The 126,166-nt window shown below is 41.7% G+C and overlaps 2 protein-coding genes across 2 annotated transcripts in view; both read left to right on the top strand.

Annotated features, from left to right (window-relative positions):
• Positions 1–18,814: 18,814 nt before the first annotated feature.
• Positions 18,815–84,024, top strand: CSF3R (colony stimulating factor 3 receptor). The gene is made up of 16 exons (XM_089679007.1): positions 18,815–18,916; positions 33,667–33,752; positions 36,581–36,859; positions 42,623–42,746; positions 42,854–43,041; positions 50,818–50,966; positions 52,223–52,370; positions 54,586–54,668; positions 62,419–62,629; positions 63,800–63,979; positions 67,056–67,157; positions 68,719–68,865; positions 69,404–69,544; positions 71,858–71,954; positions 73,749–73,827; positions 82,123–84,024. The coding sequence occupies exons 2-16, from the start codon at positions 33,692–33,694 to the stop codon at positions 82,552–82,554; spliced, it is 2,421 nt and encodes an 806-aa protein (XP_089535133.1). The 5' UTR covers positions 18,815–18,916; positions 33,667–33,691; the 3' UTR covers positions 82,555–84,024.
• A 28,461-nt stretch (positions 84,025–112,485) lies between these two features.
• Positions 112,486–126,166, top strand: part of MRPS15 (mitochondrial ribosomal protein S15) — a 20,137-nt gene continuing 6,456 nt past the window's right edge. The window contains exons 1-6 of the mRNA XM_089678985.1: positions 112,486–112,694; positions 117,933–117,983; positions 120,096–120,171; positions 121,154–121,202; positions 123,193–123,277; positions 125,213–125,271. Of these exons, the coding sequence (XP_089535111.1) occupies positions 112,559–112,694; positions 117,933–117,983; positions 120,096–120,171; positions 121,154–121,202; positions 123,193–123,277; positions 125,213–125,271 (456 nt within the window). The 5' untranslated portion in view covers positions 112,486–112,558. The remainder of the gene's footprint in view (positions 112,695–117,932; positions 117,984–120,095; positions 120,172–121,153; positions 121,203–123,192; positions 123,278–125,212; positions 125,272–126,166) is intronic.

Below are 126,166 nucleotides of genomic sequence, written 5' to 3'. Positions count from 1 at the left end.
AATGTATTAAAAAGTAAGGTTTCCAACACTGAACCTTGGGGTACACCACTGACAACCCTAGACCATTCAGAGTATGAATCATTAACCACTACTCACTGAATACGATCTTTTAACCAGTTTTCTATCCATTTACATAATGATTTTTCCAAGGCTGTAGACTTTACCTTACACATTAGCCATGTGTGGGGAACTGTGTCAAACACTTTTGCAAAATCCAAGTATACCACGTCCACCACCACCCCTCTGTCCAAGGTTTCGCTCACCCCCTCATAAAAAGAAACAAGATGTGTTTGACAACTTCTGTCTTTCATGAATCCATGCTGTCTGTTGCTTAAAATATTTTTTCCAGCAAGAACACATCTATGTGGTCTTTTATTAAACTCTCCTGTATCTGCCCAACTATAGAAGTTAAACAAACAGGTCTATAATTACTTGGTAAAGATTTTGATCCCTTTTTAAATATTGGCACCACATTGGCCTTACGCCAATCCAGTGGTACTATGCCAGTCATTAACCACTTGCCCTCCAGAGGATTTACCCCCCTTTTCTGACCAGGCCATTTTTTGCAACACAGCGCTATGCTACTATAACTGACAATTGCACAGTCATGCAACGCTGTACAGAATATCATATAATTTTTTTCCCCACAAATAGAGCTTTCTTTTGGTGGTATTTGATCACCGGTGTATTTTTTATTTTTTGCAGTATAAACAAAAAAAGACCAACAATTTTGAAAAAAAAACCCAATATTTTTGTCAGGGCAGGGCTGTGTAACGGACAGGTAGGCCTAGTGGCAGGGTAACGCACTGGCTGACGACAACCACCACCAACAGACCGAAGTCCCTCAGGGCGCGGAGTCTAAGTCCCAGGCTGCCCTTCACCAGGGCCCCTGATGGTTAGGATGGACTTGACACAGCCAGGTACCAGGTTGCGGCCCCCGAGACACCCCGGCTGCGGTAATGGCCGCCGCCAATGGCGTGTAGCTGGTGAGAATGACAATAGCGTAGTCAGGCAAGCTGGGTCGACAACAACGGGACAAAACGGTACAGAACAGTAGACAGAGAATCACAGGTCACGGGCCGGGTTCAGCAACGGAAGGTCAGATCGAAGGAAAACACAGAGAATAGTCTAAATCACAAGCCGAGTCAGAATACCAGAAGAGTCACGAGCATATACACAGAGCTGTAGGAAGACAAAGACACAAGACACAAGTGCAAAGAGCATGTGCGGGCCACAGGCTTATATGTCATCAGCCACACCCCTCTGGGGGATGGACCTCAGAGACCTGAAGGCATAAAAGGATTCCCACCATGCACAGCAGAATCCAAGATGGACGCCAGCACATGGAGTAACAAAACTTCAGGGAAAAGGTAGGACCTTGACAATTTTGACTGTTTGCTATAAGACATATCCAGTAAAACATTTTTAATAATCAAATTCCATCATACATTTAGGCCAAAATGTAATGTGTTACATTTCTTTTGTTAAAAAAAATCCCAATACATGTAAATTAATTGGTTTACGTGAAAGTTATAGCGTATACAAATTGTGGTATATATACACTGGAATTTTTATTTTAATTTTTTTTTATACTAGTAATGGTGGCAATCAGCGGCTTATAGCGGGACTGCGGCGGGTATCCTGACACTGGGTGGGAACTGACTAACTGCCACTGACATCCCAATGACACTAATACAGTGATCAGTGCTAATAAAAAGCACTGACACTGTACTAATGACACTGGGCAGGAAGGGGTTAATATCTGGGGCAATCAAAGGGTTAACTGTGTGCTGTGTGCTGTTTTACCTAATGTGCTGTGTGTGTTTTACTAGGGAATCATGCTGCTGTGTATTTTTCTGCTGTGCAGAGAAATACACAGCAGCATGTTCTTGCTGGCAGGAGAGACACCCGCGTTGTTTACACAGAGGTCTCTCCCCTGTCAGTATTCCTCGGCGATCGCTAGGTGCTGAAGGGGAGAATTTCCAGCTGAGACCCAGTGATTGACATTCATAGCCACCGATGGCGGCGCGGGTAGGGTGGTGCGCACCCCCTATACAGAAATGCAAATCACGTATATATACGTGACTTTGCACAGCCCTACCGCCCTGTAGTAGTCATTCTACTATAGGGCAGCAGGCAAGCAGTTAAAGAGTCCCTAAAAAACAATAGCTTTGAAATGACAGAGCTCAATTCTTTAAAGACCCATGGGTATATGCCATCCGGTCCAGATGCTTCATTCACTTTTATTCTGTCTAAATATTTCTGGATCATATCAGTTGTGAGCCAATGTGGATCATCTGGGGCTGTGTCAATACCATGCCCATTATGGACAAGAGCTCCCCCATGTTGTCAGTTAGAAGGAATGTTATTAAGACATTTTATGATGCGAAATAACAAAAATGTAACAAAAATATTAAAACAGTATAGCATCTATGTATTAAGCAGTCAGTTTGTAAATCAATATAGAAAATATAGGAGCCAATGTATTCAATTTACGGTAGCTGTGGTTTAACACACTCACTAGAATCATGTTTACCGCAAACAGCATTGTTAACCTAGAAAAAAGGAACATAGTTTACATACCAATCAATATGAAATACCAGTTACATCAGAAGTCCAGTCCTCAACCCCAGTTAAAACATGCTTTTTGGTTTTGTATGGAGTAGGGAAGGATTAGGACCTGTCTTTTTTTTTAATTGATGTCTTTTAATAAAAGGAATGTTATAAAAAATGCAACTGCTATATCTCCTAATTTTCTCTTTGTCCAAAATTATAATTCAATCTATGCTAAAAAAAACTTCATATTGATTTTAATGGGTACTTGTTATGATTAGACTCATGAAAGTACCTTAAAGAACATTAGATATACATAGAGTGGGAATTGGAGACAAAATTTCTCTCCATGTCCTTGTGGACTGGGTTTTACTGGTACCACACCCCTATTTAGAAATATACTATTTAACCATATACATCAATTATACAGAAAATATAAGGACAAATCATAAACATTTAACGCCTTTTATTTGGGTTAAAAAAACACCAACAGGTGGAACATGACCATCAAACACATACATATAAAATAATAAAATAAAATAATTCAAATGAATGGAACTACAATCAGTAGCCCAACTACAATGGTTGCCACTGACATCCAAGACGTAAGATGGGCGTCATGGGCATCCGTTACAAATCATTGGTAGCTACAGCCTGGAGTCATGAAGGCTTAGTTATAAGTAGTTGCTGACGCCTAGGACAATGGTGTTGCATCATAGGTAACAGTAGATATATTGGTACACAGCTTCAGCCTAAAACCATGAATTTGGTACTTTGCTGATAATTCCAATACATTTCATGGGACAATGCCCGCTTCTTCAGGGAAAACAAAACATAGATTCCTACAATAATGGAACCAAAAACATATAATCTATATATAACCATAGAAAAAAAAGACAAAACAATAAAAATAAAGAATATAAGGCTTAACAGCAATTACCAGTTAACAATACTGCTAACCTCCCAAATGGGCTGTGCAGGATATATATAGGACATGTCAATTGCATCTGAATGGGAAGAGGGCCTCCAGAAAATAATTAGGAGTAATCGTCATTCAATAGGAGATATAAATCCACTTGTAAACAGCAGAAATGTCGTTCTAGAAAATTACAGAGTACAGTGGTCAACAAAGACCCCCAAGACTCCCAACTATACCCCTACTCCCCGTATTGGTCATAGATCAAAGCCCTTCAAAGGGGGGGGATTTTTTTTATAAACAGTGAATATTATCTAAATCTCCATATCAAAATCAGCTTAAGTAAAGAAGCAACATGATACAAAATTATGTATAAGTATACATGCCCAAGATCCATCCAGATACATACCACGGTAAGTATTAGTGGCTGACCAATAGGTGCTCCAAAACAAGGGTACCACAAGAATAAAATAGTTTCCCATCAATAGGGAAGGGGAGAGATGTGTCTCACCCAGGGGCGGACTGACCATTTGGAAACTAGGGAACTGCCCGAGGGCCCGGGGTCAGTAGGGGGCCCCATGAGATGCCCCTGGTACCTTTTTCATAGGCTTTTTTGGACACAGGGGCCCCATGATCTCCTATTGCCTGGGGGCCCCATGAGTTGTCAGCCCGCCCCTGGTCTCACCCCTATTCCCCCCTGTGTAGTCCTGTAATGAATTAAACCTGCTGGGCTTAAATAGCAGTCAATTGGCGCCAAAATGGTGGCGTTGAGGCTGTACTGCGCATGTGCGGTGACGTCACTAATGCTTGATGATGACGTCCAGCGGCATCGCGTCACGTGACATGACGTGACATAAAACATCAGAGAAATCACAGCCAACTTGATAAAGTCCATAATACAGGACCTGTTGGTGGTTTTTTAACCCAAATAAAAGGTGTTCATTTTTTTATAATTTGTCCTTATATTTTCTGTATAATTGATGTTGATGTATATGGTTTGGTACCTTTAAAGCCCCATTAGATTCTTTGGTTAGGGTCTCATTTACTAACTTAAAGAACAGCTGGCTGTTTCCAATATTTCAGTCTTGAATACTGATTAAGAAAAATTAAGAGAGATTATTTTCCCTTAATTAAATTTCCCTTAATTTCAGGGAGATTTTCATGAAATTTCAGAAGAAAATGAAAGCAGATTTTGATACGTTTTAGGAATGGTAGCGGCTTCAAATAAGACCTGAGGATTATGGAAGCTCTTTTAAATTAACCTGGATCTGTTCATCTGTAGATAAAAACTCATTATTTTTGTTTTATTTTTTTCACAGAAAAAAAATTAAAATACACAAAAGAAAAAAAAAACAAAAAACATTAAGAGGTATATTTATCATTGATTTTATCCAAGATTTGCCCCAAATTCACCCAATATTCACCAGAAATTTGCCTTTACCACTTTCTGTCCAAGCCAATTCTGACACTTCTCACATACATGTAAAAGTTTGCATTTTAAGCAACACAATATATATTCTATATATAAATGATGGGTGCATTTGTGCAGCAGTTTATCAAACACTAATTTTTTAAGAAAAAATTTTTGAAAACCATTTATCATTTTCCTTCCACTTCACAATTATGCACCACTCTGTGCTAATCCCAGGTTGAATCTCACCTGGGCAAGAATATCTATTAATTATTAATTGAACAATTTGCCCAGAGAATCATTGATGAATCTAAATGAAAATCTAAACTGCCCTACATACTTTCGCATTCTAAACAGGAATAAAAAGAATAGATTTTTTTTTCCCAAGCAATTTTAAGAGTTTATGCTTTGGTGAAATTTGACTATAATCCGTAGTTTCATAATGAAGTTAATCTCGCTGAAATCACATCGCTGATCACTAATACTTACTATAATATATATTTCTCAGTAAATGGGAAAAAGGTTGCCTGAGTTAGGTTTATAATAAATTGCTGTGTGCCTTGTCCCCTGTTTGTTCTATAATCAACCAATCCAAAAAATTGAACCAAGGCCACATTAGAATAAACTCTTTTTTCATGTACACTGCTGCTAGCCTCCCACTTTTCTTGTATTGGGACATATTGTATGTTTTTCATAGTCTTAGACCTTTAAATCAGGACTCCAGCCAAAAATAAGATAAAAATAAATAACTGATTAAAAGATAAACTAGCAAAAACAGGCTTTACTGCATACTCCAAATATGTTCCTGGCAGTACTTTCTCATGCTGCTAGATGTCCTCCGTCTGATGGCTAGCATCATTCAACCCACTTCCTTTAAACCCAGGTTATCAATGACCCACTTTGGGTTCCTTTCCCTAACCAACCAGGTGCTATAAGCGCAACAAAGTTACATAGCACCCATTATTTAAAACAATAAAAAACAGACTTGTAACAATAACAAGCAATATCATCACTCAAAACAACAGTGTATGAAGACCTGTTTTCCACAACTACCTGTAACAGTTGGCTGGAGTGAGGGGAGAGACGCCAATGATATCCATCCTTGAGCGGGTCCCCACCTATGCCTTGCAGCTGCTATCAGTTTATCCAGACAGGAGAGAGCTGTTTTTGCACACCACTCCGACCACTAGAGCTGTTTACAGGTTTTCCGTATGTAAGTGAACATTGAATAAAGTATTATCTTTTTTATCCACTGTAACATCTCCAATGTGCGCCCCTTTTTAACCACCAAGCAACTTATTCACTCCCTTGTTATCTCTTGCCTTAACTATTGTAACTCCCTTCTCATTGGCCCTCTACAGTCTGTCATGAATACTGCTGCCAGACTCATCCACCTTACCAACCATTCCATATATGCCATCCCTCTCTGCCAATTTCTCCACTGGCTTCCCATTGCCAAACGAATACAATTCAAAACATTAACAATAACATATAAAGCCACTTCTAACTGTGCCCCAAATTACATCACCAATCTTGTCTCTAAATATCACCCAAACCGTCCTCCCCGCTCCTCTCAAGCTCCCTTGTCCCCTCCTCTCATGTTCATCTCCAGGACTTCTCCAGAGCCTCCCTCATCCCATGGAACTCTCTACCCCAATCTGTCAGACTAGCACCCACTCTGCCCACGTTTAGGCGATCCCTGAAAACCTATCTTATCAGGGAAGCCTATCCTGCCTTCAACTAATAAACAAATATTCTATTTCTTCCATCAGTCCATCCTCCATAGTTATTACCTCTTGTACAAAAATACCCTCCCTATTAAATTGTAAGCTCCAAGGAGCAGGGCCTCCTTGTCCTCTTGTATTGAACTGTATCATTGCTGTATTGTCTCCCTTTATATTGTAAAGCGCTGAGCAAACTGTTGGCACTATATAAATATTTATAACACACAGTATATCCCCAAGTGGAAGATATATACATATAATAAGTATGTATATACAATCCACTTCACTGAATATAAACCGCGCTCAAAATGGTAAATTTATAGGTGAAAAAAATGGTAAATTAATAAGCGAATAAATAAAACCATATATAGCCGCTACTTTCTCCTGTGACCAAAAAATTTTAACCAATAAATGATATTTTGAAATGCCAAAATATACATGCATATATAATAAAATGGAAAACAAATCCTTAAACAAAAAGTCCATCAATAAAAGTCCTCTTTAAAATTACTGTGTGGGTTGAATTTTTTCAAAATAAATCACCACGTGACTGTAAATAAATAAATATCCAAACAGACAACACCTATTATGAACAGCTGAGTGGCGTGGCTATGGGAGCCAAATTCACGCCCACCTTGGCGAATATTTATGGAAGAATGGGAAGACAGCTTTGTTTTTTATAATTGCAGTCCTGAATTGATCTTCTATGAAAGATTTATAGATGACCTGTTGTTCATCTGGAGAGGATCGGATGTGGAATTACATCAATTCATGTCACATTTAAATAATAATAAGAATCATATAAAATTAGAATATCAATTCAGCTCTGAATCCATTCATTTTTTGAATGTCACTATTATGAGAAGGGATAACGGGTTTGCCACAAAAGTTTATTTTAAACCTACTGATAGAAATAGTTATCTTTCGATTAGAAGTGGACACCATCCTACTTGGTTAAAAAATATACTTAGGGGTCAATATATGAGAATTAGGAGGAATTGTTCAGATGAATGTGATTATATTTCACAGGTTAAAATTATTTCCAATAGGTTCCAACAAAAGGGATATTCCCTGGATGTTTTAAGTCAGGTAGAGAGGGATGTCCTAGAAATACCTAGAGAACAATGTCTAATGGATAAACAAAAGTTAGATACTAATCAACATCAATGGAGTTTCTTGTCTGATTATAATAATAATAACGTGTCGAATAAAAATATAGTGTATTGGTATTTTGCACACTAAAACTTGTACGCTACAAATAAAACATTTTTGTATACATTTACAGGTTATGAATTGATAACCAGTTTTATATGTAGCACTACCTCCTGCAGGAAGGGGGGCTTATTGGAATCTGGAAGCCAACTGTAACAATAAGGCCCTATTCACACTAGGGATTTTTGAATCGCGGGCAGAATCACAACAATTTTGCCCACAATTGCAAAATTCTCTGCTAAAATGACAAATCGTGGAAGCTTGTGTTTAGGTGCCATTCATTTTAATTGCACTTGTAAACACAGTGCGGTTCTGTCGCGGTTGTCGCATAATAAAATGCACTGCAATTGCGGCAAACCACATTGCGCGACACATGTCACTGAAAAGGAGTTCCTGATTCAAAATGCCCTAGTGTGAATGGGGCCTAAGGGGGCACCCAGATATCGCCCCACCCCCAGTTGAATGAATAAAGGATACTTAGTATTCCTACTCATTCACAATAAAAAGTGAAACGGAAATAAAGACATACAGTTTTAAAAAGTCTTTTAATTAAAAAACAAAAACATGTCCCATGATACCTGCCAACCTACTATAAGAAAAACACCTGCCAATCACCGATTGTCTGCCGATGACAGCTAGCCTGCAAATGACAGCTTCAGCAGATGAAAACTCAGTATAAGCAAAGGGACGGGGTTCCCTAAGTGAGATCATTGACCAATTGGACAAAAATGAGGTCCCCCTTGACATAAATACCAGACCCTCATGAAGGATAAGGTTCTTGCATGTATTTTTAGGAAAATTCCAAACTGTTTTTTTTTAATTGTGGAGTCCCCAATTAACATCTATACCAGATAGGATAAAGCTCAAATCTTTATTGACCCTTTACCAGTCCTGTCATATATAATATTCTGCTTCTCTACTTTGTTGTGCATCTGACAGCTGTAAAAACTTCTTTTCTTTTAGGGTCCTTCAACATTGTTAACTTCCCTAACTATATATGATAGATAAATTGTTAGCTGTTTCCACAGGAGGCTTAACCACCTCCCATCCGGCCTATAGTTAAATGACGGCTAAGCGGGAGCACTGTTACACTGGGTGGACATAATATGACATCCTCCCAGTCGCACACCTCGTGCGCAATATAGGGGCCCCGTAGAAGCGCTATCTGTCACCCGCTGTGTCCACACAGCTAATGACAGCTTGTTGTACCGTGCCAGCCCTGACACCATGTGATCGCTGTGACCAATCACAGCAATCACATGTCAGATGTACACAATTAATGCCTTTCATTCAATAACCATTCATTGTGTACTACTGCGATCTCTGTAATTAGTCACAGTGATGATATGGTACAGACAGTTCCAATCATGGTATATCTGTACTATGTGATAGCTGTGGCCAACCACCTCCCCAGTAGTATAGTGTCACTATCGTAACACTGCACTGCTTTGGTCAAAGTAAAAAAAAATTTTCTTAAAAAAGTTTTAAAATTTTTTTTAAAAACTATTATCGTTTTTTTTTACATGCTGTCACCAGTCAGTATCCCTGATCACCACCACACCAGTCATATGATGACACTGTAATGCTCTGGTGATAGTATGTAAACAAAAAAAAAATTATCTTACTCATTTCCCAAAAAATTCTGACAAAAATTATTACAACTTCAAAAACTCACCATGAATACACGGATTGCACTTTATTGAGTAAAATTGATCACTTGGTCACTTTGATTATTCCCGGTGGAATACACTTGTTACACTTTATTTGCACTGTTGCACGTTTATATGATATATATTGATTTGAATATTTATTTATTTATATGTATGTTTGTTTTAGTATTGAGCGCTGCACTATTTATTTATTTATTGATTTGAATCACACACAGACACGCCACAAGCACACCAAACAAACCAAATAAATGTGAGATACACAAATCCAGTAAAGAAAATACAATTACCCCTGCCCCAATCCAGGAACACAGAGCAGGCTTTATCCCTAAATAAAGGACATGTGCGAGGAACATGACCTAAACAGCCAAAATTAAGCACAAATAATCAAACAGTGATCTGAAGGTTAGGCCCTGTAGCAGTCCAACATAAGAGGCTGAATTACTCCTAAGAGGGAAACAAAAAGATTACCAGACCCAGTAAAAATAAGGCAACAGACAGGAAGAATCCATAGATCTTGGAAAAAATAGATCAGGTCGCAGGAGATTATGCAGATGGCTAAGCAGGCCATGGCAGAGATTCAAACCAAGATAGAACATTTTCAAGGGTTTCCAAGAAGTGCACCTGTCATTGATGGACAACTCTCAGTGTAGAAGGGAACAGCATGGAGTATACATATATTCTTTCTCCCTTAGCTCCTGCTTCATATGCTGATACTTGGCCCTGAGGGTGGGGGCGAAGCCTCTGGCACTTCCCTGAAAATCTCCAGAGTGGAGGTCGGGAGAGAACAAGGTACGGTGGAGCAGCAGCCATCTTGGCAGCAGCAGGTAGTGATGCTCATCTTGGCCAGAGGCTGTTTTCTGTGCCTGCCCATCCACCAAACCACTCACAAAGGATGTCATGCACTTCTCCACGGAGACAGGAGTGTGTGCAGCGATTTGAAGGCACAGGTGATCAGGATGGAGCAGGATTGTCGGAGGAGAGCCCAGAGCTGCTGAGAAAAGTATCCATTCACCTGCAGCACTAGGCCACACCCCTAGATAGGACAACTTAATAGCATGTTCCCGGCCAATATCCCTGAAAAGTTCATTTAAACAATAGGCTTTCATGGTACCACACATGACAGTTTTTATAAAAAGTAATAGTTGTTATTAGAATCAATTAAAATATCCACAAATGCACAATCAATAATGAAAAAAATGGCATATTTCATATGGCAGTTCTTAGTTTCTGTATATTAAAACCTTACTCCAACTGATCAGCTATATCATTTTATTAGCCACACTTTAACATGTATAAATCATTTTTCATTCATCTGCAGTGCAGCTAAGGCCGCAGGGAAAGAATTGGGAATCTAGGTCTCAATCTATTTCTCTGTCTCAAAAGTGAGACATCAGGAATTTTAGACCCCTGATATTTCTCAAACCCCCCCCCCCCAACAGTGTTGTGAAGGATAAAAAAAAAATAAAAAATAATTTAAAAAAATGAAGGGCTCATTCACCTGGGTTTTTTGGTACATACAATGTGAATGAGCAGTTTGTTTGGGTTATCTGTCAGATATTGTGCTAAAAGGTATCCCTGTATCTTATTTCAGAAAGTTTAAAGGTATGAAGATGTTGTTTACCAAAAAAAGACAAGGTGTCCATGCTGTAAGCACAATGCAATACAGTATCTGTTACTTCATTCTGTGGTTATGTAGAAACAAAGGCTAATATGCAAAGTAAACAAGGGAATTGTAAACACACTGTAAAGTAAACACACATTGAAGCTGATGAAATTAACCCTTTTGGAATTCAAGGAATTCAACCCAAGATCATAAGATTAACCACTTATACCCCCTTACTGCCCAGGCCAATTTTCAGCTTTCAGGTGTTTTATTTTTTGCACTATAAATAAAAAAAGAGCAAAAAGTTTGGAAAGAAAGATAATTTTCTTTGTTTCTATTATTTGCAAACAGCACTGAATGGCACTGATAGGCAGCACTGAATGGCACTGATGGCAGCACTGAGGGGCACTGATGGGCGGCACTGATGAGGTGGTACTGATATGCAACAATGGTGGGCACTGATAGGCGGCACTGGTGGGCACTGATAGGTGGCACTGGTGGGCACTGATAGGCAGCACTGATAGGCGGCACTGATATGCAACAATGATGTGCACTGATAGGCGGCGTGCCACTGACTGACGGCACTGACTTACGGCACTGCTGGGCACTGACTGGTGGCACTGCTGGGCAGCACTGATGGGTGGCACTGCTAGGCACAGATGGGCAACACTGGTGGGTGGCACTGCTGGGCACTGATCATCAGGGTACTGATCATCAGTGCCCTGATGATTGGTGCTGATTCCTCCTCTGACAATTGCCATTTATCGGCAGTACTTTCCTCATGTTGTGACAGCGAGAGGAAAGTGCAGCCGATAACCGGCTACTGCATTTACCGGTGATCTGTTGTGTCATTGGACACGACTGATCACGTGGCAAAAGGCCGCTGTGATTGACCTTTTACCACATCATGGGATCAGCTGTGTCCGTAGGACACAGCGATCATGGAGATCACCGAGTGCACAGGTGGGCGCGTTCTGGCAGAACTGGCTGGCTGCAGTGTAGCCGTCATTCAGCTATCTGCAGTCGAAAAGTGGTTAAAATGTATTTCCACTTTTACAGCTGTTGTAATGTATGTAACATGAAGGAGGGGGCTGGAGAATTATGTTTACCACTAGGGACAAGCCAAACTGCCCTGGGTTCTGTTTGAGCAGGGTTCAATGAACTTCAAAGATATTCAAAGGCCGAACTCAAACTCTTGAAATCAATGGGAGCCAAATCTGTCAAATCAAGGGGTTGTCAAGAAATAGCAAGGGAGGGGTGGGCGCTGCCCTGGGGAACATGTACCAGTTTACAAAGAGATACAGTTATGTATATTACATTTTCTTTCTGGCTTCTATTAAAAAAAAAAGCAGTCCCCTTCAAAAGTCCCCCAAAATATTTGAGGAACCTTTTGTTTGGAGGGCTCTGTGTGCTGCTTTTTTTTTTACCAGCAATGTGTATTGAAATGTAATTTACTGGCAATTTTGACTGTCCCTTTTTTCTTTGTAAATACCACTTTTGCTGTTGCACATCCTTCAGCAAGAATGGAAAACCAAATTTGAAGAGTCCTTTTTGAGTCTGGTATGGATTTTAAGGAGGTGCCCCATGAAAAAAAAAAGTGTGAAGTATCCTCCAGGAAATCCTTACCGGATTCCTTGGGTCTGGTTTGGATAATAAGGGGGATCCTCAAGCACAAAAAAAATGCAGTTTGTCTGAGCATGCACCCCCTCCTGAACCAGGCCTTCAACTTGGGGGTCCGCTCTGGCAAGCACCTTGTCACCATGCTGAGGAAGACAAGGGCCCCTTTCCCACAGCCCTGGTCCAGTGTTTGTGGGGGTCTGTGTGTGGAGGACTTATTGAAATCTGGAAACCTCCTTTAAAAAAAGGGGGCCCCCAGATATCACTCCTCCCTTGCACAAATGAGTAAGGTGAACATGGTACCTTTGTATGATCCTTTATTAAAAAAAAATCCCCAAAAAGTCCCTCATTATAAATTTATCATCAATCATGATGCCCATCATCCACCAACTGGCTGCAATTAAAAACTTGGTGGGCTTGGCGCGCATGACCATTCTTGATGGTATTGTTGGCTAAAGGACAGCCAAGCTATCATTAGCTATACAAGGAAAGAGGTGGGGACAGTACTAACATCACTGACATGTTGCTAGGCATGCAGCAAGTGCCAGCACCAGCAGTTTCCTTAGGAACCATTGACAGTGGGAAATTGTCATTTATAGAATCAGTTTCATATACTGTATTTAAGGGGTCCAAATGTGCAAAAGTTTAGGTGTTTGTCCAAATGTCTCAACAGTCAAAGTTCAGTCTGAACCTAGATTGGAACCGAGCCATTGGCTCATCCCTATTTACCATACCTAACCCTGTGTGTTCTGTCCTGGCAGATCTGGAACATCAGTTGTAAATGTGATCTGCATATTGTCTGTCCTAATGAAGTATTACAGATTTCAGAGCCTTAGTGGTATATTGTTTGTGTGTACACCAATCTGTCCCTTAATCTGACCTGAGTGTAAACCTGCTCCAAAGAAACAACCAGAAATGTAAGATTTTTTTTTCTATAAAATATTATGCTGTGTGAATTGCAGGCCCTGCCACTGTGTGAGTATAGGCAAAAGGCACGCAGGATTCCTGAAATTAGAATGTTCAGAATGTCAGTTCTGAGTGGAAAAGACTGGCTTTTCAGTTTTCTCTGGGTTTTGTAATTCCTAGATAAAGGTCCGGAGCTCGAAGACTCCTAAGGGTTTTGTAAGGGAAGAAATGTCCAACCCCTATGTCCAGATCTTACTGGAGACCTGCAGGTTGTGTGTTTGTGTGCAGGTGTGCACAGCCGTTGTAAGCAAGGACATGTCAGTAGCTCTGGGCTCCAGCCAGGAGACAGGTGTGCCCAACTTAGGAGACAGAAAGTCTAGTAGGAACCAGGTAGGGTCCTGTTGGGAGGTCAAGGAATGGGCCTTTTCCAGCATGGAGCTGCAAGGAAGAGAGCCCACTAAGCTGTGAGAGGGGCACAGAACCTGGGTTCTATAAAAGAGGGTATCTCAAGGCAGAAGCCTTTGCTTGCAAGTTAAAGGAGACTTTGCGCAGTGATTCTGGACAGATCGGACCCAGAGTTGATAAAGTTTTGTTAGCAAAGATCTGAATGATTTTTGAAGAATTCATGAAACACTGACAACCCCTGCATGGGCAACTATTTTTGTTTGAACTGTCTTTTGATTTGAGTAAAATTGGGCCAACAAGCCCTCAAATATAGCGCCTGTCTGGCTTTAAAGTGTTACTAAACCCACAACAGTAAAATCAGTCTGCATATGCAGTGAAGCATGCTGGTTATATTCATTTTGGAACCTAAGGGTCTATTCCTCCACATTGTGTAAATAGGCTGTTTGATCCTGTCTTCTCTGAGCCTCCCCTTCTTCTACTGTCCCTAATCCATCTGCTAGTAATACAGAGCTCTAGGAATGACTCTGCACATGCTCAGTTTACTGTGTATTGCTAGAGAGTTTTTTTTTCAATGGGAGGGTGCATGTGATCAGCACAGGGCCAATCTGCCCTGTCCAGACAGAGGGCCAGGGGTTATGCAGCCTCATAGGACAGTCAGAGCAGAATGAAAACTCCTCCTATAAGCTTAATCAGTTCTCAGCTGGACACTGATAGAAGTCACAGGACTGCTATATACTGCTGATGAGAAAAGGTATGTAGCAATTATTTACTAAAATGTTTCCATTTCCATGTTCTGTGTCTGTGGGAGAATAGTGAATGCAGGGTCCTGGGTTTAGTAACACTTTAACTCTGTGTAACAGCTCTACATCGTTTGAGTGACGATCCCCTGATCACAAAACCTGTTAATTAAGTTTAATGCATATCAGGATACTTCTAATGAAATAAGGAATGATATTGGGTTCCTTCCTCAACTTTCATCCAGTTTTCTCTGCTTCAATTTTAAGCCTTAGCCCTACTGTATGAAAATGTTTTATGAAATTGTTGTATGAATAATTAAGATAAATAATTTCAATGATTTCCATTTGTGTTACCTCTTAATTGACCTTCCTTGGGTCTTTCTTTAATAGTAATACACATTTGGGGTTATTATTGTATTTTTTATATTAATATTAACAACAATATTTTCAGACCCACAGTATAAGCACTATATTGGTATGCAACCCTGGACACAGATTGTATGGGGGAGATTTACTAAAACTGGTGCACTCAGAATATGGTGCACCTGTGCATGGTAGCTAATCCGCTTCTAATTTCAGCTTGTTCAATTAAGCTTTGTCAATAAAACCTGGAAGCTGATTGGTTACTAAGCAAAGTATCACTAGATTTTGCACTCTTCGGTTTTAGTAAATAACCCCCTATGTGCACTGGGGTATATGGCTTTACCCATGCATAGGTTTATGCAAGTACCAACATATAGATGGGCAGCACAGTGGCTAAATGGTTAGCATTTCCTGGCATTGCTAGAGTCATTGGTTCAAATCCCGACCACAGCACCACCTGCCTATTAAGCAAAGTTTCACTAGATTTTGCACTCTTCGGTTTTAGTAAATAACCCCCTATGTGCACTGGGATATATGGCTTTACCCATGCATAGGTTTATGTAAGTACCAACATATAGATGGGCAGCACAGTAGCTAAATGGTTAGCATTTCCTGGCAGTGCTAGAGTCATTGGTTCAAATCCCACCACCTGCCTGGAGTTTGTATGTTCTCCCTGTGCGTGCGTGGGTTTCCTCCAGGTACTCCAGTTTCCTCCAACACTCCAAAGACATGCTGGTAGGTTAATTGGATCCTGTCTAAATTGGCCCTAATATGTGTATGTATGAATGTAAGTTAGGGACTTTAGATTGTATACCCCTTGAGGGCAGGGACTGATGTGAATATACACTATATATATGCATCTAAAGCGCTGTGTAAATTGACAGCACTACATACGTACCTGTAATAAATCAATAATACTGTTCTTACTGTTTTTATGTTACTAATACACATTTGTAGCCTACATTCTCCACTGCAGGTCTGGAGCAGCACTGCAGCTGGAGGAGGAAGTTAGGAGAAACTGGGTTTCTCTGATTTCCTGGGGTAGCATTCTGGTTTGTTATGCTGCATCTAGGTAACCATGGCAGCCATCCTGCGCCAAGAGAAGTCTTTTTAAGTCCATGCCCCCAGGTTTTAGAGCACAAATGAGAGTTTGCTAGTGTAGGGACAGCATATCCGTCTATCAGGGACAGCATTAGCAACAGGGAGAGGTTCCTGAGGAAGAGCGAAAGCTTAGGGCCTACATCTACACCAGAGCAATCTCCCTTTGGGTTGGACCAGCCAAGCTGCACTCCACTTTCCATGACAGGTGCTGTCTCCAACTCAGGCCTATTCACCGCTAACTCTCCACTCTGACTGTTGTGAGTTCCTCGGTTGGGTGTGCTCCCCAGAGGGTTGTTGTACTGTTTTGCAAGTGCTTCAATACATCATTTGCTGTTATCCGGGTCTCTGTGTTTTTACTGCCGCCTCACCAAGTAGCACCCACCTAACATATTGATCATCTAGTCACTAAGCAAATGTAGGTGACTTCTAAGGAAAGTTGGACAGGAGAATGGCAGTGACATAACTTGTAGGGAAGTGGACTTCTTTCATTTTAATTGATTTGGGGCAGACCTAGTCTTTTGCTGAATCTGCATATAGTCTTGTAGAACTGCTTCATGAAAGGTGGCATTCACAGCAGAAAATAAAGGGAGTAGTGACTTCTATCTATGGTGGAATTTGAAGCACTGACATTGGATTACCGTTGTTAAGAAATGGCTTTTTGGTAGGAGCCAATGTTGAAAGTAAAAGCACAAAGGGTCCACCCAAACCAATGGACTAACAAGCAATATCAAGCATGTGCTGACTTCACAAATTCCGCTAGCTGGTACACTGACTTTATTTACATTAGATTTTATTACGATACTTACAGCGGAACTTCACTCTCTCAATCAACACTGACTATTTTTAATCCTTATGCTGCTAGGATTAGTAAATAGATAGGAACATATATAATATTTACTTGTTTTAAACTTTCTTTTACATTTCTTTAGTTACTTCCTGGTTTCCATGCCTAGGCAAATTATGTCATACATCCTAGCAGTCTTTAGGAAGTGAGGGAGAGTTCTCAGCTCAACCAATGCCTAATAGCAGATGGATTCCAGGAAGTATATGATACATGAATCATCTGCCCTTACTCAAGATGGACACTACCAGAAATGCCAGGGGGTGTTTTTCAAAATGATTTCTCAGCAAAATAAAGCATGTACACATGGATAGGTGGGTGAGGTTGCTTTGAATATTAAAAATGAATTAAATAGCATTTTTGGTTTGTGGTGCTCATGTCCAGTGCAGTTCCACTCTAATAATGTTGCCAGAAGGACACTTGTACCTTGTTAAATATCCTGTGGAATTTATAGATTAAAAAAAAGGGAATTTGTTTTTGGTAGCTTGAAGGCACCCCAAAACATGTTATTTAAAGGATGTGTGCATTTTCAATGTTTCCCTTTAAGCCACATCCCAACTGAACAGCATTTTTTTACATTAGTCTTTTATGGCAGTGCCCAGCTACCAATGCCCATTTTTCAATAATAGCTTGCCTATTAGCTCTGAAAATGTCTAAAATAGCTAGTTTGCCCTTAATAGACTTCATTAAGGTTTGGTGTTGAATCCAGGGTCTGTCAATTTTTGCTGGGTTCATAGAACCAAGCTCAAACTGAACCTGGTCAGATTCGCTCATCCCTTGTCACAATTAATAATCTTGGATTGCTCCCGATATTGTAAGCTGTAACGAGCATAGCCTTCGGTTTCCTCTTGTACCAAATTGTATTGTAACTGTAATGTCTACCTTCATTTTGTAAAGTGCTGCGCAAACTGTTGATGCTATATACATCCCGTATAATAATAATAATAATAATGTAGGATAGCAAAACTTCACCTTTTGAGGCTCTCATCCACTTTCATACCTGAATGGCATTTATTCTCCACTGTGTATGTATTTTGGTCATGTCTAGAAAACTAAAAATTGCATTTTATACAGAATAGCAAATAGAGATTCCATTATCACACCTGACAGTGTGATGCTACTGAATGTTTTAATTATTATGTTACGCAGTATTTTATAGAAGTGCTGTTGGAAACACGCAGCCAAACTTTTCCTGTACCTTTCCTAAATATTATTCTGTTTGCAGGTAATGCCATTTTATCTGAAATGATCAAATTAAGTGCTGACAGTGATATGTAGCATGAATGTAAAATGGACAAGAACAAAAGCTGTTTATTACACATCCCTGTTTTTTCCTATACTTCACATCAGATATATCCCGTAAATGATAAATTGCTGCTATTCAAATTGTTTTTCAAAATTATACAATTTAAAGCTTTTCTTCCAAAAGGATCTCTTGGTAGATAATATGTGTACTGTATATGGCAGAGCATAGAAGAGGATTGATAACAAACATATGTGGCTATTAGGATACTGTTAATCTAAGTATCAATATGTCAATAACATAAATTACATTATCATTATTTGTATGTATTTATGTGTGCATTGCAAAATGGGGGGGTTCAAGTATTGTTAGTGTGTTGTAGGAGTTTAATATATCCCTTCTTCCTGCTCTGTCATGTATGCTTGATGTTCAGAGAAGTGTTTTGCAATTTCCAGTGGGCTGGAGAGACGGTAACGGTATTATAACGCTGGGAACAGTTGTTTGGTACAACAGCTTCCCCAGAGCTGCAGGAAAACCATAATGCTGCCTGAATAGTCACATGTATGTAGAAATACAGGTTGTGTGCCTCTTGTAGCAGGTGGAAAACTATAGGGGTGAGTAAAAGGACTTAATACTAAATTCTGTTAACTTATATATTATTTATTATCATTCAATTCATTCTATAATATAGTATATTATTGTTAATTCTATAAGACAAAGAGCAGTATGCAAGGTGCTGAAACCTTATGTGACCAATCAGAAATTATCTTTTTATTGATCCAACTGCTCTAAAAGGTTAATGATGCTTTTGGCAGTGTTGTTTTTCTAGCATTTTGTGATTCCTTATTAAATAAACTGTACAGTTTCCACAGAAATGTTAATGCTTAAAAGGTTATTTATATGGTATTCACATAAAAGGCACATAGAGAGAATGTATGAGTTGTAATTGGCTCCTGTGGCATTCATATGTAAAGATCAAGTTTTCTTTTTTTAATTTTAGGTTGTCATTAACAATGGTACCAAAATTATTTCTGTGGTCCATGCCAGGAAAATGTTAGCCAGGATTATAATAATAATTAATATAATAACATATATTAAGTATGACTTTAGTCAGCATTTTTTCTGCATGTCAACTTAAATAATAGTGTGTATTGGTTAAAAAACACTTGCTGCATTTATGTTGTAGGCTCTACAGCATATATGTGTGCATATTTCATGGCACATTAATTCTTTTGTAAATTCTTTTTAATTTTGAATTCTTTGAAAATTCTCTGTTCTAGGACTGTAAAAAAGTGCTTATGCCTAGGCTGCATAAAATCACCATAGTAGTGTGGTACAATTTTTAGTAAGGATTAATTCCTGTTCTAGCATTTAAGATGTTTCAAATGTATTTAATTAATTTCTTTATTAAAACTAGAGAATACTGGAGAAATTTTAAATAATCATTATCCAAAAGCAAATGATCAGTCCTTAGAAATTTTCATGTACTACATGCATGATGTGTATATGTAGTATTATATGTTATAACTATACCTGTTCTGTCTACACAGGGTCTAGGTTACAAAAAAAAATAAAAAGCAATCTCTACCTAAGCATGTATTAACATCATATAAATTATATCTAGAGATTTTTGTTTTAGTCACCTTAAACTTGCATTTGTGTTTGGAAGAATAATAGGCGACAGTGAAAATAACTTGGGCAGCACAGTGGCTAAATGGTTAGCACTTCTGCCTGGCAGTACTAGGGTCGTCGGTTCAAATCCCAACCATGGCACCACCTGCCTGGAGTTTGCATGTTCTCCCTGTGCCTGGGTTTCCTCCCACGCTCCAAAGACATGCTGGTAGGTGAACTGGCTCCTGTCTAAATTGGCCCGTGTATGTATGAATGGGAGTTAGGGACCTTAGACTGCACACCCCTTGAGGGTTAGGGGCTGATGTGAATGTGCAATATATATGTAAAGCACTGTGTAAATTGGCGGCACTATATAAGTACCTGAAATAAATAAATAACTAAATCTCTCCCTCCCCCAGTTATCTTTGACCTCACTTATTATATACAGTAAGTAGTAATAAACGTAATCATGGCTTAACTTTTAATTACGTTTGGTCGCATGCCTACCATTACCTCAAACAGAAGATTCTAAACTAATATATCAAGCTTATCTTTAAAAAAGACTTGTTACAATAACTTAAAGTGAATCTAAATGAAAACTTTTGCGTAGTTTTGGAGAGAGTGTTGAGGGGTTAGAATCCCTATCAGGATTTAATTGCTGAGGCATGGAGGAAAGCAACAGACAAATATTTGTAAAGCCAGAAAATTGCTTTATTATAAATCTCATGCAGTAACAGCCAATGTGTTTCAGGATGCAACAATATAAATTATGAAAGTTAAATAAATGCAGGATCAAAAAAAGACAAAGTAAATTCTTAAGTAAACCACACTATTATATAACACAACTGAAAGTATACATTTAAAATAACATCTTGGGTGCTTCAATGGTTAAAAACAAGATTGAGGTGGTTCAAATAAAAACACATTTAACATTAGTATACTGAGTTACACATTGTGCTAAATACATAACAGTTCATTAAAATTGAACAAATGGCAAAACGTTGTTTTTCATTTTGGATAGGGTAAGTTAGGGTTATAACCCCTTTCAGTTGTTCTTTTTTTTTTTTGCTATCTGTGTCCTATTGGGGAGATTTCACTTCACATCCTGTCCCAATTTAAGAAGTTAGAGGAAATCCCTCCAAAGCAAGAGAACCCCTAGTTGTCACAAAGGTCAATAGAACAAGTGTCCCTGTTGGAAGATTTTTCCTGTTCTGATGAAAATCCAAAATTTGGGAGTTTCTCTCACTTTCATTCTCTGATGCTAGTAAACATGACAAACAGAAAAGGTTAAAGTGGTTGTAAACCCTTACATATACCCTTTGAAAATATTAGCCTGAGGAGATAAACTGTACCTGTTTATCAGCAGCCCTCTCTTCTCTACAGCTCTTTAAAGGTCACACATCAAATATTATTTCTAAACTTCCAGAAGGCAGGGGATAGGGATCTGATATTACACACTACACAGCTCAGAACAGAGAGCTGAGTGTAATCTGACACCTAAGTGGAGGAAATGGACACCCACTCTCCACACAGTCTCTAATGGAAACTAGGGGGTGGCATGGCTTTGTCCTGGGATTGCCTGATGTTGAGAATAACTATCATAATTATCAGAAATGACTCTTGAAGATAGCAGAGGAAGGAGAGAGCAGACAACACTCATGCTTTGGATTGAGGCAAGTACACATTCATTTCAGAGGTTTACAACCACTTAAACCTCCCTAATAGGCACAGACATAAGTAAAAAGCTAACAGGTGTTCTAATCCCTGTTAATATGATGGACTAGAGCAGTAAATATGAACTGAAGCAAATATTTACTTTGGTGAAAGTGGAATAAAAATGTTCACTTGACTGATGCATATAGAGTATATTTCTGGACAGTATCACTGAATTAAAATGGAGGAGGTTAGTATAAAAAGCTAAAAAGTAGGAGAACAATTTTAAAAAAGATGACACTAAGGGCTCGTTCACACTTGACTGTTTTACCAACGCTTGCCAAACGCCCCTATAGCGTTGGTCCGGCGTTTGCGGAGAATTTTTTAACGCTCCACAAATGCCGCATGCGCGTTGCACATGCACATGCTCCGCAAATGCCTATAATGAAGTTTAAATGGTGTTACTGCTCCGCAAACGCCGCGCCACCGCATCACAACCGCGCTGCAAACGCCGGCCGGGCGTTTGCGGAGCGGCACCATAGACTAAAATAGGAGGCTTCAACGCCTCCTGACTGGACCAGAGGTGTCCGTTTTGCCACGACGCTAACGCTTCCGTTAGAACAGCACCATGTGCTGCAATGTGCAGAATTGTCAGAGGCGTTTGGGAAGCGGTAAAACGCCTCCCAAACGCCTCTCTGCCGCCTGCACACAAAGCTAGTGTGAATGCAGCCTTAAGGTTGCTGAGAAACATTAAAGCTGCTAATAGAACAAAAGACTTGGATTGTTGTGAGATGATTTGAGATACTATTATTATTATTATTATTATACAGTATTTATATAGCGCCAAAGGGTATGCTCAGCGCTGTACAGTAGCAAGGGGGACAGAACATGAGACAAGACAGTAACAATACACTACACGAGGGGTTCGAGGGCCCTGCTCTTTCAAGCTTACAATCTAGGAGGGAGGGGAAGGTGGCACAGGAGGAGATGGCTGTGGGGGATGGAGTGGTGGGTGGAGTGGAGGAGGTTAATTGTTAGGTGAGGTCGGGTGTTAGGTGAGGTTGGGGTAGGCTTCCCTGAAGAGGAGGGTTTTCAGGGTGCGCCTGAAGGTGAGGAGGGTAGGTGACAGTCTGATGGATTGGGGTAGGGAGTTCCAGAGGATGAGGGAGGTCCTAGAGAAGTCCTGCAATCGGGCGTGGGAGGAGGAGACCAGGGAGCTAGAGAGCAGGAGGCCCTGTGAGGAGCGGTGGGCTCGGGCAGGGTAGCATCTGGGTACCAGATCAGTTATGTAGTTCGGGGCGGCATACTAAGCTAAAGTGTATAGGACTAAAGGCTTTATTGCTGTCTGTGCTTCCACTATCAGGATCGACCCTCTCTGTTTGTCCTGGTGAGCACTGTTACAGGACTGAAAAGCAAATCATACATTTTAAAATGTAACCTGAACAGTAATAGATGGAAAATCTACAAAGCAGGGACACTTCTTACATTGATAACTGTCTGAGAGGGGATTTTCCTCACTTTGGAAAGATTTCCTTTCACTTCCTTATGTGTCTGCATGACAAACAATTAAGGGAAATCTCCCGTATGGGGCACAAATGCGAAAACCCCCCCCCCCCCAAAATTTTTTTTTTCCAATGCTTACTGAAAATGTCACAAATATAAAGCTTTATTCTAATCCTTATAATGTATTGACATTATAATGTCCATTGACAAGGTTACATCTTGTATTGGTTTAAAGTGGTTCTAAAGGCTCATGGTTTTTTACCTTCATTCATTCTATGCATGAAGGCAAAAAACCTTCTGTGTGCAGCATCACCCAAAGCCCCCCTAATACTCACCTAAGTCCCCTCTCGATCCAGCGATGTGCACTGGAGTCTCGACTATCCCGGGACTCCCTCTTCTCATTGGCTGAGACAGATAAGAATAGACATACACCTGAGTTCTATTCCACCATGGGTGAAAGATATGATATAAAAAAAGTATTACGTGTGATAGCATATATGTCACTTATTTACTAAAGTGCCCGCGTGGATTATATTATATTGGACGCCCAACTAGGAAGCTATCCAAGTGCATTGGAGAACATAACACTCACATTAGAAATGGGTATAGAAAACACAGTCTGTCCAATCATTTTAGGGTGGCACATAGTCAGGACCCCTCCCACCTTTCCTTTACAGGTATACATTGGGTAACTAGACACTGGAGAGGAAGTGATCTTGTTAAAGAAATCTCAAAAAAAGAAACGAGATGGATATATGAATTGAATTCTCTGGCCCCGAAAGGGTTAAACATAGATGTCAATTTGATTACTGATTTTTGATGACAATATCTCTCATCAACCAATTTATGTCTAAGTCTGGCCCTATGGTAAAACAAAAAAGAAATAGTGAAAATAGGGGGGCTATAGAAGCTACAAATTCATTTATTTAGCAATGGTTGGTAAGAGGGATCCCAATATTGATCACTAGATGGCAATATGGGAACCAATGAGGGGGCCCAAGGATGTTTAAGTTTCGATCTATGGTAAAACTAGTAGAAAATAGTGAGATTAGGGGGGTACAGATGCTGTATACCCAATAAAATAGTGGGTTTCATGAGGTCAGTTTTATATTGAACAATGGCAATGTGTATCAACAAGGTGAATGTTAGGATCGCACGGACTCTTGTATAAGTAGTTTTTTAGGGCATAATAAATAAATATATTTTTACAAAATATTTTTGTTGTTTGTATTTGCAACTTGTATTGTAAATGTCGGTACTAATCCACATAACGGAATATATTATTAAGTGAACCAAAATAGTAGGGAATCCATTTTGTTGAAGACCAATTGTAATTGACCAATCATTGAAAAGGGTACACTATAAATACCCTCGGGAATATGGCAGACTGGAGCTTCCTGAGGACGCCAAGCAGCGAAACATGCAGAGGCTGTATCTACAGTTGTCATATCCAGTTAAGTTCTCCAGGAAGCATTCTCGCTCAGTGTATTGGCGAGATATTGGGCACCTTATTTGTAACTGCAATATTTTTACTGGTATTTTTATTGAAAAGTTGTAATAAATTCTACAGTATGAGAGATTCTTTCTTTATGGTCTTTGGTTTATATTAATGGAGAGTTATCGGGCATACAGAAAAACTGATGATTGGAGGAAATTGAGCATCAGCAGTTAAAGAGCATCTGGGATATCAAGTGCTTTATGACCTTTTATTTTAATTAAGAGGGTCATGAATCAGTGGTGAGTGCAGGGGTGGACTGACAACTCATGCTGCCCCCGGGCAATAGGGGATCATGGGGCCCCTGTGTCCTTGCACAAACTCAAAAAAGCCTATGAAAAAGGTACCAGGGGCATCTCATGGGGCCCCCTACTGACCCCAGGCCCTCGGGCAGTGCTCGAGTTTCAATATGGTCAGTCCGCCCCTGGGTGAGTGTATTGTGGGGGCACATGAGGTGAAGCACTTTTGGAAGAAGCGGTGGCACAAAAAGAGGATTTTTTCCACACTGGTGTTGGACTGTGAGTTACAATTTATTCACTACATATCTTACAGTGATTTGATTTGGATTTTGTATTATGTAGATTGATTGGGGGATAGTTTTGTATGGTGTAAATGCCTACTTGCTGCTATATATTAATTTGTAGGAGTACCAGGGGTACTCTTAGAGGGGCAGCTACACTTATTCACATGTGATAACTATATTCTTTTTATTTTATGGTAAACACAGTGCATCTACATAGTTGTTATGCATGAGATATAATGAAGTTTTTTTTATCACTTTTGTAATAATTTATTTGTATTTTTTTTATTATTCTATTGCACCAATCACATCATTTTTGGACTAGGTCTGTGTGGTATTTGAAAAATGTTAACATGGAGAGTGGGTGCCATACCTTTATTTTCCAAAAAGCCAAATATGACACTCAAAAACCAAAAATGGACTGGACAAAATTATTACCTTCTCAAAATTGTAAGAAATAATTGTATTCCAAGTTTGTGATGCTCCTGTAATTTGTAATTAAACTCACCTGTATTAATTAACATATGCTCACAGTATAGAGATCACTCCAGCAACCAGGTAAAATGGTGAAAAATTGACTCATTTGAGTTTGAGAACAAAAATTGTGAAAAAGCATGGGAAATCTCAATGTTACATGTCCATCTCCAGAGATCTTAACCGCTTCCTGTCAGCCCTATAGCAGAAGTATTGCTACAGGGTGGCACGGGCGCACAAAGTCACGTATATTAACATGATTTTGCATTTCCGGGTCGCAGCCACTGCTGTCAATCACTGGGTCCCGGCCAGAGATTACTCGCTGGTGCCCGGTGATTGCCGGGCATCTCTGACTTTCATGTAAACCAATTCATTTACATGTATTGGGATTTTTTTAGCAATGACATGTAGCAGAATACATCTTGCCTAAATATATGACGGAATTCGATTTTTAAAATGTTTTTACTGAATATGTTTTATAGCAAAAAGTAAAAAAAAATTTCTCAAAATTGTTGTTTTTTTTATAGAAATTTTTTTTTAAAATGCACAGTTGATCAAATACCACCGAAAGTAAGCTCAGTTCGTGGGAAAAAAAGGACACTAATTTAATTTGGGTTCAGCGTTGCATGACTGCGCAATTGTCAGTTAAAGTTTGTCAGTGCCGTATCGCAAAAAATGGCCTGGTCAGGAAGGGGGGTAAATCCTCTGAAGGGCAAGTGGTTAATGTTCCTGTGTCCACTGTGTGCAACATTGTCAAGAAGTTTACAGCCCATGGCATTGTAGCTAATCTCCCTGGACCTGGACGAAAGAGAAAGAATGATCAAAGATTGCATTGAAGGATTGTTCAAATGGTGGATAAAGAACCTCGATCAACTTCCAGACAAATTCAAGCTGACCTTCAGACACAGGGTACAACTGTGTCAGCTTGCACTATACATCGCCATTTAAATGAAAAGGGATGGTATGGTAGGAGACCCAGGAGGATCCCACTGCTGACACAGAAACATAAAAAAGCCAAAACTTACCAGAGGAAGCCAAAATCCTTTTGGGAGAATGCTGTGGACAGACGAAACAAAATTACAGCTTTTTTTTTTTTTTTCAGAAAAAGCAATGGGGCCTTTAACCACTTGCCAACTGGGTACTTATACCCCCTTCCTGCCCAGACCAATTTTCAGTTTTTAGCACTGTCGCATTTTAAATGACAATTGCGTGGTTATGCAACATTGTACCTATATGAAATGCTTGTCTTCTTTTCACACAAATAGAGCTTTCTTTTGGTGGTATTTAATCGCTGCTGGGTATTTTATTTTTTGCGCTATAAACTAAAAAAGAGCAAAAAAAAAAGTTTTTCTTTGTTTCTATTATAAAATGTTGCAAACAGGTAATTGTTCTCTTTCACTGATGTGCGTTGATGAGGCTGCACTGATAGGCAGCACTAATGGGCACTGATAGGCAGCACTGAAGAGGTGGCACTGATGGGCAGCACTGATAGGCAGCACTGATGAGCTGGCACTGATGATGCTGCACTGATAGGCGGCACTGATAGGTGACACTGATGGGTGGCACTGACTGCCAGCACTACTGGGCACTGACTGGCAGCACTGATGGGCACTGCTTGGCAGCACTGATGGGTGGCATTGATGGGAGCACTGCTGGGCATAGGGGGTGGCACTGCTAGGCACTGATGGGCACAATTGGGTGGCACTGCTGGGCACTTGTGGGCGGCAATGGTGGGCAATTGTGGGCGGCACTGGTGGGTGGTACTGCTGGGCACTGATCATCAGGGCACTGATCATCAGTGCCCTGATGATTGGTGCCGATCTGTCCTCTGACAATTGCCGGTTATCGGCAGTACTTTCCTCACACTGTGACAGAGTAAGGAAAGTGCAGCCGATAACAGGCAACTGCATTTACCGGTGATCTGCTGTGTCATTGGACACAGCTGATCATGTGGTAAAAGGCAGCTGTGATTGGCCTTTTACCACATCACGTGATCAGTGATCACAGAGATTGCCGGGTGAAAGCCCCTGGGGATGCACGGGAGGATGCGTTCTGGGAGCACGTCATATGATGCTATAGCGTGGTTGGTAAGTGGTTAAAGAAAATAATACAGTTCTTACAGTCAAACATGGTGGAGGTTCACTGATATATTGGGGTTGCTTTGCTGCTTCAGGCACTGGATGTTGTGACCATGTGCATGGCATTATAAAATCTGAAGACTACCAAAGAATTCTGGGGTGCAATGTGGGCCCAGTGTCAGAAAATTGGGTCTCTGTCAGAGGTCATGGGTCCTACAGCGGGACAATGACCAAAAGCACACCTCAAAAAGCACACAGAAATTTCTTCAGACAAAGCGCTGGAGAGTACTGAACTGGCCAGAAATTAGTCCAGATCTCAATCCCATCGAGCACCTGTGGAGAGATCTCAATACCGCAGTTGGGAAAAGGAACCCTTCCAATCTGAGAGAACTGGAGCAGTTGGCAAAAGATGAGTTTTCCAATATTCCAGTAGAGAGGTATAAGAAACTCATTGATGGTTACAGGAAGCGATTGATTTCAGTTATTTTTTCCAAGGGGTGTGCTACCAAATATTAAATTAAGGGTGCCAACAATTTTGTCCAGTCCATTTTTGGGGTTTTACGTGGAATGTGTTAGATTTGGCTTTTTGTTTCTCCAATTTTTGTATCATACCAATACAAACAAAAGAAATAAACATGAGAATGCCTAAACTTTTGTAATTGCAACAATTTTCTAGGTGCATTATCTGATAGAAATGCAGGGGTGCCAATATTTTTGGCCATGACTGTAATTCAATTACAACACTACTAAAGCAATGCTTAGTTCCAGGAAATTATAGAGATCTCACTACATGAATTCCTGAAAGTCATAAAAATGATGATAGTGATGTTATTTAAATCCAGCAAATGGTGAAATAGCAGTCTTAGGAAGACTGACACAAATAGGTTTGGGCAGATCATTATGTATACTGTAGATGTAACTTGGTTCAGTATGTTGGAGCCTACATAATCTTGGGTTAACTATATTTGGGCTTTGCATAGTTTTCACACAACTGAAGAAGCAAGCTACAGTATATACAATTAAAACCCAGTATGGCATTTTACGGAGCCATGCTCAACACAGAAATTGCTATACTATGCAGGTTTCAGATATCCAGGTACATTTAAAAATGCAGTAGAGATTTGACCAGCTGTGGTATATGGCTTAAAATTAGACTGTCTGGTGCTCATTCTAATACATAGCCTTGAATAGTTTGTCTTCTATTATCTGTTGCCAAGTATAGAGTATATTCTGACTCCAATTGTTGTAATAGAGACTTTCACTTCCTGGGACCTTTGTGTCTGTCCTGTATATAGCAGAGACTCTCATCGCAGCAATCGTGGTCAGATAGCTGAACTCAAACACTTGAAATCCATAAATGTCTTCAGGGCTGCTGTTAGAAACCATGGGGCCACAGACAGCCAACCTGATAGGGTCCCCCTAAAAAAACCCACAAAAAATGCACAGTTTACTGTGCTTCAGTAATGAATGAACACAGTGAGTGATCTGTACCAATATCTCTTAGATTGTAAGCGCCAAGGAGCAGGGCTCTCCTAACCTTGTATTGAACTGTTTCGTTGCTGTATTGTCTCCCTTTATAGTGTAAAGCGCTGAGCAAACTGTTGGCGTTTTATAAATCTTGTATAATAATAATAATTGTGTTCATTCAGAAAAGGAAGGGGCTGGTAAATGTGACATATTTAGAAGACCCTTCCCCTGCTCTCCATCCAGAAGGATCCTATTGTGCGTTTGCAGTTGCTCTTGGAAAGGAGAGGAGGGAAGCCGGCACACAGGGGGACATGGTCAGGAAGGGGAAATGTACGATGCATAGGGAGGGTGATGGGTGCATGGGGGGGGGGGGGCAATTACTGGAACCGATCCCCTATATGGCTCCCCCTGCAGCTGCTGAAAACAGGCAAGAGGGAGAGAAGAAGAAGCCAGAGAGAGCCATATAGGGGATTGGTTCCAGAAATTTCGCCCCCAAGTCAAATACATAAAAGTGCAGCACTTAAAAGTATTTCAAAGTATAATAGTATAAAATTATATTTAAAATTGGTGACAGTTCGTGATAAAGTGCTTGATACAGGAGTTGATGGTGACTTCAAATTCCAGTGGCATGCCAGTGAATAGTAAAAATACGCACTCCCAGATGCGTATCTTTAAATATGCATATAATTAGTATGACCAGGATGGGATGGATAAGTTGGGCCGTTTTAACAGACTCTCCTCCCTCTGGATGGTAGGCAGCTACAGAGACGTCTCCCTTGGTGTGTGTGTGTCAGGGATCTCCTCGATCCCTGCCGCGATGGTCCCGGCGCAGGCGCAGTGCACCGCCCTGTGCAGGGACACGGGCACTAGGTCCGGGCCGGCCGCGGCGTTCGAGTTCGCGCATGCGCAGTAGAAGCAGCGGCCGCCCGCTGGGCACCAATGGCAGCGCAGGGCGGGATATTTAAATGGCCCTGAGCTGTCATTCAGTGCCTTCTGGTCTTCCCTGCATCCTGTGAACCTGTGAACCTGTACCCTTTGTAAGTTTTGACCCGGATTATACCTGACCTTGCTGCTTTCTCCTGTTCTGACCCTTGCTTTGCCTGACCTCTCTCCTGAATGCCCCTGATTGGATTTGACCTGCTGTTGCTGACCTGGCGTGTGACCCGACCATTCTATGCCCGCTGCCTTGTACCTTGCCGTCCTCTCTGTTACCGACCCGGCCCGTCTGACCTTGCTCATCCATCCATCCCTTGCAGTGGGGTCTTCTGACCTCCTCACATCAGACTCTTCCCCGTGGGAGCCCTTGGCGCATACTACTACCACTGACGGACGCACCCAGTAGTCACGACCTGGTCTCGGGGAGCTCCAAGTCCATCCCCACCATCAGGGGCCCTGGTGAACAAGCACCCTGGGACTTAGATTCCGTGCGCTGGGGACGCCTATTCAGTGGAGTGCTAGTGGTACCGCCAGGTGGTCCCTTACAGTGTGTATGGAATCCAGCCAGAGGCCTCCTTAATGGATGGGTGGATGCTTGTCAGCTAACACTGGAACAGCTCCCTCCTCTGGGTTGGTGCCACATGTGATTGGGCTCCTGTATCCTAAACTCTCTCCATCTCCTTAATTCATGAAGCTGAAGATCTCCTCTCCAGAGCTGACAAGCACCCACCCATTCATTAAGGAGGCCCCTGGAGGCAATACAGTATGTGTAACTTCATTCTGTGGTTATGTAGAAACAAAGGCTAATAGGCAAAGTAAACAAGAGAATTGTAAACACACTTTAAAGTAAACACACATTGAAGCTGATGAAATGAACCCTTTTGGAATTCAAGGAATTCAACCCAAGATCATAAGATTAACCACTAGCCTACCGGGCACTTATACCCCTTCCTGCTCAGGCCAATTTTCAGCTTTCAGCGCTGTCGCAGTTTGAATGCGCGGTCATGCAACAATTGCGCGGTCATGCAACACTGTACCCATATGCAAATTGTATCTTTTTTTGAGACAGATAGAGCTTTCTTTTGGTGGTATTTAATCACCTCTGGGTTTTTTATTTTTTGCTAAACAAACCAAAAACAACTGAAAATTAAAAAAAAAAACATTTTTTCTTAGTTTCTGTTATAAAATTTTGTAAATAAGTGATTTTTCTCCTTCACTGATGTGCGCTAATGAGGCTGCAGTGATGGGCAATGATAGACGGAACTGATGGGCACTGATGAGGAGGCACTGGTAGATGGCACTGATGGGCATTGACAGGCTTCACTGATGGGCACTGAAAGGCAGTACTCATATATGGCACTGATAGGCGGCACTAACTGACACTGATAGGTGGCACTGACTGGCGCTGTTAGGTGGCACTGACTGGCACTGTGTAGGAGGCACTGACTGGCACTGACAGGTGGCACTGATTGGCAGCACTGACTGGCATTGATAGGTGGCACTGACTGGCACTGAAAGGCAGCTCAGATGGGCACTGATATGTGGCATTGATGTGTACTGGTAGGTACTGATATGTGGCATTGATGTGGCACTGATGGGCACTGGCAGGTGGCATTGATGAGCACTGACAGCTGGCATTGATGGGCACTGAGAGGTGGTATTGCTGGGGCTACACAGATCATCAGGGCACACTGATCATCAGTGCCCTGATGATCAGTGTACATGTCCCCTCCGAGGAATGCCAATTACCAGCTCTTCTCTCCTCACGAGCTGTCAGCGTGACAGCTCGAGAGGAGAGAAATGCAGATAACCGGCATTTCCTTATTTACATGCGATCAACTGTTATTGGACACAACTGATCACATGACAGAGCCGAGGTCTTCGGCTTTTACCGTTGATCGGTACTCAGCACACCACCGATCGCCACGCTGCGCGCCCCCGGGGGCATGCACGTGCAGTTACAGTGGGAGGACATCGTATGACGTCCTCCCAGAACGAGAGAACCAAATTGCGCCCGTCATTTCCTTATATGGCGGTTAAAGTGATTGTAAATCTTTTTTTTTTAAATAACATTGTATATTTACCTGCTCTGTGCAATGGTTTTGTACACAGCAGACCCAAACCTCCTCTTCTGTCCTCCCCCATCTGTGTTTTGGGCTCCTCCACCCTAGAGCTGAGCCCTAGACATTTTGAATTGATGACCATCCGGGAGAGCGCGGTGGTGAGCCATGTAACAAAATATACATTATATGCTGACTTGCAAGTGTTTTTAATCTGGGCGCTAATAAATTGTTTTATATATAGAGAGCACTATGGTTCCACCTTTCTGTATTCCATAATACATATTATATGAGAACGTCAGCTGAAAGAGTGTGGCGGTGCCGGTAGAGGAGCTGGAGGAAGACCACAGAGGGTATACACAAGTGTGTCCGCGTATGTTGAGCGCATAGAAACCTATTGATGAGGTTAAAAAGTGAGGTGAGCAGGTTTTGCACCTAATGGTGGTGACATGGTTGACACTAAAGAAGAGAGAAGATTTATTTAATACACATTGCACAGGGGTTTTATAAGAGGCTTTTTTCATGGGATTTTAATTATTGTTTTTGATAGTTTTCTTATATGAGATATTACTTTGTTGCGCTACACTATATTGTTATTCATGCTTTTACACATGTCTCTTACAAATGCGTACAATAACACATTTCTTTGCAGACAGCATACTTTCAAATCCACATCAAATACATAATATTGCAATCTAGATGTATCATAACTTTAACAATGAATAGACTTACAATCATATATGTATCAAAGGGAAAAAGAGGTGAGCTTCATTGATGTTGTTCTTCTGGAAGCTGAAATGGCACAGCAGTGATTTGTAGATAAACTTTATGAACAAAATAGAAATAACTTCCTGTTCATGTTTGAAAGGAATAAAAACATAGGCTGCAGTTGCAGTGAATACCCAAAAGATGGCTCCCTACTCAACACAATCATTTGATAGACAGTAAAGGTAGTATAAAACATTTGGTAATCAAGTGATGTGTTTTTTAAAAAAAGGTCCATACATTAGATGAAAACGTTGGACAATTGAGGAAAATAGGTTGTTGGTCCTTTCAAATAAGGGACAGTTGGAAGCTATTTTCCTTTACAGATCTTCAACCTGGTAATGTAGTGATTTTTTAAAAGGGATGATTGGTACATTGCTGCCAAAAGCAGTGAAAGACTTTCAGGTGTTAAATATATTATCTTCATGAACAGTAAGCCACAGAAGACCTGAGAGACGATGATTTTAAACTTGGAGTGGAAGAGTTGTATAAAGCACACGACCACAGTACACAAATACTGTATGTAAAATTTAGCACTGAAATTAAAACCCATGTTATATGAGTAGTTTTTTAGGCAGCAATGTTTTGCCAGTGACATATTTGCTATACCTCGCTTATTATCCTATAGAGTTCCTGCTTTACTCCAACATGTTGTTTTTTATTTTAACAGCCCCTTCATATGTATCCCTTTAATTCTGTTGATATATTCAGCACTTCCATGCATTTTTGGTTTTATTGTTGCGTTTCTTCTCATCACTGCTTGGTGAGCAGTCCTTTACCTAGACTAACTTTTCTCTGGCAGATAACGGGGCCAGAATATTGAGGAAATGCAGAAAAAACACAGTATATTGCTGCTGGAGGGGACTTTACTTCTCTTGCTGCTCAAAGGTAAGGAAAATTATAATTTCATTCATTGGGCATGATTTGAGCTTGAGTGAAGGCCATTTATGTTCACTTCCACCATCCTTACAAGTGAAGAATCTGTTCTTTTATTTTCAATATCTCCTAAATATAATTGATTGATGTGAACGCAGATGCATGTCACTTGACCTCATACTTTAGTATTTAGTCCCCAGTTTTCAGATAGTATCGTCACTTTAAAATGTGCAGTTGCTCACATCAAGGGCTATACTACACAAGGTCGTGGTTGTCTAATTTATAAATGCTCATTGTGTGCATCCCTAAACAGCTGCCAATGTGATTTGGCCCCTGAACCAGCTGAATTTTAATCCATGTATGGCCACCTCTAGCCCCAATATAGGAGATGGAAAAGTTGCAAAACTGATAAATCTAGCACACAATTAGGCAGACCGTCTTCCAAAACCCTCAAGTTATGTGGTGGTGCTGACCTTACAAACCAAAAAAAGTTGCAACTTTATTAATAAGAAATACTTAGTAAATACTTTAGTATTTAGTCACCAGCAGCACAATGCATGTTCTTCCTGTGATTGTGTGGCTTTCCTGCCACACTCCAAAGACATGCTGGTAGGTTCATTTGCTCCTGTCTAAATTGGCCTTAGTATGTATGAATGTGAGTTAGGGACCTTGGATTGTTTGCTCCTTGAGGGTTAGGGACTGATGTGGATGTACAATATATGTAAAGTGCTGTGTAAATTGACGGTGCTGTATAAGTACCTGTAATAAATAAAGTTAATTCTGAGTATTGTTTGAGTCACCTTGATGCTATCTTGGTACATTCCTGCACTTTGACTAAAATGTGTTTGCTTGCGATATAGGTAAAGGTACATTGAAAGGATGTGCTTATTAAACGTGCTATTCACTGTTTCACTGCACTATCCTTTTGTGTTGCTCATATTTTCATTTTAGTTTGTAATATCCAGTTGAAATTAAATTGTACCATGTAATACTGAAATCATTGTCATTTGATCCTGCTACAGTTGGCCAGGTCATGTTACTTCTCTTTAGATAGATAGGCAGATAGATATGTAGCACTTACCCCCCTGAAGGAGCCACTGAGGTTATGTCTAGGTCTTCCCTAATTTTGCCCTTAGCTAGGCATAAGGTAGTTTCACAGCCAGGTGCTGTTGTCTTCAATATTCAATTTAGGGGTTGTTGTTTTTGCTGTTTTATTATTAGAGAACTTGAATAGGGATTAGGATTTTTGAAGGATACTCAAGAAGTAAGACAGTTGAGGACAGAACTTCCCTAAGTAGCAGCAAAGTCCAGAGGCGTAACTAGGATATTTTGCGCCCGGGGACGAACTATAAAATTGGTGCCCCAGCCCCCCTCCCCGTTTAATCACATCAGTGACACCAATGATGGGGCCCTATTCCTCCCACTGACACCAATGACACTTACCTTGCTGACCCCTGCTCCAGCCTAGGCTCCTTCCCTCTCCCATTCACAGCCAGCATACCTGGTTGCAGCAGCACCATCTGCACGGCACACTTACCGGTCAGCTGTCTTCTTCACTTGCTCCAGCCACTTCCTCACTCGATCTTCGCACTGCCGCTCGGCTCCTCTCCAAGCTCCGCCTCCTCACAGGTGATTGGCCACCTGTTTGCCTTTTCTGAACTACAGTTCTAGCACCCAATCACCGGTGAGGAGGCGGAGCTTGCACAGGGAGGTACAAGCTGCCATAGGCTGTCCAGTGATCCTGAGGGTGTGGCCAGATGACAGGGGCAGCATGTCATCCCGCCCACACATCACATCCAGGGAAAAGAAGACACAGGACCTGCGGACCTCTCTACCCCTCCTCCAGCAGCGCCTCCTGGACTGGATCGTTGTGGGACTGGGACACAGAGCCAGGTAAGACACAGCAGCCCGCTGCCCGCCCCTGTACTAAGTGTCCCTTCCGTTGGAAGGGGAGTGGCGGCACTACACCACCCCCCTAAAAAGTGCCGCCCTAGGCAAACGCCTTGTTTGCCTCGCAGCAAATACGCCCCTGGTTGTAAGCCTCATTTTGGCGCCCCTGTACCTTGGCTCCCAGGTACATATCTACCCCCCTGCCCCCCCCCCCCAGCTACGCCTCTGGCAAAGTCCCACTGTTAGTAAGAGAGTTAAATGTACAATGCTCTTCAGGACACTAGCTGGGGTCCCCTTGTTTTAGACCCACGTTGAGTATAAAGCACCAGAGGGGTAGCAAAGCACACAGAGTCCCCAAGATCCCACAGAGTCTGTACTCACAAGGCCCAAGGACAGAATGGTAGCCTTCTTCCAATCTTCCAACCAATGCCCTCCAGTGATACAAGACAGCTCCGCTCATGTAGCTTACTGAAGAACTGGGATTACCTGCCTGAGGCCATATGGCAGCAGGTGCCTGGTGAGGCAGTATGCCTTCCCTCAGGCTGGTACAATCCTCTCCATGAAAGACCCAGGGCTCAGTATGCCCAAAGAATAAATACCCTCTCCCAGCATTCCTCAGGGCTGCACTCCCTGGGATTGGTTGAAGTGCCATTAATATTCATATTCACATTCTTTATGAGTTCCACCTATACATCCAGAACCTTCCTATATCAACAGGTACTTGGATACAGAGGAAGTCAGGGGTAAAACAAGCAGCACTGAGCAAGGACCACCAACAATTGCACCTCTCTTTTAAGCAGAAATCCTAATACGATTTTCCTAACAGTTCTCCTGTTAAGCAGAGGAACCAGCTATAATCTACTTTTCTTAGTACCCATCTAGGAGGGTTCTATAGACAGATGGATAATTCTACAATGATAATAATAACATACAACTTTTTCTCTTGGCAGATACCCAGGCTTGTCGCATTACTATAGATTCCTCTGTAATTCAGCTTGGTTCCCCTTTGTTGGCTTCTTGCTCTTCCTATTGCCCTCGTACAGGAAGAGGAGCAGTGGTATGGAAGCTGGACAATGATCTTCTACCTGAGGCTCAGTATATGAATGTTCATGGAAACAATTCATCTGTGTATATCCGCAGCTTCAACAAAACTTCAGGACTGCTTCAATGTTATGTGGACAACAGTGAAGGAGTTCAATTAATGGATGAAATTCTCATAAGAGCTGGCAGTAAGTCTGCAATTTTAGATACCATGAATAAAACTTTAAATGAATATTACTCCTGCGCTATTAATAGTAATAAATCTAAGCTGCCAGCACTTAGGTGACACAACCCTGGCACCAAACACAGTAGAGAAATAAAATGGTAAAGTAGTGCAGCGCTATAAATGCCCTATCCACATATTATTAATAAGTAGCACAAATACTGTGTGTCCTCCCAGTATTATAATATAAGTCCGTCTTGTAATGTGAAACACACAAAAAAATCATGCAGGTGCTCCCAGCTTCAAATGTGAATCCACAATGACAGGGGTGCCCCCTCACCTTCCTGCCCAGGCCCCGCAGGACCAATGAGCCAGATAAATGCCTCTTAGGTAATCCTCCCACAGCACCTTGGGGGTCTCTTCAGCAATGATGGTGATACTTCCTCCTCTGATGGGTACTGATTACCACTTGGTGCCTCCAGATGTTTAGTATGCAATTACTCCATAAGTACCCCATATAGGACAAAAAGAGATCCACATAGTGTAAAACTGCAAAGCCTTTAATCATGCCACACAGCTGGTACTACTCACATTTGGGTGGTTGAACAAACACATTTACACCACACCATGGGTGTACTGGCTTGTGTGGATCCTCACTATGAAAGGTGGACCAAGATGGCGCCGACGCCAGAAATGACGTCACCGCACGGTCCGTTAGGCTCCTCCCACTGGCATGCATGATTTTTTTGTTGTTTCACATTACAAGACGGACTTATATTATAATACACACCGTATTTCTGCTACTTATTAATAATATGTGGATAGGGCATTTATAGCGATGAATTAAACTTTTCCTTTTCTTTTTTTGTGCTCTCCCATCTGTACACAGGTCTCAAAAGATTTTATTATCATATAAATACAGCATCAGGTAGATACAATCTAATATAACTTTGCTGCAAGTGTATTTAAAGGGGCTGCACCCTATTTTGTGAGCCTCAATCAGGATGAAAGCATATGTGATAAAATGACCATCAGCTCATCACTAACTAAATTGGTTTTTCAGTGGGTTTGGAACCCCTGTGATTTGTTTGTTATCTAAACAGTTAAAGCCCAACTCTGGGCAAACTAGAAATTATCCCTTGTAGTGAATCTGTGCCTGCACTGCAAATGTTAACTGCTCACTTTGTCTAGAGGGGAGGACAGACAGTTACTTACCTAATCCTAAACCAGCAGCAGAATTTCCCTTGACATCCTCATATCCAGAGAAAAGGCTATGGACCCTGCTCTGGTCTTGATGACATCAAGACCCTAGACTGGTGGGTGGGGGACAGGGGTGCAGACACTGTGAGGACCTGTCTAGCTGAGGGGAGTAGCGGAGTACCAGGTAAGTAAATCTTTTTGTCATCCTAGACAAAAGTGAGTAATGAACCCTTGCAGACCCAGCCCCATTGTAGGGGATATTTGTATTCTTCCTGGTTGAGCTTTAAGTATATTCAATAAAATATTTTTCTTTATATAGTGATCTTGTCCATTGTGCATTTCAAGTAAAAATCCCAGCCTTTCCTATATAACCATGGTCCACAACTTTGCACTTTTGTGTGTTTTAAAAAAAACTGTAAAGGCTCATTTATTCTTATGCACGTGCATTACCCAAGATGCTGTTACACCAGTTAACCACTTGCCCTCCAGAGGATTTACCGCCCTTCCCGACTAGGCCATTTTTTGCGATACTTTTAACTGACAATTGTGCGGTCATGCAATGCTGTACATAAATAAAATTTATATCCTTTTTTCCCCACAAATAGAGCTTTCTTTTGGTGGTATTTGATCAGCTGTGCGGTTTTTTTTTTTGCACTATAAATTAAAAAATTCTGACAATTTTGAAAAAAAAACAATATTTTTTTACTTTTTGCTATAAAACATATCCAATTAAAAAAATCATAAATTTAGACCAAAATTTATTCTGCTACATCTTTGAATTTTGATTTAGATTTTTTTTTACACTAATAATGGCGGCAATCAGTGACTTATAGTGGGACTGCGGCAGGCATTTTGACACTGGGGGGGGAACTGACTAACTGCCACTGACATCTCCAGTGACACTAATACAGTGATCAGTGCTAATAAAAACCACTGACACTGTACTAATGACAATGGGTAGGAAAGGGTTAACTTTTGGGCGATCAAAGGGTTAACTGTGTACTGTGTGCTGTTTTACTCTGCTCTGCAGAGAAATTCACAGCAGTATGTTCTTGCTGGCAGGAGAGACCTGTGTTGTTTACACACAGATCTGGCCCGTCAGTTCTACACGGCATACGTCGGGTGGTGGTGGGGAAACTCTGTCAGGGACCTGGTGATTGACATCCCTAGCCGCCAATGGCGGCTCGGGTAGGGCAGCGCGCGCACGCACCCCCTACCCGGAAATGCAAATCATGTATATATAAGTGATTTTGAGCATCCCTGCCACCCTGTAGCAGTAGTTCTACTATAGGGTGGCGGGCAAGCGGTTAATAGATGTAAATGATAGGTATATACAGTATAATTGCAATGGCTTTTGAAACCGGTGGAGGTAGACACATCATTTTGACACAGGATGAATTTAACTTGATCCCGTCAGCCAAAATTTTAAATAATAAAAATCCTAGCTGAGGAGTCACCCCACGATTCTAGCCTATGACCCATGAACTATAAATCCGCTGTCCAATATAAGTACCTTTATTGGTTAACTAAGGGACTTTCAATGGATGAGAGACAGCAGTTGGCAGAGCCTAAAATGGAACGGAAATATTTCTTTTATAAATGGGCCCAGAGGAGCTGGTAGCCATAATGTGGTAGAATACACAGCATTTTAGCATTTTATGGCAGACTTACCTGTCAAATGATCATCTCCAGGACTGCGCTGTAAGTGCTCCCGTTGGTCACAGGTGCTTCAATCTTCCCATGGTCTTCCTTCTGGGCTTGGTCTGTTAGGCTGTTTAAATGGCCAGGTTGCAATGTCCTCACTCCTGTGCATGTGCGCGGGAATCAAATCATCATGACACAGAGTGGTACTGTAAATATATGGTGAGCTGTGCATGAAGCCCATACTTGGAGTGTGAGGACTGCTAACTTAAAGTGCTACTAAACCCACAACAGTAAAATCAGTCTGTATATGCAGTAAACCATGCACTGTATTCACTGTGGAACTTAAGGGGTTAATCCTCCGCATCGTGTAAAAAGGTTATTTGATCCTGTCTTCTCTGATCCACCTCTTCTTCCAAAGTCCCCAGTCCATCTGCTAATAGAACATAGCTTTGTGGGCAAGCTGCACATGCTCTGTTTGGTGTGTATTACTAGTATTGTTTTCTTGTATGTGATCGGCAGCACTGTCCAGACAGAGAATCAGGGGTTATGCAGCCTCCTAGGACAGTCAGAGGAGAATGAAAACTCCTCCTACAAGCTTTAACCAGTGCTCTGCTGGACACTGATAGTAGTCATAAGACTGCTACAGTATATACTGCTGATAAGGAAAGGTATTTAGCAGTTTTAGCACTTACTGTGGGAGACCAGATATAGTGAATGCAGGGGCCTGGGTTTAGTAACACTTTAACAACCAGGTACTTGTTTGCCAGCCCTGCCTGTTCACTTCCAGGAACTGAATTCTTCTCCCACACAGATTCAGCATGTAAAAACCTGTGGAGGACCACAATATGCAACCCACAAACACTCACTTCTATGCTTTTGACCTGACCCCATCAACTGGAGAAGACTGCATTGTGGTAGTAAACCGATCCCAAATACTGTCAGGATCTATCACCCCTTCATATGCTTAACATGAAACACTTAAAAGTAGAATTATAGGCAAAACTTCTTTTTTCCATTTTGGATAGAGTAAAGAAAGGTTATAACTCCTGTCAGATTTTTTTTCGCCATCTGTTTCCCATTGTGGAGAATTTCCTTCACTTCCTGTCCCATAGCCAAACAAGTATTGAGAGAAAATCCCTGGAAATTACAGGAATTCCTTGGCGACCCCAGGTTAGCAGAGCTTGTGTCCCCATTGGAAGATTACTTTTCTGGGGAGAACCCAAAATTTGCAATTTTCTTTTACTTTCACTTTCAACGATAATGGTAAACAGGACAAATAGAGATGATTAATCTCCCTAACAGAGGTACAGATTGCAAAAAAAAAAACAAAAATTGACAGGCGTTCTAATACCTTTGCAAAGGTTTGCCTTTAGTTATACTTTAGAGCAGGGGTCTCCAAACTTTCTAAGCAAAGGGCCAGTTTACTGTCCTTCAGACCTAAAGGGGCCGGACCTTGGCCAGTGCCCATCATTGGTGTGAGTGGGAGGAATAGTGTCTTATTATTGGTCTCAGTGGGAGGAATAGTGTCTTATCATTGGTGTTAGTGGGAGGAATAGTGCCCCATCATTGGTGTTAGTGGGATGAATAGTGCCCATCATTGGTCTCAGTGGGAGGAATAGTGCCCCATCATTGGTGTTAGTGGGAGGAATAGTGCCTCATCATTGGTCTCAGTGGGAGGAATAGTGCCCCATCATTGGTGTTAGTGGGAGGAATAGTGCCTCATCATTGGTGTCAGTGGGAGGAATAGTGCCCCATCATTGGTGTTAGTGGGAGGAATAGTGCCCCATCATTGTTGTTAGTGGCAGGAATAGTGCCCCATCATTGGTGTTAGTGGGAGGAATAGTGCCCCATCATTGGTGTGAGTGGGAGGAAGAGTGTCTTATCATTGGTATCAGTGGGAGGAATAGTGCCCCATCATTGGTGTCAGTGGGAGGAATAGTGCCCCATCATTGGTATCAATGGCAGGAATAGTGCCCCATCATTGGTGTCAGTGGGAGGAATAGTGCCTCATCATTGGTGTGAGTGGGAGGAAGAGTGTCTTATCATTGGTATCAGTGGGAGGAATAGTGCCCCATCATTGGTGTCAGTGGGAGGAATAGTGCCCCATCATTGGTGTCAGTGGGAGGAATAGTGCCCCATCATTGGTGTTAGTGGGAGGAATAGTGCCCCATCATTGGTGTTAGTGGGAGGAATAGTGCCCCATCATTGGTGTCAGTGGGAGGAATAGTGCCCCATCATTGGTGTTATTGGGGGGAATAGTGCCCCATCATTGGTGTTAGTGGGAGGAATAGTGCCCCATCATTGGTGTTAGTGGGAGGAATAGTGCCCCATCATTGGTGTTAGTGGGAGGAATAGTGCCCCATCATTAGTGTTAGTGGGAGGAATGGTGTCTTATCTTTGGTGTCAGTGCCAGGTATAGTGCCCCACTGTTGGTGTCAGTAGTAGGAACTATTCCCTGTTGTTAATGTCAGTGTACAGAATGCCTCCAGGTAGTCATATTGCACTGCATTTTACAGAAAATTACAGTGCTGCAGATTGAAAGGGAAAGGCCATTTTTAATAACATTCAATTGCAATATGACTTGAGTAGCAATTGTATACATTATCTTATTTTATTATTTTTTTTATATATATTTTTTTTACCACAAAAGTCGATTTACCCTTTAAAATGTAAAAGTATGTACTGGGCATTGCACCAAGACTCCAAAAAAAACTTTAAAGACTTGAAAAACCTGGCCATGTGCTGCCATCTTTACAAGAGTTTCACTATTTCCTTAATATGGCTGATAAGCGTACACTAAAATGAATTCTATTTCCTAGTAGCAAATCTATTCACTTCTGTGAGTGCAATTTGTGATACCAAACCACAATATGAAAATGCTTTGTATTTTTTTATTATTGCATCCATCTGTGTCAATAAATGATTATCATAATGTGAATTGCAGATCCACCATCTCCACCCACCAACCTGAGCTGTTTTTTGAAGCCTTCAGATAGTACTGTGACCTGCACATGGATGCCTGGAGAAGACTCCCTCCTGACAACCAATGTCACACTTTCAGTTTCAAAGTAAGTCATCTGACAGCACATACCGCCCGGACACAAATGTACCTATTTTATTTCCCATTCATTTTTAAGGTTATACAGTTGCTAATATTTATCTGTGTTTTGCACAGGTCTGCGGAACAATGTGTGATACCTGCAAAGAGTGAATTTAACTGCACTCCAACAGTCAGACAGAATTTCTGCACTATTTCCCGTGGCAACTACCATTTTAGCAAACAAATTGCAGTATGGGTCACTGTAAATAATGAGCTGGGCTTTGCTTCCTCTACTCCTCTTTGTTTCATTCCACAAAAAGAAGGTATGTAGTATTAGTATGTAGCTTTTTTTTGGGGGGGGGGGAGGAGGGGGATGCACACCAGTATGTAAATACCGTATTTTTTGCTCCATAAGACGCATCTGACCATAAGACGCACCTAGGTTTTAGAGTAAGAAAACAAAAAAAATAATATTCTGAACCAATGGACTGCAGACAGTACAGGAAATGACCAGGGACTGTGGATGTACTACAGGAGATGACCAGAGACTGCGGACACAATACAGGAGATGACAAGAGACTGCGGACATAGTACAGGAGATGACCAGAGACTGCGGACATACTACAGGAGATGACCAGAGACTGCGGCCATAGTACAGGAGATGTCCAGAGACTACAGACATAGTACGGGAGATGACCAGAGACTGCGGAAATAGCACAGGGGATGACCAGAGACTGCAGACATAGTACAGGAGATGACCAGAGACTACAGACATAGTACGGGAGATGACCAGAGACTGCGGACATAGCACAGGGGATGACCAGAGACTGCAGACATAGTACAGGAGATGTCCAGAGACTGCGGACACAGTACAGGAGATGACCAGAGACTGCGGACATACTACAGGAGATGACCAGAGACAGCGGCCATAGTACAGGAGATGTCCAGAGACTACAGACAAAGTACAGGAGATGACCAGAGACTGCGGACATAGTACAGGAGATGACCAGAGAATGCGGACATACTACAGGAGATGACCAGAGACTGCAGACAGTACAGGAGATGACCAGAGACTGCGGACACAGTACAGGAGATCACCAGAGACTGCGGACATAGTACAGGAGATGACCAGAGACTGCGGATGTACTACAGAAGATGACCAGAGACTGCGGATATAGTACAGGAGATGACCAGAGACTGCGGATGTACTACAGGAGATGACCAGAGACTGCGGATGTACTACAGGAGATGACCAGAGACTGCAGAAAGGGGGAATACTGGGCCGGCCTCTCTCTATATTCGCTCCATAAGACACACAGACATTTCCCCCCATTTTTCGGGAGGAAAAAAGTGCGTCTTATGGAGCAAAAAAAAATGGTAATATGAGCTTTATATTATAAAAGATTAATAATAGAACATACATCCAATGTAGAAATAGGAAATACCAGCAAATTATAACTAAGTGATAACCATTTAGCCACTGTGCTGTGCCAACAGGAGTCCTGCTGGAATTGTGCACATACTGTATATTTGGGTATATATAGTTATTAATAAAGATATCTCCAGGTGAATGTTGCAACAAAGTCCAGTTGCTGGGGCCCCTGATGAAGATCAGAATGCAGTGCCAAAGACCAGAAGACAGAATCTGCAGTGATCTGGGATTTCTCCAACCATTGGTCGACCAGCCTGAAACAAAGCTTCTCACCAGCAGAATCAATGGTGTGATACTAGAACCCAGAGTCAGCCTATCTACTCTGCACCTTAGTCCCTAGTAGCTTCTAATTTGCCATAAAAGCAGACCTATTTACCAAGTGGCCACTGGATGCCTAATATCTACCCTATGCTGGCTATTGAGCCCTGAGCAAATACTAGCTACAGAATCCTAGACCAGGAGGGACAGGATTAACTAAAATAATAGGAGCTGCATATAAACTCTATTGCAAAAACACATTCACCTACTAATATACTGGAAGGTGACCACTGCACATACAGGACAGACCTAGCTATCTGGCACTGTGCATATGAGATAATAACAATAAGACAGAGATACGTGTGTCACAAGGATTCAGATACACACTCAAAAAGCTATGGTCAGCTGCATATAAACTATTAGAACATAGGAATACTTGCCTAATAGTCTCTACTTCTGGTCTGGGTGAAATACAGAAGAAACAAAAGCTCATGTGTGTGTAAGGTCATGTGGCTCAGTTTTGTCTCTATTTCCTGTAATCTCCTCTTTATAAAGATATCAAAGTCCTCCAGTCTGGGGTTTCTGACCCAGCTTGCAGGGCAAGGAAGTGATATACATAGATAGCTCTATGACAGTAAGAGGTGCACCCACATACAAATACAGACAGTAGAGGGCAGCAGATCCCTACAAGTACATATAAAGGAGAGAGTACGCATAACTCTTTTAAAGGGTTGGTTCGCCTTTACAAAAAACTTCCTAAGCAGGTAAGGGGTGTGTGTAGATAAAAACAAACAAAGTTGCTCTGACTAAAGTTGAATAATGCTCTTGTTATACTGTAGGTGTAGACCATTTACATAGCTCATGAAACTAGGATAGGATGTTGCTAAGTGAGGCCTGGTCCTTACTGCTCACACCATCCAGGTCCATCCACCATCACAGGAGTGAGCTCTTTCCCTGATTCAAATCCCCTCACATGTGCTTTCTCTTCCCTTATGCAGTAGCTCTGTGCTCAGTGTTTAAGAGCTCAATCCTATGATGGTGGAGGTGAGCAGCAATGATTAGGTTTCACTTAACAATGTCCTAGCAACGTCCTGGGAGTATTCCAGTCAGGCTTCAGGAGGTATGTAAATGGCCTACACCTATAGCAAGGGCATTATTCAACTTTAGTCAGCACAGTTTGCTTTTATGTACAGACACCCCTATCTGCATAGGCAGATTTTTCGGTGAACTAACCCTATAAGCAGATGGTTATGTGGCTGGCATAGCAAATCTGAAGCAAAGAAGATTTCCCTCAGTATTCAATGCAACTGTCAAATTTTCACAACTAAAGAAGTGCAAATATCTACTTTTCCTCCTTTTTATTTCCAATGGTTTTATTAAAGTGGTTGTAAAGGCTCAAGGTTTTTATACCTTCATGCATTGTATGCATGGAGGTAAAAAACCTTCTGTGTGCAGCAGTTCCCCAAGCCCCCTCAATACTTACCTGAGCCTCATCGTGATCCAGCAATGTGTACGACAGCCTCGGCTGTCCCGGGTCTCTGCATAGTCATTGGCTTCCACTGCTGTCAATCACAGCCAATGAGGAGAGAGAAGGGGTGGGGCTAAGCTGCGGCTCCTTGTGTGAATGGACACACAGAGCAGTGGGTGCCCCCATAGCGAGCTTCTTGCTGTGGGGGCACCCGACAGGAGGGAGGGGCCAGGAGAGCCTGTGGGGGAAACAAGAAGAGGAGGATCAGGGCTGCTCTGTGCAAAACCACTACACACTAGGTAAGCATAGCATATTTGTTGTTTAAAAAAAATAAAAAAATTAACCTTTAGATTCGCTTTAATTATTTCAAAAGAAGTACAGAGTGATCATATGTCATTACATATGACAACATTTAACATTTGCTTTGTATGAAAGAATAAAGTCACATAGTCAATATAGTTATAGTATTCCCATATTGTAGCATGGGAGGTGTTGGCTCAAGATTATTGGGTTATCCAAACATAGTCCTACTGTTTCATTTGTTTCATTGTTATCAAGATATGAAGGGCAACAATGTAGTACAGCATTGTTATGTAGTCCCTCTTGCACGCTATGCCATAGGTGTCCAAGTCATTCAGAGTGCTGTAGTTGGCTATGGTCTAGGCCCTGGAGTCATCTTCAGGCTATCATCTCAGAGTGTCAGGGTAATGGTCTTCCTCCCTGTTTTATGTGTAGCACACTCGTAGGTGTTAGCAATTTATTGGTATATGATGTGGGTTTCACAGCTCTTACCTGAACTGACGACACAGCAGAATCCAATGAAACACACACTGGCTTTAAGAGATAAAATTTCCCTGGGGGATTTATTCCATCTAGAAACAGGGTGTAAATATCACCTATGACTCTAAGCGTAGTGAATCTTAGTAATCGTATTGGATAATCATGTATATTAACTTATGGACATAAGATGTCCTATACCAAACACATATATTAACAAATATAAATGTTTAAAATAGTTACCAGCACTTAACTATAATGAGTGCCAAAACACTCCCCTTGTCTTCTGATATCTGACCAGAACAAAAGTTCCAAAAATGCAGTCTCTAGATGGGGCCTGTTGGAGCTCTTTTTAACATAGGTGAACTGTTAAACAGAATGTGGCTTATTTCATCAGCAAATCCTACAAAAATGTCTTTGAAAAATACAGTAGCAATCCTGGGTAAATGGCTTGTTCTCAATTCAGCACCTATCTCTCATTTAGGGATTCCTCTGTAATTTCACTGTCTCCGATATATGTATTCAGACAACCGAGGAAGACAACACACACTTTACTAGTCTCTGGTGCTGGTAAAATCAGTACAGCAACTTGGCGGGAAATTCCACTGGGTATCTCTCTCTGTGTCAGTGTGTCTCTAAAATGGCGACTCAGCAGAGTAACACTGACCTCATGGAGGGAGTTGCAGACAGCAGTACTCACATCCTATATGATCTTTTTCACTCAGTTCAACTGTTCAGCCTCATCTCAGTCCTTTAAGGTCCTGCAGCGCTGTCTCTGGTGTCCAACAATGACAACGGGTTCCTCTTTTCGCCAGCCCCTCCGCACTGACCTTCACCTCCCCTCACCAAATCGTCTCTCTCCTTCCCTTTATTCTCCTGTCCTCCCTCCTAGACTTCCTGTGCCAAGCCGATCATAGAGCTGGATCTGGAACTGTTGCTAGTGGCCTCTTGTGGCTGAATAAGATATTGCATCAAATTCACATACGATACTATAATGTCTGCAGTTCTATTATTGGTAATAAGAGGTTGTTACATATGTATGTTATTCTTATTCTTATGCCCAACGTTGGTGCTAACTCATCACTGAGTGGATCAGAACTGCCTTTTATGACCAGGAGAACAAACACCTTTAAGCCAAGTGCTAGGACAGGATCTCTTTCTTTTCACAGAAAAAAATTAAATAGTCCTACCTCAACTGCAGAGATTTTCCAATATCTTTGTAAGTTTTAATCATTATATTGCCTTTGGTCATAATCTAGGTGCTTGATAACAATACATCTAATTATATTTTGGAAATCTCATCATTCAATGGATCTATTCACTTTATGAGTATAGGTCCACTTTAAGTTTAACTTAGATTAAGGTTAGAATAAGACCTTACAGGTTTACATTGCATGTTAAAGAATATGTAAACCCAACATATTTCTGATATATGCCTGCTGTACCATGTACTTGTAGGAAAACAGTATCCTGTTCTCTTTGTATTGCTTCCTTGTGTGAAATCCCTGGTGTTCCTGCCAGTCCTTATGCTTTCCTATGAAAAAGTGACCACACCAGGCAGGAGAGGAAAGCGTGTCAGTTCTCTAGCTATGCTGGGAACTCACTGTGCTCTCCTCCAAAGATCACATTTTTGTTGACACACTGAGAAAATCAGTGTACTGCTGTTTCTCCTCCCTCAGCTCTTATGCAGCTGAGAACAGATGGAATGTAATAACTTACAAAAAAAGGTGTATATAATGGGTTTTTTTTAAATATGTACACACAAATGTTTTGCCTTTAATTTCTATTTTAAACTGAATGGATTGTTTTACAAGGTGAGGGTTTACATGTGGGTTTAGTGTTGAGTGGAGGTTTAAAAGTAAAGACTCACTTTAAGTGTAAGGTTAAGCGAGAGTTAAGTATTAGGGTTAGGTTAAAGGTTATGTATTTGGAGTTAAGTTAAGGGTTACGTGTTGTGGAGGAAGAGTTATGTTAATTTAGGGTTGAAGTCACACTTTAAGGCATTGTTTAAACCCATAAGATAAGGCATGTGCTAAAAACTACTGCAATGTGCAATCATTAAAGTGGGACTACACTGTATCTAAGTACCTCAAACCAAAAATGCTATATAATTCATTTTTAATATTCAGAACAAACTCCTCCATCCATCCATGAATTTATGCTATATTTTTCTGAGAAATCACTTTGAAAATACCTCTTGGAATTTCTGGTAGTGGCCATCTTGAGTAAGGGCAGATGATTCATGTAGCAGTTACTTCCTGGAATCCATCTGTCTTTAGCTCAGGCATTGACTGAGCTGAGAACCCTCCCCTCCTGAAGACTCCTGGGATGCATGACATCATTTGCCTAGGCATGGAAACCAGAAAGTAAATGAAGGAATGCAAAAAAGGTTAAAACTAGTAAATACAATATACTTTCTTATCTATTTACTAATGCTAGCAGCATAAGGATTAGAAATAGTCCATGTTGATTGAGAGAGCGAAGTTCCACTTAAACACCCATTTTTGCATGGGGACTATAGCAAAGCTTCTATCTGTGTCAAACCATCATATTTCATTGAGTGACAATAGATAATCACATTGAATTCTCATATAGCAGCTCTCTTTTCAGGGAAGCCAAATTGATATTGGTCCAAACTGAAAAACTGTGATAACCTTTATGTTTACCCAGATCAATTATGCATGTCAGAGAAAAGTCAGAATTCTTTATTTCTATACTTGCCTTGGGTCAGTCACTTTAAATATTGAAGCCAGGTGATCAGCGTGATAGCCTTTTAAGAAGCATTTGAAGAATGAGAAGTCGGCAATGGCAACCTCCATGTTTCTTTCAAATGTTCATAGTATATATTACCTGTAGCACCCTCCTAGTTTAGCTAGGGGGAGCTAGACTCCAGTGGTTAGACAGGAGCTGAGCAGCAGCCCAGATTTAATAGGCAGAGATGGGTTAAATTGTGGTCAGGGCTGAGAGGCTTTGCAGGCCAGCTCCTCTGGAACTTCCCCCTGCTCTAGGGCTTTTGGAGGTAGGCTCTAGAGGTAGTGGATAGATGTGAAGAGTGGCTGTCTGCACTCTTGAGTGGTCCTAGTCAATCCCCAACAAGAGGTTGGCAAGGTTCTGGACACCCTTAAAAGTGTTGGAGCCTGCTCAGTGGGAAGAGAGCTGGAGGAGTTGTGGGAGGAGAGTTGGAGGGAGAGTTCAGCTGGAAGATGTGAGGCTGAAGGAAGGAGGTTGCAGGGAGGCCCAGTGGAATGGGGTCTACCTGCAGGCCTAGAGCTGGAGAGGTGGAAAGCTTGGAAACTCACCATCCCCCTGAGAGAGGAACAACTGTATGCCAGGGAAGGAGCAGTCCAGCTGATAGGCCTGGTAGCAGCCACCAACCCATCAGCGGTACGGGAGAGGATCTGAGTGAGTACACCTACACCCCCTGGGCGGATAGGGGAATGAGCACTCTGGTGGGAAACAAGATTAGCTTCCTAAAACAAGATTAGCCTCCTACCAGTGACTGTCTATTTCTTAAAGTGGCAGGACCGGATCCCCTGTTCAGTGACACCCAGATTGCTGGGTGAAGAGGAGAAGTTCATCTATGGTCTGGGGTGGTACACTAAGGAGATGCTGGCTAGCTCTCCAACAGAGACTGTGCTGCACAGAAGGCTTGTAAATAGTTCCAGAAGTTGTCCTCAATTTGTCAGTACCCTTGGGCATTCTGTACACCCCTAGCCCTATCCCAGTTAAAATCCCTCAATAAAACAAGAAAACCAAAGCTCAAGGACTGGATGCAAGCTGTTGTGGAAATGCGTGATGCCTGGCTGTGCAGGACTATAGGGAACCCAAATCTGCAAGCAACTCCTAACAGGGTAGTGCTACATACCCCAAATAAATTAACTTCAAAATAAATACAGGGCATGATGTGTGAAACACAATACACATGATGACCTCATATCTGTGGCAATATATCCAGCTTTGAAAAATAAAAGTTTCAGGTGTTGGATATGAACAATACATCCACTTTTATTTTCTTTCAGTTTTGTATGTGAACCCAGAAAAGCAGTTAGAAGATATTTTTTAGAGGACTCTATGATGGAGATGCATAGATGTACATAGTCCTGCATCTGTATTATATAAACAACAATTAATCACATCTTCTGAATATGTGTGTTTCTGTTTCAGTGAAGCTTGATCCAATTGTCTTTACCAAAGCAAAAGCCACTACTGAAGGCTGTATTACCCTGCAATGGACATATGGTAAAGGTGCTTTTGTAAAAGAATGTAAATGTCAGCTGCGCTACAGAAGTGAATTTCAGACAGAATGGGCCAATGTAAGTCATAGAAGCTGTAGAGTATTCACATTCAACTGCTACTACCATGTACTCAGTAATATGAATGTTTACTGGGATTAGTTCTTACCCCCAGCGCATATTTATGTTCAGCAATACTGATCCCACAAGTACATACAGTATGCGCTGGAGTTAAAAGATAAGTGTAGCAGTAATCTCGTAGCTAGCGGTTAGATAGGTCCCTGAGGTATTTTCATGTAGTTTTTCCCTGCAGCCAGGCACATGAACACAGTCACTCTTTGCACAGTAAACAGTCCAGGGGTGTTCTTTTTTGAGTTTGTAGGGGAAACTTGGATAGGGATTGGGGATGAGTGGGATACTTCAAAAAGAGCTATGTACACGATGAGAACACTAACTTTCTTCTGCAACACTTTAAACACAATCCTTGTAGAGGCCAGGAATGGGTTTAGCTTAGTTTAATTGAAGCAGACAAAGGCACAAACCTCTTTCTGCAAGCAACTTGAGCAGAGTCCCTTTAATACAGAACAAGATGGACTAAGTTCATCAGGATACGAGCAGGCTATCTCCTTTTCCTGCACTCTCAGATGACTCTCAAGCACCAGAGAGGTAGCAGCAGTCCAGTCTCTAGGATCACACGGTCTGTACTCACAAATGTCTTCAGAAGAATGGATGCCTCCTTCCAATGTCCTCCAGACACCTCTACCAGTGATCCCAGACTAGATTCAAAAAGAGATGATCAATCAGTCAGCATCCAGGCCACTCAGCTAGCCCAGCTGAGGTCTCACAAACAGCAAGCACATGGCAGGACTGCCCAGAGGGCAGCAAGCCCTTTAGGCTGGACTCCTCCTCTCCAGGACAAGACCAGAAGACTCTTGATCTTAGTCTATTTATACCCATTTCCCAACAGCCTCTTGGGCAGGACCCACAAAGATTGGTGTGACTGTATAAATATTCATGCTGCCCATTTACATTACACCTACACTTATGTTGCAGAACTATCTATGTGGCTCTGGAGTCATGGACTATATTGTTTATTTATTAAAATATTAGTATGCATTCTGCTTTAAATACCCTGATTTGTCACTTTTGTTATTGGATGGTTTCTACAAAAAAGCTGGTCACATATAGCTTCATCTACTGTATCTGTATGGTGACTGCAATAATGTAAAACATATGCATTCAAGTGAGATGAATAAATATTTAGGTGACCGTGGTTCACCTTGTCTACCTGTCTGTCTATTTATCTATCTTCTATATCTGTCTATCTTTTTTCTCAGCTTGTAGAAATATCTTCAGATGAGACAAGCCAATGTGGACTGTTGGATGCTACAAAGTATTACTTCCAGATTCGCTGCATTCGTAAAAGTCTTTATGGTCAATGGAGCGAATGGGGTCCATCAATCAGTCAGATCACATCTGAACCAAGTTAGTGAATCATTAGATCAAAATGAAGTGGTAAATACAGGGTAGTAAGGATGTGTGCAGTAAATGAAATACAGCAGAGTACGCAGCGATGGTACTGACCCTAAGTTAAAATGGCCGCCGGGCTATCTCGTGGCTCCGGGCGGGAAATGACGGCATGCTCTGTCGGTTCCTCCTAAATGTTTTATATACTGTACATCATGGTAGCATGTGGCAAACCTTTAACATTTATGAGTGTTCCTTACCTATTTTTTGTACCATTCTGCTGCCAAACCAGCAACACCAGTAGATTTGCTTTGTATATGTAATTGTGTATGTGGCACTACCCACTTAAGAGTTGCTGAAGTTTTGGGTTCCCCTATAGTCCTGCACAGACAGGCAACACACATTTTTAAAAGACTTGCATTCTGGAGACTGTAAACAGTTCTGGAGCTTGTTTTTTAAGTTTTATTAGGGGTATTGAACTTGGATGGGGTTGAGAGGTGTATGGGATGGCCAGGGGAACTGTAAACTGAGGATAAACTCCTTAGCAACTATGTACAAGTCCTTTAGACAAAATTTCTCTTCTTGAAGAGCTCTCCAGCCCTCCTGGTGTACCACCCCAGATGAAATCTCCTCTTCACCTAGCTGCCTGAGGGAATCCCTGGGCAAGGGGACCCAGAATTTGCCACTTTAAAATTAGCAGTCCCAGACGGGGGCTAGTCAGGTTTCCCACCAGAATGCCCTTTCCCCTTATCTGTCCCAGGGTGTGTGGGACTACTCATTCAGTCCTCTCCTGCAAGCTTGTAGGTTCGTGGCTGCCTTCAGGCCTTATGCTGGACTGGCTCATTCCCTGCTTCCCAGGCTGTCCTCTCTCAGGGGACAGTGAGGATGAGAGATCCTCCCTACCAGCTCCTCTGCCTGCAGGTAGGCCCCTCTTCTGGGCCCCCTCACAGGATCCTCACTTCAGACTGCTCACTCAATCTTCCACCCAAACTCTCCTGCTGCTGAGCAGTCCCTAGCACATTTAAAGGCTGCCCTGGCCCCATGCCAAGCCTCCTGCTTGGGGATTGGCCAGGATCCTTTAAGTGTGCAGGTCACCTCATCCTCACCCCCCCCACCCACTGCTTTTAGAATCTTCTCAGAGATTCTAGAGCAGGGAGAGGTATCAGGAAACTGACTTGCAGAGACTCTCAGCCCTGACCTATTATAACCCTCTGACTCAGCCCAGGCTGCTATTCACCCTTTATACCTGAAAAACCTAATCTAGCTCCCCCCAGCTACCTAGGAGGGTGCTACATGTATATAAACATGTATATACACTCAGGAGTGTATTTAGAATTTGTTGCGCCCTAGGCAACACAAAAAAATCTGCCGCCCCTAGCCCCTGCTGCCGCCCTACAAGCCCCCCCACCTGCGACTCATCCACACACCACAGCCCCTGCGACTCCCCCTCTCTCCTTACCCCCGGAGAGAGACTCACCATCACAGCAGATCCATTCCCGAAATTTCACAGCTGCTCCCATAACTCCACTCTGCTGCCCAGAAGAACCCCAGGAGAACAAGGGGCCATTCTTCTGGAGGGCAGCGCTCCCTTCACTTCGCTCTGCTGCCCAGGAGAACCAGTGGCCGTTCTTCTGGGGGGTGGCTCTCCCTTCACTCCACTCTGCTGCCCAGGAGGACCAGCAGCCTTTCTTTTGGGGGACGGTGGTGCCTTTTTTTGAGTCATTTGGAGTCCAGTGCATTATTTTGCATTTTTGATGCATTCCAGTGCGTTTTGGTGCATTTTTGATGCATTTTACCATGTTCCAGTACAGTTCTGTGCAAAATAAATGTAGAATGTTCTACTTTTGTATCTGGAACTGGAACGCACAGGAACTCCATGTACTGGTGTAAACCATGCCACAGACAACCATGTAACCTATTTTCTGTGCCTTTTGGATGCAGAAACAAAATCGCACTGGAACGCATGTAGTGAGAACCAGCCCTTACCTCATGGCTAGATGTACCTTGTGGCTCCTGACTCATAAGGGTTTTTTTTTCCTCTGGTTCTTAATGAATATTAAATTTAAACCCAGATCTAAGGCTGAGCAGTGTATTGTGAGTTGTAGTGCCCAAATACATTTAATGTAAAACTATACACAGAGAACATACATGTAAAAATCCAAAATACATTTCAGGCGTATTTCAGTGATGCATAAAATGTGTTTAATTAAACAAATTAATCTTTTTATTTTAGTACTTGCTGGTACACTCGATACTTGGTGGAAGATATTGGAGGCTGCAGAGGATAGTTCAATGAAGATTCAACTATTTTGGAAGGTACTGCCCCAAGACCAGAATGAAACTAGTTAAAAAAGAAAATCATTGCAGTCCTAGTGATAAAAATGTTGGTAAAGCTGAATCCCATGCAAAACATATTGTCTCACTTGTCCCAATTTGTCAAAAGTGATATTGTAAAAGAAGTGCAGCAATTACAAACAAGCCAACAGTATCTGCCACAAGGAGCGGAGTGCAGCCTGGCCAGTCCAACCCAAAGGGGAAGCTTCCTGTAGGAGGTAGATGTGGTCCCTGTGCTCTCTCTACTCTTCTGGAACCTTTCTCTATCACTATGCACTGTCCCTGACAGGCGGGGATCCTATCTCTACACTAGCCACTTGCATAAAAAGCCCCAGATCTGAGTGTCAGGGTATTAAATAGACTCTGCTTGACCTAAGATGGCCACCAGAGACAAATGGGGTATGAGCATCTAATTAGATACCTGCTTCCATGTGATAGAGGAAATCAGAGAGAAACTCAGTTTCTCTCAACTTCCTCCCCCCATCTGCATTGCCGCTGAAGTCAAGAGCCACCTGCAGTTGAGAATTCAGATTGCACCTACCCACAGGCATATACACTATATTGCCAAAAGTATTGGGACCCTTGCCTTTACATAAACATGAATTTTATTGGCACCCTAGCCTTAGTCTGTAGGGTTCAATATTGAGGTGGCCCACCCTTTGCAGCTATAACAGCTTCAACTCTTCTGGGAAAGCTGTCCACAAGGTTTAGGAATGTGTCTATGGAAAGGTTAGACTGTTCTTCCAGAAGTGCATTTGTTAGGTCAGGCACTGATGTTGGACGAGATGGCCTGGTTCGCAGTCTCTGCTCTAATTCATCCCAAAGGTGTTCTATCGGGTTGAGGTCAGAACTCTGTGCAGGCCAGTCAAGTTCTTCCACCCCAAACTTTACTCATCCATGTCTTTATGGACTTTGTTTTGTGCACTGGTGCGCAGTCATATTGGAACAGAAAGGGGCCACCCCCAGACTCTTCCCACAAAGTTGGGAGCATGAAATTGTCCAAAATGTCTTGGTATGCTGATGCCTTAAGAGCTCCCTTTACTGGAACTAAGGAGCCAAGCCCAGCCCCTGAAAAACAACCCCACACCATAATCCCCCCTCCACCAAACTTTACACTTGGCACAATGAAGTCAGGCAACCGCCTTTCTCCTGGCAACCACCAAACCCAGACACGTCCATCGAATTGCCAGACAGAGAAGCGTGATTAGTCTCTCCAGAGAACACGTCTACGTCTCCACTGCTCTAGAGTCCAGTGGTGGTGTGCTTTACACTACTGCATCTGACACTTTGCATTGCACTTGGTGATGTAAGGCTTGGACACAGCTGCTTGGCCATGGAAACCCATTCCATGAAGCTCTCTACACACTGTTGTTTTGCTAATGTGAAGGCCACACAAAGTTTGGAAGTCTTTAGCTATTGACTCTGCAGACAGTGCGCTACTTCTGCAGTGTGCAGTATACGCTGACCCCGCACTTGACCGTGGAATATTTAGTGGCAAGGAAATTTCATGGATAGACTTATTGCACAGGTGGCAACCTATCACGGTACCACGCTTGAATTCACTGAGCTAATGAAAGCAACCCAGTCTTTCACAAATGTTTGTAGAAGCAGTCTGCATGCCTAGGTGCTTGATTTTATACACCTGTGGTCATGGAGGTGATTGGAACACCTGAATTCCTGAATTGGGCGTCCCAATACTTTTGGCAATATAGTGTATATTCATTCCTAAATATTGATGTCCTTTCTGGATTTCTTCTAGATCTGTGAAGTAATCCAGCATCAAACAACTTCTGCACTTTACCTGTGCAGGAACTTACTATAAGAAATCCAGCCACTGCTGAATTCTCTCCTTGTGTTTGGTGACAAGTTTCCAACCCCTTTTCCTGCTGTTTTCTGAAAGCAGCCTAAAGTGAGTGATCCCACTCACTATTCTGCTTTCTGCACAGGATATGTGCAGCAGTGTGATGATGTCAGTGCCATTATACAAGACACTCAGTTTGCAAGGGCATTTGGTGCACACAAAGGGATCTATGTCTAAAAAAAAAAAAAATGTCAGACGAATGTCACAAACGTTCACCTAGATGCCACAAATTATGGCCATATTTTGCTTAATATGTTCATTTTCTATGATTGTCAGCCCCATCAAGTGGCCATGCAATGTTTGACTGATTAAAGTATTTCAGGAAATTATGTCTAGTATGGCCACTAGTTGGAACTGATGAACATAGAAAATCAACATATTAGGCAAAATGCAGGCAGAATTTGTAAGGGCTAATCAAAAACCTATGAGTTTCTTCTAAACAATGTTTTAAACATAGACCTCAAAGTATATTTTTATATCATTTGTGGCTATTGAAGAATATATTTAAATTAAACTGTTTGTTCCTGGGGTTGAACTTCAGCTAACTAATAATTAAAAGGTAAAATTATATCTGGAATATGACAGGGCAGCTTTCAAAACAGGTTATTTAGACATTATAATGGAGTAATGATAGTACTAGCACTAGCCCTTTGTATATACACCCTGGCAGTGTGGTGGTGTGTCTTTTTGGCAGTGGTCAGGTTTTTGGAATGGAGAGGCTAGGAAGTGTGAGCAGACAGGAACAGAGCTGAGGCTGTCAATAACAGACTGAATGTCACTTGCCTATCACCCTCTTCTCTAGATGTCAGGAAAACTAGTCAGAATGGACTCATGCAGATAACAGAGGAACAAGGCAGCCAAGAGAAATTACACTTAGTGCTCTACATTGAGACAAGTACACACTATAGAGGGATATGCTTTGTTCATATTCCATGTCTGAGGTTTACAACCACTTTCACCACTTTACGTACACTCGCCCACCCACAATGTACTGTACGTCGCTGGGGCTGTACCAAAACAGATATGAGATCATATGATCACAATGACAACAAAGCTGTTAGGAATAAATCTGATACATAACCTCATTGCTTCTGAAGAGAAATAATGTTAAAAAAAATAAAAATATTGAGAGAATTTTTTTTTAACCACTTGCCTCCTGTGCAGGTGAGCAGCGGCTCAAGTGACATACCCTTACGTTGTTTTCTATTTATGGGTGTGGGTGCGCATGTGTGCGCCTCCCGCTGCCCCCTATGCCGATCCAGGGAGAGAAGAGAGAACATAACACTGAGTAAAAGCACTACATTTTACACACACATGCTTGATTTAACCCTTTGATCACCCTTATTAACCCTTTGATCCCCCCGTCACCCAGCCAGTGCCATAAGTACAGTGTCAGTATATATAATTTTTCACTGATCACTATATTACTACCACTTGCAACATCAGATAATGTCAGGGTCTGAAAGCTCCTCTCCCAGCCAGGGTCAGCTAGCGTTAGATTGCCTGCACACTGTCGCACTCACACTATAAGTTGTTGATCACCGCCAGTATAGTGTTTGTACAGATCACTAGTATAGTGTTTGTACAGATCAATATATTGATCACAAACAGAACTATACTAGTGCCTACGTAGTATAGTGTTCTCTAAAACACAGTGTTAGCAGCATCAGCCCCGTTCGCTGTCAGCACTAGCATTTAGCCTCTCCGCTGTTTTTCACTGAAGATTTGTATAAATTGATTGTGGGCCAAAGCAATTGATACGCACAACAATACATGGCCACCCACTCAAATTCAGCTCTTACCAGACAATGTGCATGGAAACCTATCACGGTTTCTGAATGTAAAACATTTTTAGGGCCTAACCCTCAACATGGGCATTACATAAAATAATGGATTGTGGTGAAATTGGTCTACAGACCCGATTCATCATATGCCCATATTCTCTGCTGTTAGCTATATGCCCAACAAGGACCAGCAATGTACTGGTACGTCGCTGGACTTTTAGTGCTTATACCAGGATGATGCCTGCAGCTACAGGCATCATCCTGGTATTGTTATTTTCAGCTGGTGGTCTGCTTTCATGTAAAAGAAATCCTAGTGGCTAATTAGCTGCTGGATTGCTTTTACAAGCAGAGGGAAGGAACTTGCCCCACCCCCCTGCCTTCCACGATGTTCTTTTCTCCCCACTGGAGAACCCGAGAATGCAGCTGGCAGTTCCGTTGGCTAACCATAGAGCTAATCAGAGACTGGAATACCTCCAATCATCTCTATGGTCTAAGAGAGCGAAAGCTACAAGCACTTCATCATTTTGGTTTCGCCATTTTGAAATAATGTATAAAGATATAAACCGCGCCATTTTAAAATTTGGAAAGCTTCTGATCACACCAATCTTGGTGTGATCAGATGCTTTAAGGGCAGAGGAGAGATCTAGAGTCTAATAGACCCCATATTTCTCAGAAAAGAGTATTGTCACCGCCTATTGCTATCACAGGGGATATTTACATTCCCTGTGAAAACAATAAAAGCGATAAAAAAGGGACAGTGTAAAAATAAAATAAATAATTTTTAAGAATTCACTCCCATCCTCATGCTCGCGTGCAAAGGCAAACTCAAGCGGCAGTCCCTTTTCGGTATGTAAACAGAGATTGCACAATACATGTGAGGTACCACCGTGGACGTCAGATCGAGGGCAGTAATTCTAGCACTAGACCTCCTGTGTAAATTTAAAGTGGTGCCCTGTAAAGGCTTTTAAAGCATTGCCTATAGATATTAAAATGTGCGTAGTTTGTCGCCATTGTACGGGCGTGCGCAGTTTTAAAGCATGTTATGTTTGTTATCCATTTACTCAACGTAACATCATCTTTTATACTTCATCAAACAATTGGGCACTATGTTATATTTTTTGTGCATTACAATTTGAAAAAAGTGTATTTTTTCCTAAATATTTGTGTTTGAAAAATTGCTGCGTAATTACTGTGGGACATTAAAAACTTCAACACCCACCGTTTCATTCTTTAGAGCCTTTGCTTTAAAAAAACATATAATGTTTGGGGGTTCAAAATTATTTTCTAGCAAAAAAACTTTTTCATGTAAACAGAAAGTGTCAGAAAAGGCTTGGTCTTTAAGTAGTTTGAAGAGTGGGTGGTATGTGGCATAAGCTACTAATGTTGGTGGAGAAAGAAAATGAAAATGTATTCTTTTCTTTTTTTTTCTTATTCAAAACCCTGGCACAAATATTATATTTGAAAAATACTCACCATGCCTCTTATCAAATTCCTTGGGTTGTCTACTTTCCAAAAAGGGGTCATTTGGGGGGGGGGGGGTCGTTGGTACTATCCTGTCCTTTTAGGGCCTCTGAAACTGTGTTAGGTAGTGAGGAAGTGACATGAAGAAATGTGCCCTTTGAAAGCCTGGTCATTGGATTTTCAGGGCCTGCATGCAGCTGGGCTGCCGAAATGTCTGTACTCGGGAGAAATATCACAATGTGTTTTGGGGTGTTATTCCACATATACCCATGGCATGTGTGAGCAATATATCATTTAAGTGACAACTTTGTGTATACAAAATTATAATTTTTTGTCATTTTCCAAAAATGTGTGGCAAAAATAAAGTCTTCCCTGGACTCAACACGCCTCTCAGCAAGTTCCCTAGGGTGTCTACTTTCCATAAAGGGGTCATGGGGGGGAGTTTGTACTGCCCTGGCATTTTAGCACCTCAGGAAATGTGATAGGCAGTCAGAAAGTAAAAGCTGTGTAAATTTCAATAGATATCATAGTTTGGAGACACTATAACTTTTTATTTTCTTTGGATATGATTGATATAATTTGCAAAGTGAAAATTCACTTTAAAAGTGAGCATTCTCTACTCCTTTAGTTAAATTGGGGTCATGGCTGTCATTCAAAACACTTTGTCTACCATCAACTTTACATCCTTATATTTCTCATTGTGATCTTTATCCTATATAAATATCAAAAATAGAAAATGTTATTTCATCAGGGCCACTATTAAATTGTATGCGGGATGTTGAATTTGTATCGCCCGATACCCTGGACATGTAGGTCCGGGCGTTGGGCAGGTAGCTTTTTTCAACCTTTAGCCCTGCTGCAGACTCATCCACCTTACCAACTGCTCCGTTTCCGGCCCCCCCCCCCCCTCTTCCAATCCCTCCACTGGCTTCCGATTGCACAACGAATCAAAATCAAAATCCTAACACTGACATACAAAGCTGTCCATCATACTGCCCCAAACTACATCACCAATCTAATATCCAAGTACCACCCAACACGCACTCTCCGCTCCTCACAAGACCTCCTTCTCTCTAGTTCCCTGGTCTCCTCCTCCCATGCCCACCTCCAGGACATCTCCAGGGCGTCACCCATCCTCTGGAACTCACTACCCCAATCCATCAGACTATCACCTACTCTCCTCTCCTTTAGGTGTACCCTGAAAACCCATCTCTTCAGGGAAGCCTACCCCACCCCCTGCTAATTGCCGACCTCCTCCACTCTTCCTACCACTCCATCCCCCACAGCTATTTCCTCCTGTACCACTATCCCCTCCCTCCTAGATTGTAAGCTCCAAGGAGCATGGCCCTCGAACCCCTCATGTATCACATTGTATTGTTATTGTACTGTCGCATGTACTGTCTCCCATTGTAATGTACAGCGCTGAGCGAACTGTTGGCACTTTATAAATACTGTATAATAATAATAATAATAAAGTACACGCCGGAGCGTCTACATATGAAAACATTGCGATACACATGTTGCATATTGCTGCGCACGCCAGAATGAGAGCAATAATTCTAGCACCAGACCTCCTCCGTAATGTTAAACTGATGATCTATAAAGGTTTTTAAAAAGAGTTACCTATAAAAATATAGGGTACTGAAGTTTGTTGTCATTTCATGAGCGCACACAAATTTAAGGTTTGACATGTTGGATATCTATTTACTCAGTGAAACCTCATATTTTATATTTTACCAAAAAAATAGGTTAATTTATTGCTTTTTTGTGTCCTACAATTATTTTGTGTATTTTTTACTGAAATTTTGCGTTTCCTTTGCGTTTGCGGTAATATCATACAACATAAAAAATTGGAACTACCACTATTTTATTGTCTAGGGTCTCTGATTTCAGAAATTATATAATGTTTGGGGCTTTGTGTAATGTTCAGGCCTAAAATTATTTTTTAAATGTGTGCAAAAGAACACAGAAATGGCTATGGCAGCAAAAGGAATAAAGGATAAGCTGGACACTCCCCTTTCCTGACAAGCACCCAATCGGTGCTCTTTACACTGCAAGGTTTCTTTCCTCCCTGCTAGTTCCCGGGTGCGGTGCTGGAGACAGGTAGGGAGGGGAGGAGGAGATAAAATGGTGCAATGTTAAAAAAATTAAACGTTTTAGTTGCCATAAAGCCTTTTTTGATTTTAAAAGTCCCAGACATTCCTAACAGCACCTCAGATTTAAATACGGTTTTGGTTAAAATTTTAATTAGATTTTTTTTTCATCAGGACAAGTAGATTGTCGTGAGGGACAAGCAGATTGAGACACCGATTTTGTCCCTGAACAAGTCGTTTTTTCAAAAATTTCCACACCCTTGGTATGCCATGTGCTCAAAGTTGTTTTGGTCATACAGTCTACTCGTCAGCAAATCACTGCTGCTCAGAATGGATTTAGCTTTAGTTATCAATGCGTGTTAAGTATGTACTGAACAAAGTAAGTACACAACTACCAATCAAATTCATATTTTTTCATTTTCAAATTTCAGCAGTCTGATCGGAAGAATCTAATTAGTGGCACACACTTATAAATAATACCAAGTTTTAGTAAAATGGAAACTAGCCTAACTAGTTCTTTTCATTTCACGCAGCCACTGAAAAAAGAGGGGGTCAATGCCAAACATCTCTGGTATATTGTAAAGGAACCCACTGGTCATCTTCAGAAAGAGACTCTATTATGCAATACAACGAATCTCAGCTGTACATTCTCCCTCCCACCTGGGAAAAGAAGAGTCTTTATCTGGGCTCAAAATATAATTGGAGCTTCTTCAGAAAAAGAGATCATTTTCTTTGCAACGAATGGTAAGAAAATGTTATGCACATCTTACAGACCATATTTTACTTAAACGATAGCTTGCATTAGAGAAAAGCAAGGAACCAACAATGTTAACTTGTGCCATCTGCAATTTGTATGCATACATAAAAAATGGTTATACTCTTAATTTAGTGAACTTAAAACCCGAAATACTCTTGTTCTACAATACAAAAATTTTCCATCAATGTGTAATCAATTGTGTATTATCAGCAACTTGCTAGTGCTGACATATGTTCTCACATCAGACCTGAAATATTAACTAAAAAAGTGCAGTGCTGCTGTAAATATATATCAATACAAATAACTAATTACAATGAAAAAAAACAAATATTGTCTGTGTGATGGAAAATAACCATTCTCAATTAAGGATTTCATATAACATTTGCCAATATTCACCTCATGACCAAATTAAGAAATAATTCTTAACAGCATGCACAAATACGTTAATTCAGTGCAAACTCCTTTATCAATTGTATCAGTGTACCCCAGTTCATTTAAACAGTCCAACTCCAGGACTGGTAAAGAATAAAGTGCTCAGTGCTATCCAAGGTCACAATCCTTTGTGCTCTTTTTATGCACTCACCTTTGTTTTTGACCCATAAATATATTCTAGGTGAAATATACGGCTTTCCCTTTAAGGGGTCAAATCCACGCTCTTTGCTCCCCTGGGACATATTCACTTTTCACCGTTCAACACCTTTCCCTTTAAGTGGGTAATGCCTCCAATCTTCTTTTTATACTTGCTCCACCAGACCTAGCTTAAAATAAATACATGCGAATCACAGTGCTTTCCATATAAACTTTTACATTTATTAACGCAATAAAATACAATCACTTGATGATGTGCACTAGATCCTGTGCACTGTGGTAAAGCAATGTGCATATCCTCTTAAGATCTTTGTGGATCGTTAGCAGCATCACTCAACCTAGTGCCTGCTCGCTTCAAGGAATAGCATGATGACATCACTGACTCCACCCTTACGCGCTACGTCACTACATATGTATATTCCTTCTTTGGAGGATGTATATTCTACCATCTAAACTGGTCTGATCAGATGCCAATTACAATGCTTCATGAGCTTGAAAAGATGAACTGGCATATTAGTACATAGGCAGGCTTTACTGTTGTGCTCTTAGACCTAATTTTTTCGCTACAGGAGATCCAGTGCATAGAATGTATGTGTCGCCTAACGATGATAACACCGTAAGAGTGGAGTGGAAAGCACAAGTTTCAGCTACAGCCTATGTGTTGGAGTGGTGTAAAAGTGCTCAGCTGCCCAACTGTGAAATTAATTGGAAAACTGAGTTTAAAGGAAGCAACACCTCAATTCTGATTGGTAAGGACACACTGAGCATTAACACACAGTACATTGATTAACTATATTGTAAATGGAACTATCCTTGTCATTTGGCACAGTATAGCTTACAATACATTCATATAGACACACATAAGAAACATAAACCACATGCCGCTCGCTGCCCGCACTGTACTGTGGGTGAGCATCGGCTGTAGGCAAAGTGACGAACTGGTATGTTGCCGCCCACTTCCAGATTTAGGGTGTGTGCCCCTCGCCCAGCACCCACTGTGATTGCACACAGTGGGAACCTGTCAGCAAATCCAATGATTCAGTGATGGCCAGGACCTGCTGATCAGTTGTGTGCAATCACCGTCCAGAGCTCTGTGTTGGTAAATGACACAGAGCTCTAAACCAAGGGAGCAATCTGTCAGTTTATCATGAATGCAAAGTAGGCATGAGAAACTGAGAGATCAGCTAGTAAAAGCAGCACACTGTACACACATTACACATATTTAGACACATATTTAACCCCTCGATTGCCCTAGATGTTAACCCCTTCTCAGCCTGTGTCATTAGTACAGGGACAGAGTATAGTATTATTACAAAACACTGCATTAATGTCACTGGTAATGTCAGTGTCAGTTAGTCAGTTCCCCCCCCCCCCCCCGTGTCAGTTAATTTAATTTTTCCCACCGCAGTATCGCAGTCCCGGTATGAGTCGCCGATCACCGCCATTAGTAGGATATATGAAAAAAAAATTCCTGTATATGTACCGTAGTTTGTAGGTGTTATAACTTTCACGCAAACTAATCAATATACACTTATTAGGATTTTTTAAAATCAAAAACATGTAGCAGAATAAATTGTGGCCAAAATCTGATTTTTTTTAGATAAGTTAGATGTGTTTTATAGCAGAAAGTAAAAAATATTTTTTTCACAATTTTCAGTCTTTTTTCATTTATAGCACAAAAAATAAAAATCTACTGGTGATCAAATACCACGAAAAGAAAGCTCTATTTGTGTGAAAAAATGAAATAAAGTTTGTTTGGGTACAGCGTTGCAGGACCATGCAATTGCCAGTTGGAGTAACGCAGTTACAAATAGTAAAAAATGGCCTGGTCATGAAGGGAATACAATCTTTCAGAGCTCAAGTGGTTAACGTATTTTTATTTATTACCAAATACCAATGCTGTTCCTCGCAGCTCAATGATGTCACTTTGTTTAGTTAAAGTGGCAAAATAAAAAATGACATTTAGAATGTGGTCTGTCACTAGTATTACCAAAACAGTATTTCTTTTTCTTTTTTTGAGTCTGGCTTGTGAACTTAGTGGGTTTTTTTACCTGTTGATCCTGCTGTTACTTTCCAACTTTAACAGACCACGTTTTGCAGCAAAGAGGGTTGAGACAAAACATTTAAAGTGATTGTAAAGTCTTTTTTTTTTTAAATAACAAACATGTTACACATACCTGCTCTGTGCAGTAGAATTGCACAGAGCGGCCGTGAACCTCCTCTTTTTGGTTCTCCCACTGGTGCCCCTGGCTCCTCCTCCCTTCCAAGTACTTGGATTCAAGCCAACTAGAGTGCCCTCATAGCAAGCGGCTTGCTATGGGGGCACTTGTGTTGGCTTGAATTCAGCCGCACTGCCTGCATTCATAGACACAGACAGCACAGCTTGGCATTGCCTCACCACCCCACCCCCCTGCTCCCCATTGACTGACAGCCATTGGCTCCCGATGCCTCAGCAAAGGGTGTGAGAGTGGGAAATGAAACAGAGCTTCTCCTGAATATAAACACTATACCGTGTATTTACTACTCTTTATGCTATATTGTACAAGTTTCTATTTCCTCAGTAGTCAGTGACTAATGAAGTTCTTCCTGAAGGTAGGCTGTATGCAGAAAAGCATATGTTATGGAAGAGTTTAATTTTTTACAAATTATTGTGTTGAGGTTTATATGTATCTGTTAGACTCCTGCTTGTGGCACAGTAATCATAATAATATTACTCAGAATTTAAGAATTTTTCAGGTACAAATACCGTTGCATATGTTACTGTGCAAACAGTAAGAAGGCTCATGATTTAAACCCCTCCCACAATTTTGCCACACTCAGAATTCAACAAAGGGTGCACAGCACATCATCTAATTGGATTTCTCAGAGTGCCCAGGGCTGAATCCCACCAAGAAAAAAATGATCTATGGCCCTGAGCAGTGTTATATTTGGAGGGTAAGCAGGACTGTGGGACACTGGCTTCTTGAAACAACATATCCCTTTATTTATTGGAATCATATTATATTTAATACATTTTTCCTTTGGTTTACAGAGTACAAAAATACATAATTAGAAAAGGCATACAAAATAGCAGCCATTCAGGACTCCATTTTGGCCAGTACACAGGCTAATGGAACACATAAATCACCTAATCAATGAATGCATTTGATTTACGTCATATTTGATCTCTATCAAATCATAATTTTATTCTGTTCAATAATAAGTTGGTTTTTGGATTGTGAAACACCAAATATAGAAAAACTAAGACTTAAAATATATAGCAAGACCATAATACTAAAAGCACAGGGATATATAAAAGCACAAATGTTTAATATACCAAAACAAATAAAGGTGAAAAACACCCAATGCATATAAAAACAAAGAAAGTGTCAATTATAGCGCCATAACAGATAGTCCTGTTTTGTGGGGGACTGGTTCATCAGGACATAGGTGCCAATCTTCCTAATTATTAGTACAAGTCTAAAGGTAAAAGAAATCATCATAGCTATTTAAATAAATGCAAATGAACATTACTGTATCAAAAAATAATAGTGAAGAAAAACAGAAAAATCAGAAACAAAAACAAAGATTTCATGTGGACAATGTGACACAGCAGCTGCTTGTTCAGTAGTCTGCTAGACTTTGGCTGTTTTTTACTTGATAAAACTCACATTAGAATAAACTGAGTATATTTGGTGAATTGCAGTATTTCCTGAAAAATTCAGACTGATTGAATCTGATGTTGGAGCCTGATTTTGTACCAGGCAACTATACATTAATTAGATAATATGCACATAAGGAGAATAATTATACAATACAATCCTATGTCTGTGTTCTACATTCCAGACAATATTGAGCCTTACCAGATGTACACGGTTACACTGTACCCTGTGTATAACGACAGCATTGGAACATCGGTTCAAATGAATGTCTATTCCAAAGAAGCAGGTAATTTTTTTTTATTTGATTATAAATGTATTTTACAACAACATGTTTATAAGGCAGCTGTTTTGCTTATTAAAAATACATCTTCTCAAGTTTTGAAATGTCATAGAGCCAACTTTCGGTCCTTGCCAGGTAGTTTCAATTCTTCCAAATCCCAGTCCCTAATCAGAGGCTTACTGTGAGCAGAAGTCCTTGTCCTATTCCACCCTAAATAATGAAAACATGTTGGGTTTGGTTCAGTTTTAATTTAAGCTTTGCTTTGCATTAAGCATCGCATTGCAAAATGCTGACAGACTATTTATCTTTGCCATTAAAGGGTAACTCCACTTTAGATGAAAAAAAATATAACTCATGAAAAAAATATAGCCTATACAATTGTTACACAAGCCATATTCAAATTTAATGTTATTAAAAATTACCTTTCCATTTCAATCTGCAGTGCTGTAATTTTCTCTAAAATTCAATGAAACATGGCAACCTGGAAGCGTTCTGTACACCGTTGCACTCTCTAATGCCTGGTTCACAATACATGCGTTTCAGTTGCATTTTTTCTGCATCCAAAACACACAGAAAGTAGGTTATATGGTTGTCAATGTCATAGTTCACATCAATGCTTGCAGTTCCAGTGCGTTCCGGGTGCAGAAAAAAAAGTAGAACAGGCTGCATTTTTTCTGCACAGAACTGTACTGGAACGCAGTAAAAAAACATCAAAAACGCACCGGAACACACCAAAAATGCACTGGAATGCACATGTCCCTATTTGAAATTGAAGAAAAAGAGAGCGGAAAAAATTAACTGGAATGCATAACAAACACACTGGAACGCGTCAAAAAAGCACCAAAAATGTGTCAAAAACTTGCATACAAAAACGCATCCAGAACGCATCTGGACTGCAATTCTATAGTGTGAGCCAGCCCTAAAGGTTAAAGTGGTTACAAAGGCTAAAGGTTTTTTACCCTCACATATTTCATGCATGAAGTTAAAAAACCTTCTGTGTGTAGCAGCCCCCCCCCAAGCCTTACCTGAGCCCCTCCGATCCAGCAACGTCCTAGACAGCCTCTGCATTCTGGGGACTCTCTCTCCTCATTGGCTGAGACAGCAGCGGGAGCCCATTGGCTCCCCCTGCTATCAATCACAGCCAGTGAGGCGAGAGCAGCGGCAAGGCCGAGCCTCAGTTCTATGTTTCTTATGGACGCACAGAGCAGCAGCTCAGGGACGAGTGCACAATGGTGCCCCAGGGCGAGTGGCTTTCCCTGGGGGCACTGCTCGAGGGGAAGGAGCCAGGAGCACTAGCGGGGACCTGAAAAGATGTGGATGAAGGCTGCTGTGCAAAACCACTGCACAGAGCAGGTACGTATAGACATGTTTGTTATATTAAAAAAAAACTGAAGCTTTAGTGTCACTTTAAATATTTCTTCAGAGCAGAAACAAATAGGAATCTGCAACAAAGTTTTGTTAAAATCCTTGCATTGTACAGTGATCATTCAGAGGGAATTGTTTTTTTTGTCAACAAAAGTGGGGTTACTCTTCAAATATTAATTTGTAAATGTTGTTGTCCCCATAGCACCAGCCTTTTCACCAGAACTCAAACCAGCCAGTGTTGATGAGTCACAAGCAGAGGTGCAGTGGGAACCAATTCCTCTGGAGAAACGCAATGGCTTCATTACCAGCTATACTGTTTTCTGGAGAGACCCCAATGGCAAAGAAGACTGTAAGCATTTTTCATGTATTTATTATACATTGTGGTAAAAAATGTTTGGCCTGGTAAAACATGTTATTAAGATTTACACTGCTGAAGCTGACCAAATGCTGACACTAATTCAAACATATTTTGTAACATTTTCTGAGGTTACATGTAAAGAATTACAAGTTACCATAGGTGTACACACAGGGTGTGCCGGTAGTACCTGGGCACACCATAATCACCCCATGTGCATTACTATTACTGCTCTGTGTGCTGTCAAGGAGATGGGAAAGATCATCTGTCGGTATCACTTTGAAGTCTTTTGAATTCCTTAGACAGAGGCTGTACAGCTGCAGCAATATGTATCATTGTTTCAAAGCACTCAACATCACAACATCTTCCAACTTCATCTCCCATTTTCATATTCCTAACTGTCATTATTTAAAATGACTGCTGTGTGCCATTGGCTGACCCATTTACAGTGGTAGATTCACTTTGACAAACAGTTTTTCTTACACGTTTGGTGTACTTGGTACTAGTAATTATTTGAATTTCTTGATTCTAGTTTCAACAGTAAATGGCACAGTCACAAGGTTCAAGATAAAAAATATTCTCCCTTTCACAACATACCAAATGTTTTTAAGAAGTTCTACGGCTGGAGGAAGTGTAGACGGTACCATACTATCGGTTTATACCGCTGCTCCAGGTAAGAAAATGCCTTTAAAAAGATGAAGGGATATAGTGTTGGAAATTGAAAAATATGAGAAATATTGAATATTGTTTGTAGATGATATATTTAGGTGAAAGGGGTAAGGCAGGATAATATAGAATGAATTGACTGTAACATGGAATAAGTATGAAAATAAACCTGGAAAGTTTACATGACAGTAGTGAACAGGCTGTATACACTCACCAGCCACTTTATTAGGTACACCTTGTTTGTGCCAAGAAAATATCCCCCACACCATTATATCACTACCGCCAGCCTGATCCATTGATACAAGGTAGGATAGATCCATGCTTTCATATTGTTTACGTCAAATTCTGACCCTACCATCTGAAAGTTGCAGCAACCAGTCTACCACATCTCCTCTGACCTCTGACATCAACAAGGCATTTTTGTCCACACAACTGCTGCTCACTGGATATTTTCCCTTTTCTGGACCATTCTCTGTAAACCCTAGAGATGGTAGTGTATGAAAATCTCAGTAGATTATCAGTTTTATAAATACTCAGATCTAGCACCAACAACCATGCCATGTTCAAAGTTACTTAAGTCCCCTTTCTTCCCCATTCTGATGCCACTGGCGCCCTATGCTTTTCACAGATGAGAGCAGGTTCACCCTGAGCACATGTGACAGACATGAAAGGGTCTAAAGAAGCCGTGGAACATTATGCTGCTTGTAACATTGCTCAGCATGACCGTTTTGGTGGTGAGTTAGTGACGGTCTGGGGAGGCATATCCATGGAGGGATGCACAGACCTCTACAGGCTAGACATTGGCACCCTGACTGCCATTAGGTGTCGGGATGAAATCCTTGGACCCATTGTCAGACCCTACGCTGGTGCAGTAGGTTCTGGTTTCCTCCTGGTGCACAACAATGTGGTGAGAATATGCAGGCAGTTCCTGGAGGATGAAAGAATTGATATCATTGAATGGACCCTGCTCTCGCCTGACCTAAATCCAATTGAAAACCTCAGGGATATCATGTTTCGTGCCATCCAACACTGCCAGGTTGTACCACAGCCTGTCCAGGAGCTCAGTGATGCTCTGGTCCAGATCTGGGAGGAAATACCCCAGGACACCATCTGTTGTCTCATTAGGAGCATGCCCCGATATTCTCAGGTATAAACAGGAGCCAGGCGCTGTGCAGTTTTGTGATAAAAATAATACACCTTGTATGGAGGTGTGCCTTTAATAGTTCATATGGTAAAAAAATAAATAACCAGCCAGTGGCTTTAGGAAGCCAGGTTCCAAGATGAGACTTGACAAAGCGCATGCACGCGAAACATGTTGTCCCGGCAACCGGCCTCTTCCTTCTAAAGCTGCGGCTCCAGCAAGAGTTCCCCCCTCCGTCTCAACACATCGTGGTGACGTCATCCAGGATGCTGGGACGTTGGGTACACGTGGTCCCTGCACTGACAGGCATTCTACTCCACTGCTTCCCTCTGAGCGTCCGCTAAATCAACTAATGATAAGTGAATCTAAAATTCACTGCTTTACAGATAGGTCCCTTAGAAAAATAGTCCCCAAGTTGCAGCCCTGCTTTTCCCACTGATATGAAGCACTATTCCTCTCAATGATACAAGACACTATTACTCCTATTGACACCAATTACGGGGCTTTATTCAATCCAATGACACCAAATATGGGGCATAATTTCTCCCACTGATATAAACGATTGGGGACTATTTCTCCCACTGATAAAACAATGGAGCTCTATTTTTCCCGCTAATACCAGTGATGGGAACTATTCTTCCTCCTCACACTGACCATGGAACTATGTAATTGTTTTACTTCTACTGACCACCAAGCCTGAGACATTGTCTACTCCCCCTAATGCTGGGGCATGTTATACTCCCACTGGCCACAGTCTGGTCCCCCTAAAGTCTGAAGGACAGTCAACTTGAGCTTTGCTTAGAAAGTGTGGAGACCTCTGCCTTAGAAAAAAAGATTTTACTGTCCTGTATATGCTCAATAACTACAAACTTGATGCATGTTGCTGCTGCAGTGGGTTATTGCGATCAGGGGCGGACTGACCATTTGGAAACTCGGGCACTGCCCGAGGGCCCGGGGTCAGTAGGGGGCCTCATGAGATGCCCCTGGTACCTTTTTCATAGGCTTTTTTGAGTTTGGGCAAGGACACAGGGGCCCCATGATCCCCTACTGCCCAGGGGCCCCATGAGTTGTCAGTCCGCCCCTGATTGCGATTAATTGCACTTTGCACCATGCTATTAAAAATACTTTTAAAGATATATTGTCCCTTTCATTTATTCTGAATCTTTGATTCTCCTCCAGGTAAAGCAGACAACACTTTAATGCTCCTGGTTCTATCTTTGGTTTTATTTCTGGTGACCATTCTTGTGTTTATCATCTGTATAATGAAGCGTGAAAGGTAAATTCTGACTCAAGCTATTAGATTATGGTACTGATAATTCCTACAAGTTGATGTACCCTCCTCATAGAACTGTTCTCACTAAATAATTTCATCACCTCTTTTCTTGTCTTTGTAAGGAATTATAATAACTCCAGCCAGCTAAAAGCATGATTAACGTGTGGTAATTTTGCTCTTATTTTGCTACTCTCAGCTGCCCACCTGTGGACATTAATGACCAAACTCAGCCAATAAACTAAGGCCGTGTGTTCAGGAGATGTTGAGAGGAGTTAAAAGACTTGTTATTTTTCAGTAAACACAAAACCATCCATCCTGTCACTTGTTAGTCTGAACAGTGAAAGACTACATGTGAATATAAAGCTTAAATATTATGTTAACCCAACATTTCATATTTCTGATATGTGCCTGCTGTACCTGTATGAAAAAATATCCTGTTCTTTTTGTATTGCTTCCTACTAAAACTGCCCACACTAGACATGAGAGCACAGCATGGTCAGTTCTCTGGCTTTGCTTGAAGTTAGCTTGCTCTCTTCCAGTGATCAGACTTGTTCTGACACACCCCCTCCCTGCACAGCCATTCACTGGGAAGACCAGAGCGATGCTGTTTCTCCTTTCAAAGCTTCTTATGCAGAGGGTATGTGACCACTTATAAAAAGGGGGGGGAGTATTTATAATGTTTTTATATCTATACACACGTTTTACCTTTCATTTTTATTTTAAACTGAATGGGTTGTGTTACAAGGTGAGGGTTTACATTTACTTTAAATAGCTAGATAAAGACATCTACAATTAGGCAGGCCATAGATGGATCAAAACTCGGCTAGTTCAGGGACCGGACGAAATATGATCCATCTATGGGCAGGCTGGTTTTACCCAAGTCAGTCCATACAGTGACTTGGGTACAGGCAGCCTTTCCTATTTTTTACATGCAAGTACTGCTAAGGGCTGTAGCTGCTAGCAGTAATTGTTTTTTTTCACCGGCTGGGAAGGCTTCCCGACAGCCGAGTGCAATAGCAGGAGGGATTCCTCCATTAATAATGACTGGGTTGATGGGGAAATTGAGAAATTTTCTTTCCTTTTACTCCTAGTGGAAGGAAAGAAAATTGAATCATCTATGGATTGCTTTAGGTAGCAAATATGTGTTGGGTCTTTGTTTATATAAAAGCTTCTACAGCTTCCCTGTGTCCCCCAATGTTTCCATTAAGATCAATAGCACAATTACCAGTCCCTTGACCCATGTCAGAATGCTAGATGTAAAGCTGGACTCTGACCATCCAATCACTGTTCAAATCTTCCTGAGTTAACCTCCATAACATTTCCAAAATAACGCCATTTTTAACAAATGACACCACTAATTTCCTCTCATTATAATATAACTATTGCAACCACCTTCTCGTTGGTCCCCTCTCAGTCTATCCGCCTCCCAAGACCTATTGCTCTCTACTTTCCTTGTTACCTTCTGTCAAGAACACCTCCAGGACAGCCTGTTCCATTCTCTGGAACTCCTTACCTCAATCTGTCTATCTATTCTATCGTTTACTTCACCTTTGGGAGATCCCTGAAAACTCATATTTTTGGATAGGACTATCCTACCTGACAATTGTACTTCCACTTTCTCCATCGGTACTTCCCTCATACTTTTTCCCTTTTGTTTCACTTTCTCCGTAAATTAACCCTCATATGCTATCTTTCCTTGCTTGGATATATTATTTCTATAAAATTGTGGCTTGGTATTTTATAAAAAAAATCAACATCTATGCCTCCGTCACCCACATTTTTGTTTTGCTTTGACAGTGTGCAGAATCAACTCTGGCCTATAGTTCCAGATCCAGCAAAAAGCAGAATGGGCAAATGCACCTCTTTCATGGAAGAGGTAATGTAATCTTTACACTGTACCGATCAATGTCAAAATACATATTATATATTGAGTTGTGGAACTTTGGGCCCAAGGCTGTATCATACTAGAGCCATGAACCCCTCCTATACACATACAAATTACACCATTAAAAGACATCTTCTAGCCACAGATGGTTAGTCTTATGCTTGAGGTGCCTTGCAGTCTGCTATGAGAAAAGAGACCCATAAAAAGCTGGTATTTGTTTCCTAATAAATCACTATTTTTTCAGTTTATTATTGACATGAAGTAGTAAAAAACATGGTAAAAAGCACTGTCTGCAAGTCTATGCTATGTGTGGTGCAAACAAGGGGGTGTTACAGCAAACAAGAGAGCTCACACATTGAAGCATCTGCACCTGACTCCACAATCTGCATCTAAGTGGACAGGGAAAGTAGAGCAATGCCAGAAGTCACAGGCATCAGGCTCCGTGCACACAAGGAGCTTATATAAAAGACAGAAAAATGCTGGATGAAAAACACCCAATATTAGTGTTTTTGATGGCGTTTTTCAGTTTTTGTGGCGGCATTTAGCAGTGAATTGCAGGTTGTTAAGGAGTGAGTGGATGCTGCGTCCTTAACAACGGATGACTGATCAGCTATTAGTAGGATTCCCTGCTTGCAGCTGAATGTAAACAAAAGAATGCCAGAATTAAAAAACCTGAGTGCCCCCCTCCCCCAATCCATACCAGGCCCTTAGGATCTGGTAAGGATTTTAAGGGGAACACCACTCAAAATCCATACCAGACCCTCATCCGAACATGCAGCCCGGCAGGTCAAGAAAGTGGGGGGGGGACGAGCAAGTGCCCCCCCTCCTGAACTATACCAGGCTACATGCCCTCAACACAACATGGGAGGGTGCTTTGGGGCAGGTGGGCTCCCCCCAAAGCACCTTGTCCCCATGTTGATGGGGATAAGGGCCTCTTCCCCACTACCCTAGGAGGTGGTTGTGGGAGCCTGTGGGCGGTGACTTATCAGTGGTCCGCACCTGATGCTGGCTCCCACCAACTGACAGCTCCACTTCCTAGCTGCCACTAAATAGACTAAGGGGGCGGGGAACCTATTGATGCCACAGGGTGACCCCATATACTGGTGACATCTGCGACAGGGAATGCTGGGTTGACGACATCACAAGGGGGCAGGGTCACCCAGTGGCATCACTGAGTAGCCTGGCCCCCTTAGTTTATTTAGCTGTCAGTCTGCATCAGCATGGTGACAAGGAGCTTTGGGAGGGAAGGAGCCCCCCAGACCGAAAAGGGCTTGTGGACTAGTATGGTTCAGGAAGGGGGCCCGCTCAATTGTCCCCCCTTTACTGGCCTGCCGGGCTGCATGCTGAGATAAGGGTCTGGTATGGATTTTGGGGGGACCCCACTCTGTTTATTTTTTTTTTTTTTATGGCATGGGGTTCCTCTTAAAATCCGTACCAGACCCAAAGGGCCTGGTATGGACTGGTATACGCAACTTTTTTTTTAATGGCAGCATTCTTTTGTTTACATTCAGCTGTCAGTGGGGAATCTCACCGACAGCTGATGAGTCAACGGTTGTTAACCACTTGCCCTACCCCCTTCCTGACCAGGCCATGTTTTGCGTTACGACACTGTGTTACTTTAGTTGAAAATTGCATGGTCATGCACCGCTGCACCCAAATTAAATTTACATTCTTTTTTCCCACGAATGTAGCTTTCTTTAGGTTGTATTTGATCGCCTGGGCATTTTTTATTTTTTGCGCTATAAAACAAAAAAAGACCAACAATTTTGATAAAAACACAATTTCCTGACAGACTCCATGACAGCATATGTATGGGTTAGTCCCGTCCTCTCTTCTCCTATAGGACTTCACTCCCATAAATCTTTGCTCCTCGCCAAAGGCCGTATTCCTTTTTTGTCCTCCTCCTATGGACCTAGTGCAAGTCTTGCCTGGTTCCCGCATACAAGATGATCTGCGACCAAGGCCTGGCAAGCCTCTCCAGGAGATGCGAGGTGATGTGTCGCTTGTCAGTTCAACAGGCCCCATCTAAAGGAGAGGTATTGAATACGGAGCAGCCGTCCCCTCATCAAATTCCAGTGTTCCCCAGCTAATAGCTGGGTCGGAATGGGCGAGCAGGAGTCGGTGCCTCAAAGAGCTCAGGTCTGCGGGTGGCCATGTAGCAGCCCGATCTTTTATTTTCCTTCCCTGGTGCTAGTGGGTGCCTGGAATGCAATGCTGCTCTCCAGGCCGCTGCTTCCGGGTCCGAAGCGGTCTCCGGCATACTGTGCATGCTCAAGTCTGCCTCAGAACGACAAGATGGCATGATGGTGGCTCTCGTGCATGCGCGTGGGAGTGCCGGGTTTCTGGCGCATGTGCAGTACGGTGGCGGTGAGGTCACAACTTTGGAAGCAAATTTAAACAGCTGTTATAGCTGTTTTTTTGGGAAATCCTGCGAGCTGAATGTGGCAACTTTCCCAAGTACTGTGGTCCACTGTGAAGGTCATTACCTGTCCCTCCTACCCCCCCCCCCCCCCCCGGTGGTCTGCTGGGATTTTGCATGTCATGTTGGTTGGTTGGTTACCTTTGCAGCTGACCCGACATGAATGTGTCACCGCCTCCTTGTGGCCAGCCCCTGCGCAGTAAGTACGGACGGACGGCTTTAGCCCCCTGATCCCCTACTGGCACTTTTCTGTGGCTTTTAACTATCCCCTGTTCTGTGTCTTTTTTTTCTCTCTCTAAGACCTTCTAGGTCTGATCGCATTATACAGCGCACGATGACCAAAGTGCATCCAGGTCTCAGGGCCATCATTCATCCTCTAAATCCGGACGTCACAGGTCTCCTTGCAGCTCCAGGCATCATCGAAGAAGCTTTCGCTCCTCCTCCAGGCACCACGTTAAGGGGAACGCCAGCCTCTCCAATAGGAAGACTTGCTGGAGGTGAAATTCTCAGGTTCCTGACGACAAGTCATTATATGACTCCTGTTTTGCATGGGTGACCGGCGAGAGAGAAAATGCCAACCAACAGGCAGAGGCTTTGGTCAGACGAGTTGTTCAAGATTCCCTGAAAGAAATTGGGACTAGTCGAGCCCGCAGCCCATCGGTCGGGGTATGCTTCCCTCCAAAAGATCCCCAAGAGGGATTGTAGACTTCACAACCTAGCTGGAGCCTCAGATAGTAAGGCGGACAGTGAAGATCCATGTGTGGGCTTCGATTTCACCTTGCTCTCTCCCCTAGTCAAAGAGGCCCTGAAGTGGGAAGAAGCCGTGGAGTCTCCCCCTAAATACAGGAAATTCTTTAAACATCTAAGGAATGATCATCCAAATTTTCTGTTCCTGGAGGAACTCAGGGAAATTTTCACAGAGGAGTGGATCAATGTCGATAAGAGGACCTCCTTGATGAATAAAGCAGCCAAGCTTTATCCGTTCAAGTCAGAGGACGTCAAACATCTAGAATCGGCCCCTCTGGTGGATGCGGCCTTAATGAGACTACCCTCCCTCTCGAGGATTCGGTGTCCTTCAAGGACAACCTGAAAAGGAGAATCAATTCTGATCTCAAGCGAATCTACACTACGGCTGGTATGGCTTGCAAGCCGACTCTTTCCTTAGTGGCCTTGTCTAAAGCTATGGAAGTGTGATTGGATAACGTGAATGCGGCCCTCAGAGGAGTTCTGGAAGAGGTAGCCAGGAATTCGGTATTCGGGAGCTGAGGTTGGCATCTGCCTTTATAGGGGAGGCCTCGATCGACCTTACCCATCTGCTGGTTGGCTGATCCAGCCTCTAAGCAGGCATGCTGCAAGATCCCCTTTGAGGGTTCCTCCCTGTTTGGAAACAAACTAGACAGTGCTATAGCCCAGGCTACGGGAGGAGAAGCTGATCATCTTTTCAGAAATTCTCCAAGGGCTCGACCTCTGGAGGTCATGAGGCCACAAAGTCCTTTTGATATTGGGCCTGCTCAGGCAGGCCAGGTGGGGGTAAGCCCTCACCATTCTCAGCATGTTTGGGCTGCTTCAATCCGGGACACCTGGGCCATCAACACGATAACTTTAGGGCATGCTTGGGCTTTCAAGAGCCCTCCTCATCTCAGGTTCACCCCTACGACCCTTCCACATTCCAAAGAAAGGACGGAAATCCTGCTGTCCTACATGGACTCTCTGCTGGCGCAGGGTGATGTCATGCCGGTGCCGGAGGGCGAAGAATTTAAGGGCATGTACTCACCCCTCTTTTTGACCTAGAAAAGAAACGGGGCCTGGAGGCCGGTTATAGACCTCACCCATCTAAATTCCTTTATCAGGAAGTCAAAATTAAGATGGAGACACTGTTCACAATTCAACAAGCAATTCATCCAGGCGACTGGCTCCTGTCTATAGATCTGAAGGACGCCTACTTTCATGTGCCCATTGCAAGAGATTTTCAGAGAGTCCTCCGGTTTGCTGTGGACCATCGGCATCTCCAGTTCGTGTGTCTCCCCTTTGGGCTTTCGACGTTGCCTTGGGTCTTTTCAAAAGTCTTGTTGGCGGTCGTGGCCCTGATCAGAACCAGAGGCATTCGCCTGCACAACTACCTAGACGACCTGCTCCTACTGTTCCAGGACAGAGTACAGCTACTACAGCACAGCGCCCACGGCATCTCGACCCTTCCCGAGTTCGGGTGGTTGCGGAATTTGGAGAAGAGCCAGTTAGAATCCACACAGTCTCTAATGTTACTCGGGGCTTTTCTTGACACGATCAGCGCCACCATCTCCCTACCTGTGGAGAAGATTCTGGTGATCCGGAGCTGAATACTACCTGCTCTGTCTTCCTCACATCTTCGGGCCCTCCAATGCCTGAAGATTGGCACCATGGTGTCCACAGCTCCGATGAAGTGGGCACAGTGGAGAATGCAAACCTTCCAGAAGGGCTTTCTTTAACAGTGGATTCCAGGCAGCATAGGCCAGGTCATTTACATAATTCCCTCCATGAAGGAGAGCCTTCCTTGGTGGCTACTGCGGAAGAACCTGCTCAATTGCCATTCGATTGCCCCCATCTCCTGGGTCACAATCACTACGGATAGCAGCAGCTCCGGATGGGGTGTTCTCTGCCAGTCAGAGATAGCTCAGGGCAGATGGAGCTTTCCGTCCCACAGGCTGGGGTTGAACGCTCTGTGCCCTGCAGGCCTTCCAGCACCTAACACAGGGGAAATCAGTCCTCCTGAGGTCCGACAATATGACGGCAATGTACTACATAAGGAGACAAGGAGGTACCCACAGCCTGTCCCTCTTGTAAGAGGTAGAGCTAATCATAGCTTGGGCCCAGAAAAACCTGTCCAACATATCGGCAGTATACGTCTCCAGAGTCCAGAACTCGCAAGCAGACTTCCTTTCCAGGGTTCAATTGGACAACAACGAGTGGTCTCTCAACACAGAAGTTTTCAAGTGGATATTGACCCTCGAAATTAGTCCGGAAGTCGACCTGTTTGCCTCCCCATGCAACAGCAAACTGGGTATGTTCTACACGAGGAATATCTGTCTCTAGGCCTTCGGGGTAGATGCTCTGACAGATCAGTGGGGGTTTCGCACAGCCTATGCGTTTCCCCTCAGTCCCTGTCATCTTCAGGTTTCTTCAGAGGCTCAGAGCAGAAGCGGTGGAAGTAGTAGTTGTAATTCCATACTAGCCGAACAGATCATGGTTTCCCTTACTGGCACAGCTCAGCTTTTGGGACCCAGTTCCTCTCCCTCTCAGGCTAGACCTGCTGTTGCAGGGGGCCACTCTTCACCCTTGCCCAGCCCAGGCTTCATCTAATGGTCTGGTTCTTGAGAGGGGAAGGTTAGAGGTTTTAGGCTGTCTGGCTGAAGTCATCCCTACCCTGATGAATGCCAGAAGACCAGGTACCAAAAGGGTCTATGGAAGAGTCTGGTCAAAGTTGATCGACTATATCTCGACTGTGGATGGATCCTTTAGTAATCTGAGGGTTCAGGACGTCCTGAGATTCCTGCAGTCAGGCCTGTACCTGCCCTTGTCGGTCAGCACCCTCAGGGTTCAAGTGTCAGCCATCTCGGCCTTCACTGGAGTATCACGGGCCGACCACTCTCTGGTTCGGCAATTCTTCAAAGGGGCAGTAAGGTTGAGGCCCCAAAGGAAACCAAGGTTCCCAAAATTGGACCTGCAGTTTGTCCTCGACTTCTTTTCTGGAGGTGTGCCAGAATCAGCTGGGCCTCCCATAATGAGGGAGCTCTCCATTAAGGTGGCCTTTTTGGTGGCAGTTACATTGGCAAAAAGAGTTTCCAAAATTGGTAAACTTGGCTGTAAAGAGCCATTTTTGACATTCTTCCCAGATAGAGTGGTCCTCATCCCTATGCTAAGATCTAATCCTAAAGTCTTCCACGAGAACCAAGAAATTGTCCTGCCAACATTTAGAGCCTTGGGAGTCAATGATGCTCACCCTCTGGACGTAGGTGAGACCTTAAGGCTTTACTTACGGTTCACAGCATCCTTCCGCAAGTTGGACCGTCCATTCATCCTTTTCCATGGGAAGAGTAAAGGAGACCAGGCGTCTCCCAAGTCAATCGCGGCCTGGATCGTCCAGGCCATCCAAATGGCCTACAGAGCTAAGGGCTTGGCACCTCCAGAGGCGGTGACCGTATACTCAACCAGAAGTGTTGCTACATCCTAGGCGGCTTCCTGGAATGTCGCTCCTGAGTTGATCTGCAGAGTGGCCTCATGGTCCTTAATCAACACTTTTATGGCTGATTACTGTGTAGAGCCGGCCTCCTTATCCTCTATTAATTTTGGTTTGAAAGTCCTGTCGGTTGACTTGGCAAATTAAAGTCTTTGTTTCAGTAACTGCCCACCCATGTGTGTATGGCTAGTTATTTCCCATACCTATGCTGCCATGGAGTCTGTCAGGAAAATGGAAAATTTCCTATCAAATATTTACCGTAATTTTCCTTTCCTGAAGGACTAAATGGCAGCAGGAGTACCCTCCCAATGCCATGAGTAGGCTAGTTATGGAACACGACTCTGGAAAGGAGCAAAGATTTATGGGAATGGGGTCCTATAGGAGAAGAGTGGGCGGTACTAACCCATACGCATGCTGGCATGGCATCCATCAGGAAAGGAAAATTATGGTAAACATTTGATAGGAAATTTTCCGTTATTTTTGACTTTTTACTATTAAACATGTCCAGTAAAAAATTTTTAAAAATCAAATTTCGTCATAAATTTAGGCCAAAATGTATTCTGCTACATGTCTGCTAAAAAAAATCCCAATACGTATAAATTAATTGGTTTACGTGAAAGTTATATATTTTTTTCTACTAGTAATGGTGACGATCAGCGACACATAGCGGGACTGCGGCGGCCATTCTGACACTGGGAGGAACTGACTTGGTGTCACTGACATCCCCAATGACACCAATGCAGTGATCAGTGCTAAAAAAAAGCACTGACACTGTACTAATGGCACTGGGCAGGAAGGGGTTAACATGAGGGGCGATAAAAGGGTTAACTGTGTGCAGGGAGTGTTTTACTGGGGAGAGGTGTCTGTATGCGTCACTGTAATCACACTGCTCTGGATGGCTGTGCTGTGTGCAACCATCCAGAGCAGTGTGCCCGCGCTGACAGGGAGGAGGACTATTAGTAAACAAAACAGTCCTCCTCCCCATCGGAGATGCTTGGTAATCACCGGCCGGGACCCAGTGATTGACAGCCATGGCCGCAAACAGCGGCGTGGGTAGGGAGCGTGCGCGCATGACCCCTACCCAGAAATGCAAAATCACATATATATACGTGATTTTTCACACCCCTGCCTCCCTGTAGCAGTATATCTGCTATAGGGCGGCGGGAAAGTGGTTAAGGATGTGGGCGGTTAGGAGCCTGTAGGAGCAAAGCATAGAGTCTATTTCTGCTTCTAAATGCTGAGCTTAAAAAACACCTCTAGACTACAAAGTGTGCATGGACACATAGGATAACATTGTTGGCTTCTAGAGACAGAAAAAAAAGGTAAACACTGAAGAAGTGTTTTTTAAGCTAGTGTGCATGGAAGCTGAACATACAGTAGCTACACTTAGGGAAGAGACAGAAATCTCTGCCAGTAGGCATAACTATATGCAGACCTACAGTACCAAGTCTGCTACAATTCATAGACATAGACAAAGTCCCTGCCACCATATCGAATCAGATCACAGATTTACTGCTGAGTACACTGAAATATGAACATAGCTTAGCATTGATATTTATACCTACCTATATAGTAAAAGTGAAAATTAAACATTTGTAAAATGATTTTCTGCTTTACTGTAGCATTACTTAAAAGTTTTTTTTTCTTTTTCTAGATGCCTAAATTATTGGTTAACCCCACTGATATTTCTCAGTTCTCAACAAGTGATATATCCATTGTGGAGGGATTGCAAGGAAAGAAACCACTCACTGAGAGTCAGGCTAAAGAGACACCTGCCACCAATAAAGATGAAAGAAATAACTGGAGGTCTTACGTCAATACGGATACTGTTCAGTATGCTCAGGTGATCACTGGAGGCTACCGTGAACAAAGCCCTCCAACCTCTGTCTATGTGAGGTCTGACTCCACACAACCACTCCTGTGTGACATGTCTCCCAGTCCCCAAAACTATGAGAACCTGTGGTTTCACAGCCAACACCAAGAAGACAGTGTGTTCTTGGTGGAAGAAGAAAATGTCATGGATTTCCCTCTTCTCCATGCTTTACAGGTTCATGAGAATGAAGAAAGCTTTAGTTTGTTTAACTGAGTGTTTCATGTGTTGTTATATTGATAGTACATTAAGAAAGCTGCGTATGTAATCTCATCACATAATCACGCATTACACAGTGGAGCACACACTGTACATACTGTTCATGGCACAGCAAAATATATCTGATATACGCTATGTGTAAGCCAACTCATACATAGATCTGGGTTGTAAGAAAAAGCAGCGCATTACTGCAAAACAAGAAGCAGAGCTAATGCATGTCATGATCATTTATAGCTGCCATATGTACATGCATGATTACAAACTATAAATAGGAGGAAGGTTTTTTTAAACATTAAAATATGTTGTTAAAATAATTTGCATTGAGCCGCATATGCCACATACTAGCACTATACACCATTGTCTTACAGACAACAAAAAAAGGCAGCGGTTTACCACCGCTTTAAGTTGATATATACCAGTACTGTTCTATTAAAAATATACCTCAAATACCATAAAGCTAAATAAACATATTACTGTAGACAGTGCAAAAAGCTAACTCCTAACCTGTGAAAATGAACAGTTTTGGCACTAGATGTTCCTTTGTCATGGCAGAACACTGAAATACTAACAAATTGAAAAATGGCCAAAAATGTTGAAAATTGTAACTTTTGAAAAGTTCGAGATTATTCTTTAAAATATAATAAGCAGTTGATACAATGTAACAAATATAGAGTGTAGCTACTCAAAGTGCAACTACATTCAGAAGGAGCTTCCAAACTGTTTAAAGTGGTAATAAACCCAAAAGCAAAAATGTAATTTATTTCAGCTTACCAATTATTACATTTGGTGACTGCATTCAGTTTTTTGGGTTTTTTTTGTATTTTTTCCCCTCTGTTTGCACATACCTCCTGTATTAGTGTGCCTACACCAGTGGTGGGAAAGCTGCAGCCCTACAGCTGCTGTGGAACTACAATTCCTTTCCCAAGTCATTGCAAGACTGGCAGTCACAAGCATGACTCTACATGTCCCAAGAGGCATTGTAAGACTGACAGTTACAGTCATGACTCCCAGAGAAAGAGGCATGATGGGACTTGTAGTTCTGCAACAGCTGGAGAGCTGCAGGTTGTCCACCCCTGGCTTACACTCTGGATGAAGAAGCACATGGGCACCTTTGGACAGCAGCATTGTTGATTTTGCAGGAGGGGAGTGTTGGATAGTACTAGCAGATTTGGATACACTAACAAATTGCAGCAAAATCCCAGTTCACACTTTGTAAGCAGTTACAGTAACAGTTTTTTTTTCCTTTTGAGACAAAGGTTTTACATAAATAAATAAAAGCTAATAATTGTAAGCATATTTGTCAGTGGTAAATGGTTTGTCTCAACACTCAAACTGCTACATCTGCAAGACAGCTTGTTCTTTTGAAAAACAACAGACTTACTGGCCAAATCATTAGGTGAAAATAAAAGAAAAAAGACTAAACAAGAAAAATAATACAGCCACCATGCTAGTATACAATATAATAAATATTTGCTTTTGGGTTTAATACTGGTTTAAAGACTAATTGAATCCTCTTCATTTATTACTGTAATGCAGTCAGCCTGCATATACAGTAGTAAATATGTCTTCCCTTTTTTTTTTTTTTTTTTCAAGGGTTCAAAAACTCAGCGTTGCCAGCACATTGGAGTGTGGGACTGTGGTTCTCACACACAAACTCTACTGCAGTCCAACATGCCCCACTAAACACTGGACTAACCGACATCACTCTACTCCCTGTGAGCAGAACTGTTTATTAGAACAAGTAATCAGTGGGGCATGTCAGTGAGCCGGGTTGCTACTTGTGTGTGAAAGGGTGGTTTTAAATCTTCCAGTGATGCCAGCACAGAGTTTTTATCAGTAAAAGTAAAAAGAGTATTACAGTATATGCAGCCTGACTGCATAAAATTAAGAGGGTCTAATTGGCCTTAAAAAGCTAAATTTGCTTCATTTCTCACCAATAGCCACCATGCAATTTTCAAAAAGAGCTTAAGAGCTGATTCATACATGTGCGGCGCAGATTGAAGCTCAGGTTTCACAGCTAATTGATACAGTAGTTGTTCAGTGGTTCATGCCAGATTTGCATCAGGTTCAAGCCAGAATTTTATCCTGTTCATGCATGTGTGGTTTAGAGATGGTTCCCATAGAATTCAATAGCCTGTAATCTGCACCTGAACCGGACCGCACTGCACAGAAATTTGACTTGACTCTTTTTAAACACCTCCCGTCCGGCCGTTGTATATAAACGGCCGTACGGTGGAAGTGCAGGGGCAGGTGGCCGTTTATAAATGGCCTCCCCGCACCCTGCTTGTGCGCGCTCCCTGGGAGCGTGCAGCACCGAGATCCGGTGCCCGCTGTGTCCTCCGGACACAGTGGAACACCAATCGTCGGACGGGACCTCTGTACGAGGTCCCGATCATGTGATCACTGATTGGCCAATCAGTGATCACATGCAGAGTAGTAAGCAAGATGTCACAGGTGACATCATTACTTACTACGTGTGAAATCTGTGAATGATCACAGAGGTCACATAGTACAAGGCTATTCACAAGGCTATTGTACCAAGTGACAAGCTGTGACCAATCACAGCTCACTCAGTAGTTCTCAATGGCTGCAAGACTGCGTCTAGCGAGAAGGAGAAATGAATGCTTTTACATCTTTATGGGTGTAAAAGCAATCAGTGTAAAAACAAAAATCTTCATCACCCCCCACAAGTAGTATAGTGTCACCATGGTGACACTATACTGCTAGGGTGACAGTATGTAAAAAAAAAATTATAAATAAAAAATAATATAAAAAAAATAAAAAAAAGTTTAAAAACTATAATTTTTGGTTATAAACTAATTTGGGTTATTTTTTCTACTAAAAATATAATGGAATAAATTTTGACCAAGATTTATGATAAAATACTATTTATTTGCAAATTTTTATAAGAAAAACACTTTTTTTCAAAATTTTTGGACTTTTTAATTCACATAGCAAAAAAAATAAAAATCCCAGTGGTGAATAAATACCAACAAAATAAAGCTTTATCTGTCTCAAAAAAAAATGCTAAAAAATTCATATGGGTACAGTGTTGCATGACCGCGCAATTGTCATTCAAAGTGTGATAGCACTGAAAGCTGAAAATTGGCCTGGACAGGAAGGGGGTAAAAGTGTCCGGACTGGAAGTGGTTAAAACCACACTATCAGTAAACCGGACAGGCACCATAGGAAGCAATGTTATTTCACATATCATGTGCACTGGATGTGCTTCAAACAGCATCCAATCTGCATATATGTGAACCAGCAGTCAACATCAGTGCTTGGTGTTGAGAAAAAGGCAGCTAGCAAAAAAGTTAAAAAACTAAACCCTCACAATGCACAAACATAGTGAATGAAATAATAAATGTAAAATCACATTATATGTTAACAGGGTCGGTGCTAGACTATTTTGTGCCCTAGGCAGGACCAGATACTTGCGCCCCCCATCCCCCCAAATAAATAAACAAATAAATACAAATTAAAAAAAAAACAGTAGAAAATAATAAATCAGCATAACATGAAACTGCTAAATTAATTTTAACTTGCAAAAATAAGTACCATAAGATACCACCAGTGTCAATATTAAAGACAAAATCAGTGTCATGGACGGACTGTACCTGTGGCTGGCAGTGGCAGGGCGACAGTTGCAGTGAGTGGAAGATGATGGATCCAAACTCTGACAGATCCCAGGCTGGAATTCCCCAGGCAATGGGGGGGGGGGGGGGATAAAACTTTGTGACAGCAGGCAGCTCAGCCCACACACACACACACAGAAAACCTGAACGGAGTGACAGATCCGACACAACACACCAACACTGACACAGATCAGCAGGTCCAGCAGGCACTAAAAGAGCAGGCTGTGGGATCGTGATGATGTCATCACTCACTTACACATTGCACATGTGATGGATGGCCGGCCGGGTCACACTCACACAGACATCAGAGTCAGACATTACCTTCCTCTGTAGGCACAGCTCTGACTCCGCTGATAAATGGGAAGAGAAGGAAATCCACAGTGATCAGCAGCCACCAGCTGGCTTGCAGTAAGGGACTGAGTCTAAGAGGAACACTGGAAGTGTATGTGAACAATCATAGGTCTATATAAATGACCCAATATATATGTAAAAATAAATATTTATCATGTGCAAAATAAACTAAATAGTATAGTCACTATCCCTTTCAATGGAAATAGTGCCACCATAAAATTGTGATCACTGTTTCTTTAAATATCATAAATAGAGCAATTAATTTTCAAAATATGAATCAATATGTGAACCAGCAAAAATGAAAATATTGTCATACAAAGTATATGTTAACCAAAATAAAAGTGTATTCTTTATCCCATGCATCCAAGTGGATTCTGATCCAGTGATATGATATTCCACCGTGTCATACTCTCTGGTGAGTGCAGTATGTTTGGTGGCGGTTCACACGGTGTAATAGCATATCACTGGATCACTTTGGATGAAAATAGTTTCATTTTTGCTGGTTCACATATAACAGGGCACAGGGTGGCAAGGTGACCCTGGCTGGGAGGTACTGAAGTCTTTGCAGTAGGCAACTGGTGGATGGCAAATGTAGAAGCTCTGGTGCATAGTCAGGCAGACAGGAGTTGGCAACAGTCAGGTGGCAGCTGTACAAAAACAGGAGACAAAAGCATGTGCATAATGAAAGAAATTATTTTGTTTCGATTCGTTAAATGCGTTTAATTCAATTTCCGAATTTGTTTTGCTTTCAAATTTGATTCTATTCAATTCTAATTCAATGCAACCAAATATGAATTAGAATAGGCATTCAAATTCTAATTCATTCTATTCGAAATTAAAATTTTGGAAGATGGTTATATTCTTTTTATTGTATTCTATTCCATTTTATTGTTTTTTTTCTATTCTATTCTAATCTATTCAAAATTCGAATTTCTTAAGACAGTTATATTCTTTCTATTCCATTCTATTGAATTATATTCTATTGTTTTTTCTATTCTATTCATCTATTCTATTCTTTTCCATTCTATTCAAATTTCAGAAGCTGGCTTTATTCTTTTTATTCTTTTCTGTTGCATTCTAGTCTATTGTTTTTTTCTATTCTATTCTATTATTTTATATTCTATTCTAATCTATTCTATTTGAATTTATTCTATTCGAAATTTGAATTTCGGAAGACAGTGATATCCTGTTTTATTATTTTCTATTGTTTTTTCTATTATATTCTTTTCTATTCTATTCAAATTCTAATTTATTCTATTCAAAAATCGAATTTCGGAAAACAGTTATCTTCCTTCTATTTTATTCTATTGATTTTTTCTATTCTATTCTCTTCTTTTCTATTCTCTTATTTTCTATTCTATTCAATTCAAATATATTCTATTCAAAATTCGAATTTTGGAAGACAGTTATATTATTTATATTTTATTCCGTTCTATTGTTTTTTCTATTCTATTCTATACTTTTATATTGTATTCTATTCTATTGTTTTTCGTTTCTTTTCGATTCTATTATTTTATTGTCTATGCTATTCTTTTCTATTCTAATCTATTCCATGATGTTCTATTCCAGTCTTTTCATAATTTATTCAAATTCAAATTTCATCCAAATTTCGTTTTTGTTATTTTGGATTCGTTATTATTGTAATTCGGGAATTCAGAGACATATGAATGTCCGATTAACAAAAAATTTGTCTGAATTAGAATTCGGAACAAAACAAAACACACGTCTATTGGAGTATCAGGAGTGAGCATGGTCACACAAAGCCAGGTAAGAATACATAGCCAAGCACAGGAGCAGGTCACGGGCAATAGGAACTGGCAACCGATCTTCTGGACTCCTGTACAGCATTAAATATGCTGCTGGGCACCAAAACATTTGTGTATCATCCACACTAATGCGTGTGCACAGCCCAAAGCATACATATGTTGAGGCACGTATGGTTCTTCTGTACACATGCCCATGAGTATGCTCATGTGTGTATCTTCTTGCATGGCTCTGGCACATGATTCTCCTGACATACAGTAAGGGTTGCCTGTCACAAAAGCGATTCATGATAACCCTACTGGTCACTTGGTAAACACAACAGTACTGGTCACTTCATATATAAAATAATTTTTTAACTAAACATTTTATTTTATTTCTGATGGAAAGCCCACCCTACATGTGAACATTTCTATTATAGTATGCTGTATTATAGAAGGATAATAGTAACACAATTCTGTTCTGCACTTTATGTTTTCAAGTAAACATGCTATCCTCATTGAGTTCATTTTTAAAAATAATTGTACTTGACTTTTATAGCAGAAGTTCTCATCTGTCCATATAGCTGCTCTTTATATAGTTACTTATACACTATTTTATGATATGATATTATGATAGTAGACATTTGTGATGTCCACAGTATAAACAATATTTTTTTAAATGCTTTACTCAAGTAAGCATGAATAGTTTGAACTGCTCTTTGGATTGTTCTTAATTAGATATGCATTATGCTAAACTGTATTTTAACATTATGTAGTTTATGCATCTTCAAGAGATGTATATTTTATGATACAGTCATATAAATAAAAATTTTATAAATCTATTTTTAAAATAAATATATCTTTAAACCATTTTCATGAGTTTTCTATTAAAATATTCTGTGCCATTAGTGAAGAGTTTACTTTTCATATTGAAAGTGGAGTTCCACCCAAAAGTGGAAGCTCCACTTGTTTGCCTCCTCCCCCTCTCCACTGCCTTATTTGGCACCTTTTGTGGGAGAGGGGGGAGCAGATGCATGTTTGACAGGTACCCGCTCCCACATTCGGCTCAGTTCACCGCAGCGCAGTGAGCCAGAGCTTCGGACTTCCTCCTTTCTCCCGCAGTCTCCTGGGAACCTTCTCAGGTCCCAGAGGACAGTCGGACCAATCAGAAGGCGCAGTGTGACTCGCACATTTGCACAGTGGACACCCAGCTGTGAATCTCTCACTGCCTGGTGCCCACAGTTGAGATGCTGGTGCCAGGGAGAGAAGAAGGAGAGAAGGGACGGCGCGGATGGACCCGTCGATGGACCCTGGGACAGGTGAGTGTGTGTTTATAAACAGTCAGCAGCTACAGTTCTCATACGTTTAAAAAGAAACACAAGGGGGCGCCTCTAAGTGCAGCATTAAAAGAACAGTTTAATAAACCATAATTGCAGCACTCACATTTGTGAAGAATTAAAAGAACCATGAGAAATGACCATGAGAAGTGTAAGGACCCGTGCCACTCGTCACATGTGTAAGTACCAGCATCCAAAACCAGATGGATCAGAGGGATGAACTGGACATCTGTGCTCCCCGGAGGGCTGGAAAACAACAATCTTCCTCCGCTTGTGGAGTAGACCCAAAGGCATTAATGGACTAAAGTCAAAGCTTGGCCTTCATGGGATGCACTTGCCTTGCTGCCCTCACAAGACTGGGGAGGTCTAGGAGCACTGCAGTAATGATAAACAAACAGAGGGCGCACCGGCCTAGTGCATTAACCTTTAAAATCATAAATTTAATGTAAAAAAGTAGGTGTTATATTCACAAAAGTCAAAAAGGTGCAAATACATCTGATGGTTACAGCACAGAAAGTCCGCAAAACATCAAAGTGTAGAGAAACTATGGAACATCTAAAGGCTGACGCGCTTTGAGGACTTAGCCTCTTCCTCAGAGCCTATTGAGTTAATAGCTCCACGGAGGGCATCGGCTCCTCCTTGCTGCAGTGCTTTTCCTACCCTGATCCCTTTCACATATGTGGTTTGTCTGTACTCACCTTTTTTTCATTTTTTGTACGTTGAATATGTGAGTTATTCAAAAGAAACTCAAATATATTATTGGTAAAGGGGTTTCAATGAAAAAAATGTATTCTGTTCTCTTCAGTAAACTGGACTACAGAACTGTGATAGAAAATTCGGTATCCAAAATTATATCTATAATAAACTGTGATATATTACCTTATATATTGACACTTAAAAGTCCCACTTTCACCCTTGAAAGTCCAAAATTGTAAATAATAAACCTTTCTAGTGTCAGTGAAAATATTTAAAAATTCCAAACAATTATTCATCCAAGTTCTGATTCATAATCACCGTGTATCTCCAAGAATGCTGTATACCTCTAAAGAAAAAAAAAAACCTGAATAGTGTATTATCCTCAGTATAACAGTGATTAAATCAAATTTAAATATAATCCACAAAAACCTTTTTTGTGCAAACAAAAAACACTCAAAAATGTGAGCAACACGTGAAATAGTGAAACATTCTGTGTACACTTCTATTTACACATTCCTCTATGAACACTCCGTGATCACTTCTAGGTGGCTGAATTACATACCCTTACCCTAAATAGGTATTAAAGAGCCTCCAAAATAATCCAGTGGATTCTCACTCCAGCAGAAAAATATCTCCCAGGGATTAACTTCAGATCCTAAATTATCCCTTCCTTCCACTCATGCCTTCATGTCTCACAATGCCATTCATAGATAGAAGAAATAATAGCCATATAGTGAAATATATTCAATTAAAAAAAGATCCAGATTTTAATTTATGTGCTTACATTCATAAAATGGTTAAACCGCATATATTCCCATTTCCCAACCACGAGCAGTTTCCTGGAATGCTGAAGTGTAGAATAACCTCACTTAAGATGGCCGCTCCGCTACTTCCGGTTCTCGTGCAAAGTCCAACTTAAAACACGCATAGCATGGAGAGGGGATCTGTAGTCCAACAGAGGAGAAGGTAGGTAGACTTACAATGCTAAAAAAATGACTTTATAACCTGCGTTTAGGTGTAAATTATTTTGTGACTGTGTACACCAAACTAAATTAAGATACTTCAATACGTAACTTAAGTAAACATCAAGTGATCATCAAATGAACATCATAAAAATTATATGTGAATCATTAAATGAAAAAAAATTAACAAATCGATCAAATCAATCAAAAGAGCTTCTGAAAACACCCAGTGAAACGCATCAGCTGATGAGAGCCGTGGTGACATTGTTTCTGGCCCCTGCTGCACACGCTGGTGCAACGCTTCCGGTTTGTCAATCTTCAGGCGTGGCATTTTTTTTAATGATGTGAGTACAATATACAGGTGAAACTCGAAAAATTTGAATATCGTGCAAAAGTTCATTTATTTCAGTAATGCAACTTAAAAGGTGTGTGGTGGTTTATGTAAGGATATATATTATTTATAAAGGGCGTGTCCCTTTCCCTTAGATGAAATATTACAGCGCCTCCAGCCGTTAAAATACGGCAAATATTTAGTAAACCAATAATTTGGACACCTTGATAATTTGATCACCACTTATTATTATACCTTGAATTCTTTTAGCCAATATGATTTCGTACCATACACACAAAATTTGCCTTATAATAGATAAATATAAAAATTTATTTATGTACAAAAATTATATATATATTAACACAAAACGCAAAAGACTGGTGATAAATGAATATTGGTACACACAATCAAAAATATATCCTACCAATGTAAGACACAATAATAAGGTTTCTAACTAATTACATCAATATCACAATTTTTAAATGATATGATTATTTATTAAATTTATTAATAATTAATAATTTCGAATATCTCAAAGGTTATATTCTCACAAGCCGTGGCCATAGGATTGCAAGAAGCAAGCCCTTGATATATGATACTCTGGTTATTAATATTCAATAAATTATGAAATATGGAAAAAAATTATAATATGGCAACAAACAATTTTTAACAGTAAAACAGGATCTCTCTACATATATCTAACTATCCAATATTGTTGTGATACACTAAGGTAATTCTATGATTCCACACAACGGAGAAAATAGGTAATACAAAATCAAATAAACATCTCACCACACCCGGAATTCAGACTAGGCAACTCTCCCGTGGATTTAGCTGGCAGTGGAACGCCTTTAGACTGATATTATAGGGCAAGTGATAGATATTCAGTAAGGGAGAATGTAGGAAGTTATAAGGTTAGAGGTTTAGAAATTTAGTTAAAGTTTTAGGAAGTTTGAAAGTATGAAAGAGTAGTTATTCAGCAGAGATCTTCTTCAGATGTCAGGGTCTTCTTTTGATGAGGTCTCTTCTTGAGCTTTTTCTTGATGAGGTTCCTTTTTGTTAAAGGTACAAAGGCTTTTATATCCACTAATCCATTGTTCTAAGATACCTTCCCACCAGGCTTCCTGATTGGCTAGTTGAGAAATGTGTGTACATAAGCTATTTCTCACCTGCCCGCCAGGTGGCGGTCATGTATCATAGAACAATTTGAGTATTTGAGATGACTCATACCTTGGGTGGAATCTTAAGGTAATTTCAGGAATCAAATATACGTCTTTTTCCAGATATAAGTGATCATACCTATGATATTCTAAATAGGGACCATGGAATATAGGTGTATATTCAGTTATTCCTTCTTGAAATACCATCCTGTTTGTTTCCTGATAAGACATGTAACTAATGCTAGTTTATAATACATCTTACTTCCCATCATCTCAATACTCAAGTTAGTGATATATAGTTCCCATTTCTGAATATTTAGTGGTGTGTAAAATCCATAACATCTCATTTATAATATGTTTTTGTAATATATTTTTGTAATTATATACAGTCAACTTTTAGACTTTATATACAGTCAACTTTTAGACTTAAATATCCTGAATTTCACCTCTTTGTTTTAGAATCAACATTTTCTATGTGTAGGAAAAAAAAACTTTCTGTTTGCCTGGCCCTTGTGTTGGACTCATGGTAAACAACTGTTAATGCTTTCACCCTTGGTGAACAATAGTATATTGTAATAGTTTCAGAGGTCTGTTGGTTCATCACACTCTGCACGTTTTGGTTAAGCTTTCAACCAGTTGAGTTCCCGTCTCATTATTGTTAAAATGTTTGAAATTCGAAGTCCTATCTGGCTATTTGTTTGACTTTCTGTATATGCATTCTTCTCAACCTCAATATACAAATAGTCCTTGTTGACAGTCCAAACAGTCTTTTTGTCTTGGAAAGGTCTCACTTCCCCCCTTCTCCATTTCTTAACTAGAATCCTTGATGGTTCAACCAAGACAAAATTAACTCTTAGCATCCGGCTATACTGAGCTGTTTGCCATATAATATTATGTCTTGATAAAGTCATATTTTTGAGACATAATTCAAAAGGTCCACAACAAATCCCCCTTTTTTTTGGGGTACAGGCACGTGTAGAGGGGTGTCTGTATCGAAAAACATGAGTGGGACTTTTGGCTAGAGTGATCGTTCGTCTTCTCCGGTGAAGTGAATGAAATAATAAAAAAAAAATATTTTTTTTTTTTTTTTTTATAATAAAATGGCAGCGGTGATGCTGGTTGGTCCTCAACTTGACTCGGCGTCTTTAGATGGACACTTCTGATGACGATCCTGGTCTTGTGATGAGGCCGGCCTGGCCTGGCACATCCACCTTGGGGTCCATGGGTCCTCCGCACGACAGGTCTCGTAGACGGTCTCCTAGGCGGGTCTTTTCCTCTGGACTGGCCCTTGGTGGCCTGGGACATCAGGTTATCGTCTCCGGATCGATCTCTGGCATCTGGTCTTTCCCACAGGACATTATAGCTTCCTTCTAGGGTCCGGTCATTGACACCTCCGATCGCCGGTCTGGTCATAGTCTGGGCCTTCCTTTCACAATTATCAAAATGAACAGTTTAAGTATTGGATATACATAAAATTATATTACTGGATCCTGTAAGGCAAAAGATGAGTAATATGTTCAAAGGAAATTTAATAATGATCTCAATATCTCCAGATAGGAACTGGTGGGTTAGTCTTCCAACAACTGCAATTGAGACTTTGGATGGCAAGCACGTAATTGGTTGATGTGCACCCATCTATCACTGATTTCACCATACCGGGTAACCTGCAATTTATATGCGACCGGAGAGATTTTATCAATGATAGAGAACGGACCTTTCCAAGATGGAAGGAATTTCCGTTCCTTGATCTGGTCTCTTGCAAAGTTGTATAGATAGACCTTGTCACCAATCTCATATTCCTTCTTGGAGGTTTTGAGATCATAGTATGTCTTAGCACTAGTTGCAGCTCTTTCCAAATTTCGCTGGGCAAAGGCAAAAGCATATTGCAGATGTTTACGTAAATCCTCTATGTACTGGTGTGTGGTGGTAGCATTGATCAAATTTTGATCTGTAGTGCGATACAATAAGTGCTGGGGCAGTACCATCCGTCTACCTGTCATCAGTTCAAAAGATGACATTTTTGTAACTGTATTCGGAGTAGCCCTCAACGCCATCAGGACCAGTGGAAGTTTGACATCCCAATCTTTGCCTGTTTCCTTAACAAATTTCTTAAGGACATTAACGATGGTCTGATTGTATCGTTCTACACCACCACTAGAGGCTGGCCGATAGGCGATATGCAATTTCCTTTTAACCCCCAAAATTTTCCACAATTTGGCCATCACTTCGCTAGTGAAGTGCGATCCTCTATCAGACTCTATCCTCTGTGGGAGACCAAAACGAGAAAATACATGATTTATTAGCAATGCAGCACATGTCTCGGAGCTATTATTTGGTGCTGGTATACATTCGACATACTTGGTGAATAAACATGTAACTGTTAACATATACCGATTTCCTCGTGAAGATTTTGTTACGGGCCCAATAAAATCCATCTGAAGGTCTGACCAAGGCATACATATCCCCCTCTTCTGGAGAGGTGCTCTGTGAGTTGGCTTGGTAGGTTGAAATTGGGGACATATTAGGCAACCTTGGCAGTACTCCTTCACATCACGTAACATATGAGGCCAGTAGGCATAATCCCGCAGGATCTCATACGTGATCTTCTCTCCACGATGACCGGAAGTGGGAGCATCATGGGCATGCTGTAGCATCAAACCTCTAAATTTAAGTGGGACGACCCATTGTTGTACGCCACCCTTTGAGGCTCGTATCAACAATCCCTGGTATAAAGAGAATTGGGATTTGGATTTCATTAAGATACGTAAATCCTCCTTCCCACTACATACTTCCTTATTTATGGGATTTTGGTTGGGATCTTCTATATGACTATAAAACAAGCCAATTATTGGGTCTTCTTTTTGGGCAGTAATTAAATCCTCACTAGGAGAATCGTGACTCCACTGTAATGCATTCGGATCACCAGCTGTTCTGGCCTGTTGCCTGGTGACAGCTTCAACCTGTACGGTACCTAAAAATTGGTCAATGTCTAACAGTTCACCGGTGATTGCCCCTTCCTTGGCTAGAGAATCGGCCAGATCGTTCCCTTCTTTCTCGGCACCTAGAACCTTGGAGTGGCCTTTGGTCTTCTTGAAGTGCAGGGTGAGATCATTGGACCTTACCAGTTCATCGATGTGACAAAAGAGCTTACCATGTTTCACGGGTTTGTGATTACTCTTGTTCATGTTGTTTCGCTTCCACCTAGGGAAATACTCCACAAAACTATTCCTGACATAATTGGAATCAGTTATGATGGCACACTCTTTAATGTTGAACTCTATAGCCATCTCAACTGCTCTAAGAATTGCAGTAAGTTCAGCAACCTGACTGCTTTTTGGTCCAAGTTTGTATCCCACAGAAATTGGGGTGACACCTTGGGTCCAAACGATTCCAATACCTGCCACTAGTTGGAGCTGTTCCCCATCCTTGTGATGAAAAGCACAACCATCCACATATACACACGGCAGCTGTTTACAGTATTCTTCATCGTAAACCTTGTAGGGAGAGAACAGTTGTTCTTCCAGAAAGTCAGTGTCCGGGCCCTCCATAGCAGGCGTAGTTGCGGAACAATCATGGAGCTCGGCTAGGCCCTGGGCTACTGGACTTTCCTTGTTCTGTTTGTACCGAATTTCAAGAGGCCACCCTTGCAAAGACAAAGTCCAAGCAGTGATGCGGCTATTAGACACATTTCCTCCCTTGATACGTTCACTCTTTAAATACTGTAAAGGCTGGTGTGCCGTTTCAACAATGATTCTCTCTCCCTGAATGTAACTGCGGAAATTCTGTAATGCCCACACGGTGGACAATAGAGCTTTTTCACAGTCACTGAACTTTACTTCAACCGGGGACAAAGTTTTACTGGCATAGGCAATCACCTTACTGACATCATCACGTTTCTGGTAAAGAACAGAACTCATACTTACCTGCGTAAACCCTGTCTCTAGATAGAAATTTTTACCCCCTTCGGGATATCCGAGACACGGGGCTTGTGTGAGACGTTCCTTTAATTCCTTCATGGCGTCCTCCTGTTTCTTACCCCACGACCATTCGACATCCTTCTTCAGTAGGTGAAGCAGTGGCTTGCTTATCTCGGCGTAATTATCAATAAACTTACGCGAGTAGTTTACCATACCTAGGAATGATCTCAATTCTTTAAGGTTAGTAGGGACTTTACAGTTCAGAACCGCCTCAACCTTCTTCTTTTGTGGGTTCAAACCTTCAGCAGTAACTTCATGGCCTAGGAAGTTTACCTTCGTGCGACACCACTGGGCTTTTTGTAAGGACAGTTTAACTCCTGCTGCTTTTAATTGGCCCAGGACATGCCGAAGTTCTGTAATGTGTTTGGCCATATCAGTACTTTTGATCAGGATATCGTCCACATATGCCAACGTCCCCCTTTCGAAGGCGTCTGGCATGGCCTTGTGCATGAACACAGCAAATTCATGTCCGGAATTTATGAATCCGAAAGGCATTCTCACCCAACAATATTGTCGATTCCCAAAACTGAAGGCCAGTTTGTATTGGTCTTCCTCACTCACCTTTATGGTCCAATACCCCTGTGCACAATCCAAGGCTGTGAAAACTTGGGATCCTTGGAGCTGGGCGAGACATTGGTCTATGTATGGGACAGGCCATCCTGACATGTACACACGTTTGTTTAGCTGACGGAGGTCAGCGCACAGACGCCATTGTCCATTGGGTTTTAAGATACCCAGGATCGGGTGGTTGTAGGAGCTGTGGATGGGCCGAATTATACCCCTTTCATGTAACTTCCTGATAATCTCAGCTAGAGATTCATAGGAAGCTAATGGTAACCTATACTGTCTTACAAATACTGGTGGGGCATCTGGATCTGTTTGGATCCTAGCGATGTGTAGGTCAGTAGTCCCACAATCGTAAGAATCCTTGGCAAAGATCTCTTGGAATTCAAGGAGAAGCTCTCGGAGCAATTGTCGGTCGAGATCACTGGCACATGCATCGGCGAGGGCCACCATCTCTTCCACTAACTCCTTGAATCCAGGAAAGCTTTCCGGCTGACCTATCTCATATGCCTCTTCAAGTTTTGTGGTGAGGTCATTGGGTATGTGATGTGTGTGTGTGTTCTCCTGCCATCCAGGTTCTTTGGGGTACTCTTGTTCTTTGATTGGGTGATCAAAGACAATTGATGTCTCTTCGATTTGACAGGTGCCATCTTTAGAATCGAATGGATAAATGGACTCTATGGTGAAAATACCCTCTGGTAATGAATGGAATGTTTGTTCAATTAATTGTTCCTCCGACAAATATTCATCGGGGATGAGTCCAATCACCTGGTTAGTGACCCCAAAGGTGTAATATTCAGTCTCTACCGCTAGACCAATAAGGGTCTCTTTGGGTAAGACGATGTCCTGATTGGACAGATTATGTACGTAAATGTACATCGGGGATTGATGTGTGTTGACTAGGGGCGTGTGTGTAATGTTCAGTCCCTCCCCCTGCATTTTATGGGAGAGGCATACTAATGCATCTGACCCCTTCAGTCTATGTCCCTTTTTGACTTGGATGGGGAGTATGAAATTATTTATGCCCTTAGGAATTGTAATCTTTTGGGCTACCTGGACTTCAACAGCATAAGGCATCTGTTGCTGGGATTTTAAAGCTAAGTCCAGATTTTGGTATTTTTCGGGGTCCCCCTTTAGTCGACTCCATAAACAGTCATTAATTAGGTCGACTTGCATTGCAAAGCGATGTAATATATCGTTGCCAAAATAAATTTTAGTTTGGGGATTATCCAAGACTAGGAACACATGGGTGGCTGTTTTGTTTCCTACAGTGACGTTTAAGAGACACCTAGCCATTGAATTGTGATCATCAGAGTCATCAAGGGAGTCTGAAATCCAATGACGCTGAGGTGTGGAGAAACGGATCATTTCCATTTCGGTCAGGTGTTTTATCAACCCATGGCTTACAAAGCTGTGTTCCTGTCTCAAATCTAGTTTGGCATATTTTGACCTATTAAGACCATTTATCCGGATGGGGATAAACAAGTCGCTGTTAACCCTTTCAATACCTGTCAAGAATTGGGTGTGATCTCCCCCTTTTCTTGGTTTATCCTCCTGATGAAAAGATATCGTAAGGATGTCATCTTGGAGGGAAATATCTTTTATTTTATCTTGGGGAATTCTAAAAATGTGTTCCTCATCTCTTCTGATAGGGTTATGGTCATCAGGTTTGATAACCGTCACATCAGGAAGTTGGCTGTTCCTGAAATGGATTTCTAATGATCCAGGCCTTTCTTCCACCAGGTGGCAGTGTTGTCGGGAATGGGGAGTTTTAAGTTTCCCATATTTAATCGGGGTATTTACCTGTGACCACAGTACTTGGTTCACACAGTCAACTATGGTGTTCAGCCTTTTTAGGAAGTCCATCCCAATTATCATGTGGTGCTGGGATATGCTAGCAATGATGATGGGGTGTCTCAGTTCCTTATTACCCAGTTTCAGTTTAAGCCAGGCGGTACCCATGACCTGTAAAGGGTCTCCACCTACACCAATCAATGAGCTGTCAAAGCTTTTAAGTCTCGGCTTGGTGGGCATGACATTCGCCACTTTATCAAAATGTTCCTGTGACATGATGGTTGCTTGGGATCCAGTGTCTATTAAACCGACAATCGAAAGATCACTGGCATCCTGCACCTGTACTGTGGCATAATATCTCCCATCAGATTCAGTCAGCTCACACATGAAATTAGTGTGGTTGAAGATCTGTGGGCCCTTCAATAACCTATGACTAGCTCTTATCTCACCGCATGTGGTGGACACATCACCCTTATCCTCCCTGGTGGGATTCTTGGACTGTCTCAAGACAGAAGCACAACTAGAAGTTGGCGCTCCGTCTGGCTTGTCAGTCCCGACGACTTCCGATGCCGCGACTATATTAGGGGCAATAGATGGACACTGAAAAACAGGAGAATCGTTAATACCCAACAACTGGTCCCCCTTTGCCTGAGAACTAGATTCTCTATTAGTAGGCGTGTCAGGGACGGTACACACATCTCCTGTCATTCGACTCAGTGTTCTCCCCTGTTGGTTTAAGGCTTGGTTGCCTATTAATTCTGTGACCCTTGGTTGGTCACAGGAGCTGCTCCTAAAAAAGGATTGGATGGAAATTGAGTGACAAGCCTGTCCATTTGTTCAGCCATTTTGCTGACCTGTGCCTCTATTTGTCCAATACGCTCAGAGGAGTCATTCTGTTGATTCTCCCTTTTCCTATACTTGCGCTTGTATTTTGGACGGGACTGGTAATGAGACTCAGAGTCAGAACTACTGCTCTGGTCCCGACGCCATTGTTCTCTCTGAGGTTTTGGGGTCTCCCTGTTATTAAAGGGAGCCTGGGGTACTGGATCCCCCCTTTGAGCCTGAGGGTGTTCTTGGCGTGGAGGAAATCTTTGGAAGTCGGAGTTCTTATTAAAATTGGGATTCTTATTGTAATTATGGGGCCTGTTGAAATTGGGGTTCCCATAAAAATTCCCATGTTGGTTTTGGCGAGGATAATAGAACCTCTGAGGATACCATTGACTCCTTTGATTCTCATCACTGTACTGACCCTTACCATACTTTTTATTCTTCTCACTTCCACTACCGTAGTTTCCTGGCTTTTGTCTATCCTTTCTCACCCACTGGTTTTGGGGTGCAAAGTTATGGACCTCCTTCACTTGTTGGGTTTGAGGTACAAATCTAGGGGAACCATTGGTTTTACCCCCACGGACTACTTCCGCATATGATTTTTTCTCTGCCTGCAAATTTGGATTTGGAGGGGAAACGGTAGTGGCTGCTACTATCTTGGGGCTATTTTTAGGTTCTCTTTTCATCCCGCCCTCACTGGACTGTTGGATCGAGAATAAATAGTCGCTCTCTCTCACCAACCAATCAAGAGAGCGTCCTTTTCTGTAATCCTTTGCAAGTCCCAATTTTATGTAAGCAGGTAATGCTTCATAGAATAGTGTCTTGAATTCTGGCTGGTTAGGATTGGGATCCTTTTCAGCCAGGAAATAGGCATTTCTGAGGACAGCCAGAAATTCTGCAGGGCTTTGGTGAGGACCACACTTTAAATTGTAGGCCGCAGCCTTGGCAGAGGTTACAGTTTTATAAGGCCCAAATTCCATGTGGCACTTATGTTTAACCTCTCTCCAGGACTGATTGGAATAGGCCCTCAAGGTCTCAAAGAATTGCCGGTATTTCTCTTCAAACACCCATGGCAGCAATTCTATTTTGGTGTGGTCATCTCTAATGCCCAGAATCTCTAACGTCTGTTCATATGTTTTCATGTGTTCGGTGATCTCAAGGGACCCTTTCTTAGAAAACATAGGAACAGTGTCCTTCAGGAACTTAATGACCTTTGGGGTGTCATATCTCCTGAATGACCCCTGGGATTTCCCTTCCTGCCTATATGAAACCTCATATTTTTCTTCAGAGCGCTCTGGAGTGTATCTTGAAAGCTTAGGAGGTGACCTATATTCTGACCCTGACTCACTATCAGATACTTCGCTGTGATGCGGGTATCTCCGCTCATCAGCCTCTGGCTTGACTGGGTTGGTCCGTCTTTGGACCCCAGAATTTATTTGGGCCGTCAACCTTATAATCTGCTCCTCCAGAGTTTTCTGCTCAGATTTTATCAAGGTAAGTTCTGACTGGTCATGCTTATCCCCTGGGTGAACTTTAATTTTGACAGGAGATAACCTCTCTGATCTGAAGTACTCCACCTCATCTTTTAAGTCCTGATACTTCTCTTGAAGTTGTTTTAATTCCTGAAAGTTTCTCTCATACAGGTCCTGAGCACTTCGAAAGTCTCCGACCAATTTATCATAATATTTCTCGGATTCGTCTAAACGAATACCGGCATGACCAAGCTTCCCTTTCAAAGACTCAATGTCCTGATTTTTGCTTTCTAACAAGAGGCGGGCCTCTGACAACTCTTCCCTTAGAGTCATGGTCCGCTGGGCAGCTCCAGCGGTCATGAACCATAACATGGGCCAAGCTTCTAGGAGAAGTCTGTCACGTCTTCTATCACTTTCTGCTCCAGCAAATGCTATTAAAAACCCAACAACCTGGCCCTTTTGGTTGAACAGGTCCTCAAAGGTGCTCATGGCCTGCTTTTTCTCTTCATCCACAAATTCATTATTGCTATCCCCCAGACCTAATCTCTTGCGGAGATAATCTATTACTTCACATTCAACATACTTCTGCCAAGCACCGGCAGCTTTCCGAGCTGGCTTCATAGCTTCCTGCTCAATGCCTTGAGCCGCCATATTTTCCTCGTTATGCTTGGAAGAGGTGGATCCGTGATTACTGGATGCCATTTTGATATAAAATATATGTTTGACAAAGTGTACAAATATACAATCACCAGTGCGTTTTGTTTTATGGTACGATTTCTATGGATCTCAGCAGTGCCTCCAAATTTATCCTGTGGTGGTTTATGTAAGGATATATATTATTTATAAAGGGCGTGTCCCTTTCCCTTAGATGAAATATTACAGTGCCTCCAGCCGTTAAAATACGGCAAATATTTAGTAAACCAATAATTTGGACACCTTGATAATTTGATCACCACTTATTATTATACCTTGAATTCTTTTAGCCAATATGCTTTCGTACCATACACACAAAATTTGCCTTATAATAGATAAATATAAAAATTTATTTATGTACAAAAATTATATATATATTAACACAAAACGCAAAAGACTGGTGATAAATGAATATTGGTACACACAATCAAAAATATATCCTACCAATGTAAGACACAATAATAAGGTTTCTAACTAATTACATCAATATCACAATTTTTAAATGATATGATTATTTATTAAATTTATTAATAATTAATAATTTCGAATATCTCAAAGGTTATATTCTCACAAGCCGTGGCCATAGGATTGCAAGAAGCAAGCCCTTGATATATGATACTCTGGTTATTAATATTCAATAAATTATGAAATATGGAAAAAAATTATAATATGGCAACAAACAATTTTTAACAGTAAAACAGGATCTCTCTACATATATCTAACTATCCAATATTGTTGTGATACACTAAGGTAATTCTATGATTCCACACAACGGAGAAAATAGGTAATACAAAATCAAATAAACATCTCACCACACCCGGAATTCAGACTAGGCAACTCTCCCGTGGATTTAGCTGGCAGTGGAACGCCTTTAGACTGATATTATAGGGCAAGTGATAGATATTCAGTAAGGGAGAATGTAGGAAGTTATAAGGTTAGAGGTTTAGAAATTTAGTTAAAGTTTTAGGAAGTTTGAAAGTATGAAAGAGTAGTTATTCAGCAGAGATCTTCTTCAGATGTCAGGGTCTTCTTTTGATGAGGTCTCTTCTTGAGCTTTTTCTTGATGAGGTTCCTTTTTTTTAAAGGTACAAAGGCTTTTATATCCACTAATCCATTGTTCTAAGATACCTTCCCACCAGGCTTCCTGATTGGCTAGTTGAGAAATGTGTGTACATAAGCTATTTCTCACCTGCCCGCCAGGTGGCGGTCATGTATCATAGAACAATTTGAGTATTTGAGATGACTCATACCTTGGGTGGAATCTTAAGGTAATTTCAGGAATCAAATATACGTCTTTTTCCAGATATAAGTGATCATACCTATGATATTCTAAATAGGGACCATGGAATATAGGTGTATATTCAGTTATTCCTTCTTGAAATACCATCCTGTTTGTTTCCTGATAAGACATGTAACTAATGCTAGTTTATAATACATCTTACTTCCCATCATCTCAATACTCAAGTTAGTGATATATAGTTCCCATTTCTGAATATTTAGTGGTGTGTAAAATCCATAACATCTCATTTATAATATGTTTTTGTAATATATTTTTGTAATTATATACAGTCAACTTTTAGACTTTATATACAGTCAACTTTTAGACTTAAATATCCTGAATTTCACCTCTTTGTTTTAGAATCAACATTTTCTATGTGTAGGAAAAAAAAACTTTCTGTTTGCCTGGCCCTTGTGTTGGACTCATGGTAAACAACTGTTAATGCTTTCACCCTTGGTGAACAATAGTATATTGTAATAGTTTCAGAGGTCTGTTGGTTCATCACACTCTGCACGTTTTGGTTAAGCTTTCAACCAGTTGAGTTCCCGTCTCATTATTGTTAAAATGTTTGAAATTCGAAGTCCTATCTGGCTATTTGTTTGACTTTCTGTATATGCATTCTTCTCAACCTCAATATACAAATAGTCCTTGTTGACAGTCCAAACAGTCTTTTTGTCTTGGAAAGGTCTCACTTCCCCCCTTCTCCATTTCTTAACTAGAATCCTTGATGGTTCAACCAAGACAAAATTAACTCTTAGCATCCGGCTATACTGAGCTGTTTGCCATATAATATTATGTCTTGATAAAGTCATATTTTTGAGACATAATTCAAAAGGTCCACAACAGGTGACACTAATATATGAGATAGACTCATTACATGCAAAGCAAGATAGTTCAAGCTGTGATTTGTCATAATTGTGATGATTATGGCTTACAGCTCATGAAAACCCCAAATCCACAATCTCAGAAAATTAGAATATTACATGCAATCAATAAAACAAGGATTGTACATAGAACAATATCGGACCTCTGAAAAGTATAACCATGCATATGTACTCAGTACTTGGTTTGGGCCACTTTTGCAGCAATTACTGCCTCAGTGCGGCGTGGTATGGAAGCTATCAGCCTGTGGCACTGCTGAGGTATTATGGAAGACCAGGATGCTTCAATAGCGGCCTTCAGCTCTTCTGCATTGTTCGGTCTCATGTCTCTCATCTTTCTTTTGGCAATGCCCCATAGATTCTGTATGGGGTTCAGGTCAGGCGAGTTTGCTGGCCAATCAAGCACAGTAATCCCACGGTCATTGAACCAGGTTTTGGTGCTTTTGGCAGTGTGGGCAGGTGCCAAGTCCTGCTGGAAAATGAAGTCAGCATCCCCATAAAGCTTGTCTGTGGAAGGAAGCATGAAGTGCTCCAAAATCTCCTGGTAGACGGCTGTGTTGACCCTGGACTTAATGAAGGAAAGTGAACCAACACCAGCAGATGACATGGCTTCCCAAATCAACACAGACTGTGGAAACTTCACACTGGACTTCAAGCATCTTGCAGTGTGTGCCTCTCCATTCTTCCTCCATACTCTGGGTCCTTGGTTTCCAAATGAGATGCAAAAGTTGCTCTCATCAGAAAAGAGGACTTTGGACCACTGAGCAACAGACCAGGTCTGTTTTTCTTTAGCCCAGGTAAAACGCTTCTGACCTTTGTTGCTCAGGAGCGACTTGACAAGAGGAATACGACATTTGAAGCCCATGTCCAGGATCCCCTTCCTGGGGCCCCCTCCTAGGCTCCACAATCCAGCCTTCTCTCAATCCTTCCACCCGACTCACCTCTCTCCCCAGGCTCTGTCATATTTGAGGGTTGCCCTTTTCACCATGACCAGTCTACTGCCAGGGAATTGACCATGGTCACTCAAACATGCAGATCTGTGACTCCTACCCTCCTCCTCCCCTGTTCCAGAATGTTCTCCAGTTTCTGGAAAGGTGGAAGGGCTCCAGAAGCCCTAACCTGTAGAACCTCCCAGCCTGTACTGAGGTGAACTTCTGCCTCACTCCCAGGCTGACTCATCCCAGGCTGCTACTCAGCCTCTATCTAAAAAAAGAAAACAACAAAACCTATCTAGCTAACCTAGAGGCCGTTACATAGAGAAACATTGAGAAAGGAAAGTACCTCTGCCTGGAGATGGAGAACATTCCTGTTGCTAATTATGATGATGAGCAACTGTCAAGAAAAAGGCAGAAGCAATTTCCATCTTCAGGGAACTGTACATAATAGGCAGTACAATCATGTAGGCAGAAGGAGAGGTTAGTAATAGAAAAGCATAACAAAAATGTATAGGACATTCCTTGGCAAATCATAGCTGCTGGGCAGCGTGTGTAAAGTCCTCTCCTCCCCATCATCTTAGTAACAAACTGCTATAACAAAGCATATCAAATCATTGTCGCAGTCACCCAACTGACATCGCGGCCACGGCTGTCAATCACCGGGTCCCAACCGGTGATTACTCGCCAGCATCTGGTGATTGCCGAGGATCTCCGACGATGGGGAGAACTGTTAGTAAACAAAACAGTTCTCCTCCCTGTCAGCTCCGGCACATTGCTTTGCAGGGCTGTGCACAAACACAGAACATCGTGTAAAACAGCACACAGTTAACCCTTTGATTGCCCCATATGTTAACCCCTTCATGCCCAGTGCCATTAGTACAGTGTCAGTGCTTTTTATTAGAACTGATCACTGTATTTGTGTCACTGGGGGTGTCAGTGACACCAAGTCAGTTCCCCCCAGTGTCAGAATGCCCGCCGCAGTCGCTTTAAGTCGCTGATCGCCGCCATTACTAGTACTATTATAATAAAAGATTTATATAGCGCCAACAGTCTGCTCAGCGCTTTACAATATAACGGGAGACAATACAGCAACAATACAGTTCAATGCAAGAGAGTTAGGAGGGCCCTGCTCCTTGGAGCTTACAATCTAAAAGTAAAAATTAAAAAAAAAAATCCAAGTATATATACTGCCATTTGTAAACGCTATAACTTTCACGTAAACCAATTAATTTACACGTATTGAGATTTTTTTTTTTTTTAGCAAAGACATATAGTAGATCACATTTTGGCCTAAATGTATGATGAAATTTGATTTTTTAACGTTTTTTACTGGACATGTTTAATAGCAAAAAGTAAAAAATACAGGTTTTTTCTCAAAATTGTTGGACTTTTTTTATAGCGCAAAAAATAAAAACCGCAAAGGCGATCAAATACCACCACAAGAAAGCTCTATTCGTGGGAAAAAAAGGACAACAATGTAATTTGGATGCAGCGTTGCCTGACTGCACAATTGTCAGTTAAAGTAATGCAGCGCTGTAACACAAAAAAATGGCCTGGTCAGGAAGGGGGGTAAATCCTCTGGAAGGCAAGTGGTTAACTAGAGATTGCAACTTGAGTCCTGTGATGTTTAAAGTTCCTGATATGGTGGGATATGCTGTCTTCTGCTAGCAAAGGTGGGGCCCATAAGCATAGGTGAATACTGGTAATTCAATAAAGATAACAGATAGGCTGTGTAAGGAACCTTTAACTGGCATCCATTTTGAATAATACCTCCATTTCTGGATGTGTAAACAGTTAGTTTCAGTTTTGAGTTTCACTTGTAACTTCTCTCTCGCTTTCGGAGTCTAGTTTCTGTTTCTCTGTAAATGGAATCACCTTATATGGTACTCGTCAGTTATTTGTAGTTTCTATCTTCTTTGATAAGAGCATAATATTTCATTGGTCATTCTGGCCTAGTAACGCCTACTGTGTTTTGTATAACAGTTCTTGTCTTGCATTAAACTTTCAGAGATTTAGCTTTTACACTTCGATGTCTGGAGCTTTATTTCTCCCCGGCCTGGTGGTGAAAAATAATTGAGAAGTTGGGCTACAGACAGGAATTGATCCTATCAGGCTGTGATACTGCTGAAAGCAAAGATCTCCTGGTGACTAATAGCAGAGAGAGAGATGACAGAAAGAGGTTGGGCATCTGCCCGCTCACCAATCCTATGGATAGCCCGGCCTCCTAGGAACAAGAATTCTTGCACAGGCTCTTGGCTGTTTGCAGGGCAGAACAAAGTTGCTGGCTGACAAACTGTTAGTGTGGTGAGCAGAGATGTTTGTGTGAAGACTGAATAGTGACAGTCCAGATGCAAAGAAGTTGTTGCAATCCTGGTATGGCAAACAATGTCACTGCTGTGCTGAACTGATGTGCAGAGTCCCGCAGCAGTAGGCTAGCAATCTGTCTCTGGAAGAAAATGGCAGTTCCCCTGTGTTCAGCTCTGAATCCCACATCAAAAGAGTGAGCCAGTCCTTTGCTATAGAATGTATCTACTTTCCCAGCATCCTTCTAGTTCCCCTACTCTCTGGTAGTTGTAGTTCAATCAGCACTCAGACATACAGTATGTATTGGCTATAGGACTACAGGTCCCAGGATCCTTTGCTGTCAGAAGAACTGGATCCACTCTGCTAACCAGATGTGATGTATCAGTCCCAGTACTGGGCACTAGAGGGACAGGATTAACCATAGTCTTGTCTGTAAATGTCCCTTAATGACATAAAGATATAGCCAGCACCTGGCTGCAGTATGGTGTCAGTGGGAGGAATAGTGCCCTATCATTTGTGTCAGTGGGAGGAATAGTGCCCTATCATTTGTGTCAGTGGGAGGAATAGTGCCCCATCATTGGTATCAGTGGGAGCAAAAGTGCCCCATCGTTTGTGTCAGTGGGAGGAAAAGTGCCCTATCATTGGTGTCAGTGGAAGGAATAGTGTCCTATCATTTGTGTCAGTGGGAGGAATAGTGTCCTATCATTTGTGTCAGTGGGAGGAATAGTGCCTCATCATTGGTATCAGTGGAAGGAATAGTGTCCTATCATTTGTGTCAGTGGAAGGAATAGTGTCCTATCATTTGTGTCAGTGGAGGAATAGTGTCCTATCATTTGTGTCAGTGGGAGGAATAGTGCCCTATCATTTGTGTCAGTGGGAGGAATAGTGCCCCATCATTGGTATCAGTGGGAGCAAATGTGCCCCATCGTTTGTGTCAGTGGGAGGAAAAGTGCCCTATCATTGGTGTCAGTGGAAGGAATAGTGTCCTATCATTTGTGTCAGTGGGAGGAATAGTGTCCTATCATTTGTGTCAGTGGGAGGAATAGTGCCCTATCATTTGTGTCAGTGGGAGGAATAGTGCCCTATCATTTGTGTCAGTGGGAGGAATAGTGCCCCATTGTTGGTGTCAGTGGGAGGAAAAGTGCCCTATCATTGGTGTCAGTGGAAGGAATAGTGTCCTATCGTTTGTGTCAGTGGGAGGAATAGTGCCCCATCGTTGGTGTCAGTGGGAGGAATAGTGCCCCATCATTGGTGTCAGTGGGAGGAATAGTGCCCCATTGTTGGTGTCAGTGAGAGGAATAGTGCCCCATTGTTGGTGTCAGTGAGAGGAATAGTGTCCCATCATTGGTATCAGTGGGAAGAATAGTGCCCCATTGTTGGTGTCAGTGAGAGGAATAGTGCTCTATCATTGGTATCAGTTGGAAGAATAGTGCCCCATTGTTGGTGTCAGTGAGAGGAATAGTGCTCTATCATTGGTGTCAGTGGAAGGAATAGTGTCCTATCAGTGGTGTCAGTGGGAGGAATAGTGCCCCATCGTTGGTGTCAGTGGGAGGAATAGTGCCCTATCATTGGTGTCAGTGGGAGTAACAGTGTCCTATCATTGGTGTCAGTGGGAGGAATAGTGCCCTATCGTTGTCAGTGGGAGGAATAGTGCCCTATCGTTGTTGTCAGTGGGAGGAATAGAGCCCTATCGTTGTCAGTGGGAGGAATAGTGCCCTATCGTTGTTGTCAGTGGGAGGAATAGTGCCCTATTGCTGGCATCAGTGGCAGGAATTATTCCCCATTGTTGGTGTCAGTGGAAGGAATTATGCTCCATTGTTGGTGTCAGTGGAAGGATTTATGCCCCATTGTTAATGTTCCTCAGGAGCAGGATATACAGTGGGGATCGAAAGTTTGGGCACCCCAGCTAAAAATTTGTATTAATGTGCATAAAGAAGCCAAGGAAAGATGGAAAAATCTCCAAAAGGCATCAAATTACAGATTAGACATTCTTATAATATGTCAATAAAAGTTAGATTTTATTTCCATCATTTACACTTTCAAAATAACAGAAAACAAAAAAATGGCGTCTGCAAAAGTTTGGGCACCCTGCAGAGTTAATATCTTGTACTGCCCCCTTTGGCAAGTATCACAGCTTGTAAATGCTTTTTGTTGCCAGCCAAGAGTCTTTCAATTCATGTTTGAGGTATCTTTGCCCATTCTTCCTTACAAAAGTCTTCCAGTTCTTTGAGGTTTCTGGGCTGTCTGTCACGCACTGCTCTTTTTAAGGTCTATCCATAGATTTTCAATTATGTTGAGGTCAGGACATTGTGAAGGCCATGGCAAAACCTTCAGTTTACGTCTCTTGATGTAATCCCCCGTGGATTTCGAGGTGTGTTTAGGATCATTATCCATTTGTAGAAATCATCCTCTCTTTAACTTCAGCTTTTTCACAGATGGCATCAAGTTACCATCCAAAATTTGCTGAAATTTTATTGAATCCATTTTTCCTTCTACTCGTGAGATGTTCCCTGTGCCACTGGCTGCAACACAACCCCAAAGCATGATTGATCCAACCCCATGCTTAACAGTTAGACAGAGGTTCTTTTCATTAAATTCTGTGCCCCTTCTTCTCCAAACGTTCCTTTGCTCATTCCGGCCAAAAAGTTCAATTTTAACCTCATCGGTCCACAGAACTTGTTTCCAAAATGCATCAGGCTTGTCTATATGTTCATTTCCAAAGTTCAAACGATGATTTTTGTGGTGAGGACATAGAAGAGGTTTTCTTCTGATGACTCTTCCATGAAGACCATATTTGTACAAGTATCTCTTTATAGTGGAATAGTGTACCACAACTCCAGTGTCTGCCAGATCTTTCTGGAGGGATCGTGCAGTCAAACGTGGGTTTTGAATTGTTTTTCTCACAATTCTGCGAGCTGTTCTGTCTGATATTTTTCTTGGTCTTCCAGATCTTGCTTTAACTTCCACTGTTCCCGATGACTGCCATTTCTTAATTACATTCCGAACAGAGGATATTGACATCTGAAAACGCTTTGCTATCTTCTTATAGCCTTCTCCAGCTTTGTGAGCGTCAACTATTTTCAGTTTCAGTTTTCTAGACAACTGCTTAGAAGAACCCACGGTGCTGATTGTTGGGGCAAGGTCAGATGAGTCTGGGCATTTAAAACCTTTGAGATTGACATCACCTGGTCTTCCCAGACGATGATTGAGAACAATCCATGACACTGGCAGGTCTCAGCTTGGCAAAGGGGGCAGTGCATGCTATAAATTCTGCAGGGTGCCCAAACTTTTGCAGACACCATTTTTTTGTTTTCTGTTATTTTGAAAGTGTAAATGATGGAAATAAAATCTAACTTTGTTGACATATTATAAGAATGTCTAATCTGTAATTTGATGCCTTTTGGAGATTTTTCCATCTTTCCTTTGCTTCTTTATGCACATTAATACACATGTTTAGCTGGGGTGCCCAAACTTTCGATCCCCACTGTAGGCAAGCAAACGGCCACATCCAGCCCCCAGGCCACAGTTTGGAGACCACTGCACTAACAGATTTAGATACACTAACAAACTGAAACAAAACTCCAGTTCACACTTTATAAGTAGTTGCACAAGCAGTTAGAGTTGTTTTCTTTTTAGGATATAATTTTGACATGAACAAATAAAAGCTGATCATTGTAAGCACCCTAGTTTGAGGTAAAGGGTTTGTCTCAACACTGTACAACTGCTACATCTGCAGGAGAGATTGTTCTTTTGAAAAACACCAGACTTACTAACTGGATCACCAGATGAAAATAAAAGAAAGAAACCCTAAACAAAACTAATGCAGCCATCACATCTACAGTAAGAAATGGTAAGCTGTAATAAATATTTACTTTTAGGCAGGGCTTTTTTCAGCGGGAACGTGGGGGGGATGTAGGCAAGGGGTGGTGGGGTGTACTGCAAGGTTCATTAACCCCTTCCCGCCGGTGCCTCCCGGCCCTTTAAGAGTTTCAGATGCCAGGACGTGGTTTAGGGATCATGTCATCGAAAGAGCAGACCGGGACCTTTCCGTGAGTACCGGTCATGTGTTCACGGCACGCGCTCTCAGCACATATGTTTTTTCTTACCTGAACGCAAATGTGTGGCCGCTTGGCGTCTAGGCCCAGATGCCGGGAGGCCCCACATTTGTGTGCGGTCGGCATAAAGGGGTTAATGCTGGCTGCTGGGGAATTTATTTTGCTGGAGGGGATGTATTTTTGCATGGGGGAGGGTGTGTCTATTGATGCTAGGGAGGTCTACTGTTGATAGCGGAGGATCTATTGTTTTTGGGGGGTCTTATGTTGCTGTGGGGTCAATTGTGTCTGGGAGGGATCCACTGTAGAGGCAGGGGGTCTATCGTTGCTAACCTCTGGGGGGTCTATTGATGCTGGCTGAGGGGAGATCTGTTGATGCTGCTGGGGGATTATTGCTGCTTGGGGGGGGGATTGTTGCTGGCAGCAGGGGATCATTGTTCTGCTTTTCTTGTTTTTATTATCAATTCCATACACATTGATACTTGGTTCTGTGTTACCCGTTCACATATAATCAGCTGTGCGGGTCACGTTTTGCACGGACACGAGAGCCCATTCATTTGAATGGACTCCCGTGCCACGCAGGGAAGAAATCTCTGCACTTCTTTGGAAAACACAGCCCACACACGAACCTCGATTCCCAGTTTTCCAGTGCGGGCGGTCTGCACGGAATTTTGGGTGGATTTGCAGCTGCACCACCTGCACAGATGTGAACCTAGGGTAAAGGGTGGTACTGGGATGTAGGTAAGGGATGGAACACGGGGACAGTGCGGGACGAAGTCAGGGGGAGAGTTCATGCACATATCTCTGAGGAAAAAAAGGCCCTGCACACCACTATAGTTTGCTTCCATTCATAAATATGACCCACTGAATGAGGGAGCAAAGCCGTGTCTCAATACTCCCCTCTGGTGGATAGCTGAGCGTGCTAAGAGTTCTGCTATTGATTGGTGAGGCCTGGACAAGATGGCTGCGCCCATGTGAGAGAAGTCAGTGAGCGGCGAGTTGGTAGCAATGTTGGGGCTGAGGAGAGCGGTGTGTGAAATCCTGGGCCGGGCTGGCAGGAGCCATTCTGATTTGTTGTCCGCAGGAAGGCAGGTTGTCAGAAGTCAGCCATGGATCGGATTGAGAGGCAGCCCGGCTGCAGCAGGTATGTGTGTATGAGGGGAGCGGCCTCCTCGTGTCTGTACAGGGCACCTTGACGGACCACAGAGGGCCTGTATACGGACCACAGAGGGCCTGTATACGGACCACAGAGGGCCTGTATAATGGACCTTTGTATGACGCCGAGTCACCGCACAGCTACTACACAGGACTCCACACTGACATATGAGGTCTGCACCATGTAGCCATCACCAGCTGTATTTGTAATTAGGGATGATTGGGGTTATGGAAGATTGTGGACACATCCAATGTACAGGGGCTCACACACACACATATATATATTATAGATACAACCCCCCCCCCCCAAAAAAAAAAAAAAAAATTTAATGAAATAAACCAGTAACTTCAGCAACCCTGATCAATGTACTACAGGGGTGCTCAACCTTTGGCCCTTGGAGCCCATTGATTTGGCCCTCCACCTCAAACCAGGGAAACACACTTCTATCCTGCGGTTTTGCTGCGCTCTCTGAAAGCGCACCCAAACTTGTGAATGTAGTAGTTTTGGTTTACTTTCAGAAAGTGCACACACCCGCAAGGTATAGTAGAAGTCTATAGCAAAACGTAGCTAACTCGCTGGAAAACTGCAGGTGCACCCGCGGTGCGGATGAGCCGCAGTGCGCCAGCGTGAAAGCAGCCTTGTAGGGGGCTCAGGACTGTAAGGCTAGGTTCACACCTATGCAGTTTGTGTTTGATCTGTTTCTGCACAGCTTTTTGAATTTTCATGCATTTTGCTGTTTTTTCTTTTTGGCCATCTTGTTGCTGGGCAGATTAAAATGTGTATTAAAAGTGCATCAAAAACGCAGTACATGCTTTTCTGCAGCATATCCATTGAAGTCTATTGAACCAAAACGCAATGTTTTGCGCTTTAAAAAAAAAAGTCTCTGACCCTTTCCAGAAAACGCGGAGATGTGAACATGTCCCATAGAAAATCATGTTAAATGGACTGCAGTGCGTTTCTGCAATATACAAAACGCTTAGGTGTGAACCTAGACTAAGCGATTGTTTACATTTGCTGTTTGGGGGTCAATAAAACCCCATAGTCGAGACGTGTTTTTACCATACTAGTGTAGCATCAGGGGTTGCAACGGTGACGCAATGTGTGGCCTCCCTGTCACATTCTGTTTTACAGGAGGGGTGGAAGGGCTGCATATACAGGAACCATTTCTTTCCACTTTCCTCCTGCACTCGCTGAAAGCCGGCTTCTCCTCCTCTCCGTCCCACCGGTATTCAGCAGCTTCAGAAGGAAAATATTCAAAATAAAAAAAAAAAATTCCAATTTCTGAACCATTTCATTGTGTACAGTTACCAAATCTCTTCACCCCTGGTTCACATGTATGCGGCCGTGCGGGCTGCATTTTGCACGGGCACGAGAGCCTATTCATTTGAATGGAATCCTGTGCCCATGACACGCAGGGGAGAAGTCTCTGCACTTCTTCCGATAACGCAGCCCGCATGGGAGCCTCGGTTCCCAGTACGGTTGCGTTTTCCAGTGTGGGCGGCGTGCCATTAGAATTAATGGCACCCGCCCACGGGTCTTCATTTCTCTGTGCGGGTGGTGTGGCTGCACAGATTTTCATATGGATCTGCAGCGGCACCACCCACACATATTTGAACCAATGGTAAGTGTCCTTTGCTCTTCAGAAGGTTGAGCACCCCTGATGTACTACTTTATTACAAAGAAGTCTGCAGAGCATTGCACCACCCGTGTATTGCGGCTGGAATGCACAGGCCCCTGCGGTATTTGCTTGTATAATGTGGACGCAGTTTGTGTGTTCGAGACAACATAGCTAAGCCCACTTGGGATGGAACCCATTTCAAGTTTCTGTCCAACCAAAACTTTTTTTGTGTGTAGTTTGTAATAGAGTGGGTATGGATTAGAACAGCTGTCAGGTTTTTACTGCTCTGTTTAAGACTTTTCCTCTCACTTCCTGTCCTGGTGACCGCCAGTTCAGGGATACGTCCTCACTTTTCATCTGGTCAAACTTGTCACTGCAAATGCTTTAGGGCCAGTTCACACTACATGCGTTTCAGTTGCATTTTTTCTGCATCCAAAATGCACAGAAAGTAGGTTATATGGTTTGTCCGTGTCATAGTTCACATCAGTGCTTGCAGTTCCAGTGCGTTTTGGATGCAGAGAAAAAAAAAAAGTAGAACATGCTGCATTCTTTCTGCACAAAACTGTACTGGAATGTGGTAAAACGCACCGAAAGACACATGTCCCTATTTAAATTAAAGTAATTGAGAGGGGGAAAATGATCCATATATATATATATATATATATATATATTATACACACGTGCGCTTTTTTTTTTTTTTTTTTTATAGACCCCTTTCACACAGGCAGATCAACCTGCTCATCGGAGACAGCTGAGGCCACCTCCAGGCGGATGACAGGTCCTTGTCCACTCTGCAGTGCACAGACACTTCCTGCTGTTCTGTATGGGCCATTGAATGTAGATGGACCATCTGTTCGTTTACATCTGACCCGCTGGACATACGGTTGGGGAGCAGATCCCCCATCCATCTGTTTTTAGCAGATAGGATTAGATCGTATGAATTCAGGTGTGACTGGACACGTGTCCATTTACATCTACCTCCCCATAGAGAACAGTGGACAGTCCGGTCAGTCTGCCAATGTGAAAGGGGTCTTACCCCTAGGTGTGTGTTGTGCACATTTCAGATACTCACTCATGCAGAGGATCCAGCATTTTCTCGCTGAGATCCTCTTTCCCTTTGCCACCACTTAGTCCCACGCTACCTTGTTGCTTGTGACATCATTGAGAAGCCACCAGCACTTCCAGGCTTAGCTGGCGCGCCTTCTTATGACATGGCGCTAGGCCCACCCCTCCTCTTTTTGAATGAAGAGCTGTGCCTCCTGGGATGTGTGGCATGCATAACTCAGGCGGTACAGCAAGCACTGTGCACATCATTTGCCTAGGCGAGTGATGTGCATGGAGAGGTGGGGCTGCACATTTCATTCATGCAGCAGAGGGGAGGAGGGTGGATTGGAGGAAAAGCTGGCCATAGATGGATAAAATCTCGGCCAGGTGAGCAGGGACCGGCCGAGATTCTATGGGCAGGCTAAATGTACCCAAGTTGATCCATCAATTGGCATATCTGGTTTTTAGCATGCAGTCATTGCCAGCTGCTATAGCCGCTAGTAGTAATCATTATGTTCTCCTAGATGGGATGGCTCCCTGTTTCCTCTCACCTCCACCAGGAAAGCACAATAGCTCCACAGAGGGCTTCCCCCATCAACAATGACTGTGTAGATGGGGAAATCAAACAATTTTCTTCTCTGCAACCTGTGATTGCAGGAAAGAAATCTCATAGGCTATGGCCTATCATAGTATACTCCTGAGGGTGAAGATCTGCTTTAACAGCTCCAGATAGCAGTACAAAATTTAGAGGTTCTAACCCTTCCCCATGCTATCCAAAGCTAAATAAAGAGGTTTTGTCTGGGCTTATGCAAGAAATGTAACATTTAGGAGCCTCTTCATAGTGGTATTTTATGCAAGACTTAAAGTAGAACTGAAGGTAAAGCCAGCCATACATGGATCACAATTCAGCCGGTTCAGCAGGGACCGTCCAAATTCCAATTTATGTATGGGCAGGGGGGTTGTACTGAAGTTGATCTAGCAATTAACCGTGCTGCCGGTCATATCCTTCAACGCTGATCAGTGTATTCTGATGGTGGGGAAGTCTCCCCACTGTCAGAATACAGAGGCTCAGTGGGGAGGATTCCACCATCAGCACCAAATGCATCAACAAAAATAATACTAATGTATTGGCTGCTTAACACAGTGAGAAAAAATCCCTCCAAAGGGAATCCAGGGATGTGAACAAAACCAGTGTCCCCATTATTAGATTTCACCTCTTTTACTGTTCCCAGAATCTAGGATTTTCTTTTACTTTCAATGGTAAACAGAACAAAATAGGGTGAATTTCCCTAATGGAGACACTGACACAATAATAACTGACAGGTGTTCTAATCCCTCTTCACTCTGTCCAAAACAGAAAAAAACCCTCTTTAGTTATACTTTAACCCATGACGACCGGACTATAGTTGAATGACGGCTACAGTGTAGTTCTGGGAGGGTGTCATATGATGTCCTCCAGAACCGTGCCAGTGCTGTGTCCAATGACACAGCTGATCACAATGTAAATACATTTGCCAGTTTTCGGCTGCAGTTTCCTCACGCTGTCAGAAGATAAGAGTCGGTAATCGAGAAATGTATTTAAAAATCAGAGGAAGTCCAGTGCAGCCCCCCCAGTCCATCAGAAAAATTACCGTTAGTAAAATTTTATAACAGATACTAAGAAAAAAAAAAGTTTTTTGTTTTTTTTTTCGTTTGGCAAAAAAAAACAACCTAGAGATGATTAAATACCACCAAAAAAAAAGCTCTATATGTCTCAAATGATACAAATTTCATATGTGTACCGTGTTGCATGACTGAGCAAGGAAGGGGGTAAACGTGCCCGGTAGACAAGTGGTTAAAGTGACATTAAAGTATATTTGTTTTTTTAATAAAACAGATAACATAACTTACAAAAACATTCCTCATCCAAGTTTCATTTTATCATTGTCCCCCGGCCATGCTGACACACTCCTCTGTATTTGTGCCACCTGTGTCACTGGGACCCATCGAGTCCCATGTCAGCCTCCTTTACAAATGCACTCTTGCTTTGTACTACAACTGTATGTGCAGCATTCTGTTTTCACCTGACTGCTCACTGATCCATTCCGCCTAGATGGAGGGGAGCAGATTCCCTTCTGTTTCTTTTAAGTGGACCGGATCTGCTTGGAGGTAGGCGGGTGTAAGTGGAAACTTGTTGGTCCACAGGGATACGTGGACCATTTGATCTGGTCCATCTAAAAAACTAACAGGCGGACCTGATCTGATCGCCCGTGTGAAAGGGCTGTAAAGGAAAGTAATCCAGCCATCACATCTAAGAATTTTTACATTGTAGCTTTAATAAATGTTGTTTTTGAGTTTAATATCTCTTTAAGCCACTTTATTAAAGGCAAAAGTTGAGCTGATGCTTTTCTGGGGTCTATACCATGCTAGCTTCATCATTATTATATATAACTGACGTACAGCGGATTGTTTTCCATAACAAATATTAATACATAAATTCTTTGCAGATCAATATATCCTATTACTATTGATTTATGTAAGTTAGCATAACTTCACCAGACATAGAACTTGTCATCTTTTTTTAGGTGCAAATCTTATTCAAATTGCCAGGACGCATGCTACGTCATCAAATGGAGGTCAGTATTTTGGAACTAACAATATAAAATGAATGTCATCTACTTGCTAAGATTAAAGCCGTAGTAAACACCACTAGTATACTTTCTTACAATAAAGCTTACCTGTAGGTACAAGGAATATCTCCGAAATGTTCACCGTTCAGGAGATATTTTCTGTTTGTGCAGCCAGTGACATCACCGGCTTATGCACTCTGATGGGATGGCATACTTCTGTCATCCCATCAGAACTCATGACTCCGGCAAGTATGCACAGGATGAAGTCATTGTGGCACGGACATTCAAACAGCTGCAGCCCACAAACGGAAGACCAGGTGAGAATGGAAGCCCTGTCATCAGTGATAGCATGTTTCTGGAGGGCTTCTTTCTAAGGTAAGTGTTTATTTCATGATACATACTAGCACATTATATTACCATGCAGGAGCATTTTTTTGGTGAAAGTTTACTACCGCTTTAATATTCTGCTGTTGATAAATGTTGTCTCCCCACCTTCTCAGGCTACTTTCACACTTCTGGTGTTTTATAAGTATGCACTAAGGCTCCATGCACACTATCAGCTTTTTTAAGCTCCTAGAAGCTGTTATAGAATTTTTCTGCTAAATAGTGTTATTCTTTTACAAAGAATTTTATTGTAGAATAGATAACAGCAGAGAATCAGTCAAAAACAGATACACTGACCGACAGAAATAAAACATACAAGGTTTTCGATGAATAGTACAGAGTATGTACTGATGGAAAGACAAGAAAATAAACTTTGTACACAAGTGCCGTATATAAAAAAGGAAAACAAAACAATAAGTTGCAAAAATGGTAGACATTTACAAACCAATGACATAATAAACTATAAGTAAATAGTGTTCTTCTATGTGTCTATGCACATTAGGCTATTAGCATTTTCTGAGCTTCAGTGTGGAAAAAAATTGTCGCAGAAAAAACGCTGCTAAATGCTCTTAACAGCTTGTTTTCTAGCTTTTTTTTTTTCTACATGTACTGTAAAAACGCTAATAAAACGCTAACACTTCTAAACGCTACTAAACAAAATGCTATTGCAAGCGGTTTTTTTCCAGCGTTTTATTTTTAGCTAAAAAAAACCCGCTAGTGTTCATGGAGCCTAAGTGTTTCTGATATATTGTTACATTTATGAACAATTGGTATCAGTTTGTTACATTTATGAACCATTGGTATCAGTTTGTTACATTTATGAACCATTGGTATCAGTTTGTTTCCACTATTTTGTATCACTGAAATGGTTATGAAAGGTCCTATTTATTCGGGTCATACTTCACCAAGTAATGTCTCGTTTATTTGAGTTCATTCTGTAATATTGAAGACCTTTTGATACTCATCCAAGCTTCACCACTGAGCCTGAGAATTCAGAAAGCAACTTGGTTGAGTGGAAAAACCTCAGAAACATTAAAGAAGAAGTCCAGCAGATTAAAGGATAAGTTGACCCTTGGAACATATTACATGTTCCACCCATATTAGGGTAGAACATGTAACATGTTTCAACTCCTGCGCCCTCCCCCCTTCCCCCCCCCCCTCTCTCTCTCTCTCTCTCTCTCTCTCTCTCTCTCTCTCTCTCTCTCTCTCTCTCTCTCTCTCTCTCTCAGCAGACGGAGGATCTTCTCCCCGCACCAGCTGTCAGAATTTAAAAACAGTGTGGTCGTGTGGGGCTCTGCTCACATGGTCGTGTTAATCATTCATTCTGTAAATGAATGAACTACACGTATCATCTACCTCCGGGCTTGACGTCTTGTAGTTCTTAATGAATTGCGAGGGCACTGGTGAGCATCCTGTAGGTTCTCAGTCAGGCAAACAGCTGACTGAGAACCTACAGGATCCTGGCATTGCACCTGTGACCTGCAGATTTCAGATGTAGTGCCTTCCAGGCTGCAGTGTAAAAAAAAATAATAAATACACATTTTTTTTTTTACCTGCAAAAAGGTGTGCACTTATTTATTTACTTTTGTAAAAGGTAGACTTACCCTTTACTACTTAAAAAAAAAAAAAAAACCCCTTTAAAACTGAAGTTGACAAAAATTATTACAAAGCCATCATCAATTTATTATATTATTTATATGAATATTATTATATGAATATATTTTTATCCTTCAGGATTTGACAGCCAGTTGGATGATTTGCCACCCACACTGCTTAAGGAGAAGTATGATGAAGTGCAAAAAGTAGAAGTGTAAGTAAGTCATGATGTTAGCAGATGTTGGAGTCTGTAGCATGCACTCTAGCCATTATGATTGTTACTCTAATTACATTTCTGTATTTTGTTCATGGCAATGAAATCTACAAGGATTGTCTCATTTGAAGTTGATCTGTACTTTGCCCACCTTCCACTTGCTTCCCTACAACTCTGATCCACAACCAGCATGTATGAGATTCCAGTGTTGTGATCAAAGGCATACCGGGTTTGCATACTTCCTCATATGATAGCATTGAGGTCTGGCAATTGGCCATTTAGCCACTAAGCACTGCACTGTTGGTGTGTCACATATTCTCATTTACCTAAAAGATTTGCATATTTCCAAAGTAGGCCAGCAGTTGGAAGGTAAATGTATGTAACTAATGCCCTATACAATAAAGTCTTCAATTTCTTGTAGTATCATAGCGAAACAATATTTAAAGCGGAGTTCCACCCAAAAGGGGGAAGTTCCGCTTTAAAGATTGGTCCCCCGCTCCCCATTAAGGATTGGCATCTTTTGGGTGGGTGGGGGGGGGGAACAGGTACCCGAATTTGACAGGTACCCGCTCCCACTTCCGCTGCAATCACCTAGGCGATCAGGAAACGGAAGTTGTCCTCCTACCCTCCCTCCCCGAAGTCTTGTGGGACACGTGACGGGGCCATTCAGGAAGCTCTGCTTGCGCATGCGCAGTGGGCACCCAGCTGTGAAGCCGCAAGCTGTCACAGCCGGGGGCCCACACTGAAGATGCTGGCGCCTGGAATACAGGACGGCCAGTGAAACGGGCTGCGGCAACGCGCAATTGTGGGACAGGTGAGTGGCTGTTTTTTAAAAGTCAGAAGCTACAGTTTTGTAGCTGCTGACTTTTATTGAGTGAGTGGAACTCCACTTTAAGGGCACAGCTGTGCTCTGTCTGCAGTATTCTAAGTGAAGATCCTGTAGTGTTGCATTTAAGTTGTTTCTTCTTTTTTTTCCTTCCAGAGTTAACGATGTTGTCAAAAGGCTATTGTCATTAGACATGGCAAGTAAGGTCAGTATCTGTTTAAGCAGTGCTGCACCCTATTTTTATTTGTAAAAATCAGTCAATGTCTTTTTATAGTATATCGCAATCAATATGTCTGTTGGGTGTCATAGAAATGCAATCTTGACCACCTCAGTACCAGCATGTTACACCACCTTCCTAGCCAGTCCTTTTGATAATTTGACATGCAATGGTGTAACCAAATTAATTTTACATCATTGTTTTTTAAACAGATATGGCTTTTTTGGTGGTATTTAGTAACCACTTCTTTTTTATTTTTACTGTTAAAAAGGATTACCTCAAAATTGGGATTGCTTACATTTACCTTTTTAATTTCTAATTTATTTTCATCTGTAATATATTTCTAATACTTAATAATTAGCGTTGTTTCCTGGCATAAAACATTAGGGTTGCTACGTATTAAAACAGATATTTAGGTAAAAAGTAGGCATGACTGTTTTACACCGAATCGAATCCCCCACCAAAAGCATTAGGTTGGATTTAACCCTTTGCACTGCAGGAACATACAGAAAAACACTTGTGCGTTTGGGTGCTTCATTACTAATAGCACCCCAATGCAGCTGCTTTGTAATGCACCACAACACACAGTAACATACTACTGTGTGTTATGGTACACCTCCTTTAACCCCTTCATACCTAAGGGTAAAACAAATCTAAATGCCTAAGCACAATTTTGCACCGTTGACATGTGTTAGTAAAACTGTACATATCATCACAACTACTTTGTACATCCGGGTGAATTATACCGCGTTTTTTTTCAGGACAAATTGGGCTTTCATTTGGTGGTAAATGGTAATGGATATCACCTGAATTTTTTTTATTATCAAAGGAAAACTGGCCCAAAATAGTAAAAAAAAAAAAAAAAAAAAAGAATTTTATTTAGCCGTGTGTTTCTTGTTACTACCATAACCTACCACCAAAGAACAACCCAAAATAAATTCTCCTGCTCTTGACAATCGCAGCAATACCATATATGTGTATGTTATTTGTTGTTTGTACCCGTAGTACAGCCCAGAAACAATAGTGCACATTTTGTTTTGTCTTTTTTTTTTTTACCTAAAACTCATTGAGGGCTTGTTCACACTTTATTTCTAACTCTTGCCAAACACCCCTATAACGTTAGACAGATGTTTGGGAAGCATTTTTAATGCTCCTCAAATGCTCCCCAAATGCCCAATGCGTGATTTTGAGCAGTTTGATAGGCGTTTGCCAATTGTTAAAAGCACACCACAAATGCCTATAATGAAGTTAAATAGTATTAACGCTCCGCAAATGCCTTGCAACCGTGTCACAAATGCCTGGGGCCGGGCTGCACAGTGACTGATCACTGTGATAGCCAATCAAAAGCTATCACACCGATCATGTGACCCGGAATCGGGAGTCCCGGGTTCCGATCATTAGAACGGAACCCAGTGCTCTAAGTGACACCGCAGTCTTTGTGCTGGGAGTGCGCCATGTGACGCACTCCCAGCACAAAGACAGGTATGCAAATATGCGGCCGCCACGGAAAAAAGCCCAGTTCTGTGAGGCCGCATATTTGTGTTACGTTGGCATCAAGGGGTTAAGAAATGTACATGCATCTTTTTTGTATGTGTTTTTAGTCCATTAGGGAGCTACCTAAAATGAATGCTGTCATGCAGGGGTGGGGAGAGGGTCTTCAGTCTTGTGTACGCTCCAAATCATGACTTAGTTTACACAGGTCTTCCTCTCCTTGCTTAGAGGGCTAAGTGGCAGGGAAGTGAGGGATAGGTGTAATCTGCTGGGGAAGGGGTAAGTTAAGTAAACCTTTGACTTTGCCTGGCACAGGTTCACTTTGAAAAATACCCTAATAGATCTGTTCTTGCTTTTTACATCTGTGTATTGGGGAGGTACATTTTAATGATTCTCTTGTATAATTTGTAAGGAACTATTTGTCTTCATATGTGAACCTAAAACTTTAACTGTAACTTTATTAATGTGCTGTTCTGTGTCTTTTTAGTCAGACAAGCTCAAAATTAAAATCCAACAGCTTGTGGATAAAGTGAAAATAAGTCCTGATGATAAAACATCCAAAGCAGTTCAAAGTGAGTGCTACGTTTTAGGAGCGCGATTTTACGAAGCACAATTTATGTGTGCACATATCTTTGGCTTTGCACTGTCTTGGTGCAGTCCCACTGCATTTTCCCATACGCATCTATGATGTCCCACGGATTTTGTACAGTTTCAGACAGCACACCATAGATGCAGCTTGCAGGCGTTTTTGTGCACTTTCTGAAACTGCAGCCAAACTGCAGGACCTCATAGAACTCAATGGGAAAAATGTAGTTAACCCACACGAAAACCAAAGATTAGCTTTGCTTTAGCAAAAGCACAGCAGGGCAGTGTAAAGCTTCCCTTACTGCTCCTTAATGTGTAAGTAATGTGTTATTTCATTTTTACAAATAAATCTATGTGTGCCTAGTAATCTAGCCAGTCTTTGTTGAATAAAAAGGGTCAGGCGCAAAGGATCACTTAGTCTTTTTCTGCTTTCTATGTTTCTATTTTTATTGTATGTGGTGCTTTTGTCATTTTAGGTTTTGTAAGGCACAAATATAAGACTTTAATTAAAATGAGTGTTGTGCAATGGCCTGGCTAGTAAAAGCAGATTTCCTTAGCTGTGGACAGTGTTGCATTATGTGGAAATTACTGCTTTCCTGTTCCTAAGTAATATGAATCTGAACGTTTGGACATGCATAACCATTGTTGCTACATCCTATAGTTAGTATAAAAGAAAAATACAGGAAGCAAAATGGTGTTTTTCTTCTTAGATCCACTTTGATATAGAGATGTGTTGTGTTGAGAATGTCCGTAAGTAAAAGAAGAGAATCCTAAACCATTCACATGTATATGAATGTAAAACATGATTATGACATGGTAATAATAAAGATTTAATTTTTTCACTTGGACTTTTAACATGATGGCCGCAGGGTTCTGTAAAGTTCTGATTTAAATAGGGGAAACAGCAGGAAAACATAATAAAAACCGCAGCAATAAGGCGTAAGCGTATCACCTAGCAACCTTACATGTCAATATTTGCTAACTGCAGCATAAACTCATGAACGCATGACAGCTTGCGGGCTCTATTGTCCATACCAGCCCCACGTGCGCAGTAGAAGAAGACGGTGGGCAATATGGCAGTGATGACTGTCACGTGCATGGTAAAGAGTGTGCTTGCAGCTCAGTGGCGGGCATATGCGGATCATTGCTGCCATATTTGATGTGACCTGGCTGAGGAGGGGTGGTGCTAGTACAGTGGTACAAATTGGGGAGGTAATTGCACTTGCCAAACTCCTGCCAGCACTTCTACCCACTCTATCCTGCAAAAACTATGCCAGCATGTTGTGCTGCTGCTGTAGTGGGGGAGGACAAGAATATAGAGACGTATTGGCAGGAGTTTTGCTACTCTATACTCGCCTCACTCTCTACGAGTTAAGTCAAATTATTTCAATTGGCTTATCAGCCAGAGGGTCAATAGTGATCAGTATGATTTCTAACCTTTCCAACTGACAGTTTACCCTGACAGCAAGTGGAGTCCTCAAGTGTGACTGTATACTATGGATTGGGGTTGTGGTCAAGTCACAAATTCTACAAACATTTTACCTACTGTTGCACACCTTTTTTTTTTTTCCCACCATGTTCTTTTTAATCATATGCCACATATTTTTCTATTCTTTCTCTACCCTCGTGTGCCACTGCTGTTATTCATGTGATCTTCCTTTTTCCATTTGTGACAAATTACACAACTGTTTGTCAGTGTTTCTTACCTTTAGTCTCATCTCTAAAACTGCTTCACGAGCTATGACACACAGGTTCATTAAAATCGCAGAAAAGTATATTTGTACACATGTTGGATGGGACACTTGCTGACATCTCACCAATGAAGTTTCTTAAAGAAATTTGTTTCATGATTTATTACTCTATCATGTTTCAATAGCTAATATATCCTGGTTCAACTATTAAAACATGTTTTATAATTGCAGTTGCTGTTTTGACCGGCAGAATCCAAAGCTTCAAGGAGCACATCCAAATGCACCCAAAAGTAAGAAGTTTACAAAAACCTAGGATATCTTAAGATTAACAAAAATATAGGGGGGAAAAAAAGTGTAAATGTTTGCCTTGCAGCGCCACCCTCAACCCACCTGACTGAATAAGTCTGACGATGCACAACTCAGACATGTTACCCCTTTTAATAATCTATAAAGTGCTGCGCATTAATAACCATAAAAAAAAAAATCAATGTGCACATGAAGATAATATACTATGTCCACTTTTAGGGGATCCCTGAAAACCCATTTCTTCAGAGAAGCCTATCCCGCCTCCACCTAACAACGACTGTACTTTTATTTTCTCCATCAGCTCATCCCCCACAGTTATTACCTTTTTTGTATTACTTGACCCTCCCATCTAGATTGTGAGCGCTAACAGGGCCCTCTGATTCCTCCTGTATTGAATTGTATTGTAACTGTACTGTCTGCCCTCATGTTGTAAAGCACTGCTCAAACTGGTGCTATATAAATCCTGTATAATAATATAGTGCTTCCAATGCCAGTGAACCAACCTCCACCATAGGTAATTCACAAAAGGCTTACCGGAATTGCATGACCCTCTAAATAATAGGTTATATATGGCATGTGTAAATACTGTATATGGATCCACCTCTAATGCACACCTCAAGAATTGCCACTTGGTTGCAGACTAATCCCAGGATCAATTTGGGGTATTCCATTATATGTATGCGAGGCCACAATGACTCCAGAAATCATCACACAGAACCCCTTTGGTATTTAGATCTTGCTTCAAGCATCCATGCAATTGCACTCAGAGAACTAGAAAGGAGACCCATGCTCATAGTGTAAATCTGTCACAAACTATTAGAAAAAAGAAAATTGCACTCACATTAGTGAAGAGTAAAAACAGTGCTGTACATGTAAATC

This window comes from Staurois parvus, unplaced genomic scaffold (genome assembly GCF_062004578.1).
Source record: "Staurois parvus isolate SC_StPar_1 unplaced genomic scaffold, SC_StPar_1.0 ptg000214l, whole genome shotgun sequence".
NCBI classification, from domain to species: Eukaryota; Metazoa; Chordata; class Amphibia; order Anura; family Ranidae; genus Staurois; species Staurois parvus.
This window is presented reverse-complemented; position numbering and strand designations above follow the sequence as displayed.

Bases quoted from the DNA above. Each gene is read 5' to 3' on its own strand.
- CSF3R (XM_089679007.1), top strand. From the start codon at position 33,692: ATGCAGAAAAAACACAGTATATTGCTGCTGGAGGGGACTTTACTTCTC. The intron at 42,747-42,853 runs GTAAGTCATCTG...TGTTTTGCACAG, and splicing joins GTCACACTTTCAGTTTCAAA to GTCTGCGGAACAATGTGTGA. The intron at 71,955-73,748 runs GTAAATTCTGAC...TTGCTTTGACAG, and splicing joins TGTATAATGAAGCGTGAAAG to TGTGCAGAATCAACTCTGGC.